The sequence below is a fragment of the Quercus lobata genome, chromosome 1, assembly GCF_001633185.2.
Source record: "Quercus lobata isolate SW786 chromosome 1, ValleyOak3.0 Primary Assembly, whole genome shotgun sequence".
Classification (NCBI taxonomy): Eukaryota; Viridiplantae; Streptophyta; class Magnoliopsida; order Fagales; family Fagaceae; genus Quercus; species Quercus lobata.
The window spans coordinates 24857342-25001520 of record NC_044904.1 but is presented as its reverse complement, the minus strand read 5'-3'; the positions used below and the strand labels follow the sequence as shown (position 1 = coordinate 25001520).

Sequence of the window (144179 nt, the reverse complement as noted above, 5' to 3'; positions counted from 1 at the left end):
AGGGTCTCACCTTCTCGCATGGACATGAACAATAGAGAATCTAGGGGCCAAGGAACCCACTACATGTAATAAAACGAGACCCAAATGCTCGGGTGAGCTCCTTGAATGAGTCAATAGAACCTGCACCCAGACCATCAAACTACCTCATTGCCACAGGCTCCAATCTGGATGAAAATACCTTACACATCAAGGTTTCATTCTTGGAGTGTACAACCATTCTCTGGTTAAAGTGACTTATATGCTCCACAGGGTTTGTATGACCGTTGTACATGGTGAACGTGGGTTGAGTGAACCCTAGAGGAAGTCTCCCTCCCTCAATCTTACGTGTGAAAGGTGATCTGAAAATCTGTTTGAGCATTCTACTCATCACATCATTCTCCAAGCCTTTGGAAGATGAGCTTCTATTTCTGTGCTCATGGTGGTAATCCTCATCATACAAAAAAGACTCATTGGGAGGAGTCCTTAATCTCTGCCTATAACTATCATCCTCTTTATCGTCATAAGAGAAATCAGAATTGGAGGGAGTTCGCCTTCTTCGTTTGTGGCGCAACTTCCTCTTTAAATGATCAATCTCCTACTGTATGGCTTTGGTATTTTTCTCATAAGGGAGGTGGCTACCACCTCGAGAATGGCTCTTACTAGTACGGGTAGTATGCACACTCCCCTCCCAATCCCTTTTTCGCTCGAGATTGACAAAATGATCTTCACTTTAGGACCCCATAGATTCTACCTGGTGTGGACCTGAACCTACCATAGTTGGACATCAGACTTACTATAACACCAGAATTCTCACAGATGGTGCCAATTGTAAGGACCAGATTTGAGTCTCTAGCCCAAAAGATGGATGGACTTAGGCCTAAAAAGCCCAAAATAATGAATTTGTAGAGAGTGGGTTGGAAAACTGAGTTAAAATAAGTTGGACAACAAATAAAGTGGGTTCTAATAACAAGAACAGAAAGATAGATTGATCTAAACTAAAGAAAATCGTCCTCGGTACAGTCCGAAGAGATAAGTTCTTATATATTTTTCACAAGTTTGATTACAAATTTGGTTCCTGATTGCTACAGTGTTTCTCTCTTGATTTCTCCATCCCCTTCTCTCATTGTCTCCTTCTTCTTTTATACTATCTTCCCCTTTCATCTTTTCCCTCCACGTGTGAGCCAGATAGTTGGTGTTGATACTTATCCCATCAACACCTTCCTGAAATATTTGTGTAGTAGCTGTAAGGCTGAAAACCACTATTCAAGTATCACTTCCACATTAATGCGGCCAAAGAGTTAGCAACAGAGTATTCAATGCGGTAGTAGCAGCTTTCTTCTTAGATATTTTAGGACTTCCCCTTATCTTATGTTTTTATAATGCTTACCCGTATCAACAGAATTTCTTGAAATGTCCCCTTAGACGGCAGACCCACTCTTTTGACCTCGGTTGTTTTATTGAGATAAGTGTTTGGGAAAGCTGTGCGATGAAGGGTATTGCAATGTTCATGGCGAGTTTTTGGTCTTGAGCCCTCTTTGGGAGAGAGGAATAGAGAAATGCTTTATATTAGTGCAGGGAAAATTTTAGAACCTTCCTCACGCATTTATGACATAGCCCCACTATAAATTTAATGAAAATGATAGTAAAATAGTAATGGAAGAGAAAGAAACGTGTAATAGATAAGAAAGGGAGAGTATAGAGAAAAATATATCTATTATTGAGATTAAAAATAGGTATGGAATGATATAAATAAAGATAATAAATAAGATTTTTATCAGAATATGAGTATTAATGAGTGCATTTTTTTAACTGTTGGATTTACTTAAATCTAATAGTTGAACCCATCTCATTTAATTGAGTAGTAGATTTATTTAATTTAAGTAATTTGTTGGTAAAAAATTTTGAGGTTATGTATGTAAATAACTAATTAGACAACATTTTATAATGCCAAATACATGAAATACACTTGTCAAAAGTAGTAGTACCCAAAATTATAGAATAACTACAACAACTTACCTTCAAAGCAGACTCAATAGCTTTGTTCTAAATTCTTCCATCCTACCAGAAAACACAAAAAATAGTAAAAAACTCTAATGACACAATAAGTGCAAATTTGTAGTTTTGTAACTTTTCTTTAGCTATCCTCTCTCTCACTCTACCTTTTTCTTCCCTTCACTTTACTACTTTTTCCCTTTCAATAGCTGTTTTTTCCTATCACTAGCCTCATTTTCATTTTCCTGTGCAACTCTTGCTTGATTCTTGTACATATTGAATCTTGCAAGGACTATGGGTGCAACTTCAGACCCACGCTTACATGTTTTGTCATCCAACCGTCTATAGTATTTACCAGTAGATTCATCATCCTACAAACAAAATCAAATTAGAGTTATTCATAAAGCCAACAAAACCAGAAAAAAATCTAAAAACCAATTGTTACTCATCACATCATAGTAGCAGCACCCATTAAACCTTCTCCCAAAATTGTTCAAGGTCAAAGCAGTTCATAGCTAACAACAGTCAGCAAAACATGAATGGTGACTGGAACCCGAGTAATAACTTAAAGAAGATATGTTCAGATTTCACTTTGGCAATCGGAGTATAGAGAGAAATGAGTTTGGGGATTTTTATGGATCCTGATATAGAGGAAAACCCAAGCTTTAGTACACCTCCTCCTTACTTGCAAATGTTCAGATTTCACTTTGGCAATTTAAATAAAGAGAGAGGGATTATGGGTTTGGGGATTTTAGGGATTCTAAGGTAGAGAGAGAGAAAGAGCTCGTTCTTCTTTTTAGGGTTCTATTTGAGTTTTAATTTTGGCTTATAGTAAAGGGGATTTTTTAACTGAAAGGAAAGATGTGGGTAACGGGGGTCTAACGGAGGCCACCACAGGTGAGTTAAGTGATAACTTTTAAACCACGGGTGGGCACTGTTAAAACGGGCAAAACCATAGGTGGGTAAAGTGCAATTTCCCCTTTACAATATCTATGTTATTTGTATCTTTTAATTAAAAACTAAAGAGCTTAGTCCAAATATAAAAAAATTTCATACTTTTCAACCCAAAAATTAAGAAAAAAGGTTGAAATCTTGAGCTAAACTTGAAAAGACAACCTACAAAAAGAATCAATTTAAGGCCCAATTAGTCCAAAATGAAACAAATGGGGCATATCAACCACTCGAGTAAAAGTTAGGTAACAATGACATGGTGCAAGGTGAATTTTTAATTCCTACTCAGCAACATCAAAATGTGCTAGAGATTAGTATAATTTTTTTTCAAAAAATGTAAACCCTTGAACATCGACTTACCAGTGTGAGAGGACAATGGTGGTGAAAACTTGTATCTCCTTGCTCGAAATCAGTACCAAAAACTAGATCTTGTGTTATTTTGATCACGTAATGCAATTTCAATAGCGTATTGGCTAAATTTGTTGTCTCGGATTCTTCTCTAAAAAAATTTCCTAAAAATGTGTCTTAAGAAAGTGTTTTCAATGGTGGCTTACAAACAAAATGAGATAAAGTTGATTAAGGCTGCATAATAGAGGGCTCTGGTTCCATAGGTGGGTTAAGTGACAAAACCAACCTAACCATAAGTAGACTAAGTCTAATTTCCCTCATTTTTTCCCCTAAAAGATAATAATTTACATTCTTTATAATTCAATTTTTTTTGATAAAATATTTTTGTATATAAATTTAATCACGCCCTTAGGTAATTTTGTAAATGAAAGTGTAGTAATTTAGAATTATGATAAATATAAATCATTACTTTTTAGAGTAAAAAAGGGAATTTTTTTTTAAAAACTGAGTCGTGAAATACAAAAAGAAAAAGAAAAAAAAGAAAAGAAAAGAAGTGGCAGTTTTGTAAAAAAAGCCGGAATTTATGTATTTAAATGCACACATCCCAACGGCTCTCTCACTATCTCTCTCTCTCTCAATCCAGAGGTCTCTCTCTCCTCAGTCTCTCCGCTCTCACTTCTCTCTTGTCCCGGCCACACCGCCGATTTACTCGGCAGGTTCTATCTCTCTCATTGGTAAGATCTTCGCTCTCTCTCTCTCGCAGTTGATTTGGGTTTTCCTATCCGGGTTTTGTTTCGGGGATGAATTTGAACGCTTTTGTACTATTTTCATGTGTTATTTTGATTTTTTTTTTTTGGTATAACAAGTTGATTTTTTCAATGTATACGTGGGGATGTATCTAACTTTTATACGGGCAAAACCCTAATTTTCGAAATCACTCTCTGCTATGCTATTCCAAAAATGAGAGAAATCCCTCACATCCAAGGAGGTTAATGTGGGAACCAAATCGGTGCCAAGTTCTGGGAAGTGGTTTGCGCCGAGCACGGCATGGCCGGACAACTTCGTTTTTCGGAAACAACTGGGCTAAAGGACACTACACTGAAGGTGCTGAGTTGATCGATTCACGTTGTTCGAAAATTGTGACTGCCTACAAGGTATAAAATTCTCATGTAATTTTATGTTTGTAATGTTTGATTTGTAATGTAATTTTAGGTTTTATGAAAAATGTTTTTGTAATAATGTGTGCTTGTTTGTTTTGTTTTGTTTTTTTTTTTTGGGGGGGGGGGGGGGGGGGGTTTAGGGTTTCAGGTGTGTCACTCATTAGGTGGTGGAACTGGGTCTGTAATGGGGACGCTTTTGATTTCGAAGATTAGGGAGGAGTACACGTTCTGTCCTTAATGAATTATAGTTATGATGACAGACAACCTTTCTTTGGTTTGTCATTACTAATTTCGGAATGGCAACATAAAACCCCCTTTCCTTGATCTCGTCTTTAATTAGCCTCCTTCCCATAAAATATTATCATTTATGTTCCCTCTACTTATTATTGATACTGTCCTCGTTAAACTCTGATTTTCTAATCATTCCTAGACTTTTATGATTCTCTTATTTTGAAGTTTCTTTTGTAGTTTTTAATTCATATTAGTTTTGTTGTACTTGCTTTTTGTAGAGAACTAACCCCAGCTGAAATTGATGTATTTAGCTGAAGTGGAGTAGCTTGCTGCTTGCTTTTTGAAGAGATATTATTAATCAAATTTATGTTGCATTCCTTCACATTGTAGCAGGGTTGATCAATTTAATGTAGATTAATTGATAGGATTAAATTTCCAACCTGTCTGAATTGGAGCAGCAAACTGGTGAGCCAATTGACCTGGTGTCCCTTTTTTTAGTGCACTGGTGGCCTTAGACTGGAAAATAGTATACCTTTTCCGACATAACTTTTCAAACACTCATTACAAATTGTTTTACTTGCGTGTTTAATGTTTTCCATGTTGTGCCAGGATATGTTCTGGGGTTTATTGCCTTGCCTCCTTTACTGGGCCAATTTAAGCAGTCCTAAAATCATCAAGCCTTTGGCCGATTCCAGTTAGGATATTAGCTACAACAATTTGGGGGGGGGGGGTACACAACCCCATGAGACTATTTGAAATTATCTTAGAATCACATTCAAAAAACACATTTTGTATACATCTCCCAAGCAAAGAGAACTCCTTCCTCCGTGGCCTTTGCTTTGATCTCCAAAGGTCCCAGTGTTTGGAAAATCAGTTTACCATTGATGATTGTAATTTCCCTTGATTTAGCCACCTGCCTGTACTTCTTGTGTGCAAGGTGATGTTCATATTTTCCTGTTCTTTAATTTCCTGTTACAAAGTTTTGGTTTGTCCTGTGTCATTGTGATAAAAAGTTCTCCGATATACCTGGAAGTTTCTTTTTGTGCCTTGTTGTTGAGTTTGGTAATACAATTTGAGTTTGCTAATACATCTTATTTATTGACATGGGGTTTTTCCTTTATCATGAGGTGGGCTTTCAAGGAGAAATTATAGAGTCTTTTGGTGGATCACGTCACTTGTCCACTATTCCACTAAAAAAAAAAACTTTCACTTATTTAAAATTGTTGAGTCAGTAATTAATTTCTGTTTAAAAAAATTTTCTAACTAACAATTTTAAACAAGTAGAAGTTTTTTAGTGGAATGGTGGATCACATCACTTGTCCACCATGTAAATCTTATAATTTCTCACTTTCAGGTGTGTGTGAGAGATATTGTCCATAATCTTCCTTCTCTTTTACTGTCGTAATTGTTAGATATTGATTTTGTTTTTTGTTCATGCATTTGAAACAGTACATATGGAGAGAGTGGCACAATAGAGCATTTGAAGGGTTAGAATGGTCCACGACGGGTTTTAAGATGCTTTAATTGTATTCCTTATGTGAATGGATGACTGCTTTATCATACCATTCAAATTCTAATTTGTTCAAGTTTCTTGATGATTGTAATTTCCCTTGATTTGACCACCTTTGTGTACTTCTTGTGTGCAGGTTGATGTTCACATTTTCCTATTCTTTAATTTCTTGTTACAAAGTTTTGGTTTGTCCTGCGTCATCGTGATAAAAAGTTCCCCGGTATCCTAGGAATTTTTTTTTTGTGCCTTGTTGTGGAGTTTTGTAATACATCTTATTTATTGACATGGGGTTTTTTCTTTATCATGAGGCGGGCTTTCAGGTGTGTGTAAGAGATATTGTCCATAATCTTCCTTCTCTTTTACTGTCGAAATTGTTAGATATTGATTTTATTTCTTCGTACAATCACTGTAGTTGAGGATATCGAATTCTCCAATATAGCTGATGTTATTGTTGAACCGAATCTTCCGAGTGCTTCAAATACCCTTTAAATAAAGAAGGTAATGTAATTCTTTCATTCCTTTGGTTTGTTTCTAGCAACTCCAATATGTAAATGTCATTAAGACCTTCAGCACTTTCAATAGTATATCAGGATTAATACGCTTTTGTATAATAGTGAGCTTATCTACTGATGTTGCGAAGTTGTTTTTATAAAAACTTTTTTCAACCAAGTATTGCAATTCTTTTCCTTTTTGTTTTTGGTGTGAGATTGAGAAAATATTGCAGGTTTACTGCTTGGTGTCTTGGAAAAGTTAAAAGTAATATCCAGTCCTTTAACCTTGATGACAATCCTATGTTGTGACTTCTTGATGGATGTAGGGAGATTGTTATCTTAGAGGTAATGTTGCATGTGTTCCAACTCTTGGCTTAATGGGTTTGACTGATTCCTGCTAGGTATTGAAATTCGAATTTATTATGGTTGATTTGTGTGAAGGTGAAAGTCTTATTCGTTGGTTTTTATTTTATTTTATTTTAGTGATAAACTTATCTATTGCTTTATTTTATTTTTTATTACTTTTTTATTGAGTTTTATTTGATCTTGGGCATCATTTTTCTGTGGACTAATAGGTTTTTACGATGTCAACAAAAAATAAATAAAAAAATCATCTAACCTAGCATGAATGAAGGTGCACAATCTGAATACAATTGATAGTCATAAAAGCTTCACTAATTTAGACCACCCTGAATACATTATGTTTGGAAAAATATGTGGAGAATTTTTGGCTACATAGAACACTTCTTTGACTTTTTAGATTTACACTTCTTCATTTTGTGGTTTCTGCTGTAGAGAAGTTGATTGTATTGGTTTGGGAACATAAATAAACTTTTAATAAATACATGTATCTTGCAATTTGTAGGGTCTAAGTTTTGCTGGATTATTACATTGGTTGCAATTGATGTCATTTGACCTTGCCATACTTTTTGCCGATAAGCTGTGTGTTTGCAAGAATTGTTAAGGCCACAAACTTATCTTGTGGTCTCTACAGTAATAAATGTTATTTGAGGCTAAACTTTTAGTTTTTTTCTTTCATTGGGCTGGTGTGTGTATTTCAGGTTTCATTCGTCATGCTTTATTAAACTCCTGCATTGCTCTGCTTGTTTGTCTTTGTTCCTTTGTCTATTTGCCTTTGATTTGCACTTATGTCAATTGTTAAAAACTTAAGCTCATCAATTTGTCACCCTTCTTATTTTTTTTTGAGTTTTGGTCAAATTATGATTCGTTGTTATACGTTAATTGTATTAGATAGATAGATGCATGCTTTATGTGCTTCCTTTTGTGTTCAAAATATAAATTTTCAAGGTTGTTACTTAACATTGGGTTTTATGGCTCTGCTATCCCAATGTTTAATTATTTTTTTGATAGGTTTGTCTACCTAGGAAACAAAGTTTGATGGGGGACTTAAGGAAACAGTTTCTCTGTATCTCATAATTTCAATATTATTTTTCTAAAGTTTAAAGGTTTTAATTATTTGATTAAGATAATTATGAGTTAGAAATACAATTTGTTAGAGTGACCTTGAATTGAGATCAGGATTCTCTTTAGTTTTCTCAACAATCTCATATTATGTTTGTTTTTGTTGATGTTTTCTTGGTTTTAGTTGAGCCTGGTTATACTGTATTGGCAGTGCCTCTTTCCGTTACTTTTCCTAGGTTTCGTTTCCATTTTTTGGTTGGATTATGAACTCTAGTGTATCAGTGAGTGAGCGTTTGAAATTTCTCTTGCAATTCTTATGATTTTTTGTTTGGCTTGTTTAATCCTTGGTCATTCAGTGTTGGCAACCTTAATATCAACTTCAATTGCTAATCCAACAATGCCTCTTATAGGTGTGGGGTAGTAATATAATAGTGTGACTTGAATATGGTTGTAAAAGAAATCAAGACAGTGCTTTCTCTTCTACCGGCATGAGTTGGGCTTTTTGGGAGTTTTATGGATTTAACTTATGTTTTGGATTTGCTTCATAATTTGTTAACTTGGATTTTTGCTAATTAATTTCCTTGCTTCCAAATACCAGGAAGCAGAGAAGAACTTGGCTTTCAGTGTTGATTGGATTTACCTTTATAGTCATTGGGTAATAGGCTAGTTTTTCTATTTGTTGTTTTGCAACTCCTGCCATTCTTAGTGCATGTTATAAATCTCGTTTTGAGTCACTGTTTACTGTTATTTATCATAATCTTGTTAGAATTTTGCTTTTGATTACCTAAGTTTTGATTGTGCTTCTACCTTAACCACTTATTTCCGATTTTCTTTAGCTTTGACAATTTTTTGTTGGGGTTTTTGATTTTTTCTTTTACTTTATTAATTTCTATTTTGTTAAATGATGCTTGTGTACTTATTTTTGGGCAAGGATTTTCTGCAAACTAAGCTACAGCAACTCCTGCAAAATGCACGTGTCAAGTGATTATTTGGTGAAAAATTCAACTTTGACATGAAAGTTTTCATTTAAATATAAGCCTAGAAAGGTGTTTATCTGAGGCATTGACACGTGCATTTTTGCAAAAGTTGCTACAACTTAGTTTGCAGCAAATCCTTACCCTTTATTTTTTATTTTGTATAATCTATTTTATTCCAGGGGTGATGTGTTGGCAACCTTTTATGTTTGCATTCTTTTATGTAAGGTTGATTTGATTCTGTCGTTCTCTTTCTTATATTCTTCTGAGTTGAATTTTTTTTTATTTTTTATTTTTTATATTTTTTATATTCTTGGAAGCATTTTTCAAATCAGAGTTCTAGTCGGTGATATCACAGGTTTAAACATCTTTTTCAGGCATGCAAAGTTTCTTGAGATTTCTGTGAAGAAATGATTCGCTGAATTGCCACTCCTTGGAATCATGTAAAAGCCCTCCAGGTTACCCATCGTATTGCTGAGATGCACCTTCCGTATTTTCACTTGTCCTGGTAAGCTTGTCTCATGGCTATGGTTAATTTTGCAGCATAAAGATCAAGTGTAACTCTGTAAAGAACAAGAGGTAACATAGCTTATATACATTTGATCACACCATTAAATTTGAACTTAAATTGCATGTAGCGATATTTCTTTTATTTTTATCTATATTTACTACATATTGAATTCAATGCATTTCTTAAGAATAACCGATGCAGGATCTCTCACTTAACTTTAGTTGTTTGTCAAAACTATCCCCACCCACTCTTTCCAATTCTTCATATTGACTAAGTTCCCCTTTCCATTTAGGTACACTGATATGGAGCTTGATGATGCCTTGCATATGGCTATTTTGATGCTGAAGGAGGGTAAGGGCTTGTTTGGATGCCTTTTTTTTTATCACTCAATTTCCGTAACTCATCACTTTAAAATACCCTACTCGTTTGACACCATCACTTACTTACCATTACTCAATATTTTTCACATTATTTGTGGGCTCCATACTCGTCACTCGGTGTAGTTTTTTTTTTTTCTTCAGTACCCAAACTTACCGAACCTAGAAAAAAAAAAAAGAAAAAAAAGAAAAAGAAACCCAAACTCACTGAACCCGGTGAAAGAAGAAGAAGAAGAAGGAAAAAAAAAAAAAACCCAGAAACCTGAACCCAGTGAAAGAAGAAGGAAAAAAAAAAAAAACCAAGAAACCTGAACCCAGTGAAAGAAGAAGAAAAAAAAAAAAAAGAAGAAAGAAAGAACTGAAGACCAAAAATTAGAGGTGATGAAGAACCAAAAAAGAAAAAAGAAAAAAAAAAGAAACCCAAAAATCCAAACCCAGTGAAAGAAGAAGAAAAAAAAAAGAAAAAGAAGAACTGAAGACTGAAAATTAGAGGTGATGAAGAACCAAAAAAAGAAAAAAGAAAAAAAAAAGAAACCCAAAAACCCCAACCAGTGAAAGAAGAAGAAAAAAAAAGAAGAAAGAAAGAACTGAAGACTGAAAATTAGAGGTGATGAAGAACCAAAAAAAAAAAAAAAAAAAAGAAACCCAAAAACCCGAATCCAATGAAAGAAGAAGGAAAAAAAAAAAACCCAAGAAAACTGAACCTAGTGAAAGAAGAAAAAAAAAAAAAGAAGAAAGAAAGAACTAAAGACCGAAAATTAGAGGTGATGAAGAGCCAAAAAAAAAAAAAGAAGAAGAACGAACTGACCGAACCCAGGAGAAAGAAAAGTGGAGAAGAAAGGGAAAAAAAAAGTCAAAAGGTGCGGTTGACTTGACTAGTGGGTCCCTCCATGTGTGTTTAATTATAAAAATGCCATGGAAACAGAGTTATGTAGTGCCAAACAGACTTCTCAGCTATGGGTCTCACCTTTTTTGAGTTATAAGTTATGGAAATCACTCATCCAAACAGCCTCTAAATGACTGTTAAGCTCTTTTTTTTTTTTCCTAAATAAATATATTTAAAAAGCTGTGGTGGGGTGCAGCTAGAATGGTAAAAGCTAGGGCATTGGTGGAGCTCGATGTGTATGCTAACAGGGTGATGCTTATCGGAGAAGATGTAGATGATGATTAAGGCTGAGAAATGCTGGATAATGTTTTGGAAGGGTGTAACTTCATGATGCCATACATTGGTATAAGACATTGGCTTCTTGGAGATGCCATGTACGGAGACAAGACATTATGCATTGCTGCCAGAATGGGTATTACATGGAGCCAAACCTAGAGAAAGTAGATTTTCTTTTGTGGTCATGAGTTGTCTTTTGAATGGAATTTTTCCGTTGCAAGGGCTAGTTGCTTAGTTTGTAGAGAGGAAATTAAACTAGGAATACCCGAGCCACTGGGCTTAGGACTGGCTTGCTTGGGCTGGTTGGTTTAGGTGAAAAAGCCCATGACAAGTGCTAGAGAAGTTCATGCCTGGTTCAGCACTTTCACATTCAATCTTGTGGATCTAGTCCAAGAGGCAGTTATGTTTAGTACCCAATTACCAGAAGAGAGGCAATTATTATCCTTCTGCTCTATGGGGGTTATTATTTTTCAACAATTTTTTAGCTTTTTGAAAAATGTTTTTGTAATAATGTGTGTTTTTTTTTTTTTGGGGGGGGGGGGGTTAAGGGTTTCAAGTGTCACTCATTGGGTGGTGGAACTGGGTCTGGAATGGGGATGCTTTTGATTTCGAAAATTAGGGAGGAGTACATGTTCTGGCCTTACTGAATTATAGTTATGATGATAGACAACTTTTCTTTGGTTTGTTGATAGTAAGAAATAAACACAGCCTAAAAGATCTATTTGTTGGGAAATTTACTAAAATAGCCTGCAAGTTTTTTCTAACTGTTTGTTTGAGCTGCCACTTTAATGTTCATTTTAAATTCCATGCAGGTAGATGCTGCTTTGGTATATGTGAGTGCCAGAACGTGTATTCTCTTTGATTGTGTTCTCACACTTTATTTGCATGTTGTGGCTTTCCAATAAAAAAAAACTAATTTAGAATGATGATGAAACGCTTCTGCTTTGTCATTAATTGTTAGATATTGATTTTGTTTCTTCATACATGTTCTCGAAGTAGTAGATACGGAGAGAGCAGAACAATAGAGCATTTGAATGGTTAGAATGGTCCACAATGGGTTTTAAGATGATTTTACTGTATTCCTTATGTGAATGGATGGCTGCTTTATCATACCATTCAAACTCTAATTTGTTCAAGTTTCTTGATGATTGTAATTTTCCTTGATTTGACCACTTGCGTGTACTTCTTGTGTGTAGGGTGATGTTCATATTCTCCTGTTCTTTAATTTCCTGTTACAAAGTTTTGGTTTGTCCTGCATCATCATGATAAAAAGTTCCCCAATATCCCAGGAAGTTTCTTTTTGTGCCCTGTTGTGGAGTTTGGTAATACATCTTATTTATTGACACGGGGTTTTTGCTTTATCATGAGATTGGCTTTCAGGCATGTGTAAGGGATATTGTCCATAATCTTCCTTCTCTTTTACTGTCAAAATTGTTAGATATTGGTTTTGTTTCTTGGTACATGTACTCGAAACAGTGTTAACTGTTGTGATCACTGTAGTTGAGGACATCGAATGCTCCAATATAGTTGATGTTATTGTTGAACTGAATCTTTCAAGTGCTTCAAATGCCCTTTAAAGAAGGTAATGTAATTCTTTCATTCCTGTGGTTTGTTTCTAGCAACTCCAATATGTAAATGTCATTAACACCTTCAGCACTTTCAATGGTATATCTGGATTAATATGTTTTTGTATAATAGTGAGCTTATCTACTGATGTTGCAAAGTTGTTTTTATTCTTTTGTCAACCAAGGCTGCGTTTGGTTCGTGTAAAAGTATTTTCGGAAAATAGATATTTTCTGGAAATGATATTTTCCGGAAAAGAAAATGTTTTCATGTGTTTGGTTGCATTTCAAAAAAATTTTCGGAAAATATTTTCTGATGTTTGGTTGTGTTCTTGAAAATACCATAAAAAACACATTTTCTACTTGTTGCTCACATTTTCTCAGTTACCAAACAAACACATAATGTCATTCATTCCTAAAAACACAAATAAAACCCAGAAAATATCACATTTTCTCGGTGAGATCACGATCGCGATCGCGATCGGCGCAATCTCAATCAGCGAGATTGCGATCGCGATCGCAATCTCGTCGATCTCGATCGTGAGATCGCGATCGCAATCTCGCCGATCTCGATCGTGATCGACGCTTCGCGCGAGATCGGTGAGATCGCGATCGACGCCGATCGACGCGATCGCGATCGCGCAAAGCGTCGATCGCGATCATGATCGTGGTGCGTTGGTGTGGATCATTCCGTTTGGCTCGGTGTGTGGGTCGGAGCAGTCAAGCTTTGAGAGAGGCAGTGCGTGTGTGAGAGAGGAGTGCGTGTGAGAGAGAGGAGGAAAACGTTTGAAGTGAAAATATGGGCTGAAAATGATTTCCGTCGTTTTTGGCTTAATTTTCGGTCAAACTGAAAATATTTTCAGTTTGACCGAATTTACCATAACAACCAAACACGTTATTTTCCGAAAAATGATTTCCGAATTTCATTTTCAGCCAAAACAAACGGAGCCCAAGTATTGCAATTCTTTTCCTTTTTGTTTTTGATGTGAAATTGAGAAAATATTGCAGGTTTACTGCTTGGTGTCTTGGAAAAGTTAAAATTAATATCCAGTCCTTTAACCTTGATGACAATCCTACTTTGTGACTTCTTGATTGATGTAGGGAGATTGTTATCTTAGAGTTAATGTTGCACGTGTTCCAACTCTTGGCTTAATGGGTTTGACTGATTCTTGCTAGGTATTGAAATTCAAAGTTATTATGGTTGATTTGTGTGAAGGTGAAAGTCTTATTCTTGGGTTTTTTATTTTGTTTTTGTTTTTGTTTTTGTTTTGTTATGTGATAAACATACTTATTGCTTTTTTGACATTTTTATTGAGTTTTATTTGATCTTGGGCATCATTTTTCTGTGGACTAATTGGTTTTTTTGATGTCAACTAAAAATAAATAAAAAAATCACCTAATCTAGCATGAATGAAGGTGCGCAATCTGGATACAATTGGTAGTCATAAAAGCTCCACTAATTTAGACCACCCTGAATACATTATTTTTGGAAATACATGGAGAATTTTTGGCTACATAGAGCAGTTCTTTGACTTTTTAGTTTAACACTTCTTCATTTTGTGGTATCTGCTGTAGAGAAGTTGATTGTATTGGTTTGGGAACATAAATAAACTTTGTAATATATACATGTATCTTGCAATTTGTTGGGTCTAAGTTTTGCTGGATTATTACACTAGTTGCAATTGATGTCATTTGACTTTGCCATACTTTTTGCCCATAAACTTTGTATTTGCAAGAATTCTTCTATTTATGGAACACTCCTTTGCCTATTTTGGTTGAAAGAGGATAGTGGTGCTGAAAAGTTGTTACTTGCTAAATTAAAAGAGTTTAGGCCACAATCTTATCTTGTGGTCTCTAGAGCAATAAATATTATTTGAGGCTAAACTTTTAGTTTTTTCTTTCATTGGGCTGGTGTGTGTATTTCAGGTTTCATTTGCCATGCTTTATTAAACTCCCGTATTGCTCTGCTTGTTTGTCTTGGTTCCTTTGTCTATTTGCCTTTGATTTGCACTTATGTCAATTGTTAAAAACTTAAGCTCATCAATTTGTCACCCTTCTTATTATTTTTGAGTTTTGGTCAAATTATGATTCATTGTAATATGTTAATTGTATTAGATATACAGATGCATGCTTTTAAACATGTGCTTCCTTTTGTGTTCAAAATATAATTTTTCAAGGTTGTTACTTAACATTAGGTTTTATGACTCTGCTATCCCGATGTTTAATTATTTTTTTGATAGGTTTGTCTACTTAGGAAACAAAGTTTGATGGGGGTCTTAAGGAAATAGTTTCTCTTTATCTCATAATTTCAATATTCTTTTTCTTAAGTTAAAAGGTTTTAATTATTGGATTAAGATAATTATGAGTTAGAAAAACAATTTGTTGGAGTGACCTTGAATTGAGATCAGGATTCTCTTTAGTTTTCTCAACAATCTCATATTATGTTTTTTTTTGTTGATGTTTTCTTGGTTTTAGTTGAGCCTGGTTATACTGTGTTGGCAGTGCCTCTTTTAAGTCCAGTTTGGATTGTCACTTTTAAGTCCAGTTTGGATTGTCACTTAGTCTAACTATAGGTAGCAAGAGTTTTGTGGTGCTTCGCTGTGGATCTTGTTTTGGCAATGAGCCCTCTTTCCCTTCCTTGTTTGTTTTTCTTTCCTAAAATCATCAAAATTTTTAAAGATAATTTTTTTGGTTGGATTATTAACTCCAGACTCAGTGAGTGAGCGTTCAAAATTTCTCTTGCAATTTTTATGCTTTTTTGTGTCTGTCTTGTTTAATTTTTGGTCATTCTGTGTTGGCAACCTTAATATCAATTTCAATGGCTAATCCGACATTGCCTCTTATAGGTGTAGGGTAGTAATATAACAGTGTGACCTGAATATGGTTGTAAAAGGAAATCAGGACAGTGCTTTCTCTTCTACCAGCATGAGTTGGGCTTTTTGGGAATTATATGGATTTACCTCTATACTAGGAAGCAGAGAAGAGCTTGGCTTTCAGTGTTAATTGGATTTACCTCTATATTTGTTGGGTAATATGCTAGTTTTTCTATTTGTTGTTTTGCAACTCTTGCCATTCTTAGTGCATGTTATAAATCTCATTTTGAGTCACTGTTTAATGTTATTTATCATAATTTTTTTTGCATTTTGCTTTAGATTACCTAAGTTTTGATTGTGCTTCTACCTTAACTACTTATTTCTGATTTACTTTAGCTTTAACAATTGTTCGTTAGGGCTTTTGATTTTTCTTTTACTTTATTAATTTAATTTTTGTTAAATGATGCTTGTGTATTTATTTTAGGCAAGGATTTGTTGCAAACTAAAGTTGCAGCAACTCCTGCAAAAATGCACACATGTCAAGTTGATTTGCAGCAAATCCTTGCCATTTATTTTTTATTTTGTATAATCCATTTAATTCCAAGGGTGATGCGTTTACATTTTTTTATGTATGGTTGATTTAATTTTGTCGTTCTCTTTCTTATATTCTTTTGAGTTGAATTTTGTTTTATTTTTTATTTTTATATTCTTGGAAGCGTTTTTCAAATCATAGTTCTAGTTGGTAATATCATAGGTTTAAACATCTTTCTTTCTAAATATGTGAATTATCTCTAATCTTCTAGAATGTTGTGGCTGCTTTGTTCAAAGCCGTAAGCTTTTCTCAATGTTTTCAATTTTCAAATCACCTAAAATTTTGGCTGCCAATTATTATGTGCTTTTATTTGATCTCAGGTTCAAAAGATAGTCTCTCACATTAAATATTGGAATTGTTTACAGTTTTGTCTTCTACACGTTTATTTGTAATTTTGAAAGTTCTCTAAGGTATTCATGTTCAAAAGATATTTTCTTTGATGGTTGCCATCTTTCAGTGTCTCTCTTATAGAATAATATTCTAACTGAATGATCAGTCTTTTAAAGAAATGGTTCCAATGTGTCTGGTGAGAGATCAAGCAAAGAGGTGGAACTTACTGAAACACATCTTTTTCGAGCATGCAAAGTCTCTTGGGATTTATGTGAAAAATGATTTGCTGACTTGCCACTCCTTAGGAATCATGTAAAAGCCCTCTAGGTTACCTATCGTACGGTCGAGATGCACCTTCCGTAATTTCACTTGTCTTGGTAAGCTTGTCTCATGGCTGTGGTTAATTTTGCCGCATAAAGATCAAGTGCAACTCTGTAAAGAACAAGAGGTAATATCACAGGTCATATACATTTGCTCACACCACTGAATTTGAACTTAAAATGCATGTAGCGATATTTCTTTTATTTTTATATATATTTACTACATATTTAATTTAATTATATGCATTTCTTAAGAATAACTGATGTAGGATCTCTCACTTAACTTTAGTTATCTGTCAAAACCATCTCCACCCCGTCTTTTTCCCCCAATTTTGTTTTTGTTAAGTTTTTCCAATTCTTCATATTGACTATGTTCCCTTTTTATTTAGGTACATTGATGATAAGGAGATTGATGATGCCGTGCATACGGCTATTTTGATGTTGAAGGAGGGGTAAATGACTGTTAAGCTTCATTCTTTTTATTTTATATTTTTTTCCCCTGAAGTAAATTTATTTAAAAAGCTAGAATGGTAAAAGTTAGGGCATTGTTGGAGCAAATTTATTTAAAAAGCTAGAATGGTAAAAGTTAGGGCATCGTTGGAGCTTGATGTGTACGCAAACAGGTTGATGCTTATCAGAGAAGATTGATGGAGGAAAAGAATGGTGAAAAAGAAAGATGTTTTAGGAAGCTAAGTTGCTTAGAGAAAAGAAAGAATGAACTAGCTCTTCACGAGACGCACTCTTGGAATAATACCTCATAGGTAGATTTCTTGGATTCAAATTTAACTAGTTACAATGAGGGCAACCCTGCTTATTTATAGATACATAAGCAAGCTGCTGATTGGCTAGAAAGTTAGTTACAAGAACCTACCATGTGATTGGCCAAAGCCTAACAAACATCTCTAACTAATTGCTAGGCTATTGCTCTTATCACTAACAATCTATCTACTAACTAACTTTCTGTTACAAGTGAAAGGATTTCTTATCATACAACAAAAGCACTAGTAAACAACTAGCTTTGAAAATGAACTGCATCAAAGATGTAGATGATGATTAAGGCTGAGAAATGCTGCATAATGTTTTGGAAGGGTGTAACGTCATGATGCCATACATTGGTATAAGACATTGGCTTCTTGGAGAAGCCATGTATGGAGACAAGACATTACGCATTGCTGCCAGAATGGGTATTACGTGGAGCCAAACCTAGAGAAAGTAGATTTTCTTTTGTGGTCGTGAGTTGCCTTTTGAATGGAATTTTTCCAGTGCAAGGGCTAGTTGCTTAGTTTGTAGAGAGGAAATTAAGCTAGGAATACCCGAGCCACTGGGCTTAGGACTGGCTTGCTTGGGCTGGTTGGTTTAGGTGAAAAAGCCCATGACAAGTAAAACTATAGAATGTAAATTGTATAAATTTGTAAATTGTAAAACTATAGAATGTTTTTGCTTCAAGTTTTTAGGAGTTGCCTAGTATATTTCCTGTGTACTGGAATATTCCTTTTTTTTTTTTTTTCCTCTTAATAAAATGCTTATTTACTTCTAAAAAAAAGATAATGCCAGTGATTGATTTTGGGGTAGTTGGTGATTTTCCTATGTTGGCTATGAAATTTGGTTTCTGATATTTGTTTTGTACCAGAGACTTTCCTGTGCTCACATGTATTGATCCAGTCTGCCAGCAATAACATAAATGATATACTGTTCTTATCCTTGATAAGTAGTTTCGTGTGTGGAAAGGTGAATGCCTCTGTTGTATGTGCTATGGACTGATCTAATTTGCAAATTGCTTCCTTTTGTTTATAAATGTGTTAGCAAATCAGATTATATGTTCTTTTGATTCCTGTGCTCACATGTATTGATCCAGTCTGCCAGCAATAACATAAATGATATACTGTTCTTATCCTTGATAAGTAGTTTAGTGCCCGTTTGGGTAGAGCTGAAACTTGCGTTTCAGCTCTACGTTTTCCTACCTTTTTTTTTTTTTTTTCTCTGCATGTGAACAGTAAAAGCACTGTGCAGGGGACAAAAAATACTATTCACGCACTGTTTATGTACTGTTCATGCACTATTTATGGGTCCCACGACACTATTTACACATTTAAAAATTATTTTGCTACAGTGTTTTCAGTTTTCAGTTTTCAGTTTTCAGTTTCAGCAACAATAAGCTCAATCCAAACGGACCCTTAGTGTGTGGAAAGGTGAATGCCTCTGTTGTATGTGCTATGGACTGATCTAATTTGCAAATTGCTTCCTTTTGTTAATAAACGTATTAGCAAATCAGATATGTGTTCTTCTGATTCCTGTTGAGCAGATTTATTTGCTTATCTTTAATTTAATTCTTTCTTTAACTTCTTTTCTTCTAGTTATGAGCACTTAAAACAATACATTTGATAAGATTTCCTTGCAATCCTGACTTTTACCATTCATTTTTTTTTCATGTACCGCCCTGATGTCAACAAGCAACCCGGAGCAACGAAGAAGTTTAAAGAGATTAGTGCTGATTATGAGGTATGAATGAGAATAAAAAAATTGACACTTATTATTTTTTATTTCATCTTTACTAAAGCAATATATTTGTTGCATCTTTGAAGCTAGTGATGAACTTTGCAGTTCCAATCTAGGTGGTTTTGTCCATCCATAGGTAGCTTTAAATGGTAATAAAATTCTATGGACCATCCTTCATTATTATGCTTCTTGCAATTTCTACTGGAACATATTAGATGATCTAGGTGCACCCATTAGTGTTTATATTTGATACGTGGAATGGAATCTTTGGTTAGGCTTTGGTGACATATAGTGTTTGACCTTGTAAGCTTTATGATGGTTTTGAGAAGTCTTATGTTGTGATCACATCCGTTTTCTAGAATTTTGTGTGCTTTTCCTGTGTGCAGAAGTATTTCCTCTTATTTGATAAAATCTTATTACTTGCAAAAGAAAACAAGAGATCAAATTTGTTGTCTTGCATTCATTGTAAGAAAATACTGTTATGGATGGGGTTCTTGTAACTTTTTAGTGATTTGTGGATGTATTAAACCTTAGATTGTAGTTCCTAACAATCATTTCCTAAAAAGATTCCGAGGTATTCCCTTGTTTGGTTGTAAGCAGCTCAAGGAATTCGGATGTCCACAGGCATCCCAATACCCACAAAACCTCACATTTAGGAGAATAGAGATTTCCTTCAAACAGGTCAGTGTCCACATTCCTAAGGTTGAGGAAAGAAATTTTTTTTTTTTTTTAATAATTGACAATATTAGCCTCACTTTATTAAAAAACCTAACCTCAAGTAGATAGGTAAATGATTATGTAAGTATTCAAATTTTTATAAGCCAAGAAGTATTATATTTATTTCCTCTGAAAAAATTAATCAAACCACATATCTAATCAATCTTCATTTACAAAAACAGGGCATAAAGAGTTTATTTTTATTAATGCAAGGTGTTATGCATTGGAATCAGTTTTAGGGACGTTTTATGCTATATCCTAACCATTTCTTTCTTCATATTTATTTTGGGGAAAAGCTAATCAGTTTTGCAATGGTTATGCAATTTAAGGTGTTTATTCTATGCTTTAAATTTCTTTATATGGATTCATGTGATTCATTTATTATCTTTTTTATGGCCCTTATATATTTTAAAAAGATAACATCATTGGTATTTTCAATAGAAATTACAACATATAAGATATTTCAAGTTTATTTTATGCACAGGTATTCTGGGGAAAAGATGCAATACTTTAGAATTCCTATCACCACATAAATGAGGCTCCATATAAAAGTGTATTTTTTTGAATTGTGTGTTGAGTTTCAATGGGGTTTTGTTAATTGGGCCTGGATTATATTTTTTCCTGGCTCCATCTTTTCATTGTTTGAACTCAGGTATTCATATGCATGTAGATCATTCTATGTCTGTGTACTTCATATTATTCCTCTTTTTCCTCTATGAGTGTTAGTTCTCCTCCGTGTCTTCCTTGATTGCTTCCTCTACCAGCATTTATACTTCTTTGGCCACAGCTCCCAAGAAACCATTACAAGTGTTATGAGTAGTATATATGCTGGGAAAAATTAGTTATAAAGATTAGAAACATCATACAAACAAAATGTATTGTGTTAGGGTAATTTAATTTTTACCCTATTCACTTCTTGAGAATAACAAAACACAAGGTACTTGTCAACTTAATGAAGCTGGGGTAGAGTTGCAGAACATTTTTCATGTGAGTTTGGGTTTTATTGACTTTTGTATGAGGCAGGATGTATTCTTGGATTGGCCACACATCAAATCTTTTTTCAAGCATTCGAGAATGCAATTTACTTTAATGCTTACATGGGGTGTTTTTCTATGTAATGAGTTTCAGTTATGGAATGTGTACCAACCTATGTACTTGTACATATTCACTTTCTTCATTTTTGGGTAGGATTACAGTCGTGACATTTTAAATCTCAGGAAAGTCTCTCCTGAGAGCAGTTTTGTGACATGCTAACTGGAAGGTCTGTTTGCTTCTAGTATTATGAATATGACATACTCTTTAGTTTTCTAGTTGTTCTCATTTGGTTTACATTATTTCTAATTTATTGAAGCGTAGATGTCAATATTGATGCTGAAATCTGCCGTGGTACTCGTGAATGTGATCTTAAAGACTGGGGCTACAAAAATTTTAGTTTACAATGCAGAAATAATCCTTATGGGTTAGTATTATGAATATGCATACTCTTTAGTTTTCTAGTTGTTCTCATTTGGTTTACATTATTTATAATTTATTCAAGCGTAGATGTCAATGTTGATGCTGAAATATACTGTGGTACTCGTGAATGTGATCTTGGAATTCTGAAGTTCAATGGTCTAAAAGATCTTGAGTCTAAGAAATTTGCATTATTTTTGGTAAACTTGACTTTTAGGTGGTAAGGTTACTTTCATCAATTGTGCTTTGTAGTCTCCTTGTATTGGATATCCATGACTAAAAATATCTCCGTTAGCTCAATTTTCCATGGTCTGGTTTTAGGTGATGAAGGAAAGCATAGTTTAGTTGATTGTGTTTTCTCATCCCTGAAACTTAAAAGGACTTGATCTGTTAGTTGTGTTTGAGAAGTTGATCAGTAGATGTACTTGCATTGCTGGCCTGTGCTCACCTTGACCACCACAGATACCATCTTAATGTGGCCATGATAAAAGTACTTTGTCCATTATAACTCCTAGAAAACAAAAGAGGCTGGAATTTTTGTTTATTAGAGTAAGAAATATGTATAGAGCCCTAGGATAATTGTATGGTTATGCCAAAATTATTTTAACTGAATCCTCAGCTTTATGAAACCTTAAATATTATCTATACTTCATAGAGCCAAAGATGGACATGTTCTTCTTTTGAAACTATTGCGACAGACTCACATTTTAAATTCATACATGGACCTTTGGTGTTTTATTTTGCTATTAGTTGAAGATGTTTAGTAGGATGCTTTATATTTCCTTTCTTCTATTTGATGTGTATTTTTCACTTTTGAAGCCTTCACACTTGTATCTTTGATAAATTTTGTTAGTAATTGGTAGGGATCGTTTTTTTTTTTTTTTTTTGATAAGCTGTACTTGGTAGGGATCTTATGTTTGATTTTTTGTTTTTGAATGTTGTGGTATTATGTATTAGTAACTGTATTTTAATTTTTATTCTCATTCATACTCACTTTTGCAGCATGTATTTGAGGGAGTTGGGGTTGTTGGGGGTTAGGGATTTCAATTTTGTGGTTGGTAATGCTAGAGAAATAGATTGATTAAGATTCAATTAGGGAGTAACAAGCTGAGTATATTTTGGAGTTCAACAGTCAAAACAGGTGGAGAAAAAGGAAGAAAAGCAGATCTGGTTGGCTGTTAGAAATAACTCAGTAATGCAGATATTGGTTTGTGGATTGTTCAAGGGTTTTTATCCTATTCTCTTTAGGGTTCTTAGTGTGTGGAATTATGATCTAGTTGCCAGATTTCAAGTTGCTGGAAATTAAAGAGAAAGAAGTAAAAAAATATAAATGACATTGTTCCTAGTTTTTGCAGGCATTGCATCAAACAAACCTCAACACCATTATAGCTGCAAATTTATCTTTTTTTAATTAAAACCACAAAGAAAAAAAGAAGCCCAATAAAATAACTATGGGTTTGAAACTACAAACTGTTCTGGAAAACCTTAAAGCTCCAAAAAGACCCTTGATTACTTAAAGAAAATACAACTAAAATAAAACAAGACCAGCCTTTTGCTACTTGCATCACTAGAGACTCAAAGTGCTGATCCATAAGAGAAGTAACAAAATCAAATAGAATTTTGCACTGTTAATGCTCTATTGTTGTTATGGTCAATATTTATTGTCACGTGGTTGCAACTGTATATATTACTGTTACTAGATTCTTCTATGAATATGAATGTTATTTTGGTTAATAGAGATTGATATTTAAATTTTGAAAAAGTAATTTTCAATACTAACGTCTATTAATATTCTCTTCCAGTTAGAACTTTGATGTTACATTGGTGGTTTCCTCAAAAGAAAAACTTGTTACATCAAGGGAGGTCCTAGCTGCTGGTCCTCAGCTAGGAAACTGTTATTATTACTCTAATGCACATTGCTATTTATTGTGAGGAAGTAGAGTTGGAGGCATATGTAGTGCCTTTTCATTTATTTATTTAGAGCATTGTTTTATGTGAGGCAAAGGACGACGAGTCCAATAAAAAGAAAAATCAAAGACAGTGATTAGAATATGAACCACCTCCCCCCCCCCCCCCCCCCCTCCTTTTTCATGATAGATGAGCATGAATTCTGGCCAAGGCCAATTCATTATTGTTAAACAATTTGGTTAATCTCCAAAAAGCATCTGACAGCCTGAATCTCCAATGCCTACATACACAAAATCTTTGTTTACTGGCATCTCTTATTTTGATGTTGAGGCGAAGAAGACAACATCAAGAATTGATTCATTTGTTTCCCTTAGAGAACAATAATTAGATAATAAGTTTCATCACTGCTATTGAAGGGTATTCAAATTGCTGGTAGAAGATTCGATTACTTCCCAATGCTTGTTCATATATAAATACTTTGCATATTAGTAGTCTTATTGGTGCCTTTGGAGGGAGAGAAATAGTCGGTGCTTTGAAGATAAGGAGAGATCCATTTCAGACTTGAAACTATTTTTCTTTAGAACTTTAATGGATTGGTTGGCTGCGTTGCGGAACCAATTATTTTTATCTTTTCTCGATTTCTTAGATTCTTGTAATTTTTGTTTTTGATTGTTTCAACTCTTGTACACTCCCTGTGTACTAGGGTGTTTCCCTTTTTTTGACATCAATAAACCTATTACTTATCAAAAAAAAAAATATTAGTAGTCTTTTTCTTTCTTATCGATCTGTTTCTTTTCCAAGTTGTGGGGCATAAAAAATACCTAGGATGTTTAAAACTTGTTAAATCCTGTTATTGAAATTTCAAATTCATGCATATGTTTCAAACTCATTATGTTTATTTTATGATTCTCGATGGCTCATCTAGGCTGTATTTATGATGTGTGCTGTTGCTGCTATTGAGCCTTGTCAGAGGTATAAAATCCATCCTGTTTTTGTGGTTTTCATTATCAGTTTGTCATGGTTAGTTTCTTATTATCTGCAGTACTTCATAATCTATCCAGACAGCTTAAGTACGCATCTATGCTGAAGCTGTATGCATCTATGCTGAAGGTGATGAATATAATTTTCTACTCGTGATAGTGTCTAAAATTTCATGAAACGGATTGAACTATTTACTTTTTAAAGCATCTGTGAGAACATTCATCTTAATGGACTTAAATTTCCTGAAAGTTGAAGTACTTCTCTGATATTCTTGAATTTCTTGTGTTCTTTGGTGGTATTGGGAGGAACTAATGGGATCAATTCTCTTTTGCTGGGTTGCTTGTGGTATAAACTTAGTTGTACTTGCGGAGGTAACGTGCTCATTTTGTCCACTAAGAATTTGTCTTAGTGTGTGTGAACAACCCTTATTGTTAATATAGTTTCTCCAACATAGGTAGGGAAACTGCTATCATATATGTCATAGGTTGCACCTCAGTTTATTTGAGGAAAAAGTTTGTAGAGATAGGGAGATGAAATTTTAATTCTTGAAATACATCGCGAAAATTAAATTATAAGTTTGTACTTAGCTTTGTGATTATTTTTTGGGGGGTTTAGTATTAAAATTTTTTACTTTTAGGACTTCGCCCTTTAGCTTCTTAAACCAGACAAAGGGAAGAACATTTGGGATTGACACTTTCTTACATACATCCTAACATGTTGGAAAAGGAGCTGACATAAACACTTTGCTCACAAAATTACTAGGGGCCAATATGTGTCTAAGATTTAATGTATCAATTGAGGTATCAGACAAGGATGGCATCTGCTCCCCTTGGAAGGAAACATTAAATTGTGTCTCACTTTATATGCTGTAAATAAAGTTGTGACATTCCTCGCATTGTTTTTACATGACATTCTCCAATACTAATTAGGGTGACATCAGTTTCAAATGTTTCAAAAAGCTGTCCTTTTGTTGAACTGCAAATGATTCAGGGTCACATAATTCAACCCCGTAATCAAATTGTTTCTGTTCCATAAGGCATGGGTACAGTGATAATTCAAAGGTATTGATATATATGCTTGATGGGAAACTTGAATATTATGTTTTAAGTATGCATTTTTACCGAAAAAGGAAAAAAAAGGTTTTATGTATACTATATTTCTAGGATACAAATTCTTTACAGGTTAATTCTTCAAGTCTTGTACAGGATGCTTCTATTTTTAAGCTAACCAATATGTATGATCTTCTGTTTTAGAAATATAAATGGCGACATCTTTGTTGGACATGGTATTATTTACATGCACCCAAACTTATAAATTTGTGTTTATATTATGCTGTAATATTTGACTTGTAACATCAGGAAAATTGGATTTAGTTATTTATCAAAATGAAAATTTAGATTTAATTGGGATTAAGTCTTTGTTTGACTGAGATCAGTAAATGTAACAGTTTTTTTGCTCCATTTTTCTTTTTCTACCACGTTTTATTTGTTCCCTGGTTTATTGGCTTTGCGTTGATTATCTTCTTGTAACTAAATCAGCTGTTGTGAGTGTTGAAGTTTCCTTCTTATTTTTGTGTTTTTAATTTTGCTGCCCCAATCCATTTTCTTCTTTATCATTTATTTTTGACAGTTTATGTGACATGGATTGTTTACTTTCTAGATCTGTGGTTCTTATTTTACTTCTATGATGTATGTTGTGTAATGGTGTGGAGCATTTCGACAGCCCCATAATGGAGAGTCCAGATTTCTCCCATAATGAAATGGTAAGTCTCACAGAGATTGTGTGTGTCATACCCATTTTGGATATAGAGTTTTTTTTTTTTTTTTTTTAAACCATGCTATTCATCATGTTTATGGTCCAATTTGTTGTAGAAAAATAGACAGCCACTAAAGATCCATGTAATCTTCAAGTACATTTGAACTAATCTTATTTCTATTTTAGTCCTTTGCATTCTTGAAGATTCTCATAAAGCCTGTTTTTTTTTGTTTTTGTTTTTGGGTCTTCTTAATCACCAGTTACCGCTTCATATTGAAATAGTAGTCTCTGCAGTCACTCAAATTGATGAACCTGACAGCTTGTATGGGATCATCCAGTCACACAAGGTTAGTCTATATTATTTACCTTTCTGAATGTCCTTACAAGACCATTATCGGTATCTTTTGTGCCCTAGTGCTGATTGTATGTAGTGCTACCTAGATTGCTGTGCTTAGGGGGTTTTTTTCTGTACCACTGTGCCCCCTTCCCCAAAAAACAAAACCCACCCAGACAACTCAAAAAAGGGGGGGGGGGGGGAGTATGAAGAGAGCAAAAAAGATAGAAGAGGGGAAAATGGGAGAAAAGGTCTAACAGTTAAACCCTTAGCTATCCCTGATATGGAAATAAATGGCAAATGGTGCAAATCAGTAATTTTTATGGCCCCTGCTTAGATTTTTTGTTTACTGTGCCTAGTTAGATCTTATTCTCAATTTTTCTATTGATTTGAGTTTTGTAACTTTAGTAGTCCATTGATGAAGTAAATGACAACAATGGTGGTGCAGTGTGGCATGTGAAGTAATCTGTAAGTAATTGTGGGGGGTTAATGAATGGTTGGGATCAGTTATGCCTTCATGGTATATTGAATTTACCTTTGGAATCTTGAAGGGTCTAGACTCTAAAATTGTGGGAAGTGGACCATGTCGTGTAGCTATGACTGTTTTTCATTTTAATTTTACTTTCTTTGGAGTATGGACCTTGGAATATGAGTCATGCGATGGACTTGTTATATTGTTCTTTAGCAAGGTCTTGGGCCAAAGTAGAACTACTAATCCAACTCAAAAGAGGCTTATGGTTTATTTTTGGCTCTCCAAATTACCTTTTTAGGAGCCCCAATCCCCAAAACAGTCCAAACAAAATAATATTTAGAACTTAAATTAAGATTTTGATTAATAAACGAAATAATATTTAGAACGTAAATTAAGATTTTGATTAATAAAATAATCTTATTCAATAGATAAAAAGAAGAAAGAAAGGAAATTGAGGTATATTTAGTTTGGTTTTGTATTTGTAGAAATACACGCACGTATTAGCAATAATCTTGAGACAATACACTAGCACACACCAGTACCAGAATATTTTGTTCTAGTGGCTAACTTGAAAGAGCCACCAATATGGTATTTATAACATTGGTGTAATGTAAACATTTCAATAATAAATTTCTTGATTTGAAATGAATACTCTTGATATATACTAGTAAAGAGACCGTTTACCCCTCTAATACATTGCTAAAATTGAGAAATCATTTGAACTATGCTGCAATAAGTCACACTTTACCATAAGTTACTAATTACAAAGCATAAAAAAAGGTTAATAAGTAGCTCATGGTGCCGACCTCACACTAATGGGTATGATTTTTAATTTTCATCATCCATAGATATTTCACATTATGTAGGAGTAGGACATTTGAATGTATATTTAGTGCACTTAACAAGTGGACCAAGAAAAGAACGAATTTTCATCAAATTGTAGCGATTGAAATATTTTCAGTTTCTACAAATTAATTGCTTGAGAGCATTGCAGGAGGGAGATTGTGATGAATTTCATAGAAAACTGAAAGATTCAAAGCAACTGGACTTTATGTAATCAACTTATGTTTCATTTGTTTAGGAGCTTGTGTTGTCTGTTTTCCGTGCAAGTGAAGAGAGCACTGAATACATCTACTCAAAAATAATCAAACTCCAGGTACTTGTTACACTTGTCATACAATGTTCCTAACATAGAGGGCAATAGCCAATAGAAGCGACCTTTTGGAAATCAAGTCCAAATTATAACTTTTGTGGTTCTTTCTGACATTGGTATAATTCTCTTTGGATAATTAGAATTGATTTTAGTCAATCCTGGTAGTTGCTGAACTTCTAGAAAACCTAGGTAGTTATATTTAACAGTTTTCCTTCCAATAAATGTTGATTTTGGTGGTCACCAACGCAAAGTCGAGTATGTATTTGAATGGTTTGAAATTCTGTAAAATTTTAATACCTAAATCACTGTGCAGGTCTGCGGTTCTTTTTTTTTTTTTTTTTGTTCTAATAACGAATATAAAAAATATATATTTTCTTTATACAGTGTTTGTTTCAAATTTCTGCTATGTCAATGTCCCCTGTGCATATTTTTTATCATCTTGGCATGGCTTGGGATTTACGTTGGACAGCATCTTCATGTGGGAGAATAAGATTCTTTCCAGAGAAGCAGAAAGTATTTTCTGAACTTGTAATTCCAATTTCCAACCACAAACCAGATTCTTTCCAGAGAAGCAGAAAGTATTTTCTGAACCTGTAATTCCAACCACAAACCAGGTATTTTGTTATCAACCTTGTTTTTGTGATGAATGTGATGCTAGCGTCTGTCTTTGATTCTATAAAAGCACACTCTTCTTCTGTTTTTTTGTTGTTGTTTTTTTAATCTTTTGATGATGTTGGTTTCTCTGATAGATCTTTTATTCCTAAACTATAGAAACTGCATTGCCTTAATAGGAGGTTCAATTCCAGTTATGTTCTAATGTTTAATTTTGTGGCAGCATAGTTCCTCAATCCATTCATAAATTGTAATAGTGACATGTCAGATGACTCTGAGGTCTTTGTGGAATAAGATTTGAGGCTGTTCCATGCTTATCCGCAATGAGAGGGTGCTCCTGGATACTTATGAAAAACCTTCGTAAGGTATGATCAATGGTTATTTTTGTTTATTTATTTTTTAATCCAGAAACCTTGAATTAATCCTGTTTCTTATTTTTTTTCTCTGGTTATAGGGCTCCAGGTTTTCTCAAGCCACTGTAGCTTGGCATGAGTTTAAGTTCCTATGTCTTGAAGCCACAGAGCAATACTCAACCTTGTGTTGGCTTGGAAGGTTAGAGAGTTTCCAAATCTTTTCCTTTTTTATGGAACTTTAAACTTTGTTTTATTGTAAACTGTTAGAACTAGTATTAATTTATTTTTATCAACTCTCTGTCATATTGAATCTGACCACTGGTTTCTTGAATTGTTTTGAAAAATTTGGTGTTTTGAAGCTATTGCGTTTATGAATTTGTTTTGAATTGTTTAAAACTCATTTGATCTCAGTAGCAATGCAATGCGACACAGAGTTGACTGAATGTCTACATTTAATTAATACATCAGTAAAATAGTTTTTAAATCTATTGATATCAGACACATACACAGTGAGTCCAGGTTTACATGTGCTTGCGTGTGTAGTGGGACTTCATTTACTAGAAGGATCATTTTTCTTCATCTTTTATCTGAACGCATCAACTTCTGGATCTCCAGATATTAGGCACTTGCTCATCGTTAAACTTATTTTGAGTTTCTCTAATCAGCCTCACCTAACGTTTCATCTTTGTATCTGTATATACAATACCCTTTATATTAATAAAATTGAAATTGATGTCTAGTTTCCTTTCTGTCATGTCTATAATGTAACAAGTGAACTGCATAATTTGCTCCCTCAGAGAACATTTGCTAGCCTTTGTCCAGAAAATCTTGCACAGGCCCTTTTCACCTGTTAAGAACATGATTTTCCTAATCATTATTTTTGGTTTAAATGGAGAGAAAACCAACTATCAAGATTTTTGGTTTCTGTAGAAAGTTTGTGCTTATTCGTTTAAATACATTGATTTCTACCCAATTGCAAACATCTATTTCATGCATATTGCTGAGACATTGTTCAGACGTAGTTGGCACATGCATTATTATAAGTACTTGTGTGATGGCAGCTTGAAGAAGCAAAGCTTTTGTGTGTACAAGGTCAGAATGATATTGTCATCTGCCTTAAAATATATCATACAGAATTATGAGTTAAATGAAGAGGCTTCAGATGTATATCGCTTGGTTGGGAAGTGGCTGGCAGAAACTTGAGCTAGCAAGTCATACTCTAAATTTCTATGTTCAAAAAATTTGTTTTGTGCCCCTTTGGGTTTTATATGTGCTAGTTTCTATAATTTTTTTAATTGTTTTGCACACTGTGCTTGTGGTTTAAAATGCAGCTCCAGAACTATTTTAAAGAAGTATTCGAAACCTGCAGTTTCACTTGCTGAGGATCTGAAGATGACAAATAAGAAGTCTATTGAAAGACGAAGCCAAACTCATTTTTATCTTGTGCATGCTCTATTTAGGAGATAAGAGGATAGACTTACCTCTAATGAGTGGCAAGCAGCAATGCGCTTAAGGAAACATGACGTATCAGATGCCCACTAATTTATGAGATCCTTGGAATCCTAAGTTATACTCTTTTTTTTTTTTTTTAATCTTTTTAAATATTTCTCTGGTATGTTAATTTTGCTGAAAATAGAATTGGAGGCACTTATTAGACGTTTGAAAAGTTCATCAAAGGTAAACTCCAATGCCGAATCCACTTATTTTACTAGTGAATTCTGTACTGTTGGTTCCATAGTGGTATGCCCACTAAGTTGCTTTACCTTTCTAATAAGATTTCCATGTACAATATTTTAGGGGAAGAAGACTGACTACTCTGTAAATAAAAACACGAAAATTACAAAAGCAACTTGCAATGGATGAGGAAGAGGCTGAAAAATTGCAGGTATTGAGAATGTGTCTGTCATATGTTCTGCTGAACGCAAGACCTTTGGTGAACTGAACAGTCAGTAATCTGTTGAGCATATAAATGTACCAACTTGTTTCTATATTTAAACCCACTTGATGGAGTAAGATTTTATGTTTAATTTTTACACCAATACTTGGTCATCTCCTAACAGAGATGAGTTTTAAGCCTATAAAACTTTTGTTTGAATTAAATCTAATTCAAATTATGTGATTGATTTCATATAATCTTGGAGGATGACAGAGAATTTTCTCTGTCTAGCGTTGGAGGGATATCAATGTTGTTTGGTTATAGGTGACAAATAATGCAATTATTTATCCAAGTCCTCTGTTCAACAAATTGAAATTTGTTATGCACTATTTGGGTGAAATGGATAACGTTGAAAAGCTTGAATCATGTTTCATGGGAATATATGATACTGAATCTGAATTACTTTGCATGAATTTTAATTAAAGTGAATTTAGCTTCCTTGGAGGACCTGACATACGTGGTTTCAGGTGTTTCTACTAGTTTCCATGTGGTGCTCTTTTCTTGATGAAATGTTGTAAATAGCATGCTTAGCACAATTAATGAGGTACATTGAAATTACCATAGTTAGTTACTTCTTAAAATATTTTTTTTCCCTTTTTATAATAATTTATCTTTTGGGTGGTTGATGTCTTATATATATATATGTAAGGACGCGATTCGTGGCGGACCGTAACAGTGTCGGGTTCGCATGTGAAAAGGCCCCTAACAATATCATTTGTAGAGCGTGGGTTTGGAAGGCTAGGCCTTGGTTGATAGGCCGTGGGTTTTTCACGGTGTTCGTACCAGTTTCAGTTTTCCTACACCCCTGGAGTTTTTTTCCTAGAGGTGGGCTGGGAGGCTCTGGTTTCTGGCCATTTTTCCCAGCCTCTTCTCTAGTTTACTTATCTTTCCTTTTATATCTCCTTGCGTTCATTGTCCTTCGTCCACGTATAGGGTCAACTTTTCCAAGACTGATACTTGTCCCATCAGCCCATACCCAAAGTCGTTGGGGATGGTTGTAAAAGCCAAATAATGCGGCTCTGTCGGGTTCAGAACATTAAATGGCAATAACAGCAGCTTTCCCTGAATATTTTAGATCTTTCTTCCATGTTCCAGTCCTATACCGTTTTTACCCTTCCCTTTGGAGGTACTGTGGGTCTGCCGAGGACTGAACTACCCTCGGCGGTACCCAAAGGCTATTTCGTTGAACTTGGGCCATAATCCTCCTCGGCCTGGGCCTTTGGACTCTCCCTGGGTAGAGGGGTCTGGCCCATAAATCATTTGCGCCCCACATTAGCCCCTCAAAACCCGGCTGTCCAACCTCTGGGCTGGACAGGGGGGTTTTGGTGATGCCAAACTTCTTCCTACGGCCCAATCCATTCGGCCTATTGAACATGCTGGCGGCGCTTCATATGCCCAAGAGGTGCACCGGTCTATGAGACAGTTTTTAATTTCGCGCTTGATGCATTCTTATCGCTTGGGGTATTCAAAACGCGCTTTGAATAATCACTATTTACGAGACTACTTTAATTCGACGGTTTATTTTGATGGGGTGGAGAAGCGGAACCGGCGTGTTTGGGTTTGCTGGTTCCTTTGGTGATCTGAACCTATTAAATGCCCCCCGCTCCGCCCTCTGTATAAGTAGGACAGGAGGAGGTGATTGTTTTTACCAAAAATCCTTTTTCATCCTCCTGCGACTCTGGAATACATAGCCTCCCTTAAGATTCGGTTTACTCGCCGGTTTATACACTTAATCGTAAAATACTTTACCATAACAACAAGGGATGCAAAAGTCCCACCCCTCCCAAAAACGCCACGTTCCGATAAAGTTTATCATGGCTCGATCGGGACAAGGATGGCGAAGACTCAAAATCAACCTCATCCTTCTTTCAGTCAAAATCCGAAGCAGGGACTCGTCACGTCAAACTTTCGACGTGACTGAGTCGAGAACACCCAAGATCGTTACCATCCGGCTCCTCACGAGCGTACCTAATATGGCACCGGCGTGTTAGGAGTCAGGGCGGAGGCAAGGGCTAAGTGCTTCTGCTTCTCCCTCTTTTGCTCCTTGGTGCCCTTCCCCTCCCTCTTCTTATTGTCTTCCCAGCACCAGTTCCGCCCTTGTGCTGTTTCTTTTCTATCTTTTGTTCCTCTCTTTGTCTCTTCATCTCTCTCTCTTCTTCTCCTCCTTCTTTACTCATGTCCTTCATCTTCTTTATTCATCCCCCTCATCTTCGTCATTGATTTCTTCCTTACTATTTCCTTCTTCTTCATTCATTTTCTTTTTTAAAGTGAGTCCCTCTCTCAGTATGAGCAGCAATGAGGCAGAGATTGGAGAAACTTTGAAGACGAGTTTAAAAGACGCTTGACAGTTTACTTTTCTGTACTACAGATGTAATGGTTGCTTAGGCAGTTTACATTTTGTATAGGCTCGTTTGAGCCCCTTTTTGTATGTTGTAATGATTTTTTTATATTAATAAAAATTGTTGTCTACCTTATTTCGCATGTTATGTCTCTATGTTTTCATAAATTTGCAAGCGCTGCTCGGCACAATAATATAGCATCTAAACCAATGACGACTAAGACCAAAATATTTGATAATAAAATGATGTCGCCATAGCTTTGGTAGAAGTGCTTGGCACAATAAGGCCGACCCGTAAAAAAAATAGTACTCACCCGGAACTAGCCGAGGAGAGAACCGAAGGCTTGATGCCGTGTGAGAAATAGCCGTCCGAGGACATATCCCCTACCAAATGAATAGCCCTCTTATACGACTAAATGCTGGGGCGTTCCACCCCCTTCCTTACACCTTTATTGGCCTTAACATTTTATGGTGTTTAAGCCGTGGATGAAGTGACCTGACATTTTTACCAAGTAACCTTTCTTATGAGAGTCAAACCTTTTCTTATCCAAGTATTTGGTTTTCCCATAGGCTTGAGTCCGAGGACCATGCAAGGCCTTGGTTCTGTCCAATAACTTGTAATTTTTATAATTTTTCGTGCTTGGCTTCCCCATAGGCTTGAGTCCGAGGACCATACAAGGCCTTGGTTCTGCCCAAAAACTTGTAATTTTTATAATTTTTCGTACTTGGTTTCTCCATAGGCTTGAGTCCGAGGACCATACAAGGCCTTGGTTCTGCCCAAAAACTTGTAATTTTTATAATTTTTCGTACTTTGTTTCCCCATAGGCTTGAGTCCGAGGACCATACAAGGCCTTGGTTCTGTCCCTGGGCCCATATGCCGAACGGGCCTGGGCCGCGAATTTACTGGGCCCACAAATTAAGAGGTGTTTCCATAACTTTTGATCACGCGGTACCTTTTGGCGTCCCAGTGTTTGAGGTGCACCTTCTCGAGACTCCTTTAATCTCAGGGTTGCAGACGACGTTGGAAGTCGAGCCAGAGATGTTTTGTCTGTAGCGTTCCTTGGGACGCTGCGCGAATTAAATGCCACCACCTTATCTTTTAACATAAATAGGAGAGAAAGTTGCTCCTTTTCACACACAAATCCTTCAGATTCCTCCCTTAGTTCATCATGCTTGAGGCAGAGATTGGGAAAAAGGAGCTCCCTCCGCCACAAAGGCGTCATGTCCCCCCGAGACTCAGAGTAGGGAGGTACGGGCCAAGGAGGTGCAAGTTCAAGGGAGCATTCCATTTCGTCATAGGGGAGAGGGTCCTCTTCCCTCTTTTAGTCGAAATCCGAAGCAGGTTCTGGTCATGCCAGTTTTTCGGTATGTCCAAAGAAGGAATTTCCACCATCAGCACTGTCTACCTTGTGGCAGGCAAATTTTTGTGGGGGCTTCCCAACCTCAAGCTCCTAGCACCTTTTCTGTAGATGGTGTTAGCCTGAGGTCAGGTTCTTTGGCTGCCTGAGTTATGGGCATGCAGAGGTGTCGAGGAATGGTTTCCTTAGACAATAACTTGGCGCAGTAGCCAACCTCTCCTCTGAGCTGTCCCCACGGCCTTCTCTCCACTCGCTTGTATTTTCCTTTACTTATGTAATCAGCTTCAGTGTAAGCTTGTTTCAGCTTTTCATTGTACACTGTACTGTTCCTTTGTCTTAATAAAATATGTGTCTATTTCTCCATACATATCTTTCTTCTCCGTAACAACTACTTTATGCATGAATATTAAATGCAAGCTTGCCCTTAAGGATATTCCAGGCAGAAAAAATGCTTTAACACGGGTTCCTACTAATTTAAACTCACAAATATTATCAAGTATAACAATGGTAACTTTCAATAAATTAAATTCTTGGAACTAACCGGGATAAGCGCTGAGTACTACGCGATGCATGCTAGACCAATGTCCGAGAACGATAATCTCTAAATAATTCGTCTGAAAGGGTAGCTAAGTAGCGAGGGACTTTGGTTGTGCTTTTGGGGTAATATGTTGCGCCGTATCGCATCAACCCCTTTGATACTGGGGATCCGAGGGTAGACCGAGGAATCCGCGCCATCAAGGTATTAACCCGTCTGCTAACGCGGAGTTCTCTTCGGAGGGATTTCGAGGTTTACGGGCCATAGTTTTTTCTTTAAATAGTTGGTTCCTCATCCAAGTAGTTGGTTTCCTCACAGGCTTGAGTCCGAGGACTTTGCAATGCCTTGGTTCTGTCCAAAACCTAGTTTTCACTACATCCAGGTAGTTGGTTTCCCCTGAGGCTTGGGTCCGAGGACCATGCAATGCCTTGGTTCTGTCCAAAACCTAGTTTTCCACATCCAGGTAGTTGGTTTCCCCTGAGGCCTGGGTCCGTGGACCATGCAATGCCTTGGTTCTGTCCAAAACCTAGTTTTCCACATCCAGTAGTTGGTTCCCCTGAAAATGCCTTGGTTCTGTCTAGTTTTCCACATCCAGGTAGTTGGTTTCCCCTGAGGCTTGGGTCCGAGGACCATGCAATGCCTTGGTTCTGTCCAAAACCTAGTTTTCCACATCCAGGTAGTTGGTTTCCCCTGAGGCTTGGGTCCGTGGACCATGCAATGCCTTGGTTCTGTCCAAAACCTAGTTTTCCACATCCAGGTAGTTGGTTTCCCCTGAGGCTTGGGTCCGAGGACCATGCAATGCCTTGGTTCTGTCCAAAACCTAGTTTTCCACATCCAGGTAGTTGGTTTCCCCTGAGACTTGGGTCCGTGGACCATGCAATGCCTTGATTCTGTCCAAAACCTAGTTTTCTCATTGTGTGGGATCTTGGCTTTAGGGGAGTTAGCTCCTCGGCCAAGCCCCTAGAGTTTATCCATACGGTTAACGTTACAAGGTACCTAGTTTACTCTTTACAGGGGACCTTGGCTTTAAGGGAGTTGGCTCCCCAACCAAGCCCCTAATCAAGAAACATAGTTCCTAACAGAACTTTATGCTAGAACTCTATAACCGACGGTTAGATATAACGAAGAAACTCTATCGACCCACTTCCCATACCAACACACAAGCCTTTCCTACAGACGGCGCCAATTGTAAGGACGCGATTCGTGGCGGACCGTAACAGTGTCGGGTTCGCACGTGAAAAGGCCCCTAACAATATCATTTGTAGAGCGTGGGTTTGGAAGGCTAGGCCTTAGTTGATAGGCGGTGGGTTTTTCATGGTGTTCGTACCAGTTTCAGTTTTCCTACACCCCTGGAGTCTTTTTCCTAGAGGTGGGCTGGGAGGCTCTGGTTTCTGGCCATTTTTCCCAACCCCTTCTCTAGTTTACTTATCTTTCCTTTTATATCTCCTTGCGTTCATTGTCCTTCGTCCACGTATAGGGTCAACTTTTCCAAGACTGATACTTGTCCCATCAGCCCATACCCAAAGTCGTTGGGGATGGTTGTAAAAGCCAAATAATGCGGCTCTGTCGGGTTCAGAACATTAAATGGCAATAACAGCAGCTTTCCCTGGATATTTTAGATCTTTCTTCCATGTTCCAGTCCTATACCGTTTTTACCCTTCCCTTTGGAGGTACTGTGGGTCTGCCGAGGACTGAACTACCCTCGGCGGTACCCAAAGGCTATTTCGTTGAACTTGGGCCATAATCCTCCTCGGCCTGGGCCTTTGGACTCTCCCTGGGTAGAGGGGCCTGGCCCATAAATCATTTGCGCCCCACAATATATATATATATATATATAGGTTAAGTCTTACAAATTCATAACTTTAGCGTACCAAATTGCATCAAGAATGGGTAGCTCAAAGGACACTTCTGGCCACATAATTTTTAGCTTTTAAATTGAGGTGAAGTTTTTATACTTTTTTGTTTTTAACCAGGATTGTTGGATTATGCAGTTTGCTTTGGTTTCACTGGTGAAGAAAATGGCCATTGACCATCCATATCACACAATCTTTCAGGTACATAAGCTCTACTCCCTTTGCTGGTCTGAAGCATATTATATGGCTTATGGTTTTCATCCCGGTCAGCTTTTTTTACTTCATTTCATGTTACTTTTCTAGGAAAGGTTCTCAAGTAAGTGGCTTAAGCTGGTGTCTTTTGGATTTATCTTGTCTGCTGTGCAGCTTATATTTGACTTATGTTTATTGAGATGGATGATTTTGTCTCTATACATTAGATGAATATCATTAGCATTTTCCATGGGAGGGGGTTTGGACAGAAAGAAGAGGAACAGGGTGGAATATAGTGGATAGTGTTTGCCTCTTGTTGATATATGAGGAAGGAAAGGGAGGAATTTTGAAGGAGAAACCCACCCATTTTGGTTTCCTATCCTTTGTGCTCATAATCGAGCAAATTGGGACAGGTTGGAATGTCTTTTAATGATTATGTGTATCCAAAAATACTGCTAAACCAAAAAGAAAGAAAGGTGGGTGTAACAAGGCTTCAAAGAAAGCCCTTATCCTTTCCTCTAGTTTATCTTCTACACATGTAAAAAGGAGTGACAGACTCCTTATCTTTGCATTTACAATCGCTCTTAAAACTCCCAAATAATTTATGGGGGAAACAAATGAACAAACAAAAGTATCAGTCATAGCTCTTGCTAGCCCAAGCTGAATTAAGCATGTTATGAGTTGTATATAAGCTGGGGGAAAATTAGTCATAATGTATTAGGAACATCATATAAATAATATGTATTGTGCCTGGGTAATTTAATTTTTACCGTACACCCTTCCCTATAATAGCATGGTATTAGAAACACAACACACCACCCACCACCCACTGTTGCCAACTCCGACATTCCACATCACCAGTGACAACATCCTTTGTATTGTGTCTTCCTGGATCTCTTGAATGGGAGGAAGATTAGGGGTGGACATGAGTTTGGTGGACTCTACCATCTTGATGCTTGTGACTCCTCCCAGTGAATAGCACTTGAATCATCTACTTCTCCTCTTTAACATCCTTCTCTTCAGAATTTTAAGTTGTTGGTTCCTTTATGTTGTTGAGTCCTTACAATGTGAAGCATGTTAGTTAAGCAAGCACCATTGAGTGTCCTTTGTGTCTAGGTGTGAAAGTCATGTTAGTAGTACTTTTTGCTTAGTTCATTCAGATATTTGGAGTGCAATAAAATTATCATCATATTTGGAATTTAGGTATTTTGTAATCTTCACTGATGCTATTCTGTAGTTATATTTTATGAAGGCTAGATCATAGTTGTACTCAATTTTTATATCCGTATATATGAAAATAAAGACTTAACGCTTCAATTCGTGTTTTTCAATATGATAACGCACATAAATATGTTTATACTTCTTTGTCCCACTTTCTAGACGATCATGATATACTTCATTAGTCTTCTTCTTCTTATACTCTATAGCAAAATGGCGTGCCAAAATGTAATTGAGACATTTGTTGGAAGTTAGCCTATGTTCTTTTATTCCATATGAATATTACAAAAACATATTGGAGTGTTGCAGTATTGACAGCTTGTTATCATATCAACCGTATGCTTTCCATTGTTTTTGATGGTCAAATTCCTTTAACTATGCTGTCCCTTTACACACCCTTGTTCATGTTTGCATTTTAGGTCTAGGGGGTGACTAACTTGATCTCGATCTCTTTAGTATATTTTTCTTGCTCATAAATACGTTTATACTTCTTTGTCCCACTTTCTACATGATCATGATATATTCCATTAGTCTTCTTCTTATACTCTACAGCAAAATGGCGTGCCAAAACGTTCTTGAGACATTTGTTGGAAATTACCCTATGTTCTTTTATTCCATGTGAATGTTACAAAAACATATTGCAGTGATGTAGTATTGACAGCTTGTTATCATATCAACCGTATGCTTTCCACTGTTTTTGATGGTCAGATTCCTTTAACCGTGCTGTCTCTTGACACACCCTTGTTCCATTTACCCCCAAACTCCAAAGATTTTTGGGTGTGTATGTTTGCATTTTAGGTCTAGGGGGTGACTAACTTGATTCTCGATCTCTTAAGTATATTTTTCTTGAGTACTCTCATACTCCTAAGGGATACAATTGTTATTTCCCTTCACATCATTATCACTTTGTTAGAGTTGATGTCATCTTTATTGAGTCTACATCATATTATTCCTCTCCTTCCTATATGAGTGTTAGTTCTCCTCTGTGTCTTCCTTGATTGCCTCCATTACCAGCATTGGTGTACTTCTTTGGCCACAGCTCCCGAGATACCATTACGAGTGTTATGAGTAGAATATATGCTAGGAAAAATTAGTTATAATGATTAGAAACATCATATAAACGAAATGTCTTGTTTTAGGTAATTTACTTTTTACCCAATTCACTTCTTGAGAATAACAAAACACAAGGTACTTGTCAACTTAATGAAGCATGGGTAGAGTTGCAGAACATTTAAGTTTCATGTGAGTTTGGGTTTTATTGACTTTTGTATGAGTCAAGATGTATTCTTGGGTTGGCAATCGAGAATGCAATTTACTTTAATGCTTACATGGGGTGTTTTTCTATGTAATGAGTTTCAGTTATAGGATGTGTACCAACATGTGTACTTGTACATATTCACTTTCTTCATTTTTGGGCAAGGTGACGTTCGTGACATTTTAAATCTCAGGAAAGAGTCTCCTGAGAGCAGTTTTGTGACATGCTAAATGGAAGGTCTGTTTGCTTATAGTATTATGAATATGACATACTCTTTAGTTTTCTAGTTGTTCTCATTTGGTATACATTATTTCTAATTTATTGAAGTGTAGATGTCAATGTTCATGCTGAGATCTGCTTTGGTACTCATGAATGTGATATTAAAGACTGGAGCTTCAAATATTTTAGTTTACAATGCAAAAATAATCCTTATGGGTTAGAATTCTATAGTTCAATGGTCTAAAATATCTTGCATCTAAGAAATTTGCATTATTTTTGGTAAACTTGACTTTTAGGTGGTAAGATTACTTTCATCCATTGTGCTTTGTAGTCTCCCTGAATTGGATATCCATGACTAAAAATATCTCAGTCAGCTCAATTTTCCTTGGTCTGGTTTGGGTGATGAAGGAAAGCATCATTTAGTTGATTGTGTTTTCTCATCCTTGAAACTTAAAAGGGCATGAACTATTAGTAGTGTTTGAGAAGTTGACTAGTAAATGTACTTGCATTGCTGGCCTGTGCTCACCTTGACCACCACAGCTACCATCTTAATGTGACCATGATAACAGTACTTCGTACATTACAACTCCTAGAAAACAAAAGATGCAGGAATTTTCTTTTACTATGGTAAGAAATGTGTTAGACCCCTAGGAAAATTGTATGGTTATGCCAAAATTATTTTAACTGAACCCTCAGCTTTATGAAACCTTAAATATTATCTGTACTTCAAAGAGCCAGAGGTTGACATGTTCTTCTTTTGAAACTATTGCAATGGAATTACATTTTTAATTCACATATGGACTGTACCTTTGGTGTTTCATTTCACCTTTAGTTGAAGATGTTTTATAAGATTTTTTCTATCTCCTTTCTTCTATTTGATGTGTATTTTTCACTTTTGAAGCCTGCACACTTGAATCACACTTGAATCATTGATAAATTATGTTAGTACTTGGTAGGGATCTTATGTTTGATTTGTTTTTGAATGTTGTGGTATCATGTATTAGTAACTGTTTTTTTTAATTTATTTTATTTTTATTATGTAGGAGCCTTCTGTATTAAATGAGTGGGTGATGATACCGTGGCCACACTGGACCAGGTTTAGGTTTGTGTTGATCTGTTCTGATTACCATCCAACTTTGGATCACATGCATGTTGGTTTTCTTTGAGAATTCAAAATTTGATTGTGCTTGTAGACAGAAGACTTTGAGCATGATAGTCTTCATGAAGTGTTTGAGTACTCCATCTCTTGAGGTGTGGAAATATTGTGTTGGGAATCACTCCATCTCTTTGGATTTTATATGTTAAGTTTTAAATCCCTCTCTTTGATTTTATTCAGGTTTCCCACTTCAAAGCCATCAGGATGTACGCCTTCCCCAGCAATTGAGAGATCAACTGCTGCAGGAAGTGGAGACTTGTATTCTTGGATCTCTTGAGGACAAGGAAATTGAAAGGAATCCAATTTCAGACATATTCTTTAGATTTGCACTATTTTCAAACTTCATATATGGCTCATGTTTCACGAGGTTTGTGTCATCTTCTGATGCAGGACAGAAGCTTGAATGAGCTTTGATACCAATGCTGATATAGGATCTTTAGGCATTCTGCACTAAATTAGATTCTTAATGTAGGATCTTTAAGGCATTCAGTGGTGTCAACATCTTGGTGTTGTAGTTTGATATTTTGCACTTATTGGCATCTGATGTCGGCCCCTTTTATATCTTTACTGTTTTGTATGCTTACAGGCTTTTTTAAAATTTTCAGGAAAAATGAAGAAGTTTCACCATTTCTCTCCAAAATGGGCAAGTGGTTGTTAGAGTTGCTAGATTTTGGTTGCAGTGTCATTTAAGGAAACTAAACTAATTTCTGATCTCTTAGTTGCTTAGGCTCTGACTCCATTTTTGGCAGAAAAAACTCTCTTGTTTCATCCTTATGAAGTTTCATTTGCTGTCTGATTTTCATGAAATGGAGAGATCAAAATGATCTGGATGTATTCCTTTATGGTTCAGTTATGCAATCCATGGAAAGGCTTTTGCATGCACTGATGAAACTATATGAAGAAGATTCTAAATGTGTAAGGAACTTCCTTTTTGAGAATATCTTGCAGGATTTATCTGTATTTGATAACTCTGTACAAAATTCTTTCACATCTGACAGTAATAAAAGTAGGATCGTGGATTTGGAGTTGTATGTGAATGAAGATTCCAGAGATGTGGGTATTTTAACTGTTGGTGGGAAGATTGCCACTGGCATATTCTTTTCTTCAGAGAAGTGGAAGTTCAGCATTTATCAGTCGTTTCTAATTTTTTCTCAGTTTTACCTATTGTTACATGGGATATCCTTTCTGAACTCATGGGAAATGAATGTAATCCGAAGATATATTCTGCATATATAAATTTATGTAATTGTTTTCTTAATTGATGTGTTAAAGGTTCTATGTTTTAATTCAGGTGTGTGAAAAGATCTTACACAATCTCTGTCAACATCCCTACTGGTCCTCTTCTGCAAAAATTACGGACATTGGTAAGAGAATAACTTGATGCTGTTTGCATACATTTCATCTAACAATCAAATTAAGATATATATATATATATATATATAATAATATGCTGTATTATTTTTGACCCTTTGGCTTATTTTGGAGGTTAATTTATTTAATGAGATGATTGAAATGCAAGTGAGTCTTAAGCTCATCTGTGTTAATGTACTTTGCTGCCATGCATGGGTTGTTTGCTTCTTTATTATCCACGGTGACTGTCTGAAAGGATAAATATGCTGGCCCATCTTTGGGGGAGCAGGATTCTAAACTGGTATTTCAAATTTTTTGTTGCCAATGAGCCCTAACTCAAATGCACTTCCTAGTCTCATAAGTGTGGATGGAGGGTGAGTTCATGGGTTCAAAACCCGCTGGGCGTGTGTAACTTACCAATTAATAGGTATTAAATAAATATGCTGGGAGAGGAGAAAATGTTATTAAATGAGATATTTGAATTTGTTCTATTTCTGCCTTATCATGATGAATGTTGCTGGGTTGCCTTTGTTGTGTGATTGTAATTATGGTATTCATCTATACTACAATTGAGAAACTTCTTGATTTGCTTTGCAGATTGACACATCTTGGAGATCTGGTGAATAAAGTTGCTGACACATCTTGGTTGTGTTAAGCTGATTGATTGCACATGCGATTTTGTGTTACTCTGTCCGCAGATTGGTCAGGTGATTATCTTTCGACACAATTACTGGTGTGAGTGCTGAGGGGGGGCACGGGGGGGAGTGTGAGTGGGACATTTTGATTTACTCATGATATCCTCAGAAGGATTCCCAGAAATTTAGGTTGGAGGACCTGAAGGATATTGTAGGTTTATGGTAAACAATGTGCAGATTTGATATCTGTTAGTTTTCTATGATTTTGGTAAATCTAATCTAATCTAATACTACATATAAAGCAGAAGCTTTTTCCTACAATTAAGGCTGTTCTGTCACATAGGAAAATAAGCCTATCTAACTTTCTGCCATGTTTACAATTAAAAAACGAAACATTATACTGTTTTAGCAGTACGAAAACACCTTTTAACTTAATACAATTCAATAAAGAGCAAGACTTACGTACAGTACTTAGATATTGTTCCTTAGGTTCCTTTTTTAAGATTTTGTCATGTGGATTTTTTTTCATAGGATAGAAGTGTATTTTTTAGTTAAATAGCCACATGGGTAAATCTTAAGAGGAGAACTTAAAGAATAATACTTAAGCTACTGTACTTAAGTTTTGTCCTTCAATAAAACTGTTTAACTAAATACAAAAACCCAAAAGGATTGAGAGAGATACAGAGAGATTGAGAGTTTGTAAGGTGCAGAGAGAGAAAGAGAGACATCTCAGGGCGGCCACTGCTACTGTCCTTCTCCAACCACCAGAAAACTGGCTTTCCTCAACCTTCATACTGCTGGAACCGTTATGGGTAAGGTTATTTTTAATAATAAAATACTGAAAATAAAAAAGAATGACAGATTCTACTCAAGAGAGATACCACCACCCTAACACCCCCGTCAGATGACCAAAACTGCTATACAGAGACTACACAAGGTGCGAATAGAGAGATCGCTGGTAAAGTTTTCTCTTTTTTTGTTAGGTTTAGGCTTGAGTACTTTGGCTGGATTGGTTAAATTCAGGTTTGATTTTAGATTTTGGTTTATATATTAAGGTATTTGGGTTACAACTGGTTTGGTTCTGCATATTTGTGTTAGATACTTAGATTTGGTGTTGTTTTGAGTATTTTGGTAATAAGGTTAAAAAGGAATTAAAATAAATGCACAGTGCAAATACAACAATCAATACTAGATTTCTCTGCAATTTCTTAACTTTATGCATTATTTAAACCGATTATATTTTTTAAAGTTATCCCATTTTTTTCCAGTTAAATAACAATTTCATTTCAATATAAACAAGAAATTAGATGTTGATTTGGCATAAATATTGATGTGTATATATTTTGTTATAATAAACAATAAGATTCGTTTATCTAGAATAGGTGATTGCTAAGGAGGCTACATTCTGATAACTCACTGTAAAAATCTACAATATTTTTTTCCTTTCAAGGCTACGTGATTGTTTCTATTGTTTGTTTTAAAGCTTTCGCATGATTTGTCTGTTCTATTAAGGGTAACTGGAACTCTCTCATATGTCATCTTAATCTCTTAAGGGGTATATAGGATGCCAATAGAATGAATTAATTGCTTTATGGCAGATGCTACATATGATCTTAAATATGTTCAATTTCCCATGTCATCTTCAATTTGCTTATGTTATATGTAATTCCTTTACACACATTCTCTATTGTAAAATTTTTCTTTTGGCTGTCTAATATTGAATTAGATCTGTTATAGAAAAGAAAATTTACTCTTAAAATTTGATTAAAAATATGAAATATAGTCTTAACCTCGGCAATACATATATAAATGCTATATAAACATTTCTAAGCCTTAACACTCTAGAAATTTGGACATGGTAATAGTTACCTAACCACAGTGGGCAGGTTGGGATGTGCACACTCTTTAGTCTGATGCTGAGTTCCATGCTTTGCCTTCACAACCCTCTTTTTTGTTTTGAAGAAAGACTAGATAGATGTTAGCAGATTGAGCACAAGATTTTTTCTTCAATGTCTCTACTTAATTTTTGTAGAATCTCACTTTAGCCACTTATAGTAAGAAATCATTTTTGCAACTAAACTTGCATTTGAATGGAAACTAAAAGTATTCATATATAATTTCTCAGCAAAATCTCAAAATTAGCATTTTCTTTGTCTATTAACATACAGCTAATAATTTGTTTATAAACAATATGTTTTGTGTAGTCTTTGGTTTGTATGTATGTTATGAGTTCAAAAAAATATGCATATATGTTTAGACTTCAATAGGAATTTTTTTGTCTTTGTTAGTTAGTATGGTTTAGTAGGAGTTGTGAAATTGAATTAACCATCTATTGAATGGATAGAGTATGGAGAATGTGTCCTGAATTAATGAGGTTGAGAAAATTTGTATCCTGAAGTAGCTTAAACAAACCATAATTTTTGTTCAAACTTTGTGTGGTCCATATACATTTATGATTTTTTATTTATTTATAATTTCTTATCAAGCTTCTAAGATACATTTACTTTGTGCAGTATATAATGTTGGGGTTGAACGAAATCTACAAAGTTCTATATTCATTCCTCACGAAAGGGACATGATAGTTGAAGAAGGCATTTTGTTGCAATTTGCTTCTTTCTTGGTGCCTGTTGGCTGAAAGTGTGGTCTTCTTAGGCAAAAAATTAGAAGGGGAAATGAAATTTGGTTGACTGGAAGGGAGCAGGAACAAATCCCACATCATTCAAATTCTTCATTTCTCTCTGTCTCAAAAGGGTATATTTATTCATCTACATTAATAGAACAACTGAGGTATGAAATGAGTACATAACCACACAAAAAGCTATGTAGAGACACATTGGAATTTAGAAGAAATAGAGTTAGGTGATGCTGAATTAGCATCTTCAAGTGCACTTGGTTGGATTGTCTTAGATTTAGATATTTGAGTTAGATTTGGTTTCAATTGTGGTATTTGGTTTAAAATATATATTTTTTTTTTGGGTATTTGTATTAGATTTGGTTTTGTTTTAGATAATTGGGTTAAATTAGTTTTTGGTATTTGCCTATGGTGTTTGTAATTAGATTCGTAAATGGAGTTATGTTTTGGGTGTTTAGTAATTTTTTATGATTAAAATTTTAGATGGAAGTTTAGGATGTAGTAAAGGTGTATTTAAATATTATTAAAAATAAATTCTTTCTAATGAATGTAAATAAAAAGGTTCCCGCACATAATGCTGGTTAAAAAGCTAGTAAGGCTTAAGATAACAAGATATGGGGCTAAAAATATTTTATAATTTATTGTTATTTTTTTTATTGGGAAGGGGTCTGGAGGATGTAGTGTTTGAGCTATAACTCTTTGTCATGCTATATGAAATTGCCCCCCCACCCCCACCCAAAAAAAGAATCTTTGCCTCTAGGGGTATCTGTGGGTTAGGTTTGTTCAAATTCCCCATCAAGTTGCCACTCGACTCAGCTTGATTGGGTTTCGAAAACCCACAATTGATTCTGACCAGTGGATGGGGGTTGTGTTGTCAACTGGCAGGGCATCAAACTTTTGATGGTTATGGACTGGGGTTGAGTTGTTGACCAGCAAGGTATCAAAATTTCTATGGTTGAGATCAGTTGAACCAGCTGCCCCTCTCATCGATGGTGGAGTGTGGCAGAGATCTCACCAAATCCAATGAGATTTGGCAAATCTCAAACTGTGAAGAGTGGCAGAGAGCTACGGATGGTGGCACTGCTATGGACAACGAAGAGTCAGACAAGTTGGTTAGAGTTGGATTTCTAGATGGGAAACCTATTTCCCCGATATGATCATGTTTTGATGGAGTTCACCCGTTGTTGCCTACTTCGGGTTTGACGGTTTTGTCAAGTCTGGATGTGGGTTGGACAATCTTGTTTGTCACAAACATGCATGAGTGCAGACTGGCAAACACAAATGACTAAACCTTATAGAACTTCAACTCCTAGTTGCCTACCAGCCAAAGTAATATCTAATTTCTTTAGAAACCTTTCCACTTCCCCTTGTAAAGAAAGGTGGAGTATGAGGTTGTGGGATCTAAACCTGCATGGTTCGTCTGTACTTAGTCCCATAGTTTTTAAGGCAGGCTATGAATCCTAAACAATGTAGTTAGGATTGGTCACATTCTTTTTCACCATTATGCTCTATTTGAAGTCATAATGTCTGTTATTTCTTTAATTATTCATGTTCTTTTTTACTACTAATGTTAGTTTTTGTAGTTATCAATAAAAATTTTTTGTTGAAATAAAACCACACAGAATAATCTCATTTAACTGCCCCGGTTAAATTAGAGCCCTCAGCAAATCAGCTCCTTGGCACCTTCCATCTTCTCCCCAAAAAATTCTTAATTTTCATTGCTTCAATTCGTCTAAAACTGATTCTCATTGCCTAGATTTTTCAATACAATTAAGAGGCAGGAGCAAAGGAGGTGAAGTGATCTCACTTCATGAGTAGGATAGAATTTATGAATCTGTCTTAAGTTGCAAGTACATAGCCTGAGGTATTTACAAGTGTGAGAAGGGTGGGATAGGATCTTACAATACGTTTACTTTGAAGTAGGTATTGGTAGTTAGGTCCTATTCCGGCATGAGATCAGCCTTTGAGGGAGGCATTACAGGTTTTTATACTGTTCATTACCTAGAGAAGTGTCAATGGATTCTATTTTGCTACAACGACATGGTGGGGAAGAGGAGCTAGGATATGAGATTTCATATGGACTTTAATGATTAGGAATTCACTTCATTAGCCCTAAGGTTGTAATTTTGGTGTTCAGGATATCTGAGGTCATTTTGACTCCCTCTCTCTCTCTCTCTAATTGCATATATTGATTTTGGTTATTTCTTTCAATTCTTTGTTATATGTTTGTTGTGGTGTATCTGTTTACAGGCAATGATTGAAGTCTTACTTTTGTTGCTATGAGATCCTGATTATCAAGTTAGATTTTTCCTTGCTTGGCAAATTGGTATGCTTTTGAGCTTTTCAATGGTCAAAACAGGTGAGAAAAAGGAAGAAAAGAAGATCTAGTTAGCTGTTAGAAATAACTCAGTAATGCAGATATTGGTCTGTGGATTGTACAAGGGTTTTTGTCCTATTCTTTTTAGGGTTCTCAGGGTGTGGAATTAGGATGTAGTTGCAAGATTTCAGGTTGCTGGAAATTAAAGAGAAAGAAGTGAAAAAAGATAAATCTTGACATCACACATTTTTTTGATAAATCTAGACATTGCACCTAGTTTTTGTAGGCATTACACCTAGGGTCCTTGACATTGTTTAGGGAAGAATTGCATCAAACAAACCTCAACACCATTAAAGCTGCAAAATTTATCTTTTTTAAACTATTAAAAACCACAATGAAAAAAAGAAGCCCAATAAAATAACTGTGTTTGAAACTACAAGACCAACCTTTTGCCACCTGCATCACTAGAGACTCGAAGTGCTTATCCATAAGAGAAGTAACAAAATCAAATAGAATTTTATTGTCATGTGGTTGCAACCGTATATATTACTGTTACTAGATTCTTCTATGAGTAGGAATGTTATTTTGGTTAATAGAGATTGATATTTAGATTTTGAAAAAGTGATTCTCAATATTAACGTCTGTTAATATTCTCTTCTAGTTTGAACTTTGGTGTAACATTGGTGGTTTCCTCAAAAGAAAAACTTGCTATAGCAAGGGATGTCCTAGCTGCTGGTCCTCAGCCTCAACCCACGCTTGTAACTGTTATTATTACTCTAATTCACATTGCTATTTATAGTGAGAAAGTAGAGTTGGAGGTATATGCTGTGCCTTTTCATTTATTTATTTATTTAGAGCATCGTTTTATGTGAAGCAAAGGACAGCAAGTCCAATAAAAAGAAAAATCAAAGACACAGTAATTAGAATATGAACCACACCCACAACACCCCCCCCCCCCCAAAAAAAAAAAAAAAATCCTTTATTCATAATATATCTGAATTTACCAATAAAAAAATGAATATGAAATGGTTGTGGAGATGTCATTTTTGTAATGCCTAGCTTCCTTGAAAGTGTCATTAAAAAGTTTTTGAGATCTCCACCTAAGATTCAGTGTAATCAAAGTGGATAGATACCTGGTAATTTCTCATGATAGATGAGCATGAATTCTGACAAGGCCAATTCGTTACTATTAAACAATTCCCCATTGGTAAAGTGGTTAGTCTCTAAAAAGCATCTGACAACCTAAATCTTCAATGCCTTTATTCACAAAACTTATTTTAATGGCATCTCTCATCTTGATGTTGAGGCAAAGAAGACAACATCGGGAGTTGATTGATTTGTTCCCCTCTGAGAACAAGAATTAGATAATAAGTTTTATCACAGCTATAGAAGGGTATTCAAATTACTGGTAGAAAATTAGATTACTTCCCAATTCAATCCTGTTATTGGAATTTCAAATTCCTGCATATGTTTCAAACTCATCATGTTTATTTTATGATTCTCAATGGCTCATCTAGGCTGTATTTATGATGTGTGCAGTTATTGCTATTGATCCTTGTCAGAGGTATAAAATCCATACTGTTTTTGTGGTTTCCATTATCAGTTAATCATGGTTAGTTTCTTATTATCTGCAGCCTTTTTGTTTGTTTGTTTTGTCTTTTTCAGGGAATTGGTCAATGCAGTACTTCATAATCTATCCAGGCAGCTTAAGTACGCATCTATGCTGAAGGTGATGAATATAATTTTCTTCTCTTGGTAGTGTCTAAAATTTCATGAAACTGATTGAACTATTTACTTTTAAAAGGATCTGTGGGAACCTTCATCTTAATGGACTTAAATTTCCTGAAAGTTGAAGTACTTCTCTGATATTCTTGAATGTCCTGTGTTCTTTGGCAGTATTTGGAGGAACTAATGGGATCAATTCTCTTTTGCTGGGTTGCTTGTCGTGTAAGCTTAGTTGCACTTGTGGGGGTAATGTGCTCATTTTTTCCACAAAAAACCCTTTTAATTTGTCTTAGTGTGTGTGAACAACCCTCATTGTTAATATAGTTTTCTCCAACATAGTAGGGAAACTGCTATCATATATGGCATAGGCTGCACCTCAGTTTATTTGAGGACAAAGTTTGTAAGAGATAGGGAGACGAATTATAAGTCTTGGAATACGTCGCGAAAATTCAGTTATAAGTTTGTACTTAGCTTTGTGATTATTTTTTGGGGGTATGTAATTTTAGGACTTTCCCTTCTTTATCTTTTTAAACCAGACAAAGGGAAGAACATCTTGGATTGACACTTTCTTACATAATACATACATCCTAACATGTTGGAAAAGGTGCTCACTTAAACACTATGCTCACAAAATTACTAGGGGCCGATATGTGTCTACGGTTTAATGTATCGATTGAGGAATCAAACAAGTATTGCATCTGCTTCCTTAGAAGGAAACATTAAATTGTTTCCCACATTATATGCTGTAAATAAAGTTGTGATATTCCTCACATTGTTTTTACATGACATTCTCCAATACAAAGTAATGTGACATCAGTTTCAAGTGTTTCAAAAAGCTCTCCTTTTGTTGAAGTGGAAATGATTCAGGGTTGCATAATTGAACCCCATAATAAAATTGTTTCTGTTCCATAAGGCATGGATATTTTGAAATTTCAAAGGCATTATTGATGTATATGCTTGACGGGAAACTTGAATATTAAGTATGCATTTTTACCCAAAAAAGAAAAAAAAAAAAAAGGTTTCATGTATGCATTTTATACTATATTTCTAGGAAACAAATTCTTTACAGGTTAATTCTTCGAGTCATGTACATGATGCTTCTATTTTTAAGCTTACCAATTTGTATGATCTTCTGTTTCTGAAATAGATTAAGCAATGATTATTTTCTTGGTTTGAGTTTATCCTAAACCACATTTGTTTTTATGCCTGATTTAGTGCAACTATGTCTTGTGCTTTTTCCTTTGATGTGGCATGTCCATGTCGTGTTTGTGGTATTGCATATTAACCTGTCACATTCTGACCCTGCCACCGCTCAGCGATAAAAATAAATAAATAAAACATTAATTTCAACACACACACCAAATCAAAACTTGGCAAATATTTGGAGTTGTGGGAATTTAAGAGAGTTCAATATTTGAATGCGTTGGTAACTTTTTGATATAGTGTGTTGTAATCTGCTTGACTTATTTTGGTGGTTTAATTGGAGTTGATGCTTTTTGATATGAACCATTTCAAAAATTATGAAAGTATCAAAATTCAATATTTTTCATCTGTTTCAGTTAACAATGATTCACAAAATTGATAAGAAAGTGCATTTGAGGACTTTATAAGTCTAAATGGTGTTAACATATAGTCCCTTTTTATTTGACCAAATGTGTTACTTTGATTTTTTTTTTTTTTTTGATGAAAACCTCATAAACTTCATTCATAAACTAGGACAAATGTCCATTGACAGTACATCAGACATTAGCTGGTCCGAAATAAAAGGGGGAGAGTCCTCCACCCATATTACACTTTCTAAAACTGACTTGGCTTCTTTAGCCATTGAATGTGCAGCTGTATTGCTGCTTCTTCTTGCATGTGAAATCTTCCAGTTGTCAAAATTCTTAAGCCACCAAGAGATACCTTCAATTACCTTTTGAATAGAGATTGCAGGGGTGACGCTTCCTTTAATAGCTTGAACTACTGCCAATGAATCACCTTCTGCTACAATATTCTTTAGGCCTAGATCCCACGCAAACAAGATGCCTGCCTCCATTGCCTTTGCTTCAGCTTCAATTGCTCCCATTGGTCTGCTGATTTTCTTGCTCATCGCCCCCATCACCTCTCCTTGAGCATCTCTAATAACCACCCCCACGCCGATACTCCCTAGCTCTTTGAATACCGCCCCGTCCACATTAACCTTATACCAGTTTGGTGGAGGTGGGGACCATCTCTGTGGGGACTGATTGAGTTTAGGACTTGTACAAGGCATGTGAGCTCGGAATTCTTCAACATATCTCTGAGCTTCTAGTGCCATTTATGCGCGGGCAATACAAGTAGCTCAACTCCATCCTATATTTAAATTTCCACATTATTAATATATTTTTGACTAATTAAAGTTTTTTAAATTACCGATTCTCTAAGCTTAAGCGATTAGGAAGTGATGAATTTAATTACTTAATTATAATTCTAACACTTTCCCTTAATAAGTGAGGCCCAACATGTGGGATTTTAACATTTTAAATGGGAGGTAGGATGGAGATGGGCATTAAATTCAGGATCCCCTACTCTAATGCCATGTTAATTTATTGATTGTTTCAAAAGTTTAATCTATTAGGAAATGGTGAATCTAATCACTTTAACCATAATTCTAATGAAGTTTATATTCTTTTAACAGTTTTTTCTTGGTTTGGGATATGTTATCCATAAGTGGTCCGTTTGAACACATTGCACGTGCTCAAATTTTGATATGTCAACTATTTGTTTCTTATGCCAAACCTTGTTATTTCATATGGTATTGTTGCCATTGGCTTCTTCCAGCTCTGGTCCTGCATGGGGATAGCTCTAAACAAAGCTGGGTTGCTTAGGTATCAACATATTTTAATATCTATCTCATTTTTATATCAAGGGGATGGGAACCTCTACTTTCTGCTTGATATCAAGTTTTTTTTGTTGAATACTCTAGTTTCGAGAATGTCATTGTTAAATATATAAATTGTAACTAATGTATTATGTATATTTCCCTACTGAACATGAAACTAATATTGCTTGTTGATTGTTCTGGTGTCTGGTTCTTTTATCTGTCTTCTTAAAAATATATTTCCTTTTAAATTTGTAATTGAATATGATGGATGTTTGATACCAGGTTGCTTGTCACTGTTGGCTGTTCTGGTCAAAAATCACTTTGTGCCAATCTCTGCTATCTGTATGGCATTGCATTGCAGTAAGGAATCTGGGTGGGAAAAGGCAGCAATTGTTCTTCAGGGTTCAATTTTGCGTCTTGCTGAGATATCTAGGAGTGAACGAGACAAACTCATAAAGAAACATATGGTTTGCTCCTGCTTTTCTTCTCTCTCTCTCTCTCTCTCTCTCTCTCTCTCTCTAAATGATTCAGGAAGTTTAAGATCTATGACAAGCATAAAAATATTAGTCTAATTTAAAAGATATCACATAATCTCATGGCTTTTCAAACTGTCTAATCATTTTCTTTTTTTGGATAGGTAATGGTAAATTTTATTTAAAAATTTAAGTCACCAATACGTCAGATTTTTGGTTTGATGAGTATGCTGGGTTTCTTCCTCCTAAAAACCAAAGATCTCTAAAAAATGTAAAAGAGGATATGAAATCTACAAAACCAGTTGGTCACCCTGTATCAACTAAAAGCCAAGAAAACAATGAGCTTACCAACGTCAACTTAATTCTCATAGTTGAAAATTGCTGCTCTCTAAAAATCCTTTTGAGTACTTTCCCTCCGCAAAGTCCACATCAAAAATGGATGTACTAAATCCCAGGCTCTGTGTTGGAAGGAGTTTGGCTTCCTTCTCCAACCTTGAATCAACAAAAGCACAGTCTTGGGCATCACCCACTAAACTCTGAACATCCCAAGGATGAACTCACACAACTCCCTTGCAAAAGAATAATGAAGTAGGAAATGATTTGGGTTCTCGCCCCTCCTCTTGCATATGCAACTCCAATCAACAATAATCTGATTTATTGATATGCTAGAAGGATTGAGAAATTATGTTAAATCCTAGAAAGGATGGCTTATGCTTATTTAATTTCTTTTTTAAAGAAATAATTGGTTATCATGTGTATAGTGAGTGCTATGTATTAGTATTTTGTCAATTTTAGTGTTATGCTAATCAAAGCAAGGCAACAGCCTAGTCCTGCACCTTCTAACTCTATTTTGGGGAATTGGGATTAGGGTTGATGTGAAAGGGGTGGGGCCAATTAGGGTTTGATTGTGAAATTTATCGGGACTAAGGGTTTGAGGATGAGGGGAAAACTGTGGTTCAGTTATTAGAGTATTGCCAACGGACCCTCTTTGATTGGTCTCATTGTTGGGGTTATTCGGATTGCTCTACCCATTTTCTTTCATCTATTAGAATAGATTAAGGGCTGCTTCTGTTTTTCTTTTTCTTTTTTTTGTTTCTTTTTTCCTTTGTTCACTACCGTGAACTATTTGTGCTTCTCTTGTTTCGCTTTTATTAATAATATTCTCTTCTTACTTATCAAAAAAAAGAAATTTATCGGGACTAAGATTTAGGGTTTAATAGGCTTCTAGGGGTGTTTGCACTTTGCAGATTTGATTTGATCTAATTTTTAGATCAATCAATTAAAGTAGAGAAATAACAAGAGTACATTAAAGAGCAAGTAGAAGATGAATGAGAAAGAAACAGAATGATAGAGAGATGCTAGGAAGTCAAATGTTGCTCTAAGCTGTCACTTCTCAATAATCTACCATATTCTTAAATGTGATTGGATAAATGATTAAATTCACCCTTCCCATTAGATTAAACTTTTGGGACAAGTGGTACTTTATCATGGTATTGAAGCAAGCTATCTTGAGTTGAAAAATTGTCTGTATTTTGCCTCCAAATTAGGAAGTTGAAAATTCTATATGTTAGACCCTGCATATGAAGGGGAGTTTGAGCCCACATGTGAGGGGTAGTATTAGAATAAAAGTTAAATGATTAAATTTACTATTTCCTATTAGTTTTTAAACTTTCGGAACAAGCTGAATTTTACCATTTCCTATAGAAATGAGGAAATTCTTTTAAAAATCAAGATAACTTCTATTGATGAAAAAATTTCTTGAAACAGTTTGATCATGTTTAAAGAATAGCAATTAATGCACTAGTAAGAAGAAGTGAATTGATTCAAGTTAATGGAATGAAAAAAGATAAAGGAAGACCAAAAAAAAAAAAACATTAATAGAAGTCGAAAAAAAACATGTCAATTAGGGAAGTAATAGAGAGTATTATTTTGGATGGAACAGATTGACAGACATTTGAGGACATGGATAGATCGGGAGACTGATTGCTTGCTTCTTTTAGTAGTTCTCTATTTGACTGGTCTTGAGCTTGGAGACTCACATCTAGTGATTTCCTCCCTTTGTTTCTTAGTTTTCTCCTTGTTTGTACTTAATTCTTAATTGTTCTTTTTTTTTCCTTGTAATTTTTTGGATTGCTTTGTGCTATTTGCATGAGGTAGCTTTTTATATATACATATTTCTTATCAAAAAAAAGAAAAAAAGAAAAGAAAAAAGAATAGAATGGTGGAATAGAATACATATGGCCAGCCCTTACTAGTCTGATGAGGATTCAGGTTTAAGCCCAAAGTGTTTGGACTAAAACTTGGTTGTTGTTGTTGAAGGTCACTTATGAGAACTACTTTTTTTTTGTAAAGCTAAAGAAAACCCTAAGAAAACAAACTCTGGCCCCACCGTTGATTAAATCCTGGCCATACATTAAAACCTTAATTAAAAATTCTGAAAAGATTTAAATTGTCAAAACAATAATCTACTAAGTATCAACTGACTTCCATGGACTCTTATTGGATTAAAAGAACTTCTTAAACTAAGTAGGGTCCATGAGCTAGTTTAGGGCATCCACAATGGATAATTCTTCTCCATCCAGCCCAATGGTACAAGCATCACTAATTTCCATGTGCATCTCTCCATGAGAAGTTCATTATGCAAATGCTGATTTGTTCTGATATAGTTGATAAAAATTTAAACTAATTTATATTTCTTGTTAGTAAGGACTAAGCGAATTTATTTGAGATTCTTTAGTTATAATATGTTGTCTAGCTTCTTTGATAGTTGCAGGTATCGATTGTCAGCCACATTCTGTTTCTAAAAGAGTTAAAGATTCAATAAAGATTAAAGAAAAAGTGATAAGTATAAATAATTATCTCACTAAAATAAGGGGTAAGATTTCTTCCTAGAATTAAATTAAATTGATAATTCGAAATTAAATTTTAAATTCATAATTAAAAAAACGTACTAAGCAATTGATAAGTCCAAATTTAATATAATCTTGATAATATTTTAAAATTAAAACTGATAATTCAAGAATACACGTGTAGAACATCTTGATAATCTAATGGAACGTAAAAATCAAATACAAAAATTGTTAAAATTAATCTATTAATTCTAACCATATTTAATCATTAATTCTAAGACTTTCAGCATATAAATTAAATCAAAGTTAAGAAAGTTAGTTTAAACAAAAGGCAACTAATACACAAAATCTAATCAATTTAATAAAAACAAAATACAAAAACAAAGAAGGAGCCTTTAAAAACTTAACAATGTTTTCGAATAGTTTGAATTTATTAATTAAAAATCACATGAAGACAAAGAACCAATAGTAACACCTAAGAAAGTAAACAAAATGAAAAAAATAAAAATAATAAAGAAGAAAGAAAGCAAACTTGCGTTGTCATGCGATTTAGGCATTCACATATTAGAGTAAGCTTCATTCCAAAAAGGATATATAAGGTTATATATATTGGTAGAGTTCCATTTGATATAGAATTTATTTAAATCCTATTGAAATTATAATATCTAATCAATGTATTTGTTCTTATTTCATAAAAAATGGAATAAAAAAAAAGTTGATATCAACATAACATAAAATATTGGGGAAAAAAAAGGAACGTGAATGTAAGGAAATATAAGATAGATTTTTATTTTTTATTTTTAAAAGATGTATAAATTGGTAGTCTCATATGATATAAAATTTAAATCCTATGAGGGAGTAAGGAAATATAGGATATAATTTTTTTTTTTAAAGGATGAATATGTTGGTAGTCCATTTGATATAAAATTTAAATCCTATTGAAATTAAAAATGATATGTATTTATAGAGTCTCATTTGATATAATTATAGAGTTTAAATCCTATTGAAATTATATTTTCTAATCAATGTTAACATATAAAAAAATGAAAAAAAAAAAATAGAAAATAAGAAGAAGAAGAAGAAGAAGAAAGAAAACACGATTGATGGTTGTAAGGAAATATGATAGTTTTTTTTTTTTTTTTAATTTTTTTTTTTTAATGTCATGAACATAGAATTTAATGGAGATATATATGGTTCTAGGTCAACTTTTATTATATAATATAGTATATTATGATTTGATTTTTTTTATTTTTTATAATTCGATAATTGAGAGGGATTAGCACTATAATATTACCGAACACTTGATCAGACAATTGTGAAAAGCCTACATACATTATGTGATTTCTAATTATAATTGTCTCTAGAAAAATGTGGCAAATGAGTGTTGATACCCGTTTTTGTTAAAAAGGGTCCAACAGTAGAAAGGCCCAACAACAAGCAAAAAATGAAGAAGAGAAGGATTGAAAAGCAAATAGAAATAAATTGGCCATAAAAGCCCAAAAAAGAAAGAAAGAAAGAAATAAAGCCCAGTGGGCCAGCATAGCAAGAAATGGCAGCAAGTAGGCCCACAGGCATAATAAGAGATAAAAGCGAAGCAAAATAGAAACAAATGTTTCATAAAAGCCCGAAGAAGAAAGAAAGAAATAAATAAATAAAGCCTAGTGAGTCAGCATGGCAGGAAATGGCAGCAAGCAAGCCCACTAGCACAATAAGAGGTAAAAGCAAAGCAAGATAGAAGCAAATAGGCCATAAAACCTCAAGGAAGAAAGAAAGAAAGAAATGAATGAAAGCCCAATGGGCCAGTCTAGTAGGAAATCATGCCAAGCAAACCCACAAGCCCAAGAAGGGATGAAAGAAAACAAGGTAAGCCCAAAGAGAAAAGCCCATCACTCTTCATAGAGGATAAGGACAGGTTAAGGGGACATGCAACAAGACAAAACAAAACAAACTTACAATGGCAGAAATGGCATGGGAATGAAAGAAAACAATAACAGAGTAGTGGAACAAACACACAGTAGCCTAAGCACTACCAACTTGTATCCAACAAATACAAGAAAAGTGGGCCTATAGTCACGGGATTCAGAGGATGTGGTTTGGTAAAGGGGGGAAAAAAGCCTATTTTCAATTTTCAGCTAGGGTCTCTTTTGGGAAAATGTTTTGTTGGGATGACATTTTGCCCAAAAAGGATAATAGACGGCTGGTACCACTTGATGCATGCCGAAGAGGTAAGTAATGAGAAACCCCAAAGCCTTATCTGTTTAAATAATAGGGAAAGGCTTATAACAAAATCAAACAAAGGGAAATTTATCATGGAATGGGTAGTGGAAGAAAGAGAATGCACTAGGCATGTCCAGTAGTGGTAGTGGACGGGCAACCAATAGGTTGGTGGGCAACCTTGAAGGGGTGTCCATGGCAGACCGGAAACCGTTGGTAAAGCCTTGGGGTAAAAGGGAGAAATCCCATAAGATCAACCAAGTATAAATAGGGGCAGTTGTCATAGATAAAAGGAAAAGGAACGGTGATAAGAAAAGAGAGAAAACACAGCAGAAAGGCATGCATTAATAGATTATCTTTTTCCTCACTCTTTAGCAAACTCGCCCTTTGAAATCCCAGAAGTAATAACAAATAGCCATTTAGGCTCATTCTCCAGAATGCACAACTTTGATAGCATAGTCCAATAGCAAGGGTGTTTAGGTTGGGGTTAGGGTTCTTTTTGGTTCGTTTCCTATGGGAAGATTCAGCATCTCATCTTCATTGCAAACACTTGCATGCATAACTTTGTCTTGCTAGAACTTTATTATATTTGTTGTATCAGTTGTTTTACTATAGCATCTTTATTATATTTGTTGTATTAATTGTTTTGCTAACTAAATCTTTCTACTGTAACTAACCCACTTGCTACGGCTAACTTTCTATTGTAAGGTATTTACTTTTAAGTCCAAAAACGTGTGCTAATGCTTGCGATTTAATATGTAAATGTATATGCTTGTCATTGTTATCTCTATTCTTGAATGCTAGGCTTGTGCACAGTCCTGCTAGAATATTGGGCCAAGCCCAACTTTCCGATCTACAGCAGAATGGGCTTGGGCATAGCAAAACAAGCTTTAGCCCGTTAAGACAAAAAGCACCTACAATGAGAAACTTCAAAGAAACTGTAAACGAACGTGGTTTTATGTATTTAGGATACATGAGATCGAAGTATGCACGGAGCAACAATGGAAAAGATGGTTTTATGGATTTTGCTTAATGTGAAGTTGTCATGGATGATGAGTTTGGAAGTTGGAGACACATGGATTTCAATTAATGTGGAAACTAAATTGGAAACAAGTTATGGAAAGAAATTTGTGTAAGGACTTTCCTTGGCAATGATGCTTGGGTATATCACTACAATAGAAGAAACAAAGAAAAAAAATGATTAAAAATATATATATATATATATATATAATTTTTTTTTCTTTAACGTGGTGTGCTCAAAATGATGTCATTTTAGGATATAAGTTGTTTTGAGTTTATTTGTCATGGTTGAAACTCACAAAAAAATAAATAAAAAAATAAATTTCAAGGACCAAAATCCAAATTACCAAAATTGAATAAACAGTAATAGACCTTTTTATTTATTAAAAAAAAAATGAGGGTATCTAAATCTTTTCGAGTATCTATCTCCTTAAGTATGTGCAACTTTCATGGGAGTCCCTTGGAAGTGGCCCTAGATAATGGTAAGTAGGGGCGGCTTGATGCATTTAGGGGTCTTAGGTAAAAACTAAATTGAGGTCTTTTATATTTTTAAATATGACTTAAAAAAATTAATATTACTTAAACTTTATTCTCTTGTTTTAGATGCAAAATTACTAATTACCTATTGTGTTTTTTTTTTTTTTGGAAAAAGCCTATAGACACAAAACATTTGATAAAACTTTTCAAACATGTTAATATAGCAGATTGATAGTAGTAAAGAAAAAGGTAATGTTAGTGGTGGATTTAAATGAGAACTAGTAAAAGTTTGTCAACTCAACTATTATGAGAAATATTATAATTTTTTTTTTTTTTTGGTATTGCTTTATATATATATAGAAGTGCTACTTTTCACAACATTTTCTTAACAAATCCTAAGTGTTAAATTGTTACTAATTCAAATTTGAATCTACCATTTGAAATTACTTTTTTACTTACCAATAGCAATTAATCACAACCTTACACTTAGGGTGTGTTCGGTAGAGTAGATTTTATGGAGGAAAAAAAAAAAAAAAAAAAAAAAAAAAAAAACTTTTTGGAGGGTGATTAATTGGAAGAGGGAGAAGAGAAAATGTCATTGCGCCCAAGTGTTTTCTCCCTAAACCTATCAAAAAGTTTTTTTTCTAAAATAGGGAGAAAACTGGGTAGGGGAAAGTTTGATAGATAAATGACGAAAATACTCATGTGCACTTGCACATGGGCTTCGTTTGGTATGTTTGTTTGTTTTTTTTTTTTTTTTAGTGTGTGCGTCCTGTTCCAGTTTTAAGATATATATATGTGGGGCCCAATAATCTATGGGCCAGGCCTATTTGCTCGTGGAGAGTCCGAAGGTCCAAGCCGAGGAGAGCTATGGCCCAAGCCCGATAACATAGAGCACAAGACTGTTTTGGAATACAGCCGAGGACAGTTCAGTCCTCGGCAGATCCAAAATCCTACCGGAATAAAGGGGTAAAACTGGTATAGGACTAAACTTGAAAAGAGACCTAAAATATCTTGGGAAAGTTACCCTTATGACCCTTCCCAGATAAGACTCTGCACCTAGCAGAGCCGTATTCTTCAGCCTTAATCAATCATCCCCAACAATTCTGGGATTAGACTGATGGGACAAATATCAGTCTTGTAAAGGTTGACCCTACACGTGGACGAAAGACAGTTAACGCAGACGAGTATAAAAGAAGAAAGTAAGTAAATCTAAGGGGAGGCCCCATTCCACCTCCAAAAACAAAGACTCCATGGGGGAAAACATCAGGAGAACACCTGCACATCACAGAAAAACCCACTGTCGGGTAACCGGGCTAAGACCTTAATGACCCTCAGATCAAGTCCGAGGAGTCCAACCCCATAGGATGCGACCCTGCAGAGCTTAAATATTCAAACCCAACTCCTCTTGCTATATGAATTCCTCTAAAATCAAGACCGGAGCATCGCCCCGTGACCAACGGCTAGTTTTTCAAGTCCACTCTCTACAAATCATATTGTGAGGGATCTTTCATGCGCGAACCCAACATCCTTATTGGGCCGCCAAAGAATCGTATCCTTACAATTGGCGCCGTCTGTGGGAAGTTTGCGCGTTGGCGCGGGTGACGTTGGAGTCAACTCTCTAGCAAGCAGAAATTCCTGGGGTTTCCTCCGTCTCCAGCGACATACAGTTGCTGCTCCAGCATAAACTTTTCCTAGGGACTACACCTTGCAGTGACAAGGGCGTGGGCATCTCTAGGGGCTTCCGGCCTCAAGTCAACTTTCCCCGCCCTGGTACAGGGGCTTATGGTCAAAAAAATAAACCTTACAAGTTTTGGACAGAACCAAGGCCTTGCATGGTCCTCAGACTCAAGCCTATGGGGAAACCAAGTACAAAAAAGAAAGCTCATAAGTTTTGGACAGAACCAAGGTCTTGCATGGTCCTCGGACTCAAGCCTATGGGGAAACCAAGTACATATAAAAAATCATAAGTTCTGGACAGAACCAAGGCATGGTCCTCGGATTCAAGCCTATGGGGAAACCAAGTACATAAAAAAATCAATCAAATCGCAAGTTTTGGACAGAATCAAGGCCTTGCATGGTCCTCGGACTTAAGCCTTTGGGGAAAACAACTACTTGTAAGGAAAAACTACATTACATGCACTTTAGGATTTATCCGAGGAAAACTCTCCATTAACAATTGGGTTAGTTCCTAAATAGCGAGGATTCTCAAGTCTGCCTTTGGATCTGCAGCGCCAAAGGGACTGACGCGATACGGTGCAATATATTACCCTAAAGCACAATCAAAGTCCCTCGCTACTCGGCTACCCTCTCGGACATTGGTCTAGCATGCATCGCGCAGCACTCAGCGACTATCCCGATTAGTTCCAAGAGTTTAATTTATTGAGAATTACCATTGTTATACTTGATAATATTTGTGAGTTTAAACCAGTAGGAATCTGTGTTAAGGCATTTTTCTGCCCGGAATATCATTAAGGGCAAGCTTACATTTAATATTCATGCACAAAGTAGTTGTTACGGAGAAAAAAAGTATGTATAAAGAAATAGACACATATTTTATTAAGACAAAGGAACAGTACAGTGTACAATGAGAAGCTGAAACAAGCTTACATTGAAGCTAACTACGTAAGTAAAGAAAAATACAAGAGAGTGAAGATAAAGCCGAGGAGGTAGCATAGAGGAGAAGTTGGCTACTGCCACAAGACCTTATTCCTCCTCAATGCTTTTGCACGCCCATAACTCAGGCAGCAAAAGAACCCGACTTAAGCCTCACACCGCTGAGGGAAAGATGCAGGGAGCTGGAAGCTGAGGAGCCTTCACCAAAAATTTGCCTGCGACAAGGCAGAGGCGCTGGGGGCGGAGAATCTTTCTTCTGACACACCAAAATTCTGGCATGAACAGAACCTGCTTCGGATTTTGACTAAAAGAGGGAGAAACACCCTTTCCCCTCTGTCAAACTGGAATATTCTCTTAAATTTATGCCTCCTTTGCCCGTACCTCACTATCTGGAGTCTCAGGAGGACACAGCGCCTTTGTGGCGGAGAGAGTTTCTTTGCCCCAACCCTCGCCTTAAACATGATGTATTAGGAGAGGAGACTGAAGGATTTGTGCGAAAGTAAAGCAACTTTCTCTCCTATTTATTTAAAAGATAAGGTGATGGCATTTAATTCACGCAGCGTCCCAAGGAACGCTACAGACAAAACGTCTCCAGCTCGATTTCCAATACCGTCTGCAACCCTGAGATTAAAGGAGTCTCGTGAAGGCGCACCTCGAACACTGGGACGCCAAAAAGTACCGCGTGACCTAAGACTATGGAAATGCCCCCTAATTTGTGGGCCCAGTAAATTCGCGGCCCAGGCCCGTTCAGCATAGGGGCCCAAGGACAGAACCAAGGCCTTGCATGGTCCTCGGACTCAAGCCTATGGGGAAACCAAGTACAAAAAGTAAACCTTACAAGTTTTGGACAGAACCAAGGCCTTGCATGGTCCTCGGACTCAAGCCTATGGGGAAACCAAGTACAAGTAAACCTACAAGTTTTGGACAGAACCAAGGCCTTGCATGGGGAAAGCCAAGTAAAAAAAAAAAAAAAAAAGAAAAAATTACAAGTGTTGGACAGTACCAAGGCCTTGCATGGTACTCGGACTCAAGCCTATGGGGAAACCAACTGCTCGGATAGGGAAAGTCCTCGGCCCAAATACTGTAAAATGTTAAGGCCAATAAGAGTGTTAGGATGATGGCGAGACGCTCCGCTATTCGGCAGCCTAAGGGGGCTGTTCATTTTTGCGGGTGATATGCCTTCGAATAATTACTTCCTACACCACGAAGAACATCCAGTTCTAATCTCGGCTTTGTTTCGGGCAAGTATCGCTATTTACAGGTACGCATTGCTATGTCAAACAATTCTATTAAAGTTATGGTGACATCTTTTTATTAGCCAGTATTTTGGCTTTAGTTATCATTGATTCAAATGCTATATTATTGTGCCGAGCAGCGTTTGCAAATTTAAAAAAAAAAAAAAAGCATAGAGACAGAACATGCGAAATAAAATAACAACAATTTTTATTAATACGAAAAATTATTACAACGTACAAAGAGGGGCTCAAACAAGCCTATACAAAATGTGAACTGCCTAAGCAACGATAACATCTACAGTACAGATAAGTAAACAGTCAGGCGTCTTTTAAACTCGTCTTCAAAGTCTCTCTAATCTCTGCCTCAATACTGCTCATATTACGATAAGAACCTTCTTTGGAAAAAGATGAAGGAGAAGGAAATAGTAAGGAAGAAATCAATGAAGAAGATGGAGGAGATGAATGAGGAAGATGGAGGACATGAGTAAAGAAGGAGGAGAAGAAGAGAGAAGAGATGAAAAGAAAGAAAAGGAGCAAAAGAGGGAGAAGAGAAAGCACCAGAATGGATCTGGTGCTGGGAAGACTAAGAAAGGGAAGCGGAGAGGGCCACCAGTGAACGAAGAGAGGAAGAAGCAGAGACACTTAGTCCCTGCCTCGGTCCTGACTCCTAACACGTTGGGGCCATATTAGGTGAGCTCATAAGAGAGCGGTTGGTTATGATGATGGGAGTTCTCGACTCAGTCACGCCGAAAGTTGGACGTGATGAGTCCCTGCTTCGGATTTTGGCTGAAAGGAATGTGGGACGAATCTTAAGTCTCCGCCACCCTTGCCCTGACCGAGCCATTTCGAGCTTTATTAGAACACGGTGCTTTGAGGAGGGGTATGGTTCCTTCATCACTCGTTATGGTAAATGTATTCTGATTGGGTGTATAACAATTAGATTAAGTGAACGCTAAGGAAGGATGAGGGTTTCAGATCTCAGAAAGATGGAGGGGTGTCTGCACAAAAGTGATGGCTTCCTACTTGCCTTCTTATAGGAAGGGCAAAACGGAAGGTATTAAATTCATTCAGGTTTCCAAAAGAATCTGAAGAATAAAGATGTGTCCGTTCCACTTCCCCACCTCATCAGATGAGCCGTCGGACGTAAATAAGTCTCGTAAAGGGAATGTCATTAAAGGCGCGTCTTGGACAGCCAAACGGCAGGAGCGAGTCAGGAGCAAATTAAAGGGAGCGTCTTGTAAGCCGATATATCTTCTGGGCAGGTGGAGAAACCGTCAGCATTAATGGAGGGCTATATTAAAGGAGCAGTAATAAAGGCTCGGCATTGCCAAAACCCCCCTTTCCAACCGGGAGGTTGGACAGCCGGGTTTTGAGGGGCTATTGTGGGGCCCAATAATCTATGGGCCAGGCCCATTTGCTCGTGGAGAGTCCGAAGGCCCAAGCCGAGGAGAGCTATGGCCCAAGCCCGATAACATAGAGCACAAGACTGTTTTGGAATACAGCCGAGGACAGTTCAGTCCTCGGCAGATCCAAAATCCCACCGGAATAAAGGGGTAAAACTGGTATAGGACTAAACTTGAAAAGAGACCTAAAATATCTTGGGAAAGTTACCCTTATGACCCTTCCCAGATAAGACTCTGCACCTAGCAGAGCCGTATTCTTCAGCCTTAATCAATCATCCCCAACAATTCTGGGATTAGACTGATGGGACAAATATTAGTCTTGTAAAGGTTGACCCTACACGTGGACGAAGGACAGTTAACGCAGACGAGTATAAAAGAAGAAAGTTAGTAAATCTAAGGGGAGGCCCCATTCCACCTCCAAAAACAAAGACTCCATGGGGGAAAATATCAGGAGAACACCTGCACATCACAGAAAAACCCATTGTCGGGTAACCGGGGTAAGACCTTAATGACCCTCAGATCAAGTCCGAGGAGTCCAACCCCATAGGATGCGACCCTGTAGAGCTTAAATATTCAAACCCAACTCCTCTTGCTATATGAATTCCTCTAAAATCATGACCGGAGTATCGCCCCGTGACCAACGGCTAGTTTTTCAAGTCCACTCTCTACAAATCATATTGTGAGGGATCTTTCATGCGCGAGCCCAACATCCTTATTGGGCCGCCAAAGAATCGTGTCCTTACAATATATATATATATATATATATATATATATTTTTGTGCTCCTTTCTTTTTTCTTTTTCTTTCTTGGACATTGCCTCTTCTTTTCTTTTCTTTTTTCTTTTGGTTTCCTAGGGCCATGACAGTGCTTTGTTTTATTTTTTTATTTTTTTGTTTAGACGTGATTTTTTTTTTCCTGTGGATGATTTTTATATTTTAATAAATTTGGGTGATTGTGTTTTTTTTTTAATTTTTTTATTGTTCGTTCGTTATTTTTTTGTTTTAATTGGGCATCATTTTTTAACAAGGGTATATGAGTAAATTTATACAAATTTACTTTTTCCATCCCTCAATTTTTTTACTCTCAACCAAACAAAAATGTGAGAAATTCAAATATTTTCTATCCTCTCACTTTTCCATCCTCCCACCGTTTTCTATCCTCCTACTTTTTCACCCCTCCAATCAAACGTACCCGTAGGATTTGTTGTGAAAAATGTTGTGGATGTAGCATTTATTTCTCTTTTTTTCTTGTTTTTCATTTGATAAAAAAATATTATTCTATTTATTGGCTAATATTTTGGTTTAATTAATACTATTGCAATGAAAGAAACAATCCTATTGATTAAAATTTGTAAGTATTTTTCTACTTAGGGGCCTTTGACAACCGTCTCATTTGCCTATTATGTAGAGCTAGCCCTAATGATAAGAGGTTTCAAACCCAAAATTTCATGGATTTCATGAAGTCTTATGAATCACTAAGCCAACCCATTTCATGTTGCAATTTACTTTTAGTCATGCTTACCCAAAAAAAAAAATAAATAAATAAAATTACTTTTAGTCATTAAAATACGCTTGATAAGCATAATTGGGCTTTTTTGTTAACGACAAACTGCTCACGGTGGTGTCTCAAAAAATAAGTTGCTCACGGTTGTGTCGTTACTTGGGCAGGACTTGGCCCTGCGAATTGGAGTCTGTATTTAGAAATAGTGGTTATCGGTTACTCATCATTCTATTATGCATATTTGAGTCGAAACTAGCTTGTTTAGTTTTGGTGCAATCCAAATTGACGAAAATATACTGCCATTCTTTTTTGGGCATCTAAGATAATCCATATTAATGATGTATTTTACTATAGACAAAGGTTAGTTACAAAATTAGTTGTAACTTAAGGCTACAATCTCACTCAATAAAATAAACATTACTGCATATTTTAAAATTTTAATCATTGAATTGCATGCTCTTTACGTTCTTAATACGCATGTCTAATTTTGTTTCAATCGGATATTATTTACTATATAATTTATAAGCTTATATTTTATGCATAATTTTAAATTACAAAAACTTACAATTTAAACAATTCATTGATAACATAGTTATTAATTTTTAATTTTTAAAAAATTCTGCAAGTATGGAGAATATAATAAAAAAATGTAATCCAATAGTGGATTTATCAAAATTCACTTCTAATAAAAAGATATTGAGTAAAGTTTTTTTGGTAATTAAGATTATAACCAATTTTGTAGCTAAATTTTATCTTTTCACAATTTCAGCCGTATAACAATTGCTGTGATGGCAGGGAAAGCTTAAGACGTTTTACACCTCAAGAAGATAAGGAAGATATGTAATGGTGAATATTGTTACCAGTGAAAGGAGATTCTTGAGAGTAATGGTAGTTATTTTATTTCATTACATATAAAAACAAGAATATTGGACATTTTATGGATAATTAAGCACATTACTTTTCTTATACTAATTACTCAATTTTGGATATAATAAATGCTACAATTAGGAAACATCAAATATGATACATATATAACTTGAATGAGAGAATCAAATTCTCAAAACTAAATATGTGAAAGGCCCAGCGGGTGCTATTTAGCCACCACAGCAGAAGGGAGCCACTCCACAGTACACACTCTCTGGCTCTTTTACAAGTTACAATTGCAAAAGGCACATTTAACTAGATATACAAATATTGATTTGACTATATATCTCTACCTCCAAATCCAAACTTCAAATGGAAAAATTAAAATTGAGGCCCTGCAAAGGTCTGACCAAACTGCCAACCGGCAGGCGCCACGTTGAAGCTTGTCACAGTTTTACCATCACTGGTGGTGACTTGAAAAGACAAGCTTTGACCATTAAGGTATGAGTTGCTCTGCCAATTTTGTCCCCAGTTCCTTGACATTGCTTGCCACCCAGTTTTAGACCCCTTGATTGAGACACTGTGAACATCACCTGCACCACCCACGTTGGTGATCAAGACCAAGTTGAAGTAAGAGTGGCCATTGATTGTGAATCTTATTCCTCCTTTCCTCACACAGGGCACTCTGTCATCACCAAAACACATAATGAGCTAGTTGAGGCAACTAAAGTTGAACCAATTGAAGTGTAACTTATATAGTAAGTTACCCTAATAAGTTATCGAATGTTCCAAAAGTTTAATTTATTAGAAAATAATAAATTTAATCCGTTACCTTCTGAAGGACACGGGGACTATTCCAGCGCGGTATTGAGCAATTTTGAGGAAAGCTGGTTCTGCCATATCAAAATGTTGGAGTGGAGGATTGCACCATCCACCATTGTCATTAGCCTCTGCGAAATTTGGGGGGCAAAAGTTTGTAGCTGTGACAGTGATGGTGCCAGGGAGGCACCACCTGGGGTCATTATTGCATCGCATTTCGTAACAAGCACCACAGGTCAAGCCATTGTTGAACAAGGCTGTGCTTAGAGCTGCAGTGTTCGTTCCATACCCCTGGCTGTACAAGTTCCCATAACCACATGCTCCTCCTGCATATCACAACAAAAAACCCTATCAAACACAATTCTAAAAGAAGGAAGAGAAGTAGGTTCGATTGCAAGCTAGAATTTCTGTTTTTAATTTTAAAGTCCACAGAAATTCTATGTATTGTGTGTTCTTTTCCCTAATATTAATGTATAATTTGACTTTATTTTTAAATTTTAATTAAAAAAATATTCAATATAATATTAAATACACCTTAATTTATTATTTATGTTTTAATAGCATTCTTAAAGTATACGTTCATACTATAGACTGAGAGCCCATTTGTTTTTACTTTTGAAGGAAACTCCATAGATTTCGATAGCTTATTTGCATAATATATATATTAAAATATATAAATTTGGTAATTTTTATGTTAAATTTGTGACAAAAAAACCATATATATACTAGCTAACTTAAAAAAAAAAAAAAACAAACAAACAAACAAACAAAACAACAACTACTACTAAGCCTCTATCAATTCAGAACTTTAAATTTGTCAAACACTTAAAATGGTAAAGAGCTTTTCGGTTAAAGCTCTACTACTCTTCTGTTAATTGTCAAACACTCGGAACACTAACCAGCTTTTCAGTTAAACTCTACTACTGAAAGTCTCCACTTCCTATATAGTAATGCCATAGTAACACTGAATTTTAGTAGCACTTGGACTTACCCATTGTGCCCGAGGCATCACCGCCACCATAGAAAGTGGCGTGAGCACTTTGCCACCCTCCATAGTCAGCTGTAGTTCCAAGCAACTGTAGCTGAATAATGAAAAGTACGAGACTAAAGAAGAATGCTTGAGCTGCCATTCTATAAGACTCTATGATAAAGAAAGAAACAGAGGAGCTTAGACAGGAGAGATGTAATAATTTGCTTTTGTGTTTGAATGATACTAAAAATACAGGAGGGGGGTTTCTATTTATAAGGAACTAAAGTCACATACCAGTGGTTGTGATTGACAGCCGGCCAAAGATACAAAAATATTTGAGAAAATCAAGTGCACATGCTCTGGTTCTAGTTGGGTCTACCAACCGCTGAGCCCGTGGATCATGACCCTATGCACATGCATTTCTCAACCGCTTTCTTTTTAACTTATGCAATATTATGTTGCTGCATGATTTTCGTTGTTGCAGCTAGTTTGGGAAACTTCTTGTCATTTTTTTATCTTCCCAAATTTTCATTATGGATAAGTACAACTTGTTTCACTTAATTTGGGTCCATATAATAGAGCTGAATTTGCTTACTCATTTTAAGTGGGTAGGGTCTTAATAAGAGATTATATGGAATCTTTGCACATGGGTGGAGATCTTTGCTTATAGAAGACTAGGGGTTCCAATCATTTATACTGTTCTCTTCTTCTCTACTATTGGTTTTGTTCAATTTATTTAGATGTAAGCAAGATTGAGAGGCATATATTGTGATGCCCTAATTTGATTGATTATGTGATGTGTGTAGATGTGTGATGAGTCCCACATCGGGTATTTATTAGGTAGATCTGGGCTTTATTAACAACTACAAGGAGTCTTAATTTTGACTAATCATTTTGAGATATAGTGTAGATGTGGCTAGCGCTCTTTCTTTGGGTTGTTACATATATGCTTTGCCAATTCATCAAAATAGGTAAGCATTTAGCTTAAGCAACAAATTTCTTTTCTAAGGACCTGCATGCTTTTTGAGCCCGTGGTATGTAAGTGCAACTTGGGTCAAAGATAAAACAGTCCAGAGTGTGAAAGGGTGACCCACACACAAAGGCATATCTGTGGGCTTCAACTTGAAGGGTGCATCAGTGCATGTGTTTGTCACAGGAAAAGTCAGGACCTCAACGACCTTGATATCTTCTTAGTTGTATTAAGGCAACAAAGTATTAGCTTCTAGCTAGTTTTGACTTAATTAGTTCATGTTAAATTCAAGATTTTCAGGGTAAGATGACAATGAATTTGCTGATGCAGATCAGAATATACTATGAGTAAATTGACATCCTTCTAAAATTGCATGACATATTGCTTACTAATTTTAGCAAATATTTGTGTATGGATATGTTTTTTTAATCAATTACATTGATCGTCTTTACAATTAGTTTCCACCGAAATGTAGATTTTCGAGTCTGACGTGGGTGTTGCAGAAATACAAATGTGATTATGTCCAGTTTTTGTTGGACGTTGGGTCACATGGATGGCCGACTTATATTGACTATTGAGGGGCTGACGTTGTAATACTGGAGAGGGCAAGCAAAGCTATAAAGTTAATTAAAGAATATACTAAAATTATTATCAATTACTGCAAAAGACTTATATATTAACTTCACAATAATAAATTATCGATAACATAATATAAAAAAGAATTAATTATTTTTTATGTTTTGTGTTTAAATGTTGACACTAGACACATTTATTTTTAAGATTTATTTAATAAAATTTATAATATTTCTAACATCACTCGTTAATTCATTTAATGAATAGCAGTTTGAACTTGCTTGGAACTTCAAAAACGGATTTGCATACGATAGAATTTGAATTTGTGGGGCTTTATATAATTTTTCAAGGGTAAACATATTTTGTTTCTTGCAACTTTCTACTTGCAGGAAATAGGCATGGCCTACTAAGATAATTAAGCTTCATTGGCTGAAGACTAGAGAATGTGGGTTCTTAGATTTTTCAACGTATACATTATCCTAGCATTCTTTCCCTTCTTTAAGATTGTTTTGGGCAGTTACTAATGGGCATGTGATACAGTGAAAGTGAGGTTAATTACCCGTGTTCTTCGGACGTTAAACAAGTTAAATGACCATGTCATATAAAATATGATTGGTAAGTTCATGAATGTCTTGCCTGTAAAGTAAACTGCTTTGGCGGAATACATTTGTTCTACTTCTCTCAGTCTGAGCAAGTAAAGATAAAACCGAAAGTCGTTGATAGTAATATTAACTTGTGATTCTTAGATTCCTAGTTAAATAATCGAATATTAAATAACAAAAATACAAAAACCAATTCCACGTTTCATCAATCTATACGATGGCCGTTCAGACTTTCAGACATGGTTCAAAACTCGATTAATTTGGCATACCAAAAAGAAGAAAAAACTGATTTAAAAACCGACAAGAGCAAAGAAGAATTGTAGGCGAAACACGAGCTTTCACAGATTTTGGATATATTTTTATGCCATAATTATAAAATACTCATTCTTTTTATCGTATTCAATGAATTTATCATGTTTACCCAGATAAAACAACTGGGACCATGATTTTGTTTTTGTCTTTGCTGAGTAAGTGGATCTGGTTTGTATTTGTGGCCCATGTATTGATGGATGGGCAGTACTAACATTAACATAGAGCTATCTTCAGATGTCGAAGCTAGCCAGAATTCGATTTTGTTGTGCACAAAATATGCAGCATGTTAATAAATGTTTATAGTTCGAACATTAATTAGTTCTCATAAACTAGGGACAATAGGATTTTCAAGCGGATTACAAGCTCCCATAGACACACACAGAGAGAGGGTTGTCATTTTCAAATGGTGCAAGCACCAAAATCACTACTAAAGTTAGTAGTTTTCAGTTGGTCTGGTCAGGTAGTCTTTTACTGACGATATCATGTCGGTCCTACCATGTTAAGGGCACATGCAAGTTTCGGTTTTGCAGTCCATTCATGTACCATAATCAATTTGGAAGCATTCACCGAACTGTATATAAATATATTTGATGAAATAGATGACCATATGAAACATGAAAATGACCAGAAGAAGACAAAGAAAAGGCCACTGTTTTAACAGAGAAACTAACTTCAGAACTTGAAAGAGCATCTACTCCTACCTTCTACAGAATATTATTGCTCTTTGGATGCAATAATATGAGTCTTGTCTGGTCCTGAAGAGATTTTATTGGATTGAGTTGGGTTGGGTTGGAACTTTCCAAGTAGCCCTCCTTGGATGATTAGAGGGTAAAGAATCTGCAGGATCGATTGCCTTAATATTTTGCAAGATTGGCTTAGGTCCATGGTCTGTCTAAAGTTGAACATTACAAGTTTCTCGTTGTGTTGTCTAATTTCAAATTCTTACAATATTATATGACCATCTCTTCTTTTTTTTTCTTTTAAATCACAAACGTCCATAAATGTACAATATTGCCGAGTTAAGATAACCTTGAAAAGAAAATAAATTATTAACAATATCATTTTTTTTTTTTTTGGTTAAATTAACAATAACATTAGTTTGTCTTCATATGGTTATTAACATCATTTTCTTTTATTAAAAATAAAAAATAAATAAATAAGTAAATACCCATTTTCCCATGTAAAACAACATCTATTCATGTATGGAACTTAAGAACTTTGCCATTGGACTACAATTATAAATTAGCGAATGTGGTAGTTTGTAGAATGTGCAAAAACCAACCACACAAACATACAGGTGTCCTTAGTAAGGTAAAAACCCGTTGATCTATGCCCTATTCTCTCAGTTCTAAACCTAGTCTTCTTTAAATATTTATAAAAAAATAAAAAACCTCGATAGTTTGAATTAATAAAATATTTATTTATGTGGCAGGTGGACTTAATACTGTTTAGGCACGGTAAATATTACTATATTTTTCTTAGAATCAACTTATACATACATATATATACACATATTTATAGATACATACATACATACATATATATATATATATAAACCAAACTATAATAATAACCACACAATTGATTCACAATTAGGGATAGCAAAAATTCACCATCGCGATTAATCTGACTTATCCCACTTTATTTTGCACAGATTTCTCAATCGTAAAGAAGTGACGGGTGAGGATGGATGTTGCTTGTCTTGTCCTGTCTTACCATACACCTCCCCAAATTTCTATTTAATATATATTTAAATTACTTATATGTAATTTTAAAATTTATATATTTAAACTTTTTATAATATCTTATTTATAATCTATTTATTTTTGTAAGTATTTTATTACTATCCCTCAAACCATTTGCTTTCTCTCACTTTTAGCACTCTCACAACTACTTTTTCCCTTTCTCTTACATCTCTACCTTATTAATGTCAAAGTTGCCTCAATAAGAATGGCAAAATACCTCTAACCCGCCTTGTACCCAACTTGCCACACTTCCACCCCACATGAGTTTTCCCATCCTAAAAAGGAGATGAGATGAGGACAGGGCTCCCCTGATCCAATCTCATCCCTCCCTGTTACCATTCCTATACAAAGTTTTGTGGTTTATGAAAAAAAAAAAATCTTATGGGATTGTCTTGTAAAAGCTATCTCTCACAACATGTAAGACCTACATATCAATAACAACAACATAATTGATTCACAGTTATGTGGTAATTTACTGAAAAATTTCTTTTGGACGATCTTGCGAGACCTCCCTCACACATGCCTAGCGTGTTAGCATCAAATGCCAAGCCTTCCACTTCCTTTTATAATTTCATCTCACCACCTAGTCGTGATCCCCCCCCCCCCTCTCTCCCACGAGTATGATGGTGTATTGCCTTAAATAAGTCACAAGACTCACTACGATAAGTCACGAAGCTTGCACTACCCATAATGATGGTGTGACATGCCATGCCTTTGAATTTTGATCCTCCACTCTATGTCACCACCACTTATATACTCAACTCCATTGTTTTGATCTGGCCTCCACTCGACCAACTACTACTACTCGAACCTCTAGAATGCAATCTCTCTCTCTCTCTCTCTCTCTCTCAATAATTTTATTGTTATTATTGTTTATGTTAGTGTAGGCTGATATCTTCTTCTTTTTTTAATATTTATATATAATAATGGTTTGATTTATTATTTTGTTGAGGTATTAATTATTGAGGAAAAGACTAATCGAATAACTTAGTGTATGTTGTTTAGTTGTTTGCTTTTGTTTCACTATACCTAAACAATTCATTTGGACGATGGGTGTCTACACTCATTAACTTTTAGTTAGAAGAATATTGGGAATATAATGAGATAACTAATATTATCTTTATCTGATTTGTAAATTAGGCAAAAGTCAACTACAATATTTGGTTTTACTAAAGGGAAAAAAAATGAAAATAATTGAAAAGTCAATGCTAATGATGTAACATTAACAATCCCTATCTCAATTTTTGAAAATCCCCAAGCGAAATTTCAAAAACCTAAAATTAATAAAGATTAAATCAGTTCATTGAGGTATGATCTCGGATTGCATCTAAAAAATGGGATTATCATGTCAATCAATATGATAAAATTCAATGAGTTTACATTAAGAAAGGTCTTTAGTAACCTATCCTTTCGAAGTACATGAATAGGACTAATCATAATTTTCAACTTTCTACTTTTGGAGTTCACATTATTTCCTTCATAACTTGAATATTCACCTAAAAGAGGTGTTGTCTTTTATCTAACATGTTTTCTCTTTTAGTACTAATCACCAAGTCACTTGAGGGGTTTTTTAGCAAAAAAAAAAAAAGTCACTTGAGGGTTTTTTTTTTTTGGTTCATGCTTTGCCCCAAGTTCAATCCTAGTTTTGTCCATCAATACTATAAGTTAAGTAGATTTGTCATCAATGGAATCCCAAACTGCTGATGAGATTTTGTGATTCTCCCTTTGGTCTAACAACCCCCACCCATTGGGCAAAAAGAAAAGGAGGAAATATCTGCTTTTGCCTTCCCCTAATCATATCCCTCAACAGAAGGAATGTAGAGGCTAGGAACAATTATTTGAGCCTAACCCATAAAAGAACATATACTTCTCATTTTTTTGATTAATAGTATTAATTTTTTTAACAATGTATGGTAGGAACTGGACTTGTAATCGAGAAAGCCTGACACATTTATCGCCTAGGGAACTGTTGGTTGAATTATATATGTACAATGAGACGAAAATTGTGTTCAAAGTTTGCTGTTGATTGGGTCAAGTAAAGTGCCCTCCACAAGGTATTGTCCTTTTTCTCAGTCCCCACTGCTATGCCAACAAAATTTCCAAACTGACGTTTGCAAGTGAGAACAAGGTCACGTATTTCAGCCACAAAGCAAAGCAACCCACGTGAACTCCCATGGAAGTGTTTCTCAACTAATAGATGCAGCCCCCCGTTTCAAAGTATCGCACGTTCACGTCAGTTTTTGCAAAATTTGTCAGACTATTTTTGGATAAAAAGTTTAGAAACTACCCTTTTATTTTACGTATTTACTTTTCAAAATACTTTAATTAGGTTATTATTAAAATATCAAAAAAATTTAATTTTTTTAATTGTTTTTCTATTTTCACATACAACCATTATCATTTATTCTCTTCCTTCGTCCTCGGGATACTTAAAGAAAGAATAAAAAATTAAATGCAAAATAATTAGTATCAATATAAAGTTACACAGTTGTTGAAGTAAACTTGTAAATTTACATAATTATACATTAACCGATTTGGTTCATTTTTAGGGAAAAAATGTACAAATTTTACATCTTTTTCTATTATATACCTACTGATGTGAATGCTGGTTGACAGCTTTCAAAGGATAAAAACCACATATAAGTGCAATTAGTTTTTGCTTATTTTGGTAGCTTATTTGTATTGTGTTTATCAAAGTATATAATTTTTCGTAAATTTTTATATTAAACGTGTGACAAAAACTAAAAACTAATTTATTTCCAAAAAATTAAAAGGTTGATTATTTGCCCAAAAAAAAAAAAATCCAGAGACAAAAAGCAAATAGCAAAGAACATTTAAGCAAAAGCCAAATGCATTACCTTTTCAAAACTAACATAAAGATCTCTATGCTTTTAGTTAAATGTTGTTTGCTTCATAATTACTCCATCAGATTATTAGAACCAGAGTTGAGGGTAACTTACCTTATATTTGAGTCGAGGAGATGTGCAAGAATTACCAACCCAATGTAAATCTTGATAGTAGGGATATGTTTTCACTACAATTAACCAAACAAGATGAGAAACACCCATCTATAAGCTTGGGGGTGCCAATTGTACCCATAAGTTATGAAATCCTAACCTCATAAACAAAATTCTACAAAAATTACCTAATACTGTAAGGGTTTGGTTTACCTCCAGTACTTTTTTTACTATAATCTCTTTTTATTTTAATGAGAAACTGCAACATCATCTACTAACTAAATAAAAAATGGAGATTAAAACTCACTACCACTTGTCATTGTATATTTAAAACAAAAAGACATGTTCAGTTTAAAAAGTATTGAAAGTAAGCCAAACTTATACTGTAATACCATAAACAATAAAATTTTCGTCTATAAAATTCAGCTATTACCTTAAAGAGATAAGGAGATCGAAATAAAATAGAAAAGTTCAACTTGACTACTTGAGCCAACATGAGAACTGGACAACGGATTTTTTTTCTTTCTTTTCTTTTCAGTTCAAAGGCGCACACAAGTAGTTTTAAGAAAGCATGCCACAAGCTGGAACAAATGTGCAAAATCCAGAGTTTGCGAACCTAGACTACCTCCCACGGTCAGATATAGATGCCACAAAATTATGCTCCATAGAGGAGCCATCATTATTATTTTTGATAGGTAGATAGTGAAGGAGGAAAAAGTAGAGTGTAAACCATAGATATGGACACCACAAAGAATGTCATTACCATTGAATTATCACTTGAAAACTAGGAACCTTCATTAATATTGAAGTCCTATAGAATGCTTTAGCTCCAAAAGCCACTATATTGATGATGGAATGATGTCGCGGAAGCCTGAAGAAAGCACACACAATGCTCTTTTTGATGGAATTGAAATTAAACTATTAGTTTCTAATAATAAACCTCGAATCCACAAGGAGTTCCTTGAATCCACGAGGTGATAAGTCTAGAATCCACCAGAAAGAAACAATAGACAAAGTCTGAATTTTTATTAATAATAATTTGAATTGCCTTTGGAGGCTACAATACATTTAAATAGTTTTGTTTGTTTTTTTTTTTTTTTTTTTTTTTTTTTTTTAAACTAGGGTGACTAGAAAACATAAGGCGGCTAGGAAAACCTAGGACTACAAGGAAAGCCCCTAGAAACCCCTAATTCGCTCTAATCATGAGATTAGGTGACAAAATACTAAATTTTACCAAAATTGACAATTGAATTAAATGAAAAATCATAAATTATAAACCTTAAGGGTAGTCTCAAAACAAACGAGACCTTATTCGTAAAAGTTACTAAATAAACAAATATTACTAAAAAAGGCAAAATCACTTGTGGCCTTCCAAGAAAGCTATTGTTGTCTGTTCGACATCACAGAACACCGTCCTAATCTAAATACTCCGTTAATATCAAAACTTCGCTCCTTCCTAAGAACCTGCTTTGCTATGTAATGGCCCGATTATACCTAATGTATTGAATAGGCCATCTAATAACCACCCGAATGAATTATCTTGCATAGGCAATCTAATAATGTTTGAATTTAATTGGGAAAACTAAATACTACACATATACCTTAAGTTTTACCTATTTGTGAATAGGCAAAACTTAGACACGATTTCTTAAATGCGATATATTAAGTTTCTTAATTAAATTCAAAGACATTGTTGCATTAACCAATAAAGCATAAAGAGTGTTGTCATTTTCAAGGACAGTCAAATTCAATGAAATTATATGTTTGAATGTAATTGAAGAACCTAATGTATTGCACCTAAAGAACTATACTTATTAAATAATTTACCATATTGTAGTCAATTACAATAATCTTATTAATGAGTGATGGAAATTCAAAATAAATGTATCTTACATGAATGTATCAATTACTCCAATCTTCTGGCTAATGAATTTGATTTTGTATTGTCTTCCCAGCTACAACCTGTGGTCAAAATTTACCTTGGATAGCTCTGACAGTTTGCTCTACTTTGAATTGTATGTTCAATTTCAACAAATGCTTGGATAGAACTTAGATGACATCTTAAAGGTTGTGACGTCTTTGATGATTTGCAAAGACTTATTTTGTGTTTCGGCATCTTTCATATCAGTGTTACAACCCCACACCCGAACCGCAAGCCTCCTACACTTGGGAGATGATTGTTGCAAATACATTTTGTAACAGTTGATAACGTCAATCTTGTGAATGCCACTCAGTTCCTCCGCTTCTTTCTTTGACAAGTCAAATATATACCTGAATATTAATTATATTATTTGTTAAAATGAGTATCAGTGCAGAAAAATGAGCAAAAGATTATCATATTTCAAAAATCATGATTAGCAGAAACCATCTTGGGCAAGGATCTTCCAAAAAATTTCAACTTTGCAGTTTGCAGTATTTAAACAATGCTTCCCAACACCCTCAAGTCTCAATAGAATCAAACACAATGGGACCAGAGACAGCGACAAGAAAAGAAAAGGAGGAAAATGGAAAGAAAAGAAAAAGGGTAAACACACAAACAGGAAACAAGTAACAAAAGCAACTGACAGCTCATGAAAACCTAATTATCATGACAAATTACAACTGGTGTCATTTTTCTCAATATTATACAACTTCATAACTTTATATGGGATGACAATTTTGACAATCTACTATTAAATTGCATTATCTCCTTAGACCTTCCATACTTGCAAAACATCAAGATGATCAAAGATCAACAACTATCTCATCTATACAATGATTAAATTTCAAGTTCCTAAGATCATAGAAGCAATGCTACTCAAAAGGATTTGACAAATCTACTAGTAAATTGCATCATTTCCTTATACCCTTCATGCTTGCAAAATATCAAGAAGATTAGAGATCAACAACTATCTATCTATAAAATGATCAAATTTCAAGTTCCTTAGATCATAAAAGCAATACTGCCGAGAAAGAAGATTTGTAATGTAGCTCCATATAAACCATAAATAGAAACACATGAAATATTAGTAAAACTAGATACTTTAGGCACAATTTGTACTTTAAAATTATATACAAAATATGAGTTTATTGATTGAATAGTAAATAACACCCAATTAACAAGAAATTTGTTGTGTGTGTCAATAAAAAAGAGTTACACTAGATCCTAACCCAGAAAAAAAAAAATAAATAAATAAATAAATAATCAATCATATCTAAAAGCTACTTTAAAATCAAACTAGCGTCACAAATGTGCCTAAGCCAGCTATGTATATTATTGCAAACTCCCCCCACCCCCTTCAAAAAACCAAAAATATATACTAATGTAAATGAAAGGCGTGGGTAGTTTCTCCTACACTTGTGTGCTGTGAGTTGCACCACAACATATTCATATGTAATAGCACTCTAGTTTGTTCAAGAGTAGCCATATAAGATCATAACCAAAAATTGGATTAGCCAACCATGAAAATAAGTAATACCTGTTCAGTCCAGCAACAAAATACCAGATTATATGGGAATCACAATCTGATAAGCAACAGTCAATCCAGAAAATAATTGCATTCGTTCAAGAAAAAAGTTATAAAAACTGGATGGTTGTGGTTATCCAATAACTTTCAAGGAAAGCTCCAAAGTTTCATGTGGAGCATCACATGGTGACAATTTCCATATAATTAACATTCAAATATACAATCAGAAACTATTACTAAGTACGACGTACACAGAGCACAGAACCGATATTAGTACCTTTTATCAACAATTTGATTCCAGAACCGATTGCTTTCATATGTGAGAGATGGATCTTTCTCCAGTAGCTTTGCCAGTAGGCCACTTTTGTAATTCTCAAAGGAATCTTCATCAAGACCATCCTACAATACAGATATATTTTCAGATACAATTCTACGTTTTTTGCCTTCCCTTTTATGGTAAGTTCTTCATGCAATTTGTTGATGATGTGGCATCAGTTATCATTTTGAGAGGCAGGGAGCTTTTAGTGACAACAATTTCTCTTTCTTAGCAATCCCAACTTCAACACCCCCCCCCCCCCAAACCACCCGAACAAAATAGAAAAAAAAAACACTCGTTTTCCACATTCTATAAAAGAGAGGTGTCTATTTAGCTTGCTAAAGTTAATTGGCGCTTTTAAATACATAAAATCTTACACACAGAATTTTAAGCATTTAGGAACTAATTTAGAAAAGGGACTGACTACAATAATCCAACTCTTCATAGAGTTAACACTAAGCAGGGATCCTTAAAAAAAATGATTAAAAATGAAAATCACAAGGCTCTCTGTTGAGAAATTTTAAAAAGAACCATGTCAATTACAGAAGCATGTCTGCATTCGTTCTGCAAAATTGAGAGTACATAAACTACAGTCTTTAAGAAGATGACAAAATTTCCAGTCAAAATCTGAGTGCCAGGAATATCATTCCAACAGCATAGATTTCCTATTTTTCTTTGAGGCCATTGTCATACATTAACCATTCAAAAGAAGGATGTTAACAATTTAGAATATAATGGTATTGTCAGAATAAGAAATTCTTGTGCCTAGAAGATCTATCACTAGAGTCCACTGATATCATTTCTACTGCGGACAGCCCCTCCCTCTGAACAGAAAATGTTAGGAACTTGGAAGCATACATTTAAGCACACAATAGATGGAAGCTATGCAGCACTTCAAAGGAATGAACTTGAACTACTTACCAGTAATTCTTCCAGGCCATTAATGAAGTTTTCAACTCTCCCTTGCAAATAGATTGGGCTGTACTCAGAAGATTGAACGATGAAACAATACCCAAAAACACGGTATGTTACTCGTGGACTACATTCAACAACATAACCAAGCTGCTCCTTTGTCCTATAGTCAGGTATAGTTGAAGAATTTTGAGAATATATTCACACACACCAACAACAACAACAAAAAAATCAGCCAATTTAAACCCCTGAAAAAGCAGGCCTTCGATGCAATGTTGTGAACCTTCTTTAATCCAATCAAAGAGATTATTCAGCAGAGGAGAGACATCAATGGACAGGCACAACCATAAAATTAATAATAATAATAACAACTTCACATAACCCCTCCCCCCCCCAAAAAAAAGGATAAAATGTGGCAGAATTTTTCCTACTGTCTGTTCATGTCGATTTTTGGTATGGAAAAATGCAGATAACAAAATACGTAAAGCTCCCCCCACCCCAAAAAAAAAAAATGTACTCCTACTTTCAGCCTGCAATTACCTCAGCTGATTGAAAAGAGGTTCTTCCACAATTTCATCAAAAAGGTCTAACAAAGCCTTCAATTTGATCGATTCCATCCCAATGTCCTGCTCGATTTGAAAATAAAGCTGCAATGCAAAATCAATCAAGAAGAGGTAACACACACACACCAAAAAAAAAAAAAAAAAGGAACAAAGTTGTCAGAGGAGACCAATAAAAGATATATGACTTGAAGGAAACATAGATGCAATACCAAAATATCAAGTTTCAGTTACCTCAACCACAGAGTTTTTCTCCAACTTATTCTTTACACTGACATCTCTAACAAGGTTGGCACCAGAGGGAAGATCAATTATATGTTCTTGATGCCTCATTTCAATTGGGAGCGGTGGCACAGAGAAGTTAGTTTTAAAGATGTGTGATATGCTGATTGCTTCTTCTTCTAATAGATTGCCATGGCAAAGGCCCTCAAAGTATAGCTGTAGAACATGCACACCAGAATAAGTGTCATTCTTATAGCAAAACTAGAGTAATAGAGAAACCATAATTAATATACTTGGTCAACTTATTGCCATTGTACTCAAAACTTATTCAACTAGCAGGAGGGCAATATTGAGTATCAAGAACTCGGGGAAAAAACCCTACAGCATTATACCAACACAAAAATCTAACATTGCATATATTTTGTGGACCTGGGAACGAAGCTCAGGGATAAACGCCTCCAAATCAGCAAGGTACAAGTCGTTTAGAAAGCATAGCTTCTCATCTACATCATAGAAACTCTTGCACAGCACTTGCAATCTCAAGTATGATGAATGACTTAGAGGCTTCATGTTGGTGTTTCTTAAAGTTCTCTTCATATCTTCTTTGATAACCTATTAAAGTCCGTGTCAGTTGATAACAAACGAGCCAGAAACCAGCAAAAAATCTCAACTAAATGCAAAATCACACCAAACCCAGACATTACAGCCGAAAAAATATGCAAAGCTACTTTTATATCTACCTCAAAACGATCATCAGTTGGCAAAAAAGATTTGGCTACTGCCAAAACTTTAGATAAGAGAACTGGAAGCTTATCATTGAATCCATAGACCTTTAGTTCCAGCTTATCACTGAAGAGAGATACAGAAGTTTCTAACTTGGCAACACTGGCCTGCAGATATGAAAATGAAGATTCTCGTCATGTACAGAGCTAGAATGTCATACATTTGAAAGACAAACGTGATGAGAAATAAAGATGTTAATTGGATAAGGAAAAAAAATACCTCTATTGATGACAAGTAACCTAGGCTTTCAAAAAAAGGTACTATATAATAGCTATTAGAAATAAAACACAGAATAACAGGTGCTACTAGGACCATTAAGTGCTATAACATTTTTTTCCAAAAAAAAAAAAAAAACATTGAACCTATAAAAACAAAAAAAATACTGCAAAGAGAAACATACTCTAGAAAACAAATCTAGAATATTTCAATCAAGAAAAGACATCTTTGGATAATTCCCAACTGCTTTTCAAAGTCCATGCAGTGAGCCACTAGAGTAATCAGCTCTACAATAGCCACAAGTTTCACAACAGATAGATCAAAGCCTGATGAAATGCGTACAGTTTTTCCATGGAACAAATCTAACACAGACAAATCAGTCATCGGTAAGCACAAGAGAATCATTAATTTTTAAAGATAAATGAATAACCTGATATATAATCTCATTCATCTCATCTTTTAGAAGGTGAATAAACAATTCTGTCAAGAGACAACTCTTCACATTATCGTATCCCCCCTTCAAATTTATGCGGAAGTATGTATTTGCACGAGGAAGTTTGAAAGTTCTATCAAGCTTGTACCAGAACTTCATTAGTGGTTCATCGAGTATGCATCTTGGAGTCAATTCATTTACAGGACCATTACATGTACTATAAGCACGAACTGAAAAATCACATGGAATGAACTCATTCTTTGAGGGCAGATGCAGTAAAAAATCAATTTCTGGAGGATCCCTCCACAACTCCATCAAAGATGGAGAAATATCTTCCTCAGCATAGCGTGACCCAAACCAAGGCTCATTTTGGGAATCTGGAACAGTAAAAAGAATAGGAGAGAATGTTATTAGCTCATCTTTCCCATTAAAGTACAACTTCCTGCACCAGCTATTTGAATGCAAATGAATAATTTACTTCTAACTAAAGTCCACTATTAACTATGCAACTAAACATATAAATGGCAGAAAAGATAGAGTAAGTGTGAAACATTCTCATTCATAAAAAATGAAAGAACCATCAAAAGCACTTACATGAGACTCTTATCACCCTTTTCACGATTATATATCTCACAAAAGCAAAATCAAAGTTCAAAATATGGTAAGATACAATTATATTGAGAAGTAGACCTAAAGAATGTACCTTGAGACATAAAGGACTTTGATATCACATCTATCCTCATGTTTTCTGGTGTGAAGAAACCAAGAAGATATTTGACCATTTCCTCATCCCATATCTTGTGCACATAGTCCCCATAAATAACATGCTCTGCTGGATATATATGTAAATTCTCTGCATTTAATGGGACAATAAAATTCAGAAAGTGGGAACAAGTGCACCAACAAAAAGCAGTGACAATGATATAAGAAACTAGCCAGATATTCAAAGATCCAATACTCCATAAAGAACCATATGCCAGTAACAATAACAGAAGAAAAACCTGCAAGCTCTGCAGCATAATCATCCTGTGGTTGCTCCTCAGCAAATCTAAATTCCATGTTCCCAATACCCTGGAGTTCCCTAAATATCCATTCTTGTGGTGCAACTTGACGTAACAACTTAAGGTACTGATATACAAAGCCAATGATATCGAAAATCTGCAAAATAAGCACAAACCTATAGTAAAAGAAAAGTAACAACGCTGAAGCAAATTTGGTTCACATAATATCTTTAGCACCGAAATGATACTTTCAATAACCTTGTAATTAAGTAAGTTTTTATGATTCACTACATTCATTAACTGCCACTAGGAAAGCAAAGCCAAAACTGAATTTGATTTCCAACCAAGAAACATTCAGATAAGGAGTAATAAATGTTATCTTCTTCAAAAACTGAAAAGGATCTGACGAAGATAAAAAACACTACCTTTTCCAGGCCAGAGTCTGTGAGGTGCATGGACATGCCAAAGATATAAGCTATAGATGAACGGTGCATTCCTTCATCCCCAACACCCGCAGATAGAGATGTTACCCATCCTCTGGACTTTAGAATGGAATGCAAGCTACCTCTGCCCTCTGAAAAGGTCACAATATATGCTCAGAATTAAAAATGAAGCCAAGAAACATGTGGCTATAATTTTTCTCTTCAATAATTTCATCAATTCATTGTGCTATGCAAGTGAGTATAGCAACTTTAGTGCTTTTTTTAAGCAGCAACAAAGTTCTATTAAAACTTTGGGATAAGTTAACAGATGCCCTAAGGCAATTGATTTAGGAACTATTTTTAGAAACTTTTTATGGGAAAAGAAAAAAGTAACTAACTTTTTTGATAACTTTTATAATTCCCATGAAAGTGAAGTATTATAACTTTCCTAAAATAGTTTATTAACAAATACCATAAGGGCACCCATTAACAAGACCCTAAAACTTTTCTAATCAATAAATCAACTTTCCTTATGTAGAGTAACCAATCATACCATCTTGTTGGTCCTCTATTCCACTATGGAATGTCCCAAAATATAGTCCTCTTTGAAAAATCAATGGACATAATGTTAATTATATTCTCAACTTACACTTTATTTCAAAAGTCAATACTTCTTTTATTTGAGTTTGAATTATATGTTTTTTTTTTTTTGATAAGTTATTTGAGTTTAAATTATATGTATAAAATTAAAAATTAAAAAAAAAAAGGGAAAATTTTAATTTTTTTATTTAAAACACAATGTATTAGATGATATTCCCTTAAAAAGTTGGATGTTCTAAGTAGAGGGAGTAGTAACCAATACTACATCACAATACGTATCCAGAAGCTTAATGTATAAATCAAAGCACATTTAGGACAAACCACTTTCACTAACGGAAGGATATTATCAAATGAATGAAAAAGGAGCTCCTTTATAATCTTCATAACAATTGCGCCATTATAAGAGAAGCACTACAAAGTGTCATCAATCATCAAACTACGCATCAAGCACAGTAAGCATTCCCATCTTTCACATTACTCATATTTTTACACGCACAAAAAGGGTCATACTCAATGCACAAAACTCTCACTTTTGCAGGGTTTAAGAGATGCAATTGGTATGCAGCCTTATCCAAATTTTTTGAAAAGGCATATTTACACACACACATACAAGTATTGCTAAATGTATGTATTTATATGTGGGTGTGTGCACAAGTGTGCGTCTGTGCATGTTCATACATGTAAGAGTGTATCCTTTTTCTTTTTTTTTAACAGCAACCAATCTAAGATAAGCCACATTATATCTTACCATGCCCGAGGAGATGCGCTAAATAATCTTCCGGTTTTTTTAAATAGTCTTGATGAAGACATGGCAGTGTCCATGTTAAGTCAAGGATATGTACATCTTTGACAGCCTGTAACCTATAGAGTTTACCAGATTTCCAGATAGGACCTTCTGCCTTAAACGCCAGCTTTATTTGGGGGCCTTTTTTGACATTACCAAACAATTCCTTGACCCAACTCTCAAGTACATCCAAAGACTCTGCAGCAACAATGTCATACTACCAATATCAGCAAAAAATAGAGATCGGTTTAAATAAATTTCTGATAGATTCCCACTATGTGTTGCATTTGTATATTCAACATGCATCATTAAAATTAACATTAGGTAATATTTCTTCAAAATGAAACAATTATCATCTGCACACACTAAAATAAGGAATTCATAAGTTCATTACAGCTAAGAAAATGCCAAGATGTGCCTAAAAAAATATTTTGATTGCTAAGTTACACACACCCAATAGGATTTTGAACTCCCAACCTTGCCCTCCACTCAAAATTGTGAGATGAGGACATATCATATGACCCAGGGCTTATTGGCCAAGATGTGCCTTGATTTTCAAACATTAGAATTGCAGATGAAGTCCCAATCTATGCCCCAAAAGCATGTTTCAAAATGAATAAATATTGGATGTTAGGAACAAAAATCAGGTCTTTGATTACTGACAAAAAAATGTGGAAGTGGATGTGAACAATTACACTAGTTGATTGTAGGTAAATTTTGCTTTAATAAGTGGAGGTTTTAGTAACACCACCGCCAACCTCACAACTCCAACTGTTCACCCCATGACCAGCACTATCTCCACCAATGCATCCATCCCTACCAATACAAACAAGTTGCAAATTAGGAATGCCACATCAAAGCCTACTGATATTGGAATCACTCAATCACTGGTACCACCAAGAGGTACATTGACCACTGCCATCAGTAATCCATCTCCACCATAACATTATTGCCTCAACACCACCATCACCACCAGACCACCTAAATCTGCCACTTCCACGGTATCCAATATAATCATTTGAAAACAGGAAAATCCTTCTTCCGAAATACAATTGCGTTGAATTCATATTCGTTATACATATTTAAGTTCAAGCAAACCCTAAATGGTTCAGTATAAAACATCATATCTCAAGAATCAGAAAAGAAAACTTCACCTCCACCAATGACAACAAGCTTCATTATTCCACCATGGTAGTAATCTCTGTACAGTTTCAATATTTGTTCCCGTAAATTGATCCCTTTTTCCATAGCATCAACCAAGCTCTTCTTATTGCCTGCATGTAAAGCACAGAATTTTTTTTTTTTTTTTTAATTGTTATTTCATTAAAATGACACAATTTCAACCAAAAAAATAGGTAGAACACAATGGATCCAAGCTTACCCCAAAAGAATCTTTTAAGAGGATGACCAGGTGCAGCTGTGTGACATTGAAGTTGTTGAAGACGGCAGGCATCATTTTGTTGAACCTGATTGAATTCTATATTTCATTTTATATAGCGTTACGGTACACACCATCAGCAATAATAAATATACCTTAGCTACATAATTGTAAGCAAGCAAAAATCAAACTCTTTTTGAAAAGGAAAAATCGAAAATCGTCATACTCAGATAAGAGTGGCACATACCTGAATCTACAGCAAGTACCTCTCTTTCCATGGCCTCACTCTTCACTAGAGGTGAAACAAAGAACTGAGAAAATCTGATGAAATAAGGAGACTAACATAATTATTAACCACATTTGCAAATGAAGTATATTAGAAAATATATTAACAAACAACTTCATAAATATCTCGGAAAATACAAATAGAATTTCAGGCAGCTTGGGACTATACATCATGCTACAGTCAAATTATATTGAAACAGCAACACTATTTTTGCCATAAATACAGAATCACTTATATTATATTACACATTATTGAGAATTTTGTAGTGACTGTTTATACACTTTAAAAATCAGTGAGATATTATGATGATCAAGATGTGAGGTATTATCAAACATAAATTCATTGATCTAATGAACTGGAAAATGTTTTCTAGTATTTGGTATGCACAAAAAATTATAAATATTTCTTGTTTAAATCAAAACATGTATAACGCTATATTGTGTAAACCAACTAATGTAATCAAGAAAAATTGAAAAACAATGTATGAATTTGGTTTTCTAACTAAAATTTTGAAAAAAAGGCTTGTCATTCTAACACTGCAATAATTTGTAAAATTAAGGGCCTGTTTGGTAGCCCATTTTGAGCAACGCTGTTTTGTGTTTAAACACCCAAACAGGTGGGCCCCATGCTGAAATCTTTGTTTGGTACGTGAGTCTGAACTATTGTTGTTTGAGCAAGTGTTTCACATGAGATGAGTTGTATCCAAGCTTGTTTGAGTGTGTGTTTCACTGTGCTTTGGGCCAACACATATAATCATACCATCTCTTCTCTCCCACATGTTCAGTCTTGATGTGAAATAAAGAGAAACAGTACCGGTGGCAGCTTTTTTTTAAAAAAAAAACACACTTATCAAACACATAACTTCATATTTCTATACACCAAAATATCTATTTAAAACACATTACCAAACACATTTTTCTCTTTATGAATACTATAAATACATATTTTTAACAACATTTTTTAAACCACATTTCCACATCATTTTAAACAACGTTACTCAAACTCCTCTACCAAACAGGCCCTAAAGTTCTTGATAAACTAGATACTATCAAAGTTATTTGTCCAATATTATTTTGTAGACTCCCTATTAGTTATTCAAATTTACCGGCCGCAGGTGTTATTGATGATCTTCATCTTTAAACAATCCATTTACAATTTGTATTTGACATACAATTTTAGTATTTTACACCTACACCCACACAGTTCTTGGCTATGAGATAAGTTTGTTAATTATAGGTAATCAATCATTTGGTTTTTTGTTTTTGGATTGAAATCTATCATTGGTTTTACTTAATGATCAATTGTAGGTATCATGAAGGCTATAAGTCTACGACTCCAGCCACTTTATTTTCTTTTTTCATTTAGAATTTTTAAATCTCTCTCTCTCTCTCTCTCTCTCTCTCTCTCTAGGCTTTTTTTGTTTAGCCCGGCATAAGAATATAGAGTTGTTTTTTGAAAAAATTTAGCAAAAAACCACCTCTAAAAAATATTTTTTTAATATGGTTTTTTGTGGACCAAAGACAGTTTTCCTTTGACCCATTTTTCTTGATACTAAAAAATTATAGAAAAATGCGAAAACTATTTTCACAAAAAATTTCCGTCAAAAAAAAATAAAGCGAACAGGTAGCAATCATCAAGACAAAACAAGATCTATTGCCAAAGTAAAAGCAACCAGGAAACCACAACCACAACCTCACTTAATGAACGAAAAAAAAAATGACTACATTTATCAATAAATAAATCAGAACCTACCTTCTCAAGGCACCCTTGAGAAACTCCCGCTTCACTTCAAAATGGTAGCAGGTATGCTCAGATTCTGTGTATGCATTAGAAGAGCCTCCATGCTTGGACAAGTAACTATCATACTAGCAAAAAAAAAAGTCAAACTGGTTGGCCAAAATACCATTACACACACACACAATCAATCTCTGTTTTAACTTGAAAATAAGCACTACTGCTAAAACATACATGAGACTTTTGACCAAGTATAAAAGTAATTAATGTTGAGGATAATCTAGAAACAACAAATGCAGTGAGATTAACATGAAAAATCTCAAATAAAAGTATTAAAATAGAGTTTTTATGTCCCTCCAGGGGCATCATACCCATCATGTGTAGGTCGTAAATCAGAAAATGTAAATTTCAAATCATTTTACAGTTACCATACCTTGTGGCACCCAAAATTTGTTCCATATACACACTATTAAAAGCACAAAGGATAGATACATACATACATACATAAAGAGAATTCTCAAATGAGTATAGAAAGGAAAGTCACCCTGTGATTCCCTTTTTCTTTCAAAATAAGTATTTTAAATATAATTTTGACAAACAGACCTCATTTTCATCAGGAAATTCAGTACTCCCCATGAAAAGCATGTGTTCTGCAAAAAATGAGAATATGTAAGCAATGTATGAGGATCCAGTTTAGAATTGCTGATAGAAAATTGAAATAGAAGAAATGTTTAGAGGTTCTCTACTACAAGAAAAATAATAAATTAGAAAGTTACAAAAAAGAAAGAATGATAACAAAAAAGACAATGTCTTCTCATGAAGAAAAGTGAAGCAGAAAGGGGGAAACTGGAAAGACTAACATGGACTTCTTTTGTTAGTTATCACACATGTCCACCTGGACAGCATAATGGCATTGTGACAACATTTGCAGCACACAATTCTTCCATTTTAACATGTATCATAAAAAAGTTGACCTAATGCTGCATAAATACTTTAACAGTGTGTTTGGCAAGAGGATTTAGAACCAGAATTTGTGGGAGAACTGGAACGGGAACTTGGGGGACAGATTTTAATAATTCCTTCGTTTGTCTTGATGATTGAAGAAATTGCAAATTAACAGGGGTAAATAATGAGATTTGCAGGTCACAAATTCTGGCTTTAAATCCTATCAAAATAGGCGTAATTTGATAAATTCACAAAACGAGGCATTTTCTTTTGAGCATGCCAAGTTGAGATTGCATATACAAAAGTGCGACCAACCAAAATTTTTCCATTCTCCCCAAATTTCCCTCCCTACATTTCATCTCACATCCTCCACTCTCAATCTAATATCACCTCCTCCTCCAAACAAAGTGCTCAAAATTATTTATTTTTTCCTGCGATTTCTCTCTAGTATCAAGCTCATATGCCTCATTTTGCATAACTCAAAGTAAGTCACTTTTTGCCTTTTTCTCATATTTTTGTTGCTGAATTTCTCTCCTATAAGTTTAGGCCATGGTTGAATAGGTTTTTGAACATTCCTTCTTTGTAAGTTTTGAAACTTCTGCTCATTCAATGTGATTGTGATGATGCTTGTACATGAGCCATAAATTTAGTAATCTTTTCACTTTGATGATGTCATTTGAATGGCTGTCTACTAGGTGTTCGCAAAAAGATTGAATAAGTCTTGGTTGTGGACTTGTGAATTTGGTGGCTCAGGGCTCATTTGGTTTGGCCATGACTCAGTTTTCATAACTCAATATTCATAACTCATAACTCAAACTCAAAACCCATAACTCATAACCCAAACCTCACTTTATCTCAAAAACTCCAAAATTATTGTTTGGTCACATACTCACATAACTCACTTTTTGCCACCATATCTCATATTTCAGAAACTGAAAACGCCAAAATTCTGTTTTCAGTTTCCATCATCCATTACTCAAATTTTTGAGTTTTGAGTGAGGGAAACATAGCCCAAAAACCAAGCCAAACAAGATTTTTTCGGTGGGACCCACGCATTTTGGAAACTCAGTGATGAAAACTGAGTGATATCACTCAAAATCATGGTGATCCAAACAAGCCCTCAGTCACTCATAGTATCTATCAGCCCGCTAACTCCCCACTTATCATAATGAGGTCCAATAGTAAGTATACATTATATAATGTGTCTCATAATCTTCTCAAAAAACAAAAAAAAAAAAAAATGTCTCATAATTTTACACTTGAGTTCAATTAAGGTGCTAACTGCTAAGTAATATAGCTGTATACAAATTTTGATTATGTCCAAACTTCAATTTTTATTTTTTATTTTTTATTTTTATTTTTTTTGATAATTCAAATAGCTGGGGAGGGGGGGATGTGAACCTGGACATCACTGTTGGAAACACTAGGAAGTGTCAATTGTGCTACAAGGCATTTGGCATGTCCAAACTTTAAAATTTACAATTTCCATCATTTTAAATTTTCTACAAAGATTACAGCCAAACAAGGAAATTTATAAATTATGGGATTTTAAATGATGGGGATGAAAATCTCATCATTTGTAATATTCTTTATATTTAACAATTTCTTCACCCCAAACACTGTGTTAAGTTTTAATTTAAGTCTAAATAAGCATCTAATGTTCATAAGCTTCTAGTCACTCACTGTCTGAAGTATGAATCAGTAAGTATTGGATTCAAGCCCCACTTACCTTCCAATCCATTTAAATAAAATTAATCTAACTTCATATCCGGGAAAAATCAAAACTATATGGTAAATCTAAAACAGGATATTTCCCTATTGATGATGTCAGCTTTCAATATTAAAAGATGCAATCAGGCTAACAAAATCATTCACAGGGATCTTGAAGCTAATTGAAAATCCTTGTCTTTCTGTTCCAAAATGGAGGGGGAAAAAAGGCACGTGTCTTCATGTAAGATAAATGGTATATAATCAAACCTAGAAAATGTGCAAGCCCCTGTGCCTCAAAAGGATCAGAGAAGCTGCCCATTCCTACACACATAGCTGCTGCTGCCTGCAACAAAAAACATACAATTCCTATTAACAAATCAAATCCAAAGCTGGTAATTTGAGTTGACTAATAAAAGAAACAGGTCAGAAAATGCAAAGATTTAATAGCAATATCATAAGCACCCCACAAACCCCCATCAGATTAAAACAACATATAAAAGACACCAGGGATGCCAATGAATATGACATTCAGACAAGTTTATTGAAATTGTTTCTTAACAATCAAATTTGACTAAAAATGTAAAATCTATTTGATTTACAACAAATGCAAATGAAATTAAACAGCTCAGTGATCTTAAATTTATTATTGGCAACTAGATTTTCTACTCCTTTGATTTTCAGTAAGATCAACAATGCAAGTGTTGCAGACTTGAAGTTTCTTCTTTTATCCTTTCCTATCATTCATTATCAGCGTTCTGTAACTGGGTTTTGATCAATAAGTCCCAATGTCAACTGGGTATTGCCAGATTCGGCTATAAAATACAAACACTAACCTTTTTAGTCTGAGAAGAAGCACCTTTCTTTCCTTTCCCTTTAACTTCACGGCCCTCCGCTTCTTCTTCTTCTTCCTCTTCATCATCATCATCATCTTCTTCTTCTTCCTCATCGTCTTCCTCATCATCTTCCTCATCCTCCTCGTCCTCCTCCTCTTCTTCCTCATCCAAATCCTCATCTACTTCATGGCCATTCTCAAGGGATTTAGGAGGCCCATCTGGGTAAATCTCAGGGTCGTGAACCAGCAAGGCTTGGAGCCCATTCTCGAGCTCAATGAGCCTGTATAGCCGACTATCGTTTGGAGACTTAATCACGATATCGTCTGAGGAAAAAGTGCAGGCACTGGAAGCCATGGCTTTTTGCTTCGTTTGGTGAAAGAGGGAGACTGTGAAACGTAGAGAGTCTGCTAAAGTATATATTCTCTCTCCCTCGTATTATTTGGAGTCGAAAGAAAACTTTTGTTATAGCAAAAGCGAAGCGTGCTGCTTGTGCGAGGGTTTTGAGTAATAATATACAAAGGTCGAAGGTAGCTTACAGAGCCTAAAGTGCTTGTTATCCACTCCACTATGAGATACGCACCTGGTGGGGAAAATACGCAGGTCTTGATGCTGATATCATATGCTATAATTTACAAAAGGCTTTTATTCTACTTATATGACATTTCTACATTAAATAATACTTAGGCTCGTGGCACGCAGCGGGTGTAATAAGACTTTTTCTTTTTTCCTTTTTTAGTATTATAATTTTTTAATTATCACAATTTGAGGTTAAAGTGTATATTCAACCATACTATGCATCTGAGAACTATTGATACTAGGAGTGTCATTAGGCTAGGTCCAAAAAATGAACATATGATTTCAATGTTTTTTTCGATGTTCATTTTTTGTGGCTAATCTAATGATATTCCGACTGTATCAGTAATTTTTAAATGCGTAATATGATTAAAAAAAATACACTTAAACTTCAAATTGTGATGAATTAAAAATTATAACATTAAACCCCCAAAAAAAAAAAGCTTCATGCACGTGCAAAGAGCATGTGATGAGGCTAGTATCATTTACCATGGTAATAATAACAAGTAAAACAAAATAAAATTTCTAGTTAGTTTAAAAGGTCAATTAATACAATTAACCCAACAAAAAAAAAGGAAAAGAAATGGATAACCCGAACAAGGATAGACATGATGTTGGGTATATACATGTTAGTGAGATCTCATGTGAAATATTAATAAAAGAGTTAGTGGTTAATATAACATAGTTGTGCTAAAACCTATAAGTTTAGGCTAAGATTTAGTGATGTCTTTGGAGCCTCTTGAGATATTAGTCAAGATCTCAATTAGAGTCTTCCTAATATGTTAGTCTCCCTAACACACATCATTAACCAACATGCTTGCAAATTGATTTGATTTACACAAGGTCGGCTCAACCAATTTTGGAGCCTTAGGCGAAAATTTAAAGTGGGCCTTTTTATTTTTATTTTTTATATTTAAATATTAATTAAATAATACCTATTTAATTAAGACTATTTGCATTATTGTTGTGGGGCCCAAATGATTTACGGGCCAGGCCCATCTACCTGGGGAAAATCCGAAGGCCCAAGCCGAGGAGGGCTATGGCCCAAGCTCGACAAAATAGCCTGTGGATATCACCGAGGACGGCTCAGTCCTCGGCAGACCCAAAGTCCCCCCCCTGAAGGAAGGGTAAAAACGGTATAGGACCGAAATCAGGGCGAAAGATCTAAAATATCCAGGGAAAGCTGCTCTCACTGCCATTCAATGCTCTGAACCTGACAGATCCGCAGTCTTAGGCTTTTACAACCACCCCCAACGACTTTGAATATGGGCTGATGGGACAAGTATCAATTTTGGAAAGGTTGACCCCATACGTGGGCGAAGGACAGTGGACGCAGGCGAGTATAAAAGGAAAAATAAGTAACCTAAAGAAGGGGTTGGGAAAAATGGCCAAAAACCAGAGCCTCCCAGCCCACCTCCAGGAGAAAGACTCCAGGGGTGTAGGAAAACTTAAACTGGTACGAACACCGCGAAAAACCCACCGCCTATCGATCAAGGCCTAGCCTTCCAAACCCACGCTCTACAAATGATGTTGTTAGGGACCTTTTCACGTGCGAACCCGACACTGTTACGGTCCGCCACGAATCGCGTCCTTACAATTGGCGCCGTCTGTGGGGAGGCTTGTGTGTTGGTATAGGAAGTGGGTCGATAGAGTTTCTTCGTTATATCTAACCGTTGGTTATAGAGTTCTAGTACAAAGTTCTGTTACGGACTACGTTTCTTGATTAGGGGCTTGGTTGAGGAGCTAACTCCCTTAAAGCCAAGGTCCCCCGTAAAGAGCAAACTAGGCACTTGGTAACGTTAACCGTATGGATAAACTCTAGGGGCTTGGCTGCGGAGCTAACTCCCCTAAAGCCAAGATCCCACACAAAGAGAAAACTAGGTTTTGGACAGAACCAAGGCATTGCATGGTCTACGGACTCAAGCCTCTGGGGAAACCAACTACCTGGATGTGGAAAACTAGGTTTTGGACAGAACCGAGGCATTGCATAGTCCTCGGACTCAAGCCTCTGGGGAAACCAACTACCTGGATGTGGAAAACTAGGTTTTGGACAGAACCGAGGCATTGCATAGTCCTCGGACTCAAGCCTCTGGGGAAACCAACTACCTGGATGTGGAAAACTAGGATTTGGACAGAACCGAGGCATTGCATAGTCCTCGGACTCAAGCCTCTGGGGAAACCAACTACCTGGATGTGGAAAACTAGGTTCTGGACAGAACCAAGGCATTGCATAGTCCTCGGACTCAAGCCTCTGGGGAAACCAACTACCTGGATGTGGAAAACTAGGTTCTGAACAGAACCAAGGCATTGCATAGTCCTCGGACTCAAGCCTCTGGGGAAACCAACTACCTGGATGTGGAAAACTAGGTTTTGGACAGAACTAAGGCATTGCATGGTCTACGGACTCAAGCTTCTGGGGAAACCAACTACCTGGATGGGGAACCAACTATTTAAAAAAAAAAAAACTATGGCACATAAACCTCAAAATTCATCCGAAGAGAGCTCCGCGTTAACAGATGGGTTAATACCTTGATTGCGCGGATTCCTCGATTCACCCTCTGATCCCCCAATATCAAAGGGGTTGATGCGATACGGTGTAACATATTATCCAGAAGCACAACCAAAGCCCCTCGCTACTCGGCTACCCTCTCGGACGAATTACTTAGAGTTTGTCGTATTCGGACATCGCTCTTGTATGCATCGCGTAGCACTCAGCCGTTATCCCGGTTAGTTCCAAGAGTTTAATTTATTTGATGACTAACCTTGTTATGTTTGATAATATTTGTAAGTCTAAACTAGTAGGAATCTGTGTTAAGGCCTTTCTCTGCCTAGAATATCATTAAGGGCAAACTCATATTTAATATTCATGCATAAAGTAGTGGTTACGGAGAAGAAAGATATGTATAGAGAAATAAACACATATTTTATTAAGACAAAGGAACAGTACAGTGTACAATGGAAAGCTGAAACAAAGCCTACATCGAAGCTAACTACGTAAGTAACGAAGAATACAAGAGAGTAAAGATAAAGCCGAGGAGGCAGTTCAGAGGAGAGGTTGGCTACTGCCTCGAGACCTTATTCCCCCTCCATGCTTTTGCACGCCCATAACTCAAGCAGCAAAAGAACCCAACTTGGGGTCTGCACCGGTACAGAAAAGGTGCAGGAAACCTGACCTCAGGCTAACACCATCTACAGAAAAGGTGTAGGGAGCCGGAAGTTGGGAAGCCCCAGCAAAAATTTGCCTGCTACAAGGCAGACGGCGCTGATGGCGGAAATTCCTTTTTCTGACATACCAAAAATCTGGCATGACCAGAACCTGCTTCGGATTTTGACTAAAAGAAGGAGGAATACCATCTTCCTCCTGTCAAGGCGGAGGACTGGCTTGAATCTGTGCCATCCTTGTCCATACCATATCACCTTGAGGATTCGGTGTCTCTGAAGCACGCGGAGACCTTTCATCCCTATCCAAGCCTCAAACATCTTGCTTTGGGGCAGTGGCACTAGAAAGAGAGATCGCGGATATGGAAGAAATATAGTTCTGAAGGGAACGGGAGAGTTCATGTGCAAGTAAAGTGATCCCCTATCCCATTTATACCCAGAAGTAAACCGATGGCATTTAATTCGCGCAGCGTCCCAAGGAACGCTACAGACAAAATGTCTCTGGCTCGATTTCCAACGTCGTCTGCAACCCTGAGGATAAAGGAGTCTTGAGAGGGTGCACCTCGAACACTGGGACGCCAAAAGGTACCGCGTGATCAAAAGTTATGGAAACACCTCTTAATTTGTGGGCCCAGTAAATTCGCGGCCTAGGCCCGTTCAGCATATGGGCCCAGGGACAGAACCAAGGTCTTGTATGGTCCTCGGACCCAAGCCTATGGGGAAACCAAGTACAAAAAATTATAAAAATTACAAGTTTTGGACAGAACTAAGGCCTTGTATGGTCCTCGGACCCAAGCCTATGGGAAAACCAAATACAAAAAATTATAAAAATTACAAGTTTTGGACAGAACCAAGGCCTTGTATGGTCCTCGGACCCAAGCCAATGGGGAAACCAAATACTTGGATAAGAAAAGGTTTGAATCCCGTAAGATGGGTTACTTGGTAAAAATGTCAGGTCACTTCATCCACGGCTTAAACACCATAAAAGGTTAAGGCCAATAAAGGTGTAAGGAAGGGGGTGGAAAGCCCCAGCACTTAGTCATATAAAAAGGCCGCTCATTTGGTGGGTGCTATATCTTCAAATGGTTATTCCTTACATGACATCAAGCCTTCGTTTCTCTCCTCGGCTAGCATGGGGTAAGTATTACTCTTCACTGATCGGCCCTATTATGTCAAGCATTTCTATTAAAGTTATGGCGACGTCTTTTTATTATCAAATCTTTTGGTCTTAGCCGTCATTGATTTAGATGCTATATTAATATGCCGAGCAGCGTTTGTAGATCCAAAAGAAAAAAAAGCATAGAGACAAAACATGCGAAATAAAATAACAACGATTTTTATTAATACGAAAAATTATTACAATGTACAAAGAAGGGCTCGAACGAGCCTATACAAAATGCGAACTGCCTAAGCGATAGTTACATCCGTAGTACAGATAACTAAACTCCCAGGCGTCTTCTAAACTCGTTTTCAAAGTCTCTCCAATATTTGCCTCGATACTGCTCATATAATGATAAGAACCTTCTTTAGGAAGAAGTGGCGGAGAGGGAAATAGTAAGGAAGAAATCAATGAAGAGGATGGAAGAGATGAATGAAGAAGATGGAGGACATGAGTAAAGAAGGAGGAGAAGAAGAGAGAAGAGATGAAAAGAAAGAAAAAGGAGCAAAAGAGGGAGAAGTGAAAGCACCAGGATGGAACTGGTGCTGGGAAGACTAAGAAAGGGAGATGGAGAATAGCCCCAGTGAAGGAAGAGAGGAAGAAGTGGAGACGCTTAGTCCCGGCCTCGATCCTGACTCCCAACACACTGGAGCCATAGTAGGTATGCTCATTGGAGAGCGGTGGGTACTGATGATGGGTGTTCTCGACTCAGTCACGCCGAAAGTTTGACGTGACGAGTCCCTGCTTCGGATTTTGATTGAAAGAAGGGTGAGGTTGATTTTGAGTCTTCGCCATCCCTGTCCCGATCGAGCCATAAGGAGCTTTATTGGAACATGGCGTCTATGGGAGGGGTTTGGCTCCTGCATCACTCGTTGTTATGATAAAGTGTATCACGATTTAGTTTGTGGACCAGTGGGTAAAATGAACCCTCGAGGAGGCCAAATATTTCAAATCTCAGAAAGATGAGAATGAATTCTTTACAAAAACAATAACCTCCGCCTTTCCTTCTTATACTGAGGGTGGAGCGGGAGGCATTTAATAGGTTCAGATATCCAAAGGAATCTGCCAACACGAACATGCCGGTTCCGTTTCTCCACCCCATCAAAACAAACCGCCGAATTAAAGCAGTCTCGTAAATAGTGGTCATTAAAAGCACGTTTTGGCATACCCAAACGATAAGAGCGCATCAAGCTCGAAATCAAAAGGCTGCCTCATAGATCGGCGCGTTTCTTGGACAGATGAGGAGCCGCCAGCATTATTAAAAGGCCAAATTGATTGGGCCGTAGGAAGAGGTTTGGCATCACCAAAACCCCCCTTTCCAACCAAGAGGTTGGACAGCCGGGTTTTGAGGGGCTATTGTGGGGCCCAAATGATTTACGGGCCAGGCCCATCTACCTGGGGAAAATCCGAAGGCCCAAGCCGAGGAGGGCTATGGCCCAAGCTCGACAAAATAGCCTGTGGATATCGCCGAGGACGGCTCAGTCCTCGGCAGACCCAAAGTCCCCCCCTGAAGGAAGGGTAAAAACGGTATAGGACCGAAATCAGGGCGAAAGATCTAAAATATCCAGGGAAAGCTGCTCTCACTGCCATTCAATGCTCTGAACCTGACAGATCCGCAGTCTTAGGCTTTTACAACCACCCCCAACGACTTTGAATATGGGCTGATGGGACAAGTATCAATTTTGGAAAGGTTGACCCCATACGTGGGCGAAGGACAGTGGACGCAAGCGAGTATAAAAGGAAAAATAAGTAACCTAAAGAAGGGGTTGGGAAAAATGGCCAAAAACCAGAGCCTCCCAGCCCACCTCCAGGAGAAAGACTCCAGGGGTGTAGGAAAACTTAAACTGGTACGAACACCGCAAAAAACCCACCGCCTATCGATCAAGGCCTAGCCTTCCAAACCCACGCTCTACAAATGATGTTGTTAGGGGCCTTTTCACATGCGAACCCGACACTGTTACGGTCCGCCACGAATCGCGTCCTTACAATTGTCAATAGATTTCTTGTTCATTTGTTATATTTTCACCTAAATTTTTTGTTGTGTTGTTTAATATTAATAACAAATTTATCTATAAAGGCCTTTTGAGATTCAATTTGTTTTTCTAGTTTTATCTTCTTCTTCTTTTTAAGGTTTATTTTTTTATTTTTTTATATCTAGATGAATATTTTCTGGCAGACATTTATAATTAAAACTATATATTTATAAATAAATTAAATGCGATTTATAATAGAAAATTATAATTTAACTAAAATAAAATTTAAAGTATAGAATAATAGGCCTAATTTGTCAAAAGTAAGATTCCAACTTTACTAAGAGTTTGTTTGCTTAGAGGTTATTAGAGATTAAAAGAGCGTTTTTAAAAACTCAAAACTCTGTTTTGCGACCATAACTCCTTATAGCTTTTTTTACGAACACTTATTTTAAACTCAAACATAGATTTTCAACAACTTATATAAACGCACCCTAAATGATATAATCACATTATACTAAACTTGCACAAATAAAATTTTATTTATTATATAACTTGATAAATTAGTATTACTACAAAATGTAGATTATTCTTAAAGGATAACTAATGAAAATATACTTATCCAATACAAATTAAATAAATTACTTCAAATATTTAAAAAAAAAAAAAGTTAATACCAATAGAAATGGGAAAAATCAAATTAATTAAAGTATAAAAAACTTTATATAAAATAACAAGGGTTTTACTAACGTATACTGTGGGGCCCGAAATCTGAGATCCCAGCCCACTTTATATTAAAGGCCCAAATCCCAAGCCAAGGAGCCCTACTGTCAAGGACGCGCAATGAAAGCTCCTTGAAGGCCCAAGGATGTGGCCGAGGACGACTTTACGTCCAACCTCTCACAAAAATGCCTGAGAAAATGACAGATTCAGTACAAGAGCAGCACAAGGGAGAAGGCTGCCAGCACCTTAATGTGGAGCCCATCGCCTGACAAACCCATACTCATACCATGCTATCCAGCTTTTCCCAACCACTCTGACGTGAGAATTGATAAGACGAGTAACCACCCCAAAGAAGGAGAAACTGACACGTAAATGAAGAAGGGGAAATGAATACTAGTATAAAAGGGAAAAGAGAGCTAAAAAGAAGGGGGGTCCAAAAGAAAGGAGGAGAGAAATGAGGAAGGCTGGTGAGAAGGTAATGCTCCTCGAATTAAGTCCGAGGAGCCAAACCTCTTAAACCACACCAAGGTAAGGCTCAGCTATGCAGTCCAAGCATACCTTTGTATGATTTCTCATTAAACCAGGACCAGACCCCTGCTCAGTGCCCAAGGGCATACCTTTCCAAACCCATTTTCTACAAATCATATTGTTTGGGCCCTTTACATACGAGCCCAAGGTCATTCCCGGACCGTTAAAAATCGTGTTCCTACAATTGGCGCCGTCTGTGGGAAGGCTTGCGCGTTGGCGCAGGTGGCGGTGGAGTCAACTCTCTAGCAAGTAGAGGTTCGCGGGGTTTCCTCCATCTCCAACGACATGCAGTTGCTGCTCCGACATAAACTTCTGCTAGGAGCTACGCTTGGCAGTGCCAATGGCATGGGCAGCTTTAAGGGCTTCTGGCCTTAAGCCAGTTCTCCCCACCCTGGTTTAGGGGCTTACGTTCGAAAAATAAATAAATAACAAAGAAAAAATTACAAGTTTTGGACAGAACCAAGGTCTTGCATGGTCTTCGGACTCAAGCCTATGGGGAAACCAAGTACACAAAAAATTACAAGTTTTGGACAGAACTAAGGCCTTGCATGGTCCTCAGACTTAAGGCTATGGGGAAACCAAGTACACAAAGAAAAAATTACAAGTTTTGGACAGAACCAAGGCCTTGCATGGTCCTCGGACTCAAGCCTATGGGGAAACCAAGTACACAAAAAATTACAAGTTTTGGACAGAATCAAGGCCTTGCATGGTCCTCGGACTCAAGCCTATGGGGAAACCAAGTACACAAAGAAAAAATTACAAGTTTTGGACAGAACCAAGGCCTTGAATGGTCCTCGGACTCAAGCCTATGGGGAAACCAAGTACACAAATTAATTACAAGTTTTGGACAGAACCAAGGCCTTGCATGGTCCTTGGACTCAAGCCTATGGGGAAACCAAGTACAAGTTTTGTACAGAACCAAGGCCTTGCATGGTCCTTGGACTCAAGCCTATGGGGAAACCAAGTACACAAAAATTACAAGTTTTGGACAGAACCAAGGCCTTGCATGGTCCTCGGACTCAAGCCTATGGGGAAACCAAGTACTCAAAAGAAAAATTACAAGTTTTGGACAGAACCAAGACCTTGCATGGTCCTCGGACTCAAGCCTATGGGGAAACCAAGTACTCAAAAGAAAAATTACAAGTTTTGGACAGAACCAAGGCCTTGCATGGTCATCGGATTCAAGCCTATGGGGAAACCAAGTACAAAAGAAAAATTACAAGTTTTGGACAGAACCAAGGCCTTGCATGGTCCTCGGACTCAAGCCTATGGGGAAACCAAGTACAAAAGAAAAATTACAAGTTTTGGGCAGAACCAAGGCCTTGCATGGTCATCAGACTCAAGCCTATAGGGAAACCAAGTACAAAAGAAAAATTACAAGTTTTGAATAGAACCAAGAACTTGCATGGTCCTCGGACTCAAGCCTATGGGGAAACCAAGTACTTAAAAGAAAAATTACAAGTTTTGGACAGAACCAAGGCCTTACATGGTCCTCGAACTCAAGCCTATGGGGAAACCAAGTACTCAAAAGAAAAATTGCAAGTTTTGGACAGAACCAAGGCCTTGCATGGTCCTCGAACTCAAGCCTATGGGGAAACCAAGTACTCAAAAGAAAAATTACAAGTTTTGGACAGAACCAAGGCCTTGCATGGTCCTCGGACTCAAGCCTATGGGGAAGCCAAGTACAAAAGAAAAATTACAAGTTTTGGATAGAACCAAGGCCTTGCATGGTCCTCGGACTCAAGCCTGTGGGGAAACCAAGTACAGAAGAAAAATTACAAGTTTTGGACAGAACCAAGGCCTTACATGGTCCTCGGACTCAAGCCTATAAGGAAACCAACTACTTAAAAGGAAAACTACGTTAAATGAACCTTAGAATCCATCCGAGGAAAACTCCCCATTAACAGTTGGGTTAATCCCTAAACTGCACGGATCCCCCAGTCTACTCTCGGATCCTCAGTACCAAAGGGATTGATGCAATATAGGGCAATATGTTACCAAAAACACAATCGAAGTCCCTCACTACTCGGCTACCCTCTCGGATGAATTATTTAGAGTTCATCGTTCTCGGACATTTGTTTTGCATGTATCGCATAGCGCTCGGCCGTTATCTCGGTTAGTTTCATGAGTTTAATTTATTGAGAATTACCATTGCTATACTTGATAATGTCAATAGGTTTAAACTAGTAGGAATTTGTTTTAAGGTATTTTTCTACTCTAAGTATCATTAAAGGCAAGCGTATATTTAATATTCATGCACAAAGTAGTTGTTGCAGAAAAGAAAAGTATTTAGAAAGAAATAAACTCATCTTTTATTAAGACAAAGAAATAGTACAGTGTACAATGAAAAGCTGGAACAAGCTTATACTAAAGCTAACTACGTAAGTTAAAAGAAAAGATACAAGAGAATGAAGATAAAGTTGAAGAAGAAGTACAGAGGAGAGGTTGACTGCTGTTCCAAGATGTTGATTAAGGGAACCGTTCCTCAATACTTTTACATGCCCATAACTCAAGAAGCCAAAGAACCCAACGTGGGGCCTGCACCTTTGAAGAAAAGGTGCAGAGAGCGCCTGGCTTCGGGCTAGCGCCGCTGAAGAAAAGGTGCAGGGAATCCAACTTGAGGCCCACACCGTTGAAGAAAAGGTGCCGGGAACCGGAAGTTGAGGAGCCCCTACGAAAATTTGCCTACGACAAGGCAGACAAAGCTGATGGCGGAAATTCTTTCTTCTGACATACCAAAAATCTGGCATGACCAGAACCTGCTTCGGATTTTGACTGAAAGAGGGAAAAATATCATCTTCCCCCTGTCAAAACAGGGGACGGGCTTGAATTTGTGCCATCCTTGTCCGTACCACATCACCTTGAGTATCATGAAGATTCGGTGCCTCTGAAGCGTGCGAAGACTTTTCATCCCCATCCACGCCTCAAACATCTTGCTTTGAGGCAGAATGGCACTAGAAATGGAGATCGTGGATATGGCAGGAGGAGTATGATTCCAAAGGGAACAGGAGAATTCATATGTAAGGGGAGTGACCCCTATCATATTTATACACAGAGCAAACCGGTGGCATTTAATTCATGCAAATTTCCAAGGAATGCTACGGACAAGGCAAACTTGGCTCAATTTCCAACCTCATCCGCAGCCGTAAGATCTGAAGATCCTCGTGAAGGCGCGCCTCGAGTACCGAAATGTCAAAGGACTCCACGTGAGTGAAAGATAAAGGAGTGTTCCTTAGTTTGACACGCCTCCCATGTAAAAAAATAAAAGAATAATACAAATAATAATAGAGTACAGGATTTGAGAGAGCCATAATGTGGGCCTAACGTCACCAAAACCTTCCTCCCCAACTAAAAAGTCGGGCAGCAAGATTTTGAGGGGCTATTGTGGGGCCCAAAATCTGAGGTCCCAGCTCACTTTGTATTAAAGGTCCAAAACCCAAGCCCAGGAGCCCTACTGCCAAGGACGCGCAATGAAAGCTCCTTGAAGGCCCAAGGATGTGGCCGAGGACGACTTTACGTCCAACCTCTCACAAAAACGCTTGAAAAAAATGACAGATTCAATACAAGAGCAGCACAAGGGAGAAGGCTGCCAGCACCTTAATGTGGAGCCCATCGCCTGACAAACCCATACTCATACCATGCTATCCAGCTTTTCCCAACCACTCTGACGTGAGGATTGATAAGACGAGTAACCACCCCAAAGAAGGAGAAACTGACACGTAGATGAAGAAGGGGAAATGAATACTAGCATAAAAGGGAAAAGAGAGCTAAAAAGAAGGGGGGTCCAAAAGAAAGGAGGAGAGAAAGGAGGAAGGCTGGTGAGAAGGTAATGCTCCTCGGATTAAGTCCGAGGAGCCAAACCTCTTAAACCACACCAAGGTAAGGCTCAGCTATGCAGTCCAAGCATACCTTTGTATGATTTTTCATTAAACCAGGACCAGACCCCTGCCCAGTGCCCAAGGGCATGCCTTTCCAAACTCATTCTCTACAAATCATATTGTTTGGGTCATTTACATACGAGCCCAAGGTCATTCCCGGGCCGTTAAAAATCGTGTCCCTACATATACCCTTAGAGCATATGTTAGTAAACTATTTTAAGAAAATTTTGATCGGAAATTGAAAAAGTTGTCAAATTTTTTACAGCTTTTTCAATTTCCGATAAAAATTTTCCTAAATTGGATTGTTAATGTATATCCTAAGGGCATACATCAACTGAACCCAAATAATAAATGGGTTGATGTGTATTTGATGTGACACGTTAACCTGCGTGATGTGTGTGGTGGGCCTTTTTGTATTCTGGACTGGGCTATTTTCTACTTTACTGTGGCCCAATAGTTTTGGGGTAGGAGAGTCAGGACTAACTCAATTGAAATTCACCTCAAGCCAGCTTGTATACAAGCAAGGACCCCTTTGCAGAAATCCTGGTCACGTGCCCATAGCAGGGGATGCTATCACAAAAACATTATGGCAAAAGACACATAATATAACAGGATAATAAAAAGATATTCTAACTAAAACATTTGTTGTCAACCAAGAATAATATTTAAACAACTTTGCAACATGAAAGAGACGTGATAATATGAGTATGGCATAAATAAGATAGCAACAATGAAAAGAACAGTGTTTATGCTAAAACAGTCATGATAAAAGAGGGAAAAGGGATTGGTCTGCTAGACTTAGCTCCCTAGCAAATTTAAGTCCAAGAAGGAAATCAATCTCCAATGTAGGCAACCTCTCAGGGTAATCCTACCGTAGAAATTGCCTACTTTGGAAAAACGAACCTAAGTGGCTTATTCTTAAATCTATTGGCTGACTAAATGATAAACTATTGAGAGGGAGAGAAGGAAGCAACCTATTGGTGCATGCCTTATCACACTTTCGTTTTCTCACTTTCCTTCCTACTCTCTCATTTTCTTTATTTCTTTTAATTATCCTCTTTGTTTTTCCCTTTAGCTTTCTATTTCTTTCTATGTTTCTATTCTTTCTTGTTTTTCCCTTCTTCCTCCTTTTTTTTTTTTTTTGTTGTTCACTATGCACAACTAAGGCTTTTTTATACTACCTATCGTGATAAGATTTACTATTTTACCCCTCAATTGCTTTTGCCCTATTATGGGTGTCCTTCCCTGGCTACCCACTGGTCTGCTGGCTGCCCAGCAACCACCACTCCCCTATGCTAGCTATGCCACGTTCCATTCTCAAACAAAATGAATTTTGTTTTATTTTCTTGCTTTCCGTAGCATTCCTATCTGGATAAGGGTTGGGTGCTTTCTCTCACTAACTCCTACAGCATGCACCTAGTGATTCCAGCTCATCTCTCCCTCTTTTGGGTGGTATGTTATCCCAGCAGGACATTTCCCCCAAAAGAGCTTGAGTGGGAATCTCATAATAGACTTTTTCCTTCTCCCCACTACTAGACCATATCCTCTCTTACCTCTAACCTATGGCCCACCATGCCTGTATTGGCTAGGTACAAGTGGGTGGTGTCTGAGCCTTGTGCGTGCTCCACTCCCATGTGAGTCCATGGTTTATATGTCGTTCATGCGTTTGTCATTGCTTGTAGGTTTGTATGGTCTCACTGCACGTTTCTGCTACTTATTTTTTTAACCCTTTGTGGCGTGGGTGAGTATGGGTCTCTATTATTTGTATCTCATTTCCTCTCTAGGCTGGGTCTTGCTTAGGCACAGGCCCTTTATTCTTCAATTCGGCCCCTGTTTCCTTTTATTGCTGGCTTGTGGGCCGAATAGTATTCCTACCACGCCATTCCATTGCTTCTGTCATGTTATTACTTGATTTGTGCTTGTTAGGCCTCCTTTGGGCCTACCATGTACTTTTCCTTTATTCAGTTCACATTGCCCAGTGTTTCTGCTGGGTTAATTCTCATACCGTCTTAGGCTTCCTCGGCCCATTTTATTCATTTGGGTATCCTCGGGTCGCTTCATTCTTTTGGGCATCCTTGGCCCATTCCATTCTTACATTCCCATGGGTTTTTACTAAATCTTTCGGGTTTCTTCGACCCAATTACCATATCATTTACTTTTGAGGTTTGTTGGCCTTTGCACCAACCCCATTTACTAATTCATTTTCTTTGGGTTCCTTCAACCCATTTTTGCTTGCTTTCTATTTCTTGTAATTCTCATGGGCTTACTACTTCCTTCTTTGAGCTCCCTTGGGCCCATTTGTTTTCTTTGGGGTCTTTTTTACTGTTTTATAGGCCTGTGCAATGAAATAAGTCTTAATTGAAATATAATATAAATATATTATATTATATTGATTAAAAGAGGGGTACTTTTTTTATTCGAAGCCTTAGGTGAATGCCTTACTCACCTATATGCTAAAGTTGGCCCTAGATTTATGACACTAAGATGCTTGCAGATTCCTTTTAGAATATTATTTTCTCACATGTTCATAGACAAAAGTAATACTGTAGCTCATAATCTCACTAAAATGTTTTTTTGTTTATTTGGGCAAAAATACCTAACTTGAACTTAAAAAAAAAAGATGGGTAAATTACAAAGTTAATCCTATTCTTTACACCATATCTCAATTTGGTCCATAACATTTTAACTGTGTCAATTTGGTCCCTAATTTCTTAATAATGTATCAATTTGATCCCTGATGTTATCTCTTGGATGAAAAAAACTGATATGTCAAACTAAACAATAAAAAATAATTTTCCATACCACATCAATTGCTAACTATACCACTGCATCAAATTAAAAATAAATAAATAAATAAAACTCAATTTTTTTTATAGGAAAAAAAAATTCAAATTGAAAATGTAAAATAACACATGGCAATTTACTAATCCTACGGTTAAAAAAAAAAAAGTGTTACGTCTACAACATTTTCACAACAAATCATAGGTGGTTTGTTATTATTATTGGGGCAAAAAAGTAATCTTAGTGTTAAGTTCAATTTTGTTAATAAAAAAAAAGAAGTGTTACATCTACAACATTTTCACAACAAATCATAGGTGATTAGTTGTTATTGGTTCAAATTTGAACCTAATACTAAGATTACTTTTTTGCCCCAACAATAACAACAAGTAACAACCTGCCACTTAGGATTTGTTGTAAAAATGTTGTGTGGACATTTCATTTAAAAAAAAAAAACCCACTTAGGGTTTGTTTGAGATCTACTTATTTTGCTGAAACTGAAATTTTTTGCTGAAAGTACTATAAATAAAAGTAAAAGTTAGCTAAAATAGTACAGTGAGACCCATAAATAGTACAAAAAAATACAGTGGGGTCTATAAATAGTAGCAAAAATAAGTTGAATAGTAAAATAAGTTGGTTTTTTAATTTTTGCCAAACACACACTTAATATGTGAATTTCTTCATCTTCTTTGCCTTACCTCTCCTCTTCTCTCTACAGCATTGCCACCATCACCTAAGCATGAGAGACCCATCGATGCAAGCTTTGATTCAACCCAAGATTCCAAAGCAAATGAATCCAACACCGTCTCCCTTTTCTAGACCTATTAATCAGTAAGATAAGAATAAATAAATTTTTTTTTGAGAATCCGCCCCAGTGAGAAGGGGGGGGGGGGAAGAAACTTTCATTGAACTAATTCAGAGAAGTACATAGATAGGATGTCTGGAGGAACATCCTCCATCCAGACAATAAAAGGAGAAAAATTACAAGCTCGCCTAGCTATCGAGTGAGCGACTTTGTTACCTTGTCTGCGAGTATGACAAAACCTGATCTCACTGAAAGCAGCAGAAACAATCTTGATGTCCTGTATTATATGTCCAAAGCTGGTAGAAGAGGTGCTAGAACTGTTGAGAGCCTTGATCACCACTTCCGAATCACCTTCAATAATTACCTTGTTAAACTGAAGCTCCCTAGCAAGACAGATGGCATTACGAGCTGCCAGCACTTCCACTGTCTCTACCGAGGTAGGCAGCGGAATGACTTGTGCTGAGGCAGCCATTACTAGACCAAGGTCGTTTCTTATGATCACTCCCAATCCGGCAAAATCGATCTCTTTGAATAAAGCCCCATCAAAGTTAACTTTTACCCAACTTGCAGGAGGCGGAGACCAGTTGACAGGAATGGGGGGAGGGGAAGGGTTGCAGGGGAGAAAGTTTGCATTCTGAAATTCTTGAAGAGAGTCAAGAGCCAAAGAGTTAATTTTTTGCAGCGGGATAGGAGATTCCCCAACTCTCAATTTATTTCGACGGGTCCAAATAAATGAGGTAATGGTAGCAAACAAATCAAAAGACTCACCCCTTGAGCAGCAGCCTTGAATAACATCAAGGAAATTTGAACCTCGCCTCGTTTGCCTAATTAGCCACGCAAAACGCACTGACCAAACTTCCTCTAAGGCCGGACATGACCAGAGTGCATGAAGGGTCGTTTCTTGCTCCTGACCACAGCTGGGACAAATCGGATCACAATGCACCATTCTTTTAACCAGGTTCACCCGAGAAGGCAGAGCATCCAGCCCAGCCCTCCACAAAAGAATTTTAATTCTGTTTGGAGCATTCAGCTTCCAGATAGCTTTCCAGATTTGCTTGGAATGGGAGAAGTCCGAAGAGCTCGGATTGTCGCTGGCACCTAAAGTCGAAAGAAGCCTGTATCCAGTCTTCACCGAGTATTCACCATTTGGGGACGAAGGCCAGAAAATTTGATCTTCACAATCTATCAAGCTGATAGGGATGGATTTGATCATTTTTGCTTCGTGAGGTAAAAAGATGTTATCAATTAAATCATGCAGCCAGCACCTGTTGACCCCATCCATCAGCACGGAAACTTTAGCATCTAAGCTAAGAAAATCAGGGGGAGACAAGACTCTATTGAGGTAAGGATCAGGGAGCCAGTTGTCCTGAAAAATTCTTATCTCCGAACCATTACCCACCCTCCAGCGCATCCCTTTACTGATCACTTCTCTCCCTTTGAGGATGCTTTTCCAAGCAAAAGAACCAGTCCCAGCCTTTACATCGAGAATACTCCCATTCGGGAAGAACTTGGCTTTGAAGAATCTATGGAAAAGAGAATCCTCGCTGCCCAAGAGACGCCAAACTTGCTTAGCCAACATAGAGTCATTAAATTTTTGGAGGTCCTTGAAGCCCAAACCACCCATACACTTGGGTTTACATAAAGAATGCCAGCTTGTCCAGTGGATTTTCCGTTGATTACCACGCTGCCCCCACCAGAATTTCCTAATTAATGTTTCAATGTCGTTGCATAGAGAGATGGGGAGCTTAAAGCAACTCATGGCATAGGCCGGGATGGCTTGGACAACGGCTTTAAGGAGGATTTCCCGGCCCGCTTGAAAGAGGAGCTGCTCTTTCCAGCCTTGGAGCTTTGCCCAAACCCTCTCCTTAATAAAATTTAGACTGGCTCTCTTAGATTTGCCGACTAGAGCAGGGAGCCCGAGGTACTTCTCATATAGCTTGATGTCTTGAACCCCCAGAGAGTCTTTTATTTGAATTTGAGTCTCAGTAGGCGTGGATTTACTAAAGAACAAACCAGTTTTGCATCTATTTAACATCTGCCCCGAAGCTCTTTCATAACAAGTCAGCAAATTCTACACCACATGACACTCGGCTAGGGAAGCTCTACAGAAGACTACGCTATCGTCTGCAAAGAAAAGATGTGTCAGTCTAGGACCTTTCTTACATATAGAAACACCCCTAATGAGGCCAGCATCAGCAGCACTTGCTAGGAGGCCATGAAGGCCTTCCGTGCAAAGAATAAATATGTATGGCGACAACGGATCGCCCTATCTAATGCCTCTGGTTGGAAAGATTGTATTCATGGGTTCCCCATTAATCAAAATAGAGTAGCTAACCGTCGATATGCATTCCATAATTAATGCCACCCAAGACTCACAAAAACCCATCTTTTTCATCAGAGCTTCTAAGTAAGACCATTCTAATCGGTCGTAGGCTTTGCTCATATCCAATTTGAGCGCCATGAACCCGGATTTCCCAGTTTGGTGGTGTTTCATATAGTGCAGGGTCTCAAAAGCCATGAGGACATTATCAGTGATGACTTTCCCTGCCTGGAAGGCACTTTGATTTTCAGAAATGATAAATGGTAGAACAGATTTGAGCCTATTTACAAGTACTTTTGATACTAACTTATATATCACGTTACATAGGCTTATCGGCCTGAATTCAGTGATGCTTTCAAGAGACTTAACTTTCGGGATTAAGGTGATATTAGTGTGGTTTATATCCTTAGGAATCTTACAATTATAAAGGCAATCCAACACAGCATTATAAACATCATCACCAAGTAAAGACCAGAATGAATGATAGAAAATCGGAGGCATACCGTCAGGGCCAGGAGCTTTAATGGGGTCCATCTCTTTAATTGCTGAATCCACTTCTTCTCTTGAGAACGGTTTTGAGAGTTGGACGTTCATGTTTGCAGAGACCGATGGGCGGACTGCATCCAGAATTTCATTCATGTCCGATGGGTTGGAAGAGGTGAATAGGGTGTTATAGTATTCAACGGCTATCTCCTTGATCTGACTCACTTCCGAGCACCACACATTGGCATTGTTCTTTAGGCTGAGAATTCGATTCCTCCGATATCTGTGGGAAGCTTTGCTGTGGAAGTAGCTGGTATTTCTATCGCTGCATTTCAAAAATAAAGCTCTAGCACGTTGCTCCCACATTTGACTCTCTTTGTCAAGTAAAGCATTCACCTCCGATTGTAGGGCCTTAACAACTTCATAATCACCTCCCCCTCTAGCAGCTGCAAGTTCAGCTTTTGCAAGCATTTTACTTTTAGAATCAATCAATTTCTTAATACAACCAAAAGATTGTTTACTCCAAATTGAAAGCCTATCACCACAGAGTTTGATCTTACCTGCAACCTGGGCCATGGTAGTATCCGGAGAGGAGTTGCCTCAAGCCGAGATGACAGTATCAGAGCATCCCCTGTCGCTAAGCCACATTTTCTCAAATTTGAAGGGTCGACAAGGCTTAGGGAAGATACCCTCCGGCAACACAATGATAGGTCTATGGTCCGAAGTGTGCGAATGAAGATGTTGTACCTGAGTTCCCGGGTTGGAAGCAAACCAAGAGTTGTTTGCTACTGCCCGATCAAGCCGTTCCAAGACCAAACCCCCCTGGCGTTTTCCTTTCCAAGTATATTTCTCCCCTCTGAAGCCCAAATCCATTAGACCGCACTCATCCAGGACTTCCCTAAACTCCCTCATCATTCGATCTTGTCTCGGACCCCTGCCCAATTTTTCGTGCGCCCACATTATTTCGTTGAAGTCTCCTGCACAGAGCCAGGGGAGGGAGATACGACGGTGCAGCTGGCGAAGCAGCGCCCAAGTTTCTTGCTTCCTTCTAGAATCCGCAAAACCGTAAATACCGGTAAAGCGCCATCGATCCTCGTCGGAGTTCCCAACGATCTTATCCACATGGTTCGGCGAGGAGGAGATCACTTCGATATGGACTGTCTTCTTCCAAAAAAGGCTGAGACACCCAGTACTGTTGATCCGAGGGACAATCCATGCATGATCGAAGTTCAATTTATTACAAACAAAGTGAAGTCTTTCTTCATCAGCCCACATCTCAGCCAAAAACAGGGCCACGGGATCTTGTGCTCGGACTAAAGCTTCGAGCTCATGAACGGTGCGCCGGTTCCTAAGCCCGCGCACGTTCCAGCATAGCCAACTCATGGCTGCTAGCGAGGCTGGGAGCCAGCCGCCGCCGATGGGAGATTGTTCTCATTGTAAGAGGGAGTTTCAATAGCTCTGCGTTTTGGGGATGAAGAATAGTCTGGAAAAGGAAGGGAGATTCTCTTACCAATAATGGTGTTTGCTTCTTGTGGTTCTGAGATAATGGGAGGCCTTTGGATCTGGGTCCATTTCTTCCTAGCTTGGGCCTGAGTGGACAATGCATGAGGATCAAGGTTTGTGATATCACATAAGGGAGTGGTCTGGGTGGGCTGGGCTTGCTTCCCGTTTGTGGCTGGGTTGGAGTGAACAGAGGGCCTATAAACCTCAGCAATTGTATGTTCCCGCCCATTTGTATTTGAAAGCCCTTCTTGCACGTTCCCACTTTCAAATTGATTGATATCTTTGTCAATCTCTCGGATTAAGTGCTCAAAGTCTTCCTGATGAGTGGGTTTCCTAGAAACGTCAGGTTCTGTCAAATCCAAGACGTCCGAGGCAGCACTTGTACCCCCGTGAGTAGCGAGATAGCCCAGGTTAGCACAAGGACCATTAGCTGGCGTCGGGCGGTTGTCTGCTGGTTCAGCGACCAACGGCCGGTTCTTTTCGTAAGGATGAGGTGTCGACGTTGAAGCATTTTGAACCGGATTTTCCTTTTTCTTCTTGGCAAAAAAACCTAGGACCTCCACTACATTTTTCCGCGCTGCTACAAACGGAGGGGCTCTCATCCAAGCCCCAAACTATTGGTCTTTCTGCTGGAGTGAGCCCTCGCTATCGATCCATTTCTCGCAGTCTCTATCGGAATGAGTGAGTCGGCCACACCAGTAACAGAGGTTGGGGAGTCTCTCGTACTTAAAGGAAACCCAGCAATCTTTGTCATCATCCAGGGTGATGAGCCGACCACGGCAAAGAGGTAAAGAAATGTCAATGGACACTCTGACTCTAATGAAGCTACCGCCGTCGCATTCAGGGGGATCCTTTGGGTGTTGTATAATCCCAATGGTTTCACACATCTGTTCTGCAACTTCTATTTTCCTGTAACATAATGGTATATCATAGACTTGAACCCAGAAAGAGACTTTATTGAAATTACACACCTCTAGTGCTGACTCCTTACTGAATTTTGAAAAGGCCATTAGATATTTGTCAAAGCACCACGGTTCCAACGATAGAATTCTTTCCACTTCTGCTTCATTATCAAAGGAGAACAGTATAATATGATCTCCATTATTCTTGACGCTAAAACCCTTTTTTGATCTCCATAAGGGCGAAAAGGTTCTTGCTATGGCATCAATATTCAAAGCACGCTTAGTGAAGAACTTAGCTGCAATGGTGAAATCATTTGCCGCTTGTTCTTTTTTCAGTCTAAGACCTGTACCCTCTCTATCTGAAAGGGAGAGAGAGCTCCAATGTTTTGTGAGGTCGTCCATTCCACTGTAAACTATGCATATAAAATAAAAGTGTTTCCCAAACCCCTCGAAGGATTAATACCACTAGCCTTGAGAAAACACAGTTAACTCAAGGGACAAAAACTCCTTCCTAGGAAGGGACAACAGTGCCACACTACAGCAGAGTTCTCAGGGAGAAGCTTTGCTAGAGCGGGCAACCTTATAAGAATAAATAAATAAAAAATGAAAACCAACTTTCCAGATCTATTAGTATTAATCATTGATAAGTATAACAATATAAAAATCCGATGACAATACTAATATCAATTCATTCAAATCATATAGACATTTACAAATATAAATCACAAACAATATCGAATATCACTACATTGGAGAAGCATTAAGCCCAATCTCCAATGGCAAACATTCCCAATTGGCAACCTTGTTGCTCTACTTTGCATCTTGTCTTGAAGGGTAATAAAGTTCAGCTACCTAATCGGATTTTTGGCACCTCTTATCTCTAGTCATAAACCCATCTACACCATCTTATAATTTCCTCATCTTCTTGTGATCAACCCAATGTGTGTTTTGAAATTTCCGGAGGTTGGTGAAGTGGACGATGGGGGCGGATCGGCAGAGTACAAAAACTTCTAATCTGAGTTATCATGACTTTTGAGTGGAGTTGTGGTGTGCCTTTATATTAGAACCCCTTTCCCTCCCCCTTGTGTTTGTGTGTGTGTTTGTTTCTAAAAAAAAAGAATGGGTAATTGTCTCACATTACTTAAGAAAGTGTGTTGTGTGTAATATAACTTACCCCACCTTCCCTTAAAAGTTACCGTGGCTTTTGAGTGGAGTTGTGGTGTACCTTTGTGTTAGAATTCCTTTCCCTCTCCCTTGTGTGTGTGTGTGTTTGTTTCTCAAAAAAAAAAAAAAACTTTAGAATTACTAATTTTAATTTGGGGTTTTATAAAAAAAAAAAAAAATCTAATGTGGCAATATAGTTAGCAGTTGATGTGACAAAAAAAATCATTTTTTTTATTATTTCATTTGATACTAGCTTTTTCCATCTAAGAGATAATGACAAAGATCAAATTGACACAACATTAAAAAAGTTAGAGACTAAATTTACACAATTAAAAGATTAAGAATCAAATTGAATTACAGTGTAAAGGATAAGGACCAACCTTGTAATTTACTCAAAAAAGTAATATTAAGAGCGCAACAAAAAATTAAAACAATTTTACAACATTCATAAATTAACATGCAAACTCGCACATGGGTTTACCACAATCTTCAATTTTACTTTTTTTAATAACTTGGCATGTTAATTTAAAAATGTTTTGAATTTTTTTTTTTTTTTGTTTATGGCTTTTCTTTAAAAGAAAATGATATATATATAAATTTTTTTTTTTTAGTTACAAAAAGATTTAGGGAGAATTTTCCTTCTCAAAAAAAGATCTATAGAGAGAATATGACAAGCACGTGACTTTCATTACACGCTTGTGCGGCGAAACAGAACCGGGTTCGTTTCCTACCAATTGTCAGAACTCGAAACCGATTCCAGACGGTAATAATGGACCCTTATCTTATCACAAGGACGGTAAAAAGTAAAAACCAAACTCAAAGATCACATCTTTACCAGTTGCTTCCATAGCAAGCTCCTAACCCTTAAATTTTTCCAAAAACCACTCACAAAACCCTAATGCAAATTCTCAATTCTTAAATCACGTTCACGATGGACCCAGACATTTGCCGATGGATTTCCGAATTCCTAATGCGAAGCACGGCGCCAGACCACGTCATCAAGAAGCTTCTCCAAGTATTACCGGTCTCCGGCGCCGACTCTCGCTTCAAGAAGACCGTCCTCCTCCGCACAATCCGGTCCGAAATCGCCGCCGCATCGGTTTCCGAAACGACGCTCCAGACATTGGAACTGATCGAAGAAATGGATCGAAGCGAGGGGGTCGAGGTCAGAGGCTCGTTGAAAGCGGCGTACTGTGCGGTGGCGGTGGAGTGTACGGTCAAGTATTTGTTGGGAAGCCCCGACAAGCACGGGGAGTATTTCGAGGCGGTGAAGAGGGTGTGGAGGGGCAGGATTGGTCATTTGGAGAAGTCCGGGAAGAGCGAGTTGGTTTCGGACGAGTTGACTCGGTGGAGGGAAGATTTGGAGGAGGCGCTTTGGGAGGCCAATACGGCGAAGAGGTTGATGAAGTTGAATACGAGGACCGAGGCTCTGCGTGCACTTAGGGTTTTTTTAGGAGAGGCTTGGGCGCTCATGGGGCCTTCGTTTCTCGAGTCCGCGGCGGCGTTGATAGAGCCCTCTGATTTACAGAATTTGAGTGGCGATCCAATGCCTGCCAACAATGCCGGTGGATCGGCTGCTGCGACGGTTGAAGCAGCCGAGCCTGCAGTGGCGGTGGCGGCGGCGGCGGCAGTGGTGGAATCCGGTAACGTGGGTGAATTGGGGGTGGAAGAAGAGGTAGGGGCGACGCATCGGGAGCCGACAGTGAATGGAGAGGGAAGTCGAGAAATGGGTGTCAATGATAAACCTGCAGGGAGAGGTAAAGGTACATTTTTTTTTCTTCCAACTTTACTATGTGTTTTGGTTGATATTTAGTGTACAGTCATGGTGCTTAGAAATTGAGGCTTATGTATGAAGCTGAGATATGACACACTCTAACATAACATATATGCAAAAAGAAATCAAGAAACAGTTGTGTAGAAGTAGAACAGAAAATGCAAAAAAGAGACAGCTAGATAAGGCCAATGAGATCAACTGAAATATCGTAAGCAAATGGCATGGAAAGACAATGGCTTCTTATACGAACAATTTCCCTCCTCTGAATTTAAAATAAATAAATAAAACCAACATAAACTTAATGGACAAACTTTGGCAAAAATGAGTATAGAAACTTGTAATAATTTCCATTTTTCCTCAAAGTTTATTCCAATCATGTCCTAAAGTTTCCACTTCTTGTAAGAATTCAGTTGAAAATGAACATGAGAAAAACTCTCAAAGAGATGAATATTCCACAAATTTAAGAACATTAAGGTAATCTAGAGAATGCCTTACAACAGTTAGAGAAAAATAAGTCAACAATTGCAATCACCTTAAGAAGTTTCTACAACAATTCAAGAGATATTCAAAGTTCGTTGCTTATCAAAAAATAAATAAAAAAAACAATTCAAAAGATATTTTCTAAGTGTGTGTGCAAAATGTATACAGCACCTTCTCTATTATCAGTGATAACCTCTGAACATTTCCAATGAGAGAAATAATTGCCCTGTGCCGAAGAAGGTTCACGGCAGCAATTTTCTCTAGTTCCTGATAAAAAAAGAATGGTATGAGATGAGGGAAAAAAATAAAAGCAGTTGCAAAGAAAAAAAAAATACACAACTGCTCTGCAGATTAAAATACTAATAGTACATATAGTATGATAGGCATGTTATATGGAGCAGAGACTGTAGTTGACTTTATGCATGCAAGCAATGATTTGCAAGAAAACCACAAAATGCCTGGAATTAAGGTATGTGCTAATTGAAATTGTAAATTTAAACAAGAAATTGTAATACAAACAAGATACCATACGCTTGCCTTCTGAATCAGCTCTCTACTCCAAAGCTTTGATGGATCCAGTGTCAAGGAAATACTAACTTCACTAGTAGCTACAACAACTCATATGCCGAAATCTTCCAATATTGAGAATATGAAGCTATTCTCAATATTTTTGCTTGGACATAAATCATGCTAAAATGAGATTTTGAGTCAACAAAAGGCTAAACAGCACTCAATCATTAGCTTCTCACCTTAGCAAGGAAGCCACGTTGACCAAGCTCTCTAGTGCTAACAATATCCAGCATAGTTATATTCCGTTTCAAAACAATACTAGACTGCCTGCAATTTTACTACATTGTTCTATTGCGCTTGAGCTATGGTCTATGGTGTTCACCTTGTTTGGTATTTACTGGGTAAAGCCAAAGACTGTGGTGGAGTTTTTAGCATGTTGGCAAGGAAAGTTTGGTAGTCATCGCAATAAGAGTACATTAGGGTTGTAAGAGTTTTTAACCCTAACAGGAATATCACCTTCTCTAGCAGGTCTCATGGACTGCGGATGCAAGACCTGCAAAATAGGGAAAGGAGGGAGAAGATGACTGTCTAAATATCATGTTTATCATAAATTTTCTGATTATCTTTAGATTCCAAGAAGCACTATACTACTTCACAACACTGCTGAATGAATGCACTCAGCTCTATCTATTAACAACAACTTAGCTAGCGTGCAAAATTGATAAAATATGGAGGATTAAGATAAAAACCTTAGGTTGTATAAAGTATCTCAAGTGATTGGAGATAAGAAATGCAAAAATAACCTAATGCTACACGAACACTAGCCATGCGATGACGAAGAAACCAAAACTTTTCAGATCTCATATAAGTTTAAGAGCATGCAATATCCAATTTAACTAGTTGAAACAGGGTCAAAACCATGAAATAACAGGTAAAACGCAGGAAGTCAACTCTTGTGCACCCATGATTGGACTTTTGTCAGGTTGGAGTAAAAAAATTGCCATCTCTATTGGCAGTTCAGCGGGGCTAAATGAGAATTTTGTGCTGTTCATTTTTTTTTAATGGTTCAATTTCAAATTGATTTCTCAAATTTCTCTTTTATGTCGATTCCTATCTGCTGCTCTTGTCAAAGCTATCAACTTTTCCTAGTTGAGGTTTGGTTAGACATATACGTAATTAAGGTCATCCTTCTACTTGCATGTTTCATGATCAGACTAGTCACATCTTAAGCTTGTTAATGACATTCTTGAGCTTTACATTTATATAGCTAAGGATTCCTTTTTCCCTTTTGATTTTTGGGTTTGTCGTTCCATATTACTCAGAAATACATAAGGGGAATGTGCTTCCTAGATGCAAGCACGTTACTTGGCATAAACGCTCTAAAGGAGGAGTTAGGATTACTACAGAAGTGGACAAAGACGCATCACCTAGCAAATATGATTCCTTGCCTACCCCTGAAGTTAATATGATAAAAGAAGCACTTAAATCCAGCTCTTTGGAGTTAAAAGCAGTGGTGAAGGACCCACTTCCTGAAGCATTACATTTGTCTGAAACCATAATAGCTGACATGGTGAAAAAAGATAAGAGACATGAACCTTCTGTAGAAAATCAAAGTGAAAAAGACACAGATGCACTCAATCCATCTGTTGACAAAAGCATAGCTGCACAAACTACTGACTCTGGTTGTGGAAATCAGTCCTGCATTCCTCAGAGCAATGCTACGCGACCAAGCTTAATGGAGCGGAATGGCACTGCCCATACTTATGAGGTATGTGGTCTATTTTTGTTATTTCAATTCTTGGTTTGTTTTTAAATAGTGTGGTAACTGGGGTTAATATATCATGTTACATGCAAATAGTCAATACATCATGTGTATTATCTAATTCATATACGAACATAATGCAGATTGTGTCATTTTTGAGAGTTGTCTTATGTCTGGCATTGACTTGCATTTTCTTGAACTCATCTTAATTATATGTTACAGCATAATCAGCTATTTTTTCTTTTTTTTTTTTGATAAAACAACATAATTAGAGGTCAGGCCTTGGTGCGATGGCAAGTGTCTCCCACCAAAAAAAGTGCCAAGTCATGGATTCAAACTTGGGAATTAGCCTCCACAAAAAATTGGGTGTAAGGCTGTCTACCATGATCTCTTCCAGACCTTGCAAAAGTGTGAGATTTGTGCATTTGGTATGAATTTATTAAAACAACATCAAAAGTGACAGGTCATGGATTCAAACTTGGGAATCAGCCTCCACAAAAAAATTGGGTGTAAAGCTGTCTACCATGATCTCCCCCAAACCTTGCAAAAGTGTGAGATTTGTGCATTTGGTATGAACTTATTAAAACAACACAATCAGCATGAGATCATCTTTTTTTTTTTTTTTTTTTTTGATAAGTAAAGGAAATTTTATGGACAAAGTTTAGCTACAAAATTGGTTGTAGTCTAAGGTTACAACTTTGCGCAATATCTTTTTATTGAAGGTGAATTTTGATAAATCCATCATTGGATTACATCTTCTTCTTATATTCTCTATACTTGCAAAATTTCTAGAAAATTAAATATCAATAGCTATGTTTTTTTTTTTTTTTGGCATGTATCAATAGTTATGTTATCAATAAATTATTTTTATTGCAAATTTTTGTAGTTTAAAATTATGCACAAAATATAAGCTTATAGATCATATAGTAAATAATATCCGATTAACACAAAATTTAACATGTGTAATAAGAGCATAAAAAACATGCAATTTAACGATTAGATTTTTGAAATATGTAGTAATGTTTGTTTTATTAAGTAAGGTTGTAGTTTTAGGCTACAACCAATTTTGTAGCTAAACTTTATCCAAATTTTATTCATAGTCTTAAGGAGTCACCCAAGTATAGAGGAAGTATACAGCAGGGGACCAAAACAATCAAATACATAAATTACTAGCATCCATCAAATCATAGACCGAAAAGATAGAATGACTTTCTATGATAGACACCTAATCCAATCGAGTTTTAAAAAACAACAATTTTAAATTGGCTATACTTCCTTTCAGAATCTTCAAAACACCAATTGTTTCTCTCTTGCCAAATGCACCACATCAAAACAGCTATCCAGATAACACCATTGCGATGATGACCAAAGTTTCCTTACCAACATACGAGGTCAACTACAGTCTTTGGCATTGCCCAGTAGATACCAAACAAGGTGAACACCATAGACCACAACTCAAAAACAATAGGACAATGTAGTAAAAGATGATCTACCGATCCTCCATTACTTTTGCACGTATAACACCAATCTAGAATCAACACCTTCTTCTTATGTAAATTATCAATAGTCAAAATAGTTCCCAAAGCTGCGGTCCAAACAAAAAATGTGATGATAAATGATTATTGAACTACTTGAATCCTGGTTGCCCCTTTCCATTCTCATATAGCCTTTTTTATGTTTAAGAAGCAATTTTTCTCCTGTTCATTTATGTACATTGTTCATAGTGTGTCATTTTTGAAAGTTGTCTTATGTCTTTGCAGTGGGATGATTCAATAGATGAGTCACCAGGAGGAATGACCAATCGTGCAGGTAGGCTTCACCTACCTAGCCCAAAGAGAAAGATTGTTTCTCCTTTGAAGAAGTACGAGGTTACAAAGTTTGTTAGGAGGAGAAAATTGAAGAGATGGAGTTTATTGGAGGAAGATACTTTAAGGACTGGCGTGCAGAAGTATGTGCTTTTTCTGATTATTAAAAAACATCAGTAGAGTATATTTTTGAAAACAGGATTTTTTATAGACTCAAGTTTCAGTTATAAATAAACTCTATATCCCTTAAAAAAATGTGGATCTTCATATTTCTTTTTGTCATGTTTCCTGTTGAAGGTATGGTAAAGGGAATTGGAAGCTCATCTTGAATTCCTATCGCGATATTTTTGATGAAAGAACAGAGGTAATTTGTTGTTGTACACATTTGCAATGTCTTACTTTGCTTTCCAAGTATTTATACTCTGTATATAAGTTAGAGGTCATTTTTTCAGGTTGATCTGAAGGATAAGTGGAGAAACATGACAAGGTATTGATCCCACAAAACAGTCTTTCTTGAGTCTCAACAGTGATACCTTGTAGTTTTCATGACTGAGTTATATTCTCCTGTTCATCTGATTGCTTCATATGTTCATACCTTAGCTAGGTTATACAACACAAGTGATGTAGATTAAACGTAACTATGTAGTCTCTTCCTTTTGGATCCTGTTTCACATGTATATATTTTTTCCCCATGAATAAAATGTATGTCTTTTGGCATTTCTGCAATCATGGCAAACTTTAAATTGATGGAATGGCCTAAAATTCAAGAACGGAAGTTTTTGAAGTGATTTTTACCATTAATTGCTTACTTTTCTGCAAATGTATTTGTTGTTGCTGTTGTACGGCGTACCACTATTAGACATTTAAATTGTACTTATCTGTTTCACATTGTTTGAAATGTGAGTATGCCCCATACTTCAGTGGATATGGCTTCAGGTAGTGCAGCTAGGAAGTGGATGCACTTATTCAAAATTTAAGGCTCAAGTTATACATGCCTTTTTTGTTTTAGAATTGTGTCCAGCAAACTCCTTGGTGAGCAGCTGAGACTAGCAACTGAGGCAGCAAGATCGTTTGTACGCTTAGGTTGGCACTTGCAGCCAACTCTGCTTCCTTATTTTTACCAGGCCAGAATTTTCCTCCAAATCAATTTGGAGGAAAGTACCTAAGCATTGCATGACAAGTAGATGGTCTTATAAATTACTACATGGATTAATAAACTCTTTATAATCTAGTTTAGAGGAAAACTTTATCCATTCTCTTTGGAATTCGTTTGGCTTCCCTCTCTCACAATTTTATTTACACATCCACTTGCCATCGTTTCAGGCTTTCAGCCATTCTTCTTGGAATTGGCTTGGGAAGACTGTGGCTCCCACCAGACTTCATTTTCTTTATAAATGTGCTTTATGCTATGTTATCTTATGCCACTCAGATCACAACCTTTAGCTCTGCACCCCTGTTGTACACTTTTACTGAACCAAGTGTGACACTAGCATTACCTACCAGATATCTTTTATCCTTCCATGTTTGAATGGTGTCGTTTAAATATTATTAAGATGATCTAAGCAAAAAATATTGTCTGACAAGTATAAATCTTCCTTGGGCTCTAATATTTATTTGGTAAACTTACCGTTTACCTATTGTTTCGTAATAAATTAACCTTATAATATTAAAAATAATAAATTAAATCTTGATATTTTAAAAAGTAATAAATTAAAGGATAATGTTTGGTTACAAATTTGGATGTAACCTAAGGTTACAATTCTGACTAAAAATAATAATATAGTTACATATTTTGAAAATTTAATTGTTAAATTGCATATTCTTTATTGGATGTTATTTACTATCTTATCCATATACTTATTTTTTATGCATTATTTTAAACTAAAAAAATTGAAATTTAAACATTTGATTAATTACATAGCTATTGAGCCTTGATTTTCTGGAAATTTTGTAAACATGGATGATATAATAAGAAAATGCAATACAATAGTGGATTTGTCAAAATTCATATTCAATAAAAAGATATTAGGCTACAACAAAATTTGTAGTCAAATTTTGTCCTAAATTAAATCTTCCCGTTTTAAAAGAAATAAATTAAATCTTGAATTTTTTTTTAAATAGAAAATAATTCTTAACCCATTTAAGTGGTACAGTACTATGCATGAGATTTAATATAAGTTGGAAATTTACTAGCAGATAGAATATGCATGAGATTTAATATAAGTTGGAAATTTACTAGCAGATAGAATATTGTCATATCGATGATAATTAGAGTCCTATTATGTCTTTGCCTATAATTGATGACGAAAAATATCTTACCCTTATCAATCATATGTAAGGATGAGATAAACATGTGAGAAGTTTGGTGGATCACTTTGCAATCAAAAAGCAAACAAAGTATTTGATAACAACAATAGAATTACTTTAATTAAGTTAGCCAAACTAAATAGCACTCACTTCTTATTTGTTTGTTTGTTTGTTTTTATTTTATTTTATTATTTTTTATTATAGATTTTGATTATTTGTGTAGGACCAGCACCACGTTCATTAATCATTATAGTGAACCCTCGGAGCTGCCAAAAAACAAAAAACTTTATATATAATTTTCTGCTCTTGTTTTGACCCGCCTAAAAATAAAAATTTGACCACCTGAATCCTAATTTTTTAAAACCCAACTAAAATAAGCTTAAATTTGATCATCTTAATAATATTTAGGCCTTTTTAAACACACAAGAAATATGTCCAATACAAACCAATTTGATCTAATATCTGGAGGAAAAAAAAAAAAAAAAAAAAAAAGCTCAACAATAAAGATAGAAATGTGTTGAGCATCTCCAACAGTCTAGCTAAATACAAAATACTCTCTACTGTAGAGAGTGAAACCATAAAACACTGATCCAATAGTTTCTCTAAACCTCAAAAAGTTTTTTTGCTCATGGACAGTACCTCTCCAAGCGGGCCTTAAGGGTTACTGAAGATTAGCAATTGAATTTCTTTTATTAAAAAATTCCAGCATTTGAATATTATAATAGTTCTTTCTCTTTCTTCTTTGTTTTCCTTTTGGTCTCACACACTCTCCACTTCTTCTCAAAAAACAAAGGAAATGAGGAATTTTGCCTCTTGGTTTCTTCTTGATTTCTTCTCAGCACATGTGAGAACATAGGCTCAACCAACAAAATCAAACAACTGAACAAAAATAATAATTATTCTATCATCTCATAAAACCAATTTAATTAGAACTACAAAACTAAAATCAGAACAACAAAAAATCAAGAACATGAAAAAATAATAAAATGGAAGCCGATTTGATCCAATCTTGATTGCATGCACTTAGCAGTGGGAGGAGGACAAGCGTGAGTGAATAGGTGGTGATGGTTAGTGAAAGCCAATCTAACTTGGCTAATCTTTGCTAATTGAGTGACTCTTATCTCTATTGGCATTTGGTCGATCTCTACTGACCTTCGCAAAGGTCATTAGCTTGAGTGAGGCAGGCCTTCCTCGAGGGTGTAGTGGCAGTATGGTGGAGCAGGCCAACGATTTCTCTTCTCTTCTCTTTGCACTCTGTGTGAGTGTGCGCTTACGTGTGTGTGTGTGTGTGTGTGTGTGTGTGTGTGCACGCGCGCACATGTGACGATAATGAAACCAAAAGGAAACTGGAAAAGGATATTCTTCATTCTCTAATTAAAATGTGTGGTGGATTTTTTTTTAATGATAAGTATAGTAATTTTTTTTTAAAGAAAATTAAATATAAGTTTACGAATAATAAGAATAAAAAATCCATTAAATTAACATTAGATGAGTTTTTCTTCAAATAAAATAGAAATGTTAATTGATAAGTTAATGAATATTAATAATTAAAAGATAAAAACAAGGACAAAATTAATAAATAAATTAATTCCAAGAAAGTTACATAAATTTGATAAATTCTATGTAATTTGAAATTTATCAACTCTATGTTAGTCTTAAAATTTATCAATTCCATTTGAAATATGTGGCTATTGAGAAATATTACCATTTGAAAATGTTTTCATTGGAAGATTTAAAATATAGCTGTAAGGACACAGTTTGTAGCGACCCAAAAAAAATATTGGGTTCGTACGTTTAAGGGCCCGAACAATATCATTTGTAGAGCGTGGGCTTGAAAGGCTAGGCCTGGGTCACTGAACAGTGGTTAGCCATGGTTTCTATAGAAATTTACATGAAGGTGAACTTGACGTATCTAGCAAGACCTTCTTCTGATGCGGCACGAGTGGTTCCGGTCTTTAGACCTCGTCTGAGGAGCTTAGTGTTCTTATTATTCTCCTTGTTTAAGACTTTCCCCCCCTTCCATTAGTTCTTTTTCCCTTTTATATTAACATTTACCCTCCTTCCAGTGTCCACGTGTAAGTTCCACTTTCTGGGGTTAAGACTTGTCCTATCAGCCCATACCTAGAGTGGTTGGGGGTGGTTGTAAAAGTTGAATAGCATGGTGAAGAGTATGGACCTGTCAGACGCAGAGTTCTTTATGGCAGTACTGGCAGCTTTTTCACTTGGCCTGTTCCTGCACTGAGCTCGTCCTTTCCTTTAGGGACTTTATGGGGTGCCGAGCATAAGATCGTCCTCGGCCATATCCTTAGGCCTTTTTTGGACTTTCATTATACGTCATCGGCTATAGTTCTCCTTGGCTCAGGCCTTGGGCCCTAAAGTAAAGTGGGCCGGGGCCACAAATTCTCTGGCCCCACAATAGCCATTATAAATTTGAAAAATATAGCTGTTGTGAATGAATAGAGGAAGAGTAAATAATAATAATAATAATAATAATAATAATATTATTATTATTATTATTTAAATGAGATAGATAAATGATAGAAAATCTATTGGAAAATGTATTTGAAAAAGTAATAGGTAAAAGGTAAATGTAATTGTTCACTCTCCAACTAATACAAAATTTTGGAAAAGTTGCTAGAAATCTCTTAAACATCATGAAAAACTCATTTAGATCTTAACAAATTTGAAAGAGATGTAACTAATAAGATTAATAATGAAGGTAATGTGAATTATTATTAAATATTTTTTAATTATATATTAAATATTATTATAAAATTCTTATAGCTTTTTTTTAAGATCATCATGCCATGTAAGATAAAACGTGGCTCTCTAGTGTTATTAGGTATTAACTATCTAAAATAAACGTGAAAAAATAGGTTAGAATTCGTTGACTTGACCTGAACCTGATTTTGTTTACCTGAATAAAAAATGGGTTGACCTGTGACTCGACTCGTTTTTTGTGGGTGAACTTGACCTGTTATTTAAAACTTTTTTATTTTTATTTTTGGATAAAAAACGTAAAATAAAATTACGATATAGTTGGTTTTCTTGTTTGTTATGGGTTTTACATTGCACAAGCCAAACTCAATTGACAAATATAATGCATGTGGTTTTTCTTCTTCTAGTAAACATCAAATTTTAAAAAAAAAAATTGGATGAAGCCATTAAAAAAAAATACATTTATTTATATTTAATGTTGTCCAAATACAATGGTCTCAAGAAAGCAATTGAGACTTTTATCTAGTTGCATGCAAACAAATTGAAAGATGATGATTACGGGATTCTTCTTGCTTGAATAACACAATAAGTAAAGATTTTTAGATATCAAATGATCAAATACATATCAAGATAATATGATCGTAGTAGACTTAAAAGCATATGTTTGAAATTATAGACATGTATGAAAAGTATTTATAAATGATTGTAGTAGACTTAAAAGCATATGTTTGAAATTATAGACATGTATGAAAAGTATTTATAAGTGTGAAATGAGTAAACCCAAAGTATATCAATGAAATTTGCATAAATTATGGATGCTTAGGCCTATTTTTTAAACAATCCATAGTCAAAATAAAAGATGATATTTTATGGAGTGTATATTGCTTATCAATAACGTTATATTTATAAAATAAATCATGTATAAATAAATTGTGGGGGGGGGGGGATTCGAGGATAGCACCTTTGATGGACCACACCTGAGAGGCGTGCGATCCCAACAGGCAAGCACTAGGCTGGGAGACCTAGTATAGCTTGAAAGAGGGGCTTGGACAAGGGCCTTTAACAACCCAATAAGGTGTCTTGGGTGTGGACCTCCCAAGGTGAACGAGAGGAACCTCACCCCTAGCTGGGAAGTATGAATCGAGAGAGGTAATAGTGGCTAGTATAGGAGGAGAGAATGGGAAACTTCCCAAGGAAGCACCCATCACTTTGCATTGAATGCCCATCACCCACTATGTCAGCCATAGTAATGGCTGAAGGATACCTAAACAATGTCAAGACAACCTGTAGTTCACTTAGCACTTCCTCCAAAGGTGATACGAGACAAGTATCTATGGGAGATCAACCACCATCCATGTGGAGGGCCAGGGTGAAAAGGAAACCATTATAAAAGGAGAGGGGATCCCATTGAACAGGGACCAGAACTTGGAGAAAGAGAGAAGATGCCCAAACTTGTAAACTTCTAAGTGTAACAAGCTTCCTCGGCTGACCGAGGGAAGAATCAATATATTACTTCGTACATTTTTGTCTGTCTACTTTTTACTTCTTCCCATCTAGACCCTTTCTTAAACTTTAACCCATTAGATAAGAAGCCCAAGTGTTGGTTCGCTATTCCTATTTCTACAAATTAATTGTAGTGTGCTCACTCCCCAAAGCCCGTTAATCCTTCTTGGGCTCTTGTGGTTGTTTTTTGCTCCACGCATAAATAAACAATCAAACTTTGATGTATATCCCAAATTGAAATAGAGAACCAATCATAGCACATCTAAAATAGTAAAATTAAAACAACTATTTAGATTATTTTTCAAGATATTATATTTTGAAACTAGTTTTTAAGATTTTAAATTGTTTATATGTTTTTATTCTTTATCAAATATGCTATCTAATTGGGTATTTGTACTTTTGTTTTATATTTTGGGAAGTTAATATTGTGTGTATGTTTTAATTAAAATTTTCAAAGGGTAGACCAGTCTTCGTTATTTTGATTAATAATATTGTGATTTGTATAATTTTATAAGTATTGAACAAGTATCAATATATTTAGCTGAACACTTTCTTGATATGGGTGGTGAATTCAAAGTAATGCATTTCACACCAAATAATTTGCTATATGACTTACCAAGTGTCACACATAGTAGCTTCCCCTCCTCCATCTAGTTGCTAGGTCATCGATCTGGTGGCTGGAGACATCGCTCCGGCAACTGGTGCTGGCAGTCCAGTGTCTAGAGACTCCACTTTAATGATCGGTGTTGGCGGTTTTGCAGTAGGATACACCTCACAGGTGATTGGTTCTAGTGGTTCAATGGCCGGAGATTTGCACCGCAATTGGTGTTGGAGGGTTCAATAATTGAAGATATTGTATTGTCGGTCGGTGTTGGCAGTCTGGTCATTGGAGATACCGTTTTGATAGTAATCTTCAGCAATTTGGTCAATGAAACCATCACTCTGACTGTCGGTTCTAGCTGTTTGGTCATAGGAGCCACTGTTTTGACTATCGATTCCAACGGTCTGGTCACTAGGCCTCTAGCACTAGTGACTTTGGTACTAAGCTATCAATTTTGGTGATTTGATTAAAAAAATTACTTATTATATCAAACAGCTAAAATTTTTTTTTATAAAGTTAAAAATATTTTACTTTAAAACAAACAAAATCTAGACTAAAGATAATAATAAAATAAAAATCTCAATTAATTAAGCAAAGGATAAATCAGATTTTTTTTTTGGCAAATTAACACCATTTTACTAACAATTTTATTAGGTAGCATGTTTTTTAAAATTATTTAAGAAACTAAGCCGGTTTAATAATGTTGTTCTAGTAACGTTGTATAAGTATTGTGAAAAAGTGTTATGAAAATATGTGTTGTATTGTGTTGTTTAAACAACACAATTAAACATGTCCTAATATTTTGTGTCAAATTTTGTGCAAAAACTCGAGTGTTTAGGCGGCAAAGGTAACGTGGGAAAAAAATCCATCAGAATTCCTCCGAAGAAAACCAAAAGAAGCAATAAAAAAAACTAATATTAGTTAGATTTGATAGTTGGGATGTGGGACACGGCATGGACTCTTCTTTAGGAATGGCAACGGGTTAGGTTCGGGCCGGGTTTTTCTATACCCGGACCCGACCCGCGGGCCAAGACCCATGGCCCGGACTCGGCCTGTTAACTAAGCGGGTTTTTTTTTCCGGGCCCCGCTAAAGGATTGGGCTCAATTTGTGGCTTAACAAAAAAAAAAAAAAATTTTAGATCCAAACACAAACACAAACACAAACACAAACACAATCACAATCACAATCACAATCACAAACACAAACACAAACAAAGAAATCACAAACACAGATTTCAGATCTACATTTTCCCTTTCAAAATCACAATCCAAACACAAATTTCAGATCTATGATTTTCATTTTTCCCTTTCAGAAATCATAAACACAAACACAAACACAAACACAAATTCACATGATTGAGGCCAATTGAACCCAGAAAAAAAAATAGAAAAAAGAAAAAAAAATGGAGACAGTGCGAGATCGACGACGGCGAGGACGAAACAGAGTTGAGACTTGAGAGAAACGGGAACGGCAAGGACGAAACTGCCTCCTTCCCTTCTTAAATCTGTCGGAACGGCGAGGATGGTTAGCTCTTCTGGTATCGGTACTTCCATCTGTCGGAAACAGGAGTCCCGCTAGCTCTTGTCTGACGAGTTCATGATGTTCATCACGCTATACATACAGCTTGTGGCCGTGCGAGTGAGATCGCTGAGAGATGAGAGACAGTGACTGAGAGAGCTAAAGAGATAAGAGGCGTGAGAGGTTGAAATGAGGAGCGGAATTGAGAGTTTAGGGTTTTAACTATATATATATGGGTAATTTAATAATTTTATATATAATATAACCGGGTCTTAATCGGGTCGGGTTTCGGGTTTTTTGATAAAACCCGAACCCGACCTAGACTCGCTTTGGGGTTTTTTTTTTATTTTATAAAAAACCCATACCCGACCCTATTATTTATCGGACCGGGTAAAATCTGGCCCATTAGGGTCGGACCGGGCCGGGTATCCATGGGTCGGATTTAAATTACCATCCCTACTTTTCTTTTGTTGCCAGTGCTCTTCTTTTGCTCCTCACCCGACCTCTCACATGGCATGGACTCTTTTCTTTTGTTTGTTCTCTGTAAAGTCTTTTTTGGTTCCCATTTATGAGGTGTGAAGTATGTAGAGTAAAGCAAAGTTAAGGTCCTATTTGATAACGGTATTAAAATAACGGAAATTATTAAATATATTTTTACATACTTAAGATCATACCATATATATTTTTATACATTTTTTTTTATTTATACATATTTTTACAAAATTTAAACAACATTATTTAAAACTCTTTAACAAACAAGCCTTAAAAGTGTCAAGGCTTATTTGATAGTCCTACTCAAATACAAAACTATATATTTTAAATAACATAACATATATTTTTACGTATTTTTTCACTATATATATATAAAAAATATTCAAACAATATTAATTAATCTAACACACCAAACCCTCGGTGTTTTTTTATTTTTTATTTTTTTATTTTATATATATATTTTTTTTGAATGCAAGCCCTCAGTATCTTGAGAAGTGTGTGCAAGTGTATTTTGGTCAGTGTCTCTTGTAAAAGATAAGGGGCATCTACTTTTGAAATGTACTAATGACCTGTTAAGTGTACTGTCAACTCAATGTTTTGAAATAAAAGTTTGTTTACGTGTTGTCTTCTTTTGCTCAACACTGAGGTGATTGTTTTCCCATCTTCTTTACCACTTCTCGAGGAGGGAAAACAAAGTTGAGAGGGGAGACGTGCAAGCAAAGGGCCTGACTAGCTCCTGGCGCATGACACTGCAACTCCATTAAATGGCAAAAAAAATCCATTAAGAGTGCGAAACGCGTTTCCCAAACGCACGTTGGCGTTTCAAGAATTTTTTTTTTTTTTTTTTCAGCCGCTGTATCTAAACGGACCTTAAATATCCACTTCTCACATTCTCCCACAAAGACCACTTCTTTATCCTCTTGTTAATTTTGCCGGATATGTTCAGGTTGTTTCTTCTCTCCTCCACTGTCTCTCTACTAATAACTCTGTTAACTTTTAGTTTCCTCTCTCCATAAGCTTCTCTATCAAAACTTTTGGATCTGCAACTGCTTCTTCTCATTTTTGTTGAAACCTCGCACTGCCGAATTCTTTACCTCTCTCTCTCTCTCTCTCTCTCTGCAAACACACTTGTCACTGTATCAGTGATACCTCTGTCTTTTTTTCTTACACGCTGGGTTGTGAGTGGTTTTGATGGTTGAGCCACCGATTTCCGGTTTTTTATGCATATTTTTTAAATTTCCGATTTTCGAAGAGAACCGGGCAAGATTGAGATCCGGTTCCCGGTTTTAAAACCATGGAACCACTAGCCGCTATGTACCCCATATGTGATTCTGTAACCATGGCCTCTCACTGTCTCTATAGCATCCCATTTCCCTTCGCTTCTACTTCTACAAACCCTAACCATGGCTGCACGCTTTGCAGTGACTGTCTAATCCCTGGAGGGCTTGTCTTCGACCATGTCATGGAGGTCTGGGACCCACCCGATAACATCAATCTCGGAATGATGTGTAGTGCGCGGGTCACCAGCCGGTCGCACCGTATAGAGTTTACTTCTCTTGGAATGGAAGGATTTGGAAAGAGGTAAGAAATTTATAATATCATACAAATTTCTAATTTATTTTGGGACACGGAGTAGTATGGTAAACAATCTTCCTATTTCTAATTTATTCAATGTCCTATCAGTAGAGCTATTTTTAGTCTTAGTTCTATTTGATAGGTTCGTGCTATTCTTCAAGGCGTTAAAGTTGACATCGCTTCCAACTTTTTTTTTTAAGGGTTTATTTTGTTTTAACTGAAATTTTTTTGTTGAAATTATTGTAGATAAATGTAAGAGTGAGCTGAAATAGTGTGGAAAGTACAGGGTCTGTGAGCTTCATAAGTAATGCTAGACGGCAATTAAAGTTGATTTAAGATAAAGTTTGTGGGTTTGACAAAATTTAACAAATCTCAGTTGTGATCAGGGGCGTAGCTGGGCTATGCAAGTAAATATGGTAGTTAGGGAGGTGATCAGGCCGTACAATTTAGGGCGATTTTTTAGTCTGAATTAGGGCTTTGATTTTGGGGGAGAAGGACAATGTTTATGAAGTAGATCAGCAGGCCGTTGGGACGAGTTATGATGGATTGGGTGAGTGAGATCTATGAATAGTATCAAAAAGTGTAGTGAGACATATGAATAGTAGCAAAAATAAGTTAAATAATAAAATAAGTTGGTTTTTAATTTGGAGGTAAATGCATAATTAGAATAGATATCGCTTCGAACTTGGTTGGCCTTGCGAGGTTAAGTAGAATTTGCTAAATTAGGATTTTCCTAAAGACATAGTAGTTTCTGTTTTTCAAACTTATGGTTTTATAAGGAAATAGGAGAGCTACTTGTATTATAAAAATTTGTTAATTATCTTGTTATGACGTTGTGGAAGATTTTAATAGACATTTTACCATGAATGCTTGTAGGATGAGCTAAATTTTAACATGTATGTGAATGTCTTTTTCGAGGCATTTCAACTTTTCAAGTGTGTACATATTTGTAGAATCTAAGGCTGTGTTTGTTTTGGTTTCAAATTACTTTCGAAAATGCTTTTCCGTAAAACTTGAGTGTTTGGTTGAACCAGTATATTCAGTCAACTGAAATGCTTTTCCCCTTTGATCGTAAAATAACCAAAAACACCCGTAAAATCATTTCCGTTCATATTTTCACTTCAAACCATTTCCACTCCTCACATAACACGGTCTGAGCTTTCTCACAGCAGCGCACTCCTCACAGCAGCACAAGCTCTCACACGCACTTCTCACAGCTCCACCCACAGTCTGACGAGCGCAAAATGCAGACCCACGGTGAGTTTCCTTTCCACTTCTCGGTCCCGATCCGACCCACGGTGAGTGAGTTTCTCAGTCCGATCCACACACTTCCGATCTACACACCTCCAACCAAAACCTGACCTCCAATCGACATTCCCTCAAACCCATCTAGCCAAAATCCACGGTGAGTGAGTTTCTTAGTCCGATCCACACACCTCCGACCAAAACTTGACCTCTGATCCGCATTATCTTAAACCCATAAACAACCCAACCTTCTACCCACCCTCTCGGATCTGATCTATATATATATTTATTTGTTTATCTACTTCATATAATTATTTATTTATTTATTTATATAATTATTTATGGGCAAAATGGCCCATTAGCATTAATTTTTGAAATATTTAGGCCCGGAACACTGTTTGGGAAATATATAGGAAAGTACCACTTTTTGTGGTACTCGAGCTTGGTGAGTTCGAGTACCCCATTTTTCTGTTCCAGCGTGGCATCTGACGTGGGCATCTGAATTTAAAAAATAAACTTGGTACTCGAGCTCATGAAGCTCGAGTACTGCTCAGCCTTGTCTCCCTATTACCCCACACTTAAACCGTCTGTTACCCACAATACCCAACCCAGAATAGAGCAAAACATACCCATAAACACGAAACCTCTCAATCTCGCTATCTCCCTCTCTCAATCTAAAGCTATCTCCCTCTCTCAATCTAAAGCTATTTCCTCACAAATACTCTCATTCTTCCTCTCAATCTCGTAAATACTCTCATTCTCCCTCTCAATCTCGCGATCTGCCTCATTCTCCGTCGCCGTCTCGCTCTCGGTCTCCCTCTCGCACTGTTGCTCACGCTCTCGGTCTCCCTCTCACAAGGTATGTCTCGCTCAACTTGCATGTTCAGCTTGTGGGTATTTTTGTTTGTAAATTTGTGATTTTTATGCATAATTTGATTCTGGGTTTTGATCCCGAAAGTAATTTGATTCTGGGTTTTGATCAATTTAGTTAGTTAGTTAATATATATTTTTCGATGATTACTAGAATGTTGGTCTGGTTGTGCTTGTCTTTTGGGTTTTTTATTTTCTATTAAGGGAAAGACTTTCAGTGTTCTACATGAGTGTACTACATGAATATAAGCACACTTTCAGCTTTGTTTAGTTTACTATGCCCAGGTTTAAGCCAATCCCTTAGGCTGATCCCATCATTGAACCGTTCAAGACCAGACCTATCAATTCTATGTGTGCAAGACTGACCATTGTTGGCACTTAATTTTATAATGAGAAATATATAATACAAATCCATAAAACATGTTTTGTAGTATTGCTGGTTCCAACTTCCAAACATTTTTTTTTTTTTTTCAAAAATTCTTGCAGTTGGATTTGAAGTTTAGACTTAAAATATGGGTTTCTTCAAGTTTCTGTAAGACTTCTTCCATGTTTGGTCTTTCTTGTTCATTTGGAGTAGTACATTGAACAGCTATCGATAATACATTTTGAAATTCATTTACAATATAAGCCCCACTTATGCATGGATTTGCCATGGCACTTATGTTTCCTCCTTTCATTATTGCATTCCTTGCCTGTATCAGTGATAATTGACAATAGAAATATATTCAGCTAATCCGCTGGAATTTACCATCTTAGGTGAAAAAACTACTTATAAAATAGTAACATGCTAAACTATATGAGAGACAACATGTTAAATAGAGCATACCTCTTTAAACAGAGATTCTGGCTTTCTTCCTGTCAAAAGTTGAAGTAGCACAACACCAAAATTGAAAACATCATTTGCAGTGGTTTCCATCCTTTCAGTCTTTAACTTGTAGTTTGATAAGATGGGGTCTGAAATCATATTACTGACTGAGAAACTAGAGATTGATCTAACTTTGGTTATATATATTTTTTAGCATGCTTACTTGAATTTGTCATGTGAGAATTGCTTAGGAATATGAAGATGAATAGGAAGACATAGAGAATGGCCATTAGTGGTGATTTTGAGGTCTGCTTTGTACTTGGCCAAACATGAAATTAATTTCTAGTCTCTAGATGTCTTATTCTCATGATTTTTGCACATAACACCAAGAGAGTCGGTTTGGTGTTATTAGTTTTTTTTTTTTAATTATTATTTTATGATTTATAAGCAGTTTAGGAGATGAATTCTTAAATTATTAAAGTATGTAGAATAAATCCAGCTTATGAATAGTTCGCAGGAACTGGAAACAACCAGATGTGGACACGTGTCTGTTGTATCCACAAGTCCACATTTGGATGTGTTTGATTAGGACAGTAACTAGACACAAGCAGAACCCTACCTAGGATGGAACAAAATTTCTTTATTTCACTTGAAATGGAGAGAGTTCAAAGTCCATTTCATGCTTAAGATTTCTTTATCATATAACTTTTTAGCATCAAGCTTCTGTAAGTAGAATTTTGGGATGACACGTATCTAGGAGGAACACTGGAAACCAGCAACACTGCTAGCCATTATAACTTCAAAATAAATGAATATGATACTGACTACCTAAATAAACTTTAAAAATAATAATAATAATAATAATAATAGAGAAAAAAACTCTTTAATAATCAAAATTATAAGCTGCTGCAGAGTCATCGATGCACCTGCATTGACTAACACATACCTTGTATCTCAAATGAGAACCCTTCAGCCCAATTAGGATATTACTGATGTCACCATCTTCTATTTCAACAGATCTCAGACCAGTGCTTTCTGTGTCTGATTCATCACTGAGGCTCTCATATTCATGATCAATCATTTCTTCATCTTCACACATAAAAGGATCATTTGAGTCTTGGTGAATGTCATCATATTGCACTTCCTTGACATTGTTGTACATCAGGTGGTGACAACTCTCCGTTTTGTAAATTGGCAAAATCTGATAAGACTACATATGACATTTTATAAAGCAAAGGCCTGGCAATATCAAAAGAAATCCACCTGGAGATATGATTTATCAGCTTGTCAGCCCAATTTAAATCTTTGATAGCCACATAGAGACAAGCAAAAGTAAAAGAGTCCCACCTAATGCAGCCAAAAAAGTAAAATAAAATTCATCGACAACATCTAGATTGTTTAAAGTTAAAAATTTATGTTCCTTGCATTTGTTTGTTTGTTTTAAATGTTTTAGTTTAAACATGGTTTCAAGATTAAAAAAACTTACCCAAAAATGTTAGCTTGATATATAGCTTTTATGACAAATGTCCAGGGATTATAAACAAACTTTTCTTCTCTTATAGATATTGAGGCTAACCAAAAATAGAGTAACATCTAGATCAAGGAATATAGTGTTAGTCTGACAATATGAGGTTTGGAAACCAAGTTTAAGAATTAAAGATTGGAATGGATGGTGATCCTAAATAACATTACGAGATAAAATAGAACAGGAGATTAAACAGCTGATAGATACAGAAGAACTTACTGGTACCGAAGAGGGCAGAGAAGCTTAGACGGGTGATATGCCGCTTTATATCTCATTTTGCTGCAGGAATGAATATAATAGCCAAGATAGTAATATTGAAGACTAGGGCAATGGATTTTGATTCTCTCACACCCAACCTATCTCTTGCAGAGCTGAGTACTTTCCTAGTGATAGGAAGGCAAAGTCTGGGTCCCAGAACAAATATTTACTTGACAAACATTTAGGGATGATATCTATTACACCAACAGCAACTAGCCTGCCATCAACAGCGTTAGACTTTTGAGTTTACTTTTCTTTGTATTTGCTCTTCATTCGAATGTGTGCATTGTGCAAACTGCAAAGAATCAATAATGAGATATTGAACTCTGCATAAATGCAGTATATAAATTCACACATATGCATGTATGTGGCAAATTGTGGGTAGTATAGTACTAATAAGAATTTAATAATTGGGTGGTATAGTAATGTTTCCCATTAAATTCTTTTGTCACGATAATTTCAACCTTATTTTTCAGATGATAGTCAAATATACAGGATTTTGAAAGTTCTAATTATGACATTCTACCCATTAAATGAACCGAATGCAGTGTTCTTAAGAAGAAGGCAAAAAGGCTGATGATTGAATCAGCTTCTTAGCTATAACAAAATAGATATTGTATTTAAAGCAATGTGCCTATTACTTTCCTTCCAATTGTTTTAAAAGGAAGCAAAGTGATACACATATTGGATAACGAAAGTGGTACATATATGAGAAGATTCTTCCCTTTTTCTTTGCATTGGTCTTTGACCAAATGACATCTCCTGCCCCCTTAACTTTCTGAGTCTCCCTCTCACTTTCTCAAGTTTAATTCAAATTTTTTTATTGAAATCAGTGAAAGCTGTATTAGATATATATTATTGCAATTTTCAGAAAAATTTGTTTATAATTAAAAATAAATAAATAAGACTGTCTTGCTGTTGTCTCCAAATGCCAAATATGGACCCACATGGAGCATGACCCGCTATACAGACTTTGTTGACGAGGCAAGATGAGCATCGTTCAAGTTTGCTTTGGGATGCGCATTTGGAAGGCGAGGTATGCACTTGTTCAATATATGTAGTCGAAAGATTTTTGGAATTTAACTTTGAAGCGTAATTATTATATGGTACTGTAATTATTATTAATATTATGCTGCTCTATTTGTAGGAAGTGCCAGGTGTATTGACTTGTCGTCACCGAGATAAAGGTCTGCTTGAAGGTAGGGTAGATGGGTTAGATCCACGAATTGTCGCTTATATCACTGATGCGGGGTTAGATGGGCTACTTCGGGTCCCACATATGAACATTGACCACGCATTGATCACAGCGTTGGTGGAGAGATGGCGGCCGGAGACGCACTCATTTCACTTGCCCCACGGTGAGATGACCATCACACTACAAGATATGGAGGTTATAATGGGGGTACCTGTAGATGGCTTGCCATTGGTGGAATGTATACCCTCGACGGGCAGTTGGCGTGACGTCTGCCGTAGATTGCTAGGGCATATACCGCCAGATAGAGAATTTGGTCATAATAAGAACACTGGAGTGCTGGAAGGGGCGAGCATAAAAGCCAAATGGCTTGAGGATCGGTTTAGCAACCCTCTCCCGGTTGACGCCCCTGAGGCGCTTGTGCAGAAATATGCTCGTTTTTACATAGTGGAGTTGTTAGGTGTTACGCTATTTATGGACAAGTCTTGAGAACGGATCTTAATTAGGTATTTGCAATTTTTCGATCCAATTAGCAACGGAAAGAAGTATAGTCGGGGTAGTGTAGCACTAAGTTGGCTCTATAGACACCTCTGTAAGGCATCAGAGAAGACAGCCAAGCAGATCGGCGGTGCACTGCTATTGGTGCAGTTGTGGGCGTGGGTGAGGTTTCCCCACATATGTCTTGTAATGAGGCATCCACACTAGGCACTGCCTCCAGGTCCACTTGCTGTCAGGTATGTAGCATCTTAGATAGTTACCGTTTTACATTTCCTCATTAACTTTGTTTGCATGGGAATTATGTAAGTAACTAATATGAAGGTAATGTCTGTGTTGTTTGCTAGATGGAAAGGGGCTAAGATAACAACTGAACATTCAATACACGTCCTACGTGCCTATCGTGTGTCGCTTACTTCGCTACGGCCAAATCAAGTATCATGTCTAACAAGTGGGAACCGCTTTGACATGTAGTTTTTGTACTTACAATTCACTTTGGAATGAATAAACATTTTTTATTTCAGAGTTACATGTATTGTTCACATTCGTTACACATTTTTTCTAATTATATTGTTAATATGGTTGTTTGCATTTGTTGAATCATTGCAGATTGTCTGGGAGCCGTACAGAAATTATTTGCGTTCTCTACCCGCATATTGTATGGCAGGCCAACACATATGGAGGTCTATTGTGCCGCTCATACATTTTTGGGTGGTTGAAGGCCATCATCCCGAACGTGTTCTCCGACAGTTTGGGATAAAGTAAGGCATACCAGTCGATATTGATACTTCAATTGAACTGCACAAGATCACCCTCCAGGGCAAGCATCATGAAGATTGGGCCAAAGTACATGCCCCGCATATTGCTAAATGGGCTGCGCACGCCAGAATTGCCGATGCACCGGCCTTTCATGGGGAGATGAGCTACAATGACAAGTATATGGTGTGGTTTCGTCCCCGCACTGTTCGCCATATTACAAAAGAGACTTCGTACTGGGACACTTTGGTAAATTTACAAAGACTGTTTCGTTATAAATGTACCTTGCTTTGCATAGTTTAGTTCAACCTACTAACACTACTCTTGTATATTTGTGACAGGTTGAATCGCAGTTAAACATTATAGCGAAGTGCGAACCAGGTTCTGAGATCTACACCGACTATATTAATGCCTTGCAAGCTGTTGAAGAGATTGGTCGGTTAACCTTGGACCATGCACGTGATGTGGGCAACACAAGTGAACCGGCTGTACGGCGTGGTCGGCAAGCAGGCGGACGTCAAGGGCATGGAGGCCGTCAATCTAGTCAGCGTCATTCATCTAGTCGGCCTCCCACATCTGGTCAGTGTCACACACCCGTGCCCACATCTAGTCGACGTCCCACATCTGCTCAGCGTCCTACATCTAGTCGGCGTCACACACCTGTGCTCACATCTAATCGGCGTCATACACCCGTGCCCACATCTAGTTGGCGCCACAGACCCATGCATGACCACACCATGGAGGAAGCAAGTCAGACAACAGATGAGATGTGTTTGGACACTGCTTATGACATAGGCTCCATGACACACGATGATGCGGGTCCATCCCATACGTTTGCCCATGGAGACATATCTGGGTCCCCATCCATGAGGAGCGATGGTACTTGCCCACCCACATCCCCTAGTACATCTCCGTTGCCCACCACCCGTACATCTTCCCCACTGACTGGCGGCCCTACCCTTGCAGTTGTAGATGGTAGAGATGAGATGAGGTTCATGCCCACTCCTGGGCGACCCACCCCTGTTGCTGTCCCCCCTGAGTTTGTGCATACCGAATTCATCCAGACACAGATACCCACCCCCCCAGCAGAGCCTTCGCACATCGAGGATCGGCCACGGAGGCCGCAACGCACACGGACACATCCTCCTGACTGTGGGACTGGACATGGTACTATAGTTTGATTCGATACCGATTACATATACATCGCTTTATAGTTAAATCATTTGCATATTAATATTTGCTTGTGTTGTGTTCTTGTTGTGTTCTTTTCAGGCAAGGTGAGACTAGTCAAGGAACCGGTCAGGAGAAGAAAACGAGAATGATTCAAGAATGGGCAAGAATTTGTATTACTTTGGGTTTGTAATGGTATGGGATCTTTTTGTCATGTATAGGATCTTCTTGTCCTTTGGTCATATATTTTTTGTAGCACATATCTTTTGATAATGAACTTGAAGATTTGGGCTTACAAGCTAATATAGTTTTTTGTTCGTAACTTACAAAATTCTGGCAATGAACTTCAGAAATTTCCATTTCAGACCTATAGAATAACTTATGTCCATTATTTTTCAGTTGCACAACTGTTTTTTTGCTAATAAATTTAGGAAAATGTGGTATTTGGCCATTTTGGCTGGTAGTCAGGTCTATAATAAAAATTGACATACACTTTAGCTCAAGAAAAACACCCCTTCATATAAAATTGTTTTTGGATTGGTTCATTTGCTTTATTAATTTTTTAAATTTTGACATCGATTTTAGCCTAAATTTTGAAGGGGCAGGACTTGTTATTAGTAATTGGGAATTGAGTTTAAAAAGTTTGGTGGTGGATAAGCTTCCTTAGAAAGGTGAATTCCCATAAATTATTTGCTCTATAGGTTCACAATTGTTCTATGGTGTGGGAATAGAAGTATTTAAACAATTAGGGGTGGAGATGATAGATTAGAAAATGGCTGGTGGTATAAGAAAGAAGTTGCATTTACACAGATTCCGTCCCTTCAACCTGAACACTCATTGATTGGAGGACTTATGCTTCTCAAGAGTAGTATTGATGCAACAATATTGAAAGTCAAAAGGTCCTAACATATGGCAACAATTATCTCATAAGTACAAAGGTTAGTGTCTTGCACTTGTCATTGATACATTTTACTTGTGATAACTATGAATGTATGGAAAGGTTATTTCGGTACTTGGGATAAAACAACTCATTGTTCTCTTGCATTCCTCTTAATTGTTGTTTTATTTTTGCTTTTGCTTTGCTTTAGGTGTATTCCACATCAATGGCAATGCCACTGACGACAGTTCTGTCTCTATTCCTCTTTGATTTCAGGCCAACGTTGCAGGTAAGATTCCATGCCTATGAAGTTTATTGGCATCATAAATATTCCCTTGTATCCTATGTTTTGCGAGTGCTGCACATTCAATTTATTATTATTATTATTATATGTTTTTGTATTGTACCATATTCTTTTGTAGCAATTGCACTGTAAGATTTTGTATCAACTGTTCTCTTGTAGTCCTTTAGTAGGCTATATATATGAAGGGTTACTAAAGTCTGATTTGAAATTTCTACTTTCCCCCTTGGGGCTAAAACACTTTTTGTTTTTTAAATAAAAAGAACAGAAAATCCTTAATCTGGTTTGGAGGTGTGGGAGAGCTTAGCCTGAGGAAGTGATAAAAGTAGAAGATTGGCTTAGAACAGGATTTGTTATGCTACAACTTATAATCTTAATTTCTCAGGCTCCTTTTTGTTTGTTTCTTTTGTATACTTCCTTTCTATTTGAAATGGATTGCATTTAGCACTTCACATTCGGAATTTACTATCTTGAAATTAATGGTATAAGTTTTATATGTTGCCTGTTACATGTGGAGCATTCATTCATCTTGTGGAAAATTCATGATCTTGCAGGAATAGCTTTATATGTGCCATATTATATGACATTGTTATCTTCCTATCAGGGTTGGTTCTAACACAATAAATTAGTGTATATGTTATGTGTTTTTGTAATATATGTTGGGTAAAGTTTTCTTTATGATGCCATCTTTGATATCAACTTCAGTGCTATATTTTTGCATGAGCGTTTGGTTTGACAAACTTTGTGTTTCACAGGATCTGGTTCTAGTTACTTGTACGGGTTTTTCGATCAAGCATGGAAAGAATGAATGACCAAAGATGAAGCTGAGGTATGTAGGTCTTGATCTTTGTAAAGGCAAAATTAGTTAATGCCTTTTGAGGTGATGATAAAATACTTTCAAGTTTCTGTGAACCTGTGACCTCATTATTATGCTTGCATTAGTAAACAACTGAAGGTTACAATCAGGGAGAAGTAATAACATGACAACCTATTTTTTTTATATTTGCCTTATTATTTCCCCCTTGGCTGTATCTGAAAAGGTTAACTGTGATTTAAAAAAAAATTAGTATAGGAAGAGTCATGATGAGAGTCATTTCTTTTCTTTTCACTTGTCATTACTTATTACAAAAGGAAGAATATGTGTGTAAGGATGGAGTACGAGGGCAAAACATTTCTTCTAACTCATACTCTCTCATTGCTCATCCAATATATATATATAAGTATAAAACTGTTGTTTTTTGCCGTACTTTTTAGGCTCTTAATTATTTTTTGGTGTTTTACTGCAGCAATTAGTGGTTAAGGCAGTTTCCCTTGCCATTGCACGTGATGGTGCTAGTGGTGGTGTTGTTCGTACTGTCATTGTAAGATTTCTGCTAAGCATTTCCAAGTAGATTCTTTTTCACCATTCAGTTGCTCACAAATTGACTGAAATCCCTTGGTCTTTGATGTTCTTGCAGATAAATTCCGAGGGAGTGACAAGAAATTTGTACGCTGGTGACAAACTTCCCTTGTGGCATGAGGAATTGGAGCCACATAACTCACTTTTGGACATACTGAACACAACCAGTCCTGAGCCAATGAACATATGAAGTGGAGGAATCATAATGTTGATAGGCTTCTAGCCTCACTCTAGTTATTTTCTCTTTAGCCTGCTACATCTGTTTTCCAAACAGGAACGAGATTTTAATCACTTTATATTTGAGAATGGTTCATGTACCATATCTTGCTGGATATATTTCTTATTGGTGTCATCATTATCTCTTCTCTGGGCCAATTAGAGGTCTGTGGAAACTGGAAATAGATATATTTGCACCTCATCGAGGATGACATTTTTGATTCATATATTCCTGCTCATTGGTCAATGTTTGGATTTTAGATTTTAATACTTATATTTTAGTAAGGTGATAAGCGAGTAAATTCTTATTTCTTGTGATTCCTTTTTAGTGGATAGAAGATTTTTTCTAATCTCTTTGAAAAAAAAAAAAAAAAAAAACAAAAAACTCTACGAGAGAGAATCCAGTTGGTGAAAAGAGGCTGATACCAAATCAGCCTCTTTTCAATTTATTATCCAGATTGGTACCCGAGCTTGGTGGGCTCGGGTACTCCAAGCTCGGGTACTTCACAAAGTACCCAAGCCCACGAAGCTCGGGTACCAAGCTGGATAATAAATTGAGGCTGCTGATTTGTATCAGCCTCTTTTCAATTTATATCTAGATTGGTACCTGAGCTTCGTGGGCTTGGGTACTTTGTGAAGTACCTGAGCTTGGAGTACCCGAGCCCACCAATCGGGTACCAATCTAGTATCAGCCTCTTTTCAATGAAATTGAATAAATTATTGCTATGGATTTTATAGCATTGCTTCGAAATGCTATCAAATCCCATCAAATACTTATGGCTCTTTACCGCAATCTAATCTTCAAACAAAAATGAAAAAAAAGAAAGATAATAAAAAATAGCTATAAATGAGCAATTAATCTTCGAAAATTAAGTGAAATTCACCTTTTTCCTGCCCCCTTGTCTGACGCCAACCACTAACTTAAAGCAAATGGTACCTTCTGAGTCTCCCTCACCAGCTTACTTGTAGAATTTATGACCATAATGACTCTTGCACTAACATCACAAGTCCATGTGAAGAGTCAGTTGTTGCCATGTGAAAGATTACTGAAGCTATTTACAATTGTTGGGTCACCATTTGCAGATGAATTGTGTCAGTTTTTTCCATTGAAGGCAAACCATTTAACCTTTGGGTCCTGCCTATTGTATACATAGAGGTAAGTTAAATGTTTTGTTTGATTGTGTGTGCATGTGTGGTTCGTATGACATTATTTTTGCATAACCACAGTTCATGAGTTGAGTTTTTTGCAAGACCCTGCGTCCATGTACAACTGCTGATATATATATATATATATATAGGCAAAAATGGCCCATTATCATCAATTTTGAAAATAATTTGCTCAGAAACACTGTTTCCGAACTATATAGCAATCTACCA

General features: G+C 36.4%; 7 protein-coding genes and 1 long non-coding RNA gene across 18 annotated transcripts; 4 read left to right on the top strand and 4 right to left on the bottom strand.

The window, feature by feature from the left end:
* The first annotated feature begins 25345 nt into the window (after positions 1-25345).
* LOC115963585 (serine/threonine-protein kinase ATM-like) lies at positions 25346-28048 on the top strand. Its single transcript, XM_031082684.1, has 3 exons — positions 25346-26041; positions 26295-26381; positions 27922-28048. Exons 1-3 carry the CDS (start codon positions 25970-25972, stop codon positions 28027-28029), a joined length of 267 nt encoding a protein of 88 aa, XP_030938544.1. The 5' UTR covers positions 25346-25969; the 3' UTR covers positions 28030-28048.
* Positions 28049-48999: 20951 nt separating this feature from the next.
* On the top strand, positions 49000-55124 carry LOC115984696 (serine/threonine-protein kinase ATM-like). Its single transcript, XM_031107715.1, has 5 exons — positions 49000-49516; positions 49618-49681; positions 49849-49923; positions 52805-52989; positions 54938-55124. Exons 1-4 carry the CDS (start codon positions 49479-49481, stop codon positions 52976-52978), a joined length of 351 nt encoding a protein of 116 aa, XP_030963575.1. The 5' UTR covers positions 49000-49478; the 3' UTR covers positions 52979-52989; positions 54938-55124.
* Positions 55125-67313: 12189 nt separating this feature from the next.
* On the bottom strand, positions 67314-69209 carry LOC115984686 (expansin-A8-like). The gene is made up of 3 exons (XM_031107709.1): positions 68984-69209; positions 68006-68318; positions 67314-67858 (listed from the first exon to the last, which is right to left on the bottom strand). Exons 1-3 carry the CDS (start codon positions 69120-69122, stop codon positions 67555-67557), a joined length of 756 nt encoding a protein of 251 aa, XP_030963569.1. The 5' UTR covers positions 69123-69209; the 3' UTR covers positions 67314-67554.
* An 8637-nt stretch (positions 69210-77846) lies between these two features.
* LOC115984675 (nardilysin-like) lies at positions 77847-93310 on the bottom strand. The gene is made up of 19 exons (XM_031107699.1): positions 92703-93310; positions 92137-92212; positions 89818-89864; positions 89233-89345; positions 87442-87515; positions 87198-87293; positions 86971-87090; positions 85781-86014; positions 84436-84584; positions 84011-84167; positions 83713-83862; positions 83007-83386; positions 82318-82467; positions 82007-82189; positions 81590-81793; positions 81336-81442; positions 80805-80958; positions 79845-79966; positions 77847-78392 (listed from the first exon to the last, which is right to left on the bottom strand). Exons 1-19 carry the CDS (start codon positions 93054-93056, stop codon positions 78149-78151), a joined length of 3114 nt encoding a protein of 1037 aa, XP_030963559.1. The 5' UTR covers positions 93057-93310; the 3' UTR covers positions 77847-78148.
* Positions 93311-111678: 18368 nt separating this feature from the next.
* LOC115951389 lies at positions 111679-112461 on the bottom strand. The gene has a single exon (XM_031068611.1). It carries the CDS (start codon positions 112459-112461, stop codon positions 111679-111681), a length of 783 nt encoding a protein of 260 aa, XP_030924471.1.
* Positions 112462-115357: 2896 nt separating this feature from the next.
* Positions 115358-121704, top strand: LOC115984658. 3 transcript variants are annotated; one of them, XM_031107691.1, is made up of 5 exons: positions 115358-116410; positions 118734-119179; positions 119446-119541; positions 119637-119742; positions 120934-121013. In XM_031107691.1, exons 1-5 carry the CDS (start codon positions 115579-115581, stop codon positions 120939-120941), a joined length of 1488 nt encoding a protein of 495 aa, XP_030963551.1. In that variant the 5' UTR covers positions 115358-115578; the 3' UTR covers positions 120942-121013. The 3 variants fall into 3 exon arrangements, with proteins under 3 accessions (XP_030963551.1, XP_030963546.1, XP_030963541.1); XM_031107686.1 differs by lacking the exons at positions 119446-119541; positions 119637-119742 and adding exons at positions 121276-121342; positions 121431-121704 and having other exon boundaries at positions 115372-116404; positions 120934-121121; XM_031107681.1 differs by lacking the exons at positions 119446-119541; positions 119637-119742 and adding exons at positions 121276-121342; positions 121431-121704 and having other exon boundaries at positions 115373-116410; positions 120934-121121.
* Positions 121705-130951: 9247 nt separating this feature from the next.
* LOC115984607 (mucin-2-like) lies at positions 130952-143049 on the top strand. 9 transcript variants are annotated; one of them, XR_004090550.1, is made up of 12 exons: positions 130952-131699; positions 137350-137432; positions 137544-138322; positions 138431-138553; positions 138693-139088; positions 139181-139718; positions 139806-140006; positions 140112-140947; positions 141098-141175; positions 141943-142016; positions 142474-142548; positions 142645-143049. XR_004090550.1 is itself a non-coding variant. In XM_031107657.1 (12 exons), exons 5-7 carry the CDS (start codon positions 139002-139004, stop codon positions 140159-140161), a joined length of 963 nt encoding a protein of 320 aa, XP_030963517.1. In that variant the 5' UTR covers positions 130958-131699; positions 137350-137432; positions 137544-138322; positions 138431-138553; positions 138693-139001; the 3' UTR covers positions 140162-140204; positions 140820-140947; positions 141098-141175; positions 141943-142016; positions 142474-142548; positions 142645-143049. The 9 variants fall into 9 exon arrangements, 8 of the variants coding, with proteins under 8 accessions (XP_030963517.1, XP_030963514.1, XP_030963490.1 ...); XM_031107657.1 differs by having other exon boundaries at positions 130958-131699; positions 139181-140006; positions 140112-140204; positions 140820-140947; XM_031107654.1 differs by having other exon boundaries at positions 130958-131699; positions 139181-140006; positions 140112-140204; positions 140711-140947.
* LOC115984652 lies at positions 133583-137276 on the bottom strand. Its single transcript, XR_004090551.1, has 2 exons — positions 136358-137276; positions 133583-135876 (listed from the first exon to the last, which is right to left on the bottom strand). It is a non-coding gene; the product is annotated as an uncharacterized LOC115984652 (long non-coding RNA).
* Positions 143050-144179: the final 1130 nt, after the last annotated feature.

What these genes read in the sequence shown, in the direction of transcription:
- LOC115984696 (XM_031107715.1), top strand. Translation starts at nt 49,479, where the DNA reads ATGATGTGTGCAGTTATTGCTATTGATCCTTGTCAGAG. An exon ending in AGTACGCATCTATGCTGAAG is followed by an intron (nt 49,682 to 49,848) that starts GTGATGAATATA and finishes GTTCTTTGGCAG; the next exon opens with TATTTGGAGGAACTAATGGG. An exon ending in GCTTAGTTGCACTTGTGGGG is followed by an intron (nt 49,924 to 52,804) that starts GTAATGTGCTCA and finishes GTTTGATACCAG; the next exon opens with GTTGCTTGTCACTGTTGGCT.
- LOC115984658 (XM_031107681.1), top strand. Translation starts at nt 115,579, where the DNA reads ATGGACCCAGACATTTGCCGATGGATTTCCGAATTCCTAATGCGAAGC. An exon ending in GCACTGCCCATACTTATGAG is followed by an intron (nt 119,180 to 120,933) that starts GTATGTGGTCTA and finishes ATGTCTTTGCAG; the next exon opens with TGGGATGATTCAATAGATGA. An exon ending in TTAAGGACTGGCGTGCAGAA is followed by an intron (nt 121,122 to 121,275) that starts GTATGTGCTTTT and finishes TTCCTGTTGAAG; the next exon opens with GTATGGTAAAGGGAATTGGA.
- LOC115984686 (XM_031107709.1), bottom strand. Translation starts at nt 69,122, where the DNA reads ATGGCAGCTCAAGCATTCTTCTTTAGTCTCGTACTTTTCATTATTCAG. An exon ending in TGATGCCTCGGGCACAATGG is followed by an intron (nt 68,319 to 68,983) that starts GTAAGTCCAAGT and finishes TGTGATATGCAG; the next exon opens with GAGGAGCATGTGGTTATGGG. An exon ending in GTCCCCGTGTCCTTCAGAAG is followed by an intron (nt 67,859 to 68,005) that starts GTAACGGATTAA and finishes TGGTGATGACAG; the next exon opens with AGTGCCCTGTGTGAGGAAAG.
- LOC115984607 (XM_031107630.1), top strand. Translation starts at nt 139,002, where the DNA reads ATGAGCTACAATGACAAGTATATGGTGTGGTTTCGTCCCCGCACTGTT. An exon ending in CTTCGTACTGGGACACTTTG is followed by an intron (nt 139,089 to 139,180) that starts GTAAATTTACAA and finishes TATTTGTGACAG; the next exon opens with GTTGAATCGCAGTTAAACAT. An exon ending in TGACTGTGGGACTGGACATG is followed by an intron (nt 140,007 to 140,111) that starts GTACTATAGTTT and finishes TGTTCTTTTCAG; the next exon opens with GCAAGGTGAGACTAGTCAAG.
- LOC115963585 (XM_031082684.1), top strand. Translation starts at nt 25,970, where the DNA reads ATGTTGTGTAATGGTGTGGAGCATTTCGACAGCCCCATAATGGAGAGT. An exon ending in ATTTCTCCCATAATGAAATG is followed by an intron (nt 26,042 to 26,294) that starts GTAAGTCTCACA and finishes CTTAATCACCAG; the next exon opens with TTACCGCTTCATATTGAAAT. An exon ending in GGATCATCCAGTCACACAAG is followed by an intron (nt 26,382 to 27,921) that starts GTTAGTCTATAT and finishes TCATTTGTTTAG; the next exon opens with GAGCTTGTGTTGTCTGTTTT.
- LOC115984675 (XM_031107699.1), bottom strand. Translation starts at nt 93,056, where the DNA reads ATGGCTTCCAGTGCCTGCACTTTTTCCTCAGACGATATCGTGATTAAG. An exon ending in AGCGCATCTCCTCGGGCATG is followed by an intron (nt 84,585 to 85,780) that starts GTAAGATATAAT and finishes TGACCTTTTCAG; the next exon opens with AGGGCAGAGGTAGCTTGCAT. An exon ending in TCCCTGAGCTTCGTTCCCAG is followed by an intron (nt 81,794 to 82,006) that starts GTCCACAAAATA and finishes CATGTTCTACAG; the next exon opens with CTATACTTTGAGGGCCTTTG.
- LOC115951389 (XM_031068611.1), bottom strand. Translation starts at nt 112,461, where the DNA reads ATGAGTTGGCTATGCTGGAACGTGCGCGGGCTTAGGAACCGGCGCACC.